The sequence below is a fragment of the Ostrinia furnacalis genome, unplaced genomic scaffold (assembly GCF_004193835.3).
Source record: "Ostrinia furnacalis isolate ACB-3 unplaced genomic scaffold, ASM419383v2 OfSCF1172, whole genome shotgun sequence".
In the NCBI taxonomy this organism is placed as follows: domain Eukaryota; kingdom Metazoa; phylum Arthropoda; class Insecta; order Lepidoptera; family Crambidae; genus Ostrinia; species Ostrinia furnacalis.
In genome coordinates, this window is record NW_021131411.1 from 1,033,437 (window position 1) to 1,145,122 (window position 111,686).

Below are 111,686 nucleotides of genomic sequence, written 5' to 3' on the forward strand. Positions count from 1 at the left end.
CCCTTACCTCCTGGTCGTTGTTAACCAGCGTGGTGGTGAAGGTATCGGCCACGAACCACTTCTGTCCCTTCATGACGATGTCGCGCGGCGGGTCGTGGTCGGCGCCCGCGTCGGCCGACCACACCGTGGCCACCGCGCCTGGCTCCAGCTTGACGGTGCGGTGGAACTTGAACACCGTCTCTTGGTCGCCAGCCTTGCGAAGGATCTGGTAGCCGCCTAGGCTTTGCTCCTGGGGAAGGATGGATAAGCGTTAGACGATGTTTTGAACTTTTAATAGAGCTTTACTTGTTAAACGTCAACATGGTCTTATGGCTCGAAGTCACTCTGTTCTATTTACAGATTTTTTCGATCCAGAGAATTTTACATTATTTGTGATCAAATAATGTATTTGTTACTGGTAGGAAAGTAAAAACTAAATTCGACAGAATTACTTAGAAAAAAGAAGTAAGTTTAAAACAGTAAATCGGGGGATGCCTCAGCCACTTCCAAGTCTCCCTTAGCGCTGGAGGTGACACTAAAGTCGTGCAGGCTGCGCTCCTCGCTCTCGTCACAGCGTGCGCTTGTTGGAAATAACATCCCTGTCTATAAAAATGTTCGCTCACCTTCTTCCCCTTGTTGCGGATCTTGACAAAGGTGCCATCGGGGCAGGCCTCAGCCACTTCCAAGTCTCCTTTAGCGCTGGAGGTGACACTGAAGTCGTGCAGGCTGCGCTCCTCACTCGCGTTCGCAAGATGGAAATAACATATATGTACCATGTCTTTCTAGAAAACTGTTGGCTCACCTTCTTGCCCTTGTTGCGGATCTTGACAAAGGTGCCATCGGGGCAGGCCTCAGCCACTTCCAAGTCTCCCTTAGCGCTGGAGGTGACACTGAAGTCGTGCAGGCTGCGTTCCTCGCTCTCATCCAACAGTGTGCGTTTGCGTGCGGCGCGGAGAGGCGTAGCACGACGGCCGGGCGTGCCGCGACCACCGCTGGCGCTCCCGCTGGCAGAGGCGCGGGACTCGCGACCGGGCGACTGGGATGTTAGGTTCAACCTGGATAGAAAGTTACAGTTCTAATCTTAAGACTTCATTGAAATGTTCGGTGAACTACGTCGGTACATGCCACGTGACGTGATAATGTATATCATGTCAAGTTTAGATTACTACAAAGAAGAAGACTACACCGTTGTGTGTGTAGTGTGTACTTCCAACATAAGACTGATTGTAATTTACGTGAACAGTGACAAAAGTTGACTGAGTTTTTGTACATCATAAACTGGTGGTAGGTTCAGTTAACTTATTATACGTCATTTCCTGAAACGTGTCACAATCTGACTAGATTTATTCGGGCTACAATGCGGTAGACTTACCGCACTGGAACCTAAATAAAAGTACGTACATTACTAACGTGTCAAGCATGCAACTATCTTTTCTTTTACTGTCAAAATAACTCAGGTAAGGTCGTGAGAAAGCAAAAAAATATCCAATATCTTCATCATAACAAGGGTCACATTACCTGTCCTCCTCTCCCTCGAGCAGTGTGCGGTAGGTGGCGATCTCGTGGTCGAGCGAAATCTTGATGTCCATGAGGGTTGCGTATTCACGCAGCTGGGCCGCCATTTCGTCACGAAGTCGCGCTAATTCCTGCTCCAGAGACGCCAAGTCTTCGGCGTGGCGGGCACGCTCAGACTCCAGTTGACGCTCTAACTCGCGGCAGCGGTTCTGTGGATGAATGGCACAGTTGTAGATGGTAGAATAAAACGCCATTATTTTGGGAACTGGAAACCATAGTCAATTGAATCGACATGCTTTGTATGAACTGTTAGAAAGTGTCAATCCCTATGGTATTTTGAACAATACTTTTACAAAATATGATTTTCACTTTTCAGCAATCTATTAGGCAGGATTCACATTGAGTCGGCGCGCAGCGTCCGTTCGGTCAAAAATGCGGTGGAATGCGCGTCTGCGCGCTTATCCTCTGGAATACGCTCGGAGCCGACCGGCTTCCGACGAATGCTCGCGCATCCGTCCGGATTGACACGTCTTAATTAGTTGTAAGCAATTTCGACTCTAAGAACAGTTAATAAAATACTATTATCTTTACGGCCGTGTAACGCCCTGACGCGCGCCGGTCAATGGGTATCGTCCCTAAAGCTAAGCGTCCACATGTCGGTATCGTACGCATCGGACGTATCGCACGCAACGGATCGTAGTATTATTTATATGGAAACTCATATAAGTGCGTCCACCTGTCCGCATCGTACGCATCGCACATCCGATACAATGTGTTGCGTGCGATACGTCCGATGCGTACGATACCGACATGTGGACGCTTAGCTTCAGATTCCTTCTATCCTCGTAGCGCCCACGGATTTTTTGGATCCTCTTTAACNTGTGGTAGACTTACTGCACTGTAACCCAGATAAAAGTACGTACTATATTATTAACGCGGCAATATTTTTTATTGTCAAAAATGACAGGTAAAGTGGTGAGAAAGCCGAAAAATATCCACAATTTTCATCATAACAAGGGTCACATTACCTGTCCTCCTCTCCCTCGAGCAGTGTGCGGTAAGTAGCGATCTCGTGATCGAGCGAGATCTTGATGTCCATGAGGGTTGCGTATTCGCGCAGTTGCGCCGCCATTTCGTCACGAAGACGCGCTAATTCCTGCTCCAGAGACGCCAGGTCTTCGGCATGGCGGGCACGCTCAGACTCCAGTTGACGCTCTAACTCGCGGCAGCGGTTCTGTGGATGGATGGCAGAGTTGTAGATGGTAGAATAAAACGCCATTATTCTGAGAACTTGACACAATAGTCAATTGAATCGACATGCTTTGTATGAACTGTCAGAAACTGTCAATCCCAATGGTATTTTGAACAATACTTTTACAAAATATGATTTTCACTTTTCAGCAATCTATTAGGCAGGATTCACATTGAGTCGGCGCGCAGCGTCCGTTCGGTCAAAAATGCGGTGGAATGCGCGTCTGCGCGCTTATCCTCTGGAATACGCTCGGAGCCGACCGGCTTCCGACGAATGCTCGCGCATCCGTCCGGATTGAAACGTCTTAATCAGTTGTAAGCAATTTCGACTTCGACAGTTAATAAAATACTATTATCTTTACGGCCGTGTAACGCCCTGACGCGCGCCGGTCAATGGGTATCGTCCCTAAAGCTAAGCATCCACATGTCGGTATCGTACGCATCGGACGTATCGCACGCAACGGATCGTAGTATTATTTATATGGAAACTCATATAAGTGCGTCCACCTGTCCGCATCGTACGCATCGCACATCCGATAACAATGTGTTGCGTGCGATACGTCCGATGCGTACGATACCGACATGTGGACGCTTAGCTTTAGATTCCTTCCATGGTATGTATAATCGTAACTTTTTATATGCGTATCATATCATCCACATTCCTATTAGTTGATATTGAAACCCTGCTATCAACAGTGTTGATTGCTAATTACAGCTGGAACTTGAACACCGTCCACCGTGCTATTGATACTATTGATATTACTGCCTCTGACTTTTGCATTAATATTTTCCTGTATTGCTATATTTCGGCAACACTTATATTATTAGTTAGTAAAATAAATCAATGAAAGGTATCCATAATTATGTATTATGTAATTCGAAAAACGTGTTACATACAGTGTTTGCTAAATACAGATGATATTATCGATCAACATGTTTTTGTATTTTTGCTTAGTTGTCTTTTAGGCACTGAATATTGTTATCTCAGCTGTTTATCGCTATTCACACTAACATTGTCATTTTAGTTATCAATAACAATGAGTCAAAGGTGTTGTTTACTGCAACTTCAGTAAATAAAGTCCGAAACTAAATGAAAAACTTTATAATTAAATAATGAATGCAGAGGTGCCCACTGAAAATATGGATATGTAAATTAAATAGCCATTGAAATGTCAGGACCTTTTCGGATTTTTTCATTATGTAGCCGTCAGCGCACAAGATAATAACTGTCATTTAACAATGCTGCAAGATCTCATTGAAATAAGAGCTTTCATGAGTTAAACAGAGCGCGGAGGATGCAATGACGCATCGGCAACAATGACTAATCATTTAATGACTGAAGTATAACTGTATTTTTTGGAGCTGCGGGGCTTCGCTTCGCCCACGTGTATTTCAGTCTTTCATAAAAGGATTATCGCGCGCTTGTCCTATTTTCAAAAACACTATTATTTAGAAATTAGTTTTTTTTTGTTGTCAAGATGACAAATAATTATTATTGATCCTCCAAATTTTTCGACATAAAAACTATCCTGGTCTATCCTATATCCTTTCCACTAGCGGCGTAAGGGGGGCGGTGGGGGCGGTCCGCCCCGGGTGTCAAGCATCAGGGGGTGACACAAGTCGCGCAGATTAGTACTCACTGGCACATCTGCGGTCTATGTCATGATACTGGGGTGCGATTGTCTTTCAATTTTCGAATCGGTAGGTAACCCCAAAATCCTGGGGGGTACCAGGGGGTGATCGCCCCGGGTCACCTTTGTTTGTTTGGACCTTTGTCAAGCATAATGAATGGACGACGTTTGGTTGAAAAAAGCAAATATGAAGAATGGAAGAGACAGTAATGAGGGGATGTGTATATCTGTATTGTTTCAAAGGTGCCCAATTCTCGACATCCTTTGGCTGAAACGAATGATGGAAGACTAAGGGGGAGTATACTCACACTGAGTGCAGCGTTCTTGTTCTCCAAGTCGTTGAGCGTGGCGTTGAGGCTGTCGATGCGCGTGCGCATAGTGCGGAGCTCCTCCACGGCGACGGTGGCCGCCGAGCTGTTGCGGTTGGCTGCGGCTTGCAGGTTCTTCATCTAAACAACATATTAAATATTATAAAAACCAAAATCTTAATATTAGTTCATGATATTTTTTTTTTAGTTTGAGCGTGCGTGTCCATCTACTAGGTACTTATGAATAAAGATGTGAAATGTTCAGATACCGGGGATAGATTCTCGCCCGTATTCACAAACGTTATTATGAGGTCTCACAGTGCGCGTGGACGCACAGAGTGACACATGAAACAATCGCAGAGCTCTATTCAACGCTGTGCGTTCGGTTTGCTGCTTCACTTAAGCAAACATCGTTTGTGAATATGGGTGTTAATCCTGTTTGGTCTAATTTAAATTCAACCATTAAATAGCCTCAATATGCTTGAAATTGACTTAAGCTTCGTTCTGTCGGCGCACCTAAAAACTGTGCCAAGGTTTTATTTAGGGACAAAAGAGTACAAACATTGATAATTAAAACTATTGCAAGGATTATTTACTTAGATCAACATTGATGAACTTAAAACTTAGCAATTAATATCCTTATAGCTTGCTTGAAAATTGTAAAAGAAACAAGTAATCTATGGCTGAACTAATTATGCTGTAAAAGTGCATGACCCATTTACGCATTACTGCAAATAACTTCACGATTCAGCAATAACAACACCTACTTGCATACAAAATTTCCACAAAACTAAACATTTTCACGTGACAATGCCACGCCCCACTAGCCCATTGCCATTGACATTTGGCATTGAAGACGCGTTAAGTTTAAGTGTGTATTGTTTACCTTGTTCTCATAGAGCGCCTCGATGTCATCGCGGTTGGCCTTGATGTTGGCCTCCTGCTGCTCACGCAGTTCTTGCAGACTCTGCTGCAGCTTGGCTTCATACTGCTGGGCCAGGCGACCGTCTGCAAAAGACAGAAAGTTATAAGTTATACTCAGGTTACTAACGCCCGTATTCACAAACGATGCTTGCTTAAGTGAAGCAGCAAATCGAATGCACAGCGTTGAATAGAGCTCTGTCGCCCGTATTCACAAACATTATTATGAGGTTTCAGTGTGCATGGACACACAGGGTGACACACGAACCAATCACAGAGCTCTATTCAACGCTGTGCGACCGATTTGTTGCTTCACTTAAGCAAGCATCGTTTCTAAATAGGGGCGTTAGATTGGTTCGTGTGTCACCCTGTGCGTCCACGCGAAATACCGGCGTTAGATTCTACTGCAGGAAATATACGCAGGCGAAGCCGCGGTCAGATGCTATTAACACTTAACATAAGGATTGCGGTCAATACCTGCCTTGTTATGCATTAAAAAAAATCACGTACAGAATGTAACAATGAAGAAAATAGTACATAATGTGCTTCTATTTACTGCTTTGGGATTAGGAGGACCAAAAATTGCTGCGCCAGTTGTGAATCGTATACCAGAGATATAAATCAGCCACCATTTTTATGGATAATAATTTTGGAGTTGTTCTAAGAATTCCGTATTTTACGCGCATTTCAAAATAACACTTTTCTTTTATGACGATAAATAAACAAACAACACCATCGGCAATCAGCAGCATAAGTACAACACAATACACCAGAGCACAGGTGTTTGGTAATTCGTGAAATTTTGTATTTAGGTGTAATTTATAGTGAAAATAGCACGGTTATATCCAGTACAAAACAATAACATGTTATTGCACAAGCATTACTATACCCAATAGTTGCATGATACAGTATGTATGTACCTGATAGTTTTTTTTTTATTATTACCTGACGAAGCATACCAATTAACATAATTAATGTAGACCGTCATTAAATTTTGAATGACTCATCATATGCGATGATCAATTATTGTTTAAAAGTATATTTTTACAGTGACTTCGTAATATTGAATTCGACAGAATTGTATGACGAATGCAGACTTAATCAGGATAATATATTAAATAAATCTTTAATGATATTATTCATAGATTCATAGTATCGTATTGTGAAATATAAATTAGTTTAAATGTAGGTTTTCAAAGTCAGTGGTTAATTCAAGTTTTAACAGTTAGATAGGAAGTTAATCATCCCTTATTAAATTTTACATAAACCTCTAATAGCAATATAAAATCAATGACTTTACATCCAATTAAAACTAAAAATAGATGATCACTTAGTGTAGCGGTGTTTTATAGCGCCTTTTGTGAAAAGAGAAGGTAAACAACTGCATTAATTCTACCTAGACAGTCTGCGTGTTCCGTTCTTCGCAACGATCCTTAACATTGAGACATTTCAAGGTGAATTCAAGGCATACATAATGCCGCATTTTAAAGTTTAGCGATAAAATGAAACGAAATTCGTGGTTGAATGTTATCATGTTCAGGATTTGGCGTGGATTACGCTACTAAATGGTATTGATATACATAACTATATTACGTATTTGTATTGGAATCGTATCAATAATTAATATTTATTGTTCATAATCGACAATAACGCCGCCTTATATCTTTAATATCTTTGCGATCGCGTTTGACATCATAACGTAACGAAACAAATGTTAATTCAGGAATTCCAATCAGTTATTTTATTAACCAAGTCAAGCATTTCGTATAGCATTTTATCCTAAACCATTTAACCCAGGTTTCATTAGGGCGTTGAACTGCCGGTTTGACTAAATTATGTATTAGGATAGGAATTCAAACCGACTGGTCCGATTAAATGCCGGTGGTCGCGCGTTTTTTATTTATAGCAGAAAGGCTGGGTAATCACAGTAAGGCAAAGAATGAAGCGTATCCACTTTTATTAGGTGGCTGTTTTCGCGCCATTATAATATGTGGTGTATTTTTGTTACTTTTTTGGATAGATATAGTTTTATTGGTGACGTTAATCCATCAAACCCCAAGTGGCTGTNAAAAACAGTAATAATGCTAAATAACAGGCGATACTAAAAAAATACACAAAATACTCAGAAAATGCCAACAAATAATAAAAAATGATACTTTTTGAAAAAATCTGCTTTTAAATTCGAGTTTTTTTTATTATTTGATAAAAGAGACTGGACACATTTGTATGAAAAGTGGTCCGTAAAGCAATAGCGACACTGTTGTGTTATTTATGTAGGGATACCTCAACTACCCACCCACCCGAAGGGGCATCAAAATGTGACCCGGCAGTTTTTAGAAAAAAAAAGCAGCAAAGCACCAAAATATAAGAAGCTAGTAAAACAACTTATATTTTTCATTTAATATATTTTATTTATTTATTTATTTACATACACACACATTTACTATTGTTACAGGCTAACCCAATATAATTCAAGTTAAGACATGCGCACGCGCGAATTTATAATTGCTACATTTTGGTAGATGAAAACAGGCGTGGGTTGGATGCACTTAAGCATTATTATTGCACATGCAAATCTGGCATGCGTACTCTAGGATGCTGCAGTCACATTATGACAATAATATGGTATCTGTCTTGGGTTAGGTTTGAAGAATGTAGGTATATTACGTCCAGCTGAATTTTTAGACTACTATTATTGATAAATAAAATATATCAAATGAAAAATAAAAGTTGTTTTACTAGCTTCTTATATTTTAGAGCTTTGCTGCTTTTTTTCTCAAAACTGCCGGGTCAGATTTTGATGCCCTTTCGGGTGGGTGGGTAGTTGAGGTATCCCTACATAAATAACACAAGTGTCGCTATTGGTTCACGGACCACTTTCGCCCAGTCTCCTTTCTCCATAAAATGCCCTTATGACAGGTAGTTTTTATTACTTTGTATTATTATCTATCGTATTACCTTCCCTATCACAACATTTCCAATGATCGAACCCAATTTCCACATAAGGCTGATCCCGGGATAGTCCCGGGATTACCCATTAAAAATCCCGTAATCCCGGGATCGAAAAACATGCTCGGGATTGTATTCTCCAGTTGTGTGCTATTCGCGGGGCTTGAAGGGTTTGAAAATTGTAGTTGAAAAGATTGCCTGTTTTCTTTCAAGAAGTCGCCCAGCTTCCCTTATTTCAGGAGGTTCTGTATACTTTTTCACGATCATCCTAACTTCAGGGGGTTCCTTGAGTCAAAGTTTTAAATATAATATAGTCAATCTACTCACCAATCTCGGAGATTTCCACTTGACGGCGGGTGCGGGTCTCCTGAAGCTCCTGCTGGAACACCTGGTCCTTGAACGACAGCTCCTCGCGGAGGCTCTGCACCGTGTTCTCCATGTCGATGCGGCAAAGCATCTCCTCTTCCAGAGTCTTGCGCGTGTCGGCGTACACCTTGCGCAGTTTCTCCAGTTCTTTGGCCAGTTCCTTTGGGAATAACAGAAATTAGTATTGAAGAGTACGTGGTTTGTGTGAGTATCTATTTAGTTGCAAATGTTTTTGTCAGTCCCTAAAAATGAGGCAGTTACTGTCAAAACCAGCAAAAGAGGCAATACTGTCTGTATTTTAAATAAGGGGGTGGATTGAATGGCGATTGGCGAGATAGTAACATGTAGAATGTAGTAGATTAAAGATAATTTCTTACTCTGGCTTCATCTTGAGCTTTCTTCTTATCAGCAAGTGCTGTGTTGTATTTGTTGCTTTCCTCTGTGAAGCGGGTCTCGTAGTGACGCGCCAGATTCTCTGCCTGTGTGCAGTCTTTGGTCTTTTTGTCTAGTCTGAAAAATTATGGATGGATATTAAGATTGTGGAAAGTTTCTAATGTCTAGTAAAGTAGTAATAACATTAATTATAACTTTAGTAGGTACCTCTGATTAGATTAGAATTCTTTAATTTTGGTTTTGTTTTCCTCCGGCTAAAACTCATACATAAAAAGAGGGTCAAGTTATTGTAAACTTTCAACCGTGACATCGGCGCGAGGCAAACCCGAATCGTCTCTATGAGCAACGCTAACTAGTGTTGCGCAACGACACACGGAATGTTTTTGTAAACACGCCGCTGCGCTCTATCCGGTTCCCGCGCGTGCTGTTGCTCGGTAGCATGTCCACGTTAAGCCACGCCAGCTGCTCCAAAATAATTCAAATTCACCCGATTCCCGTGATACGAACGACGTCGTATCGCATCGCGGGGGCCGCGAGCCCGCATGGGGCCTTGGCCGATTTACATTTACGGCGGGCAATGCGTGATCAACGAAAATTAAAGAGAAAGGGGAAGTCGGGTGACCCACTTCCAAATATTGCGCCCCATAGTCGGCAGTCAAAAATAACTTATGGCAAGACGGACAAAAATACTATTGATCCAGCTAGCTTCGGCGCGCGTTAACTTTGCTTACGCAAACATTCGGTTTGGGTGCGATGATGTCGAGTGTGACGACACTGTTGTCCAGCCGGTACCTACGATGCGATTAAGTAAGCTCCTAATATTAGTCCGAACTTCAAGGTTAAATACTCAGAATACCAATGATCATGACGTAAGTCTCTAAATTCGAAAATTGAGCCCACACAACTGGTAGGTACGTAATAAAATCCTCGAACATAAAGTAAATAACGAAGCTCCGTAAGTTGAAACTCTGCTGTTAGTTTCCTTAAACTACTCCTTCTTAAAATACAATAAGGATGAGATTAATAACATTAGGTGTTCTTAGATGGTGAACAACATGTGCAAAATGTTATCTTAGGTAAATATAGCATGCAATGTGGGGGATCAGTGATCACGAGAGGGGTTCCGTTTTATTGCATATTTATAGAGCACCGTGTGTCGGTCTATGCCACGTCCTAGGAGCTAAATAAGAATTTAGAAAAGAGGCTTCCAAAAACCTTTAACGATGTTTCAGATTCATTAGAAAAAAATAAGGTGGGTGTTCATGTTCAATACCCGCCCACGACAAAACCTTCAGCACAGCCCGAACCCGATTCGGCCGGCTCGGCATTCGAAAACTTACGTTTGACAGTTGTGTGAACCTTAATACAAAGGTATAAGGTTGCAAAAAGTACCATACGCTCATGTTCCAATGTTGATGCGGGCAAATCGGGTTCGAGAGTTTATTGACCTTGTAATATGCAATGACCACACCTGATTACTAAAAAACCTTAAGAAATAATAACATTTTGTTAAAGACATGATAACTATTCCACATTGAATGGTGAGAATATTTTTTGCTTGGTTTCTAATATGAATGGACAGTTGTATGTGCAAACTTGACACCACTAATTACAGACAAAAAGTGAGTCAAGGTTAACATTCAGCATTAATCTCAAATTATACAAAGCAAAATAACAATGATAAGACAATACCATACTTAAGGTTAATATCAAGATAGCAGACAAATGTTTGGAATCCTATAGATATTATTAAATGAGGAACTAATAAAGTAAGTATGATATAAAGGTATATCAAGGTAACTAACTGTGCCCGCGACTTCGTACATGTGAAAACCCGTTTTCGCAACAATTTTCATTATTGCTCTGCTCCTATTGATCCTAGCGTGATGTTGTAATAGCATATAGCCTTCCTCAATAAATGGGCTATCTAACACTGAAAGAATTTTTCAAATCGGACCAGTAGTTCCGGAGATTAGCACTTTCAAGTAAACAAACAAACAAACTCTTCAGCTTTATAATATTAGTATAGATTATTTTTCGTAGTTGTATAAACATGATTTTGCAATAGAAATATAAAGCCTAATGTGTTGGGATTCTTAAAATTATATAAGCAAGAATTTAGAGGAAAACAGAACTTAAAACTAAAATTACATAGATTTGCCCAGTTGTGAATTAAGGTACAAGTGATCATGCATTTATTAAATTAAATTACTATATCATCACATTGGTTTTTAAAATGAACAACAAACATTTAACCTTGTTGCTTGGCTTCAAAAAAGGTTGGTGATAAACAGAATTAATTAGAAAGTCGCTTCCTGAACTGAAAATAATTAAACTGATACAGTAAGTGTCATTCTCATTAGACAGAAACTTGAAATTCAGATAATGGGGCTCCGTTGTATCTTAACCTCGTAAGACCGAAGAGTAAATTTTGTCGACTTCTAAGTATCGCCGAATGTGCTTTTAGAAGAACGAATAATTTGTNAAAGGCACATCCGGCGATACTTCGAAATCACTTCCGAAAATGTCTCGGCGTTACTGACTACAAAGTTTTAGTTCCTTCTGTGGCACATCCGGGCTTACGAGGTTAAAATGATTATGACAACACACCTCACCTTGACATAAATAGATTTTTATTTAGGTTGGTCGGTATTTTATTGTATGTACCTATAAAATGTTTTTACGTTATTTCATATTTATAACAAAAATGTTCAGTTTATTTACAGAGCAGGCAGAGTGACAAATGATAAGAAGATCATTATCAGTGGGTTAAGATAATGGTTTACAGATAGAGAGAAATTAAAGAGATGTAAACAGAGATTCACATTGTTTACAAACACCTGTTAGTAGATGTACCTACACCTGTGGGTAAAATAAATTGTCATGTATTATTATGTGTCTTGAGAAGCTTGTAGTTCCTGTGATTGGTTCAGTTAAATCTAGCTATGATGTCACTGTGTCGTAAAAGCGAGGTCGCACGCTCGTCACCGCGCCCGCACCGAAACGCCGCCGATGACGTAAACTTCGCGGTAAGGTTAGCCGGAAGGAATTACCAATGCTACCAAGATATTTACATTAAATATCATGAAATGAAGTAAAGGAGTAAAAGTAAAAATAAACATACCGCTTCTTCAGATCGTCATTCTCCTCGTACAACCTCTTCAAATCAATTTCCAATTTGGCCTTCTCACGAGATGTGTCATCTAACAATTTTCTGGCATCCTGGAGCTCATGTTCGTACATTCCCTTGATATTGGAAACCTCGCGGGTAACCACCTCCTGTGTGGTTTGGATCTCCCGGCGTAGTCCAGAATTTTCACTTTCCAGTTGACGGACTTTGTCGATGTATGCCGCCAGACGGTCATTGAGATTTTGGAGGGCATCTTTTTCCTGAAGACGACTGTGTCTTGTTGGACTTAGGGGACTGTTGGGCCGGCCGGCAGAGCTAGAAGGGCGGCTACCAACAGGAGTGCTGGATTGCGGTGGGCTTTGCACTGAAGACACCACACTAATGTTTGTAGAAGATGTTACACTCTTTTTTGTTTTTGATGACATTGTAGCTAAGTTTTTCAGTCACGGCAAACAAAATAAGCACAAAAATAATCTTCACACACGCTACACCGAGTCAAGCGGAGTTCACGGAAGAAATCCACAGAAATGCACCAATCAAATCGTAAACCCAAGCTTCTTGAATGGTCACGTGACCATTGAGTCATACCAAATGTTGCCATTGCTAAAAATATATTGTACAGATTAAAAATTTTCTAATAACTACCCGGCGCAACAGATCATCGCTTCGCAATGTATACAAAATATATACACGAGCCGGTGAATTCACCTCCCTAGTTTTCGAAGAAATAAATTTAAAAAAACAAACGTCAACGTCATTCATTTCATGAACGGACGCATTGTTTGTATTACTGAGCAATGATAAAATAAAGTGTTTTTAATAGTAATTANAGGGTTGCCAGTTATCAGCCAACTCAATTCGCCTAATTTTTCCTACCGAGTAGCCTAAATCGCCTAATATTTTTTTTTCCTGAAGTAGCCTAATTCGCCTAACATTTTGAGGTAAGTATACAAAAATACATATCAAATCGACACATAATGACAAACACTGTTTATGTCTTTCTAACTTACCAGAACTACTTACTCTTTCTAACTTTCTAACTTAACAAAAAAGAGATAGATAATAATGTTTGGTCAGCCTACTCATTCTGGCAACATTTTTATGTGACGTCACTAACTACCTGACTTGTGCCGAGTATCAAGATTCAAGAAATCAACATGGCTGCAATATAGGCAATCAGCTGACAACTACACACACACGCACACGCACACGCACACACACACACACACACATTTCCTATATTGCCGCCATGTTGTTTTCTTAATTGTGTATTTATATTGCGTGTAAATGTGTGCTTATTGTATGTGTTAGCGGCAATGCCGGCAATTTGTATAACTTAGGAATTCTATACAATCCCTAGTCAATGGGTAAAATCAATGCCTGGGGCGCGTAGGCAATGTTTAAAATATTATTGTTCAATAAATACTTTAATTCCTAGGCATTGTATAGAATACCAGCTGGCCCACCAGTAATGTGTAAAGTAAACAGATTTTGATAATTATTATTTATGTACGGTTAGGGTGTAGCAAAGAGGGTGCAGGACTTAGCCGAATAACCGAGTTTTCGAACGTAATTTGTATGGAACTGACACTTAGAAAAAAATTGACGGATTTAGTATGGAGTTTGGACTTTTTAGAGTAGTAAAAGGGGGTAGGGGTCATTTTAAAAAACTAACTGAATTACGGAATACTAGGTTAGGATTTATTTTTCCAAGGTAATCCTGAATTAGCCTAAATAGCCCGATCTTATTTTCTAGGTAGCCTAATTGGCTACCGGTAGCCGTTTGCATTTTTTGGTCGCCATTTGACCCCCAGAGGTAGCCTAAATGGCGATAATTCGCCTAATCTGGCACCACTGATCGTAAACCCAAGCTTCTTGAATGATCACGTGACCATTGAGTCATACCAAATGTTGCCATTGCTAAAAATATATTGTACAGATTAAAAATTCTCTAATAAATATCAGATCATCGTAATGTATATAAAATATATACACGAGTCGGTCAATGCACCTCCCTAGTTTTCGAAGAAATAAATTAAAAAAAAAACAAACGTCAACGTCATTCATTTCATGAACGGACGCATTGTTTGTGGGTAAATCCGCGAAACAGTAAAAAACTTATGTTCCGATCGATAAAAAAATAACTGTTGTAGTTCTGGTAAATTAAACTTCTGAATAACGATTCATACAAGTTTCCACATAAGNAGTAATTATGGCGGATATAGGCAATTTATTTGATTGTTTTGAAGAAAGTGAACAGAACGAAGCTGCAGTTCAGTTCCCAAATGTCCCGAAGGACAAGGATAAGTCGTATGTGTAAACCTAACCTCTAATATGCATAATGGTGTATGATTTATTAAACTACAGTATTTTTCTTCCTTTTTCGTAGTAATAATGAAGATAGTCAGCTTGAAGTAGAACCTGTAAGTAGCAAGAGACCACACGAAGAGGTGCAGTATGCAGATACCACTCAAACTAAGAGAGCTAAGAATGATGAAGATGATGCTGAGTTGATCAGTGATATAAAGTAAGAGAGATACGTTATTTATTGTTTAAAGCATCATTTCAACGCCATAAAATGTATCTTTAAATATAATATCGACTATTCTATAAAAATGTTATTGTAATTTTGTAGTGTAGAACTCTTGAGCTCACGGATAGTAATTCATACTTTGGAAACCCACGAAGGCTGTACGCACGAGGTGGCTATACCACCCAACCATGATTATGCTGCACTCGTACCTATCACTGGTGAACCAGCCAAACAGTACAGCTTCATTTTGGATCCGTTTCAAAAGGAAGCAATCTTGTGCATTGATAACCTACAGTCTGTGTTGGTGTCTGCCCACACCTCTGCTGGAAAAACAGTGGTGGCAGAGTAAGTCTTTTGTTTTTAATTATTTCATTACTCAAGTTTTGTTCTATATTATTTACGAATATATATTTATAATTGAAACTTTTTTATACTAGGTATGCCATAGCGCTGTCTCTAAAGAATAAGCAGAGAGTCATATACACAACACCTATAAAAGCTCTGTCCAATCAGAAGTACAGAGAGTTCTCGGAAGAGTTCCATGATGTAGGTTTGATAACCGGAGACGTAACAATTAATCCATCAGCTTCATGTCTTATTATGACCACTGAGGTAAGAAAACTGAACATAATTTAAAATTAATATTTTTACACAATATCCTGCAATCTTAACACTATTGACATTTTAATTGTGTTGTGTGTGTAAAAGCTAATTCTTAATATAAGAAAATGTTTAAATTCAAATAATGTTCACAAAAATTTGAAATTTTACATATACACTTTTCTGGCATAATACAAGATTTGTTTTTGAAATTTCAATTATGTTGAATTTGTTTTCAGATTTTAAGAAACATGTTATACAGAGGTTCAGAAGTAATGAGAGAAGTCGGTTGGGTTATCTTTGATGAAATCCATTATATGAGAGATAAAGAGAGAGGTGTTGTCTGGGAAGGTAAACTCTTTTATACATATACAATTTTCTTGTAGTTTGTAGAAAACTTAAGTAAATTTTGTCTTATAATACCACTATTGTACACTGTGGTAGTAACTTGTTTGTGACAAGTAAATACTTGAATCTAGCTCATCTAAATCAAACTATTTCTTTAATTTCTTATTACAGAGACATTGATTCTTCTACCCGACAATGTGCACTACGTTTTCCTGTCTGCCACGATCCCCAATGCGCGTCAGTTCGCCGAGTGGGTCTGTCGGCTGCACTCGCAGCCTTGCCACGTGGTGTACACCGAATACAGACCCACGCCACTACAGCATTACATATTCCCAGCTGGTGGCGATGGTATACATCTGGTTGTTGATGAAAAGGTGAGTTTTATGATAGATCTTCATCAGTAATTTTTTTTATTATAAATGATTTGTAAAATCCAATCCACCTTGAATTGTATTTTGGAGTATTTATGCAGCCCAAAACAGTGTTAATCTAAAAATCTAATTATATCAGATTAAAAAAGATCTAATAAGAGTTTACTTTTCAAAAGTTAACTTAAGAAGCCAAAATGCTATCTCGAGTAACTTACATTTGACTAATTTCAGGTAAATTTCGAAACAAACGTAAATTCCTGAATTGAACTTCACTTGCTTGTTATTTGTACAAGACATCATCAGTTTTAGCCACTTCAAACTATCAATAACACACAAATAAAACAGTAAATATTTCCTCAGGGCATGTTCAAAGAGGACATCTTGACAACCTTTTCAAGGCGAGTGTGAATAGGCACTTACAGGGCAGATTATGTACCATCTCACTTAACATCAGGTGCGATTGCGGTCAAATACCTGCCTTGTCTTGCATAAAAAAAAACTTCAACACTGCAATGAATTGAACTTCACATGTTTGTTATTTATACAAGACTTCATCATTATGAATAACTTGAAAAAATCGAACTGTCTAAGGCGGGAATTGAACCCATGAACTTCCCCTTGCTGGACTTCATCAGTTTTGATTTGACCAATTTAAACCTCTATCAATAACATAGCACAAATAAACCAGTGAACATTTCCTCAGGGCATGTTCAAAGAGGACAACTTCAATACAGCCATGGCGGTGCTCGGCAACGCCGGCGACGCGGGCAAGGGAGACCAACGCGGGCGGCGCGGTGGGCCCCGCGGCAACAACCAGACGAATATATTCAATATCGTCAAGATGATCATGGAGAGGAACTTCGCGCCGGTTATCATCTTCAGTTTCAGTAAGAAGGACTGCGAGGCGTATGCCATGCAGATGGCGAAGCTTGATTTTAATACAAGTGAGTTTGAGAGTTGCTTNTCGTTGTCCCAGAGATGTATCCAAATAATCGTCAGTTATATTGTAAAATAGGATTAAGCTATGATTTCGTAGTCGACGACGTGTCGTTGCGACACTACTACTTTTTGTGTATTTCTATAAAATAGCATCCGTTGCTAAAGCCTGGTCCGTGAGCACGTAGAATTTTGTCCAATGACCCCAAGCTGGGTAGTATCCTCATCGCACACTCACTGAGGGCGCCCGTCGCACAGTCGCGACAGCAATATAATTACGCGCGAGCGATAAGGATGGGTAGCTTGGGGTCATTGGACAAAATTCTACGTGCTCACGGACCAGGCTTTAGCATAACGCATCATCAAAATATGAAAATAAATGTCCCGGCTACACGTCGCATGCTGCTGCTGCGTGAAGTCGGCTTCGAACTTGTATCTTAAAAGTGACAAAAAGAAAAGTAAGTATAGATCTGAAAAAAAAATTGATCTTTTAGTCTCATTACCAATTTGAAATACTTATTTATTATATCATTTCACAAACGTTTAAGCTTTGCTAGGTTTCAAAATTACTTGCTTATTCATAAAATTATGTTACAGTTGAAGAAAAGAAATTAGTGGACGAAGTATTCAACAATGCAATGGATGTTCTCTCAGAAGAAGATAGAAAGCTACCTCAGGTGGAAAACGTAATTCCTCTGCTGCGACGCGGCATTGGCATCCATCATGGTGGTCTTTTACCTATACTCAAGGAGACTATTGAGATCTTGTTCGGTCTTGGGCTTATAAAAGTATGGTATACTTTATTGAAGTAATTTTGTAATATTGTTAATATTTTTTTTAATGATGGTAATATTTTTAGGCACTATTCGCGACAGAAACCTTTGCTATGGGCTTGAACATGCCTGCTAGAACAGTGGTGTTCACCAGTTGCCAGAAATTTGACGGAAAGGACTTCCGATATGTAAGTTGACAATATAAAATGAAACTCTTAGAATAACAACACAAGTTATAAGTAGAAAACCTGTCCAACATACTATGTTCAACTAACATTTGACTGACGTACAAATTGAACCTTATTTTCATTTCGTAAACTTCAGCTGGCAACTATTCAGCCACCATCAAATAAATTGTTGAAAAAATTTTACACATTTTTGTCTTCTTTCAATCACTTTAGACAGAAAGAGTTAACTGACTATAAACTTTTATTCAGATAACGTCTGGCGAGTATATCCAGATGTCTGGTCGCGCGGGACGTCGAGGACTTGACGACAAGGGTATCGTCATCCTGATGATAGACCAGAAGGTCACTCCGAGTGTTGTTAAGAACATGGTACAAGGCAAGGCTGACCCTATCAATTCTGCTTTCCATCTCACTTACAATATGGTAAGATATCTATACAAACGAAAGCTTTTTACAAAATAATACGAGCTATTTTAATTTGCTAAATTATACTTGCTCTTTAGGTCCTGAATCTACTGAGAGTGGAGGAGATCAACCCAGAATACATGTTAGAAAGAAGTTTCTTTCAGTTCCAAAATCAGGCAGCCATACCGGATCTCATAGACAGTAAGTTATTGATAACATTTATAATCAAATTATGCAACAAATTAAAAAAAATACTCACTTTTCAGGGTTATTTTAGAGTTTTGCTACCTTATTATGTATGCCATTATAACCTGCTGTGTTATTTGTGATTATCAGTTTAACATGTCCTCAATATTGTAGCACTAGCACCTTATGTAGTAACAATAGAGGCGATTTTCATTAAATAGTATGTATGTATCTCTCTCTCCCAGAGGTGAAAGCAAAGCAAAAAGAATACGACGCGCTGACGGTTCAAGAGGAGCACTCCATAGCCTCGTATTGTAGCACGCGCTCGCAGCTGGATCTCTTGGGCGCGCAGTTCCGTTCCTTCATCACGCGCCCGGAGTACCTCAAGCCTTTCCTGCAGCCGGGCAGGCTGGTCAAGGTAAGCACGGAGCGTCTCTCTCTTTCTCTCTCGTAAGCGTAGAGCGAGACAGCAGGAGCACGGTGCGTTAATGGTTCAAGAGGAGCACTCCATCGCTTCGTACTGTAGCACGCGCTCGCAGCTGGATCTCTTGGGCGCGCAGTTCCGCGCCTTTATCACGCGTCCGGAGTACCTCAAGCCTTTCCTGCAGCCGGGCAGGCTGGTCAAGGTAATCACGGAGCATCTCTCTCTTTCTCGTAGGTGTACAGCGAGACAGCAGGAGTTTCGACGCATTAACTGTGCAGGAGCACTTCATCGCCTCATACACGCGCTTGCAGCTGATCTATAGCGCATCTCTTCATGGACAGAAGTAACGAAACGTTCAAGTAGCACGTCTTGAGTTTGCTTTAGCACTTTTAACGTTTGTAATTATTTTTATAGGTGAAAACCGAAAAATACGAATACGACTGGGGTATAATAGTGAACTTCCGACACAAGATGAACCGGGGCAAAAAAGATAAGGACAAGGATCAGAACCCACTGACCGCAGAGCCAGCTATCGTAGTGGACATACTGCTGCACGTGAAAAAAGCTGTAGGAGACGAGATCGATACCAACGTGCCCTGCCCTCCTGGTGAGGTAAAGACCCCTCCATCATTCTATAACATCATTTCAGCCAATACAGTATAATATTTGATGTAAGCCTCCCATGGACGTAATCCCACAGCAAAAGTCATAAAGAACGACCTTCAGCTTTTTAATTAGCTGCTGCCAGCTGTCTTCTTGAGGTTGTCGGTCCATTCACTAGCGGTTGTATTGTAGATTTATCAAGCGAATGTTTTATTGGTCAATATGAATATTTAAAAATCATACTTTAAATCTAAAATTCGTGTTTCGATTTCCTCTATAGAAATAATAGCTCTGATAACTTTAAAAATCTTTAGACTACGGCTGGGTTGCACCATCTTACTTTGATATTAACAAACGTCAAAAATCTGTCAAACTCCATACAATTATCGTTACAGAGTTACCGTTAAAGTTAGGTGGTGCATCTCAGCCTAATTCATTTTTATGAACGTACATACTTTCCATGACTATAGTTGCTTTATTATTATTCCAGTCAGGTGACGTAGAAGTTGTGCCGGTTCTTCACACCCTGATCTACCAGATCAGTTCGCTTCGCGTGTACTATCCTAAGGACTTGCGACCTCCCGACAGCCGCAAGTCGGTACTAAAGACCATAGGGGAAGTGAAGAAAAGGTTCCCTGAGGGACCCCCGCTGCTAAACCCGATCAAAGACATGAAGATAGAGGACAAAGTGTTCAAAGAGTGTGTTGACAGAATAGAAAAGCTGGAAGAAAGGTGAGTAGATTTATTCCTTAGTCCCAGAACACACGGTGATACACAACTGCAACGAAACTGCAACTAGTTACTTTTGAGTTGCATCTAAGTTTCTGCCATAGATTCCGTTGAGAGACCACACATGACGACGTTTCAAACTGGTCGCGTTCTGGGCCTTACTCATTCTCCATGACAACATTATGAACTTTGTATCTTCGTCGTTTCAGCCGAAAGCCTTTGTATCTTATCATGTTTTAAAACAAACCCTTCCAGCTAAATATAATTATGTTTGTCTTAGCAGTGGGTTTAATAAAATAGTTGAGCGTTCGGCAGAGATCGAATTCTCTCGAATTGGCAGTCTGACACCCAATCCATTGGGCTATTTTCGTCCATAAACTTGAGGATTTAAGGTAGACATTTCAATAGCAGATGATCATTGTTTCTAGACTTTACGCACACCCTCTCCACGTTGACAAAAATCGCGGAGCCCTAACGGCTTCCTACGAGAAGAAACAGGAACTATTAGAAGAATTGAACCAAGTGAAGTCCGAACTAAGGAAAGCCAAGAGCATACTGCAAATGGATGAGCTGAAGAAGAGAAAACGAGTGCTCAGGCGACTGGGGTACTGCACCACTGCTGACGTCATAGAGATGAAGGGTCGGATAGCTTGTGAATTGAGCAGGTAATTTTGCATTTTTATTTTTGGTACATAATTTTGCATTTGCAACTATAAACTCGTTCATTGATTAAAGAATCGAGTCGATTGAAGGATTCATACGAATAAAAATGTGTCAAATCAAGTTTTTTTACCTATCGATATCTTTCATCGTCCTCGCCATCCTGCCAATTTTTACCAATGCTATATTGAATAGCTATACCAAGTTGTCGGCTCGCATAGTTGAAAGCCAGCGATTGGTTGAAGTGTGACATTACTACCAATACACGCATGAAAGTAAAATCCTTCATTTGCTTCTGGTAAAAAGTCGTTCTCCTGCAGTGGACACCAAATCTGATGTTGTTGACAGGCCTTAATCTTTTCTTGACTATACTTTTATTTTAAGTGTCGTTAATACTGGCCAGTAAAAGTTTATACGAGCGGCTTAAGCCATTCATCACCAGTCTTTTATTGTTTTATTAACCTCTCAAACTTTTTTCTAACCAGTGCGGACGAGCTACTCCTAACCGAGCTGATATTCAACGGCGTGTTCAACGCGCTGTCGTCGGAACAAAGCGCGGCGTTGGTCAGCTGTTTTGTGTGCGACGAGAACTCCTCGCAGAACTCCACCACCGGCGAAGAGATGCGAGGCGTGCTTAGGCAACTGCAGGTAAACTTAGTTTGCTGTTGTGGAAACGGAGACCGATCACTAGAATAAGGAAATACCACTACCGCGATGCAGGTTTTTAGACGCGGAGAAGTGTGCCATAGTAAGTTTGTATCACCGCCATCTGTTGAGTGAAATCTGCCACCAGTTTGTAGTGGCGAGTCGATAGATGTCCCCACGCTATTAAACATTTGCGAGGAGGTTTTTTAACGTTATCAGAGCAGACGAGCTAACCCTTACCGCGCTCATATTCAAAGGCGTTGTCAACGGACTGATACAAAATACTACCACCGGCAATCAGCTGCAGGTAAACATTTTCTTTCAAGTCTAGCTGTTTGCTAAAGTCCGGTCACCGAGCAGATAGCAGGCCGCCCGTCGCACAGTGAGTGTGCGAGCGCGACCGAAATATAATTACGCGCGTGCGATAAGGATAGGTAGCTTGGGGTTATTGTACGAAATTCTATCTGCTCGGCGTCCGGACTTTATATGTTTCAGGGTAGTGGATAACATCCTTTTCACTACAGCAGGTAATGTGAGATTCTTTAGTGAATATGAAACAGCACCATGCGCTAAGTTTAGCCTTCGTGTGTTTGAATCAGGCCTCTATTTCGGGATGGCGGAGAATCGCTTTTCGTGCACACCTTCGGTAGTATCTACTACCGAAGGTATACCATACCATAGTCTCTGGCATAGGCAATTGATATACTTTTTATGAGCTATCAAAATGCAACTTTCCCGTAGAATGTGTATGCCATGCCACAGTGGACTATGACGTCTTCAGGTAGCTCTTGATTATACAATATCGATTATTTCTAGGAATACGCGCGCCGAATAGCGAAGGTGTCGATCGACGCGAAGATGGACCTCGACGAGGATAACTACGTCAGCAAGTTCAAGTGGACGCTCATGGACGTAGTACTCGCCTGGTCTAAGGGCGCCTCCTTCCTGCAGATCTGCAAGATGACCGACGTGTTTGAGGGTAGGCAAAGCTTTGATTTATTTTTTCCTGTCAGATAGATAATTCACTTTTTATTAAACACAAGGAACTGAAGAAATACAAAATATTATGCTCTTTTTTGTTTTTCGATTTGTGTTCAATTAAAATGATTTGAGGTAAGATGATGAGAAATCAGTGACACGGAATCTGGCCAAGACTTCGATATCTTTAGAGAGGATGCTTTTTGATTATTATAAGTAGCGGCCAATTTCGTAATAATCATATGTTGATGAAGCAATTCAAGCAATATAGTTCTCCAACTCTGATGTTTCTAACCAAACTGGCCACGTTAGTCTCATTTAAACGTTGAAACTCGTGCCTTAGAGGTTTTCGTCACTAGACCAAGGAGCTGCTTGTTATGGAACCAAACGTTGGAAATAATGAAACAATTTTACCATTCAATTGTGCTGTATCTTGAGGAAAATCAATGCCTTTCCAGGTTCAATAATCCGCTGCATGCGTCGCCTAGAAGAAGTCCTACGGCAGCTGTGCCAAGCCGCCAAGAACATCGGCAACACCGACCTAGAGAACAAGTTTAGCGACGCCATCAAGCTGCTGAAGAGAGACATCGTCTTCGCCGCCAGTCTGTACATGTAGTGAGACCTTTAATATATCATTTATATTACACTTGCGGCTTTTATTTAAATTTAGGCCACGTTTAAATGATGAGCGCTCAATGCGCGTTTTGCTTGTATTTTATTCTCGAAGTACCTACACACGCGAACGCGTGCACATAGCAAAACGCGCGTTCAGCGCTCATCATCTGAAAGTGGTCTTATGGACGTGAAATACTATACCTTATCTTTAAGTATGTAGTCGGCTTGGGTTCTGGAATCTGGACCATTTGAATCTAGTAAACCCAAACTACCCAAAGTAGGCCTTCCACAGGGTCCCAAACTAGGTCTTCCATAGGGTTGCCAAGTATTGTTTCTTCCAATTTCATGGCCGCCATTTGAACAGCGAGAAATGTTGCAATTTCACAATTTTCTACACTATTTACTTACATAGAATAAAATTATTTACATAAGACAATAGTAAAAGACATTTCCACAATGTTATAAGAGAACTTTATTGTTGTAATTACGGTATATCTATAGCATGAACTGGCAAGTAACAAAAAGAATATTTACTATAATTACGCTAGAGAACCATGTTCACAGAGTCGGCCGTGCCCAATGAATAACTATTCCCAACAAAGTATAACAAAAACAACATGAAATCAGTGACTTCGAAATTGCATTCCACATAATCTCAAATGTACTCGTATAAATTTTGAATATACTCCTAAAAAGCTTTAACAAGGGAATGATCGAAAATGGAATTCATTACACGAGATAACCGATTTATATACTTTCATTTCATAGAAAAATGTACATACACCGACAAGTAATATGGCAAAGATTTAGAGATCACTGTTCCTCCACTTATAAACTTATTGCATATCGAACCTAGCTGCCTCGGGGACGGGCGCGGTCGCGTGTGCGCACCGCGCTCGTCTCCTAAGGCACGTATATTTAATTACACAAAAGATCACAATCGAAAAAATTTAAAAACCGCTTACGCTATAGTCTCATTTGGTGCCTGAATTGATATGTCCAAGAACTAAACGCGAAATAAACGCTAATTCTGTCTAGCTATTACACTTTGAGTAACTAAACGAGGTATTTGTTTTGTGTCTATCAGTTTACGTAGAACTAAACCCGCGAGTGATAGTCAATACGCCTGCGCACCGCACGAGACGCGAGCTCCGCCTATTCTAGTTAGGTATACGCTATTATTATCATTTAATACTTAGACGTTACATAAACACTCGCCCGGCGTTACCGACTGCTATGGAAGACTCGACGCTTACTAGAAGGAGGCTTCCGACGACTGGGACCGCAATTAACTGGGACCGCGGTCCCAGTCGCCGGATGCGTAAAAATTAAATAATTTTCTTCCGGCGACTGGGACCACTCATAGATAACTTTAAAGAAAATATTATTCAATCCAAAATCGGTACAGTACTAAAATCCATGAAGTCACCGGAAGAAAATTATTTAATTTTTACGCATCCGGCGACTGGGACCGCGGTCCCAGTTAATTGCGGTCCCAGTTGACGGAATCCTCACTAGAAGCACTTTCAATACACCAGTCGCTCGCCACTCACCAGATAAAACAATCTCTACGCCCATATATCGACTCCTTACTGTATTATTTATACAAAATGTACAATTTCTCAAAAGCGCTCCCCAATAATACGTTACAGTTTGTGATTATGTCACGATATGGATTACGATTCGATGATCTGCTACTATGTTTTTTCGTTTCAGTAATCTCAAAATGTAACTCGCATTACTATCTGTATGACCTAAATAAAGTTAAATATTCTATCTAGCTATGAATAAATTACATAGAACACATTAACGTATTACATTTCTCCTGGGAGTCTATATAAAACTTTTAATGCTTCATTGAATATAACATTCATTTGTGCTATCTCTCCAAATCTTTCTCTCCAAGCTTTTTCTTTCATACAGTCAAAAAGACGTCAAGCTGTAAATTATTATCTAGCTCAGAAAATGAGGGTCAGTGGGTAAGCAACTTTTTGAGATTACTGCATTCTACTACCTCGAGTTTCGCCAGCTTGCTATTGTCCCGCGTAGCAAACATGTATCACGTAATATCGGTCCCGTCGAATAAAATGCGCTTGAGTCGGAAACAAAATTAACACGAGCTTGCAACTTTGGCACTCAACATCGGTCAACAGTAACTATTTTAACACTTTTGTACTATTTCAAAGGGTTGCCATAATTATAAAATGATATGATCATTACGGACAATAGCAAGCCTGTGTACAATATGACTATTCGATATGATATAATATAAAAATCCTATTAATGTTAGTATATGGATCTGAACTTTATTCCTATGTAACATTCACATTTAGGTTAGGTACAAACGAGTTATTACATACGCTTACTCTCATAATACGCGAAATTTCGAATTTACGTATGAAAGAATGATATTAGTGTCTCCAGGTAGCATAATCCAAGAATTATGATATGCAAAATATAATTATTGTGATAGGTCGATATGACGTAGTTTTTTTTACCACAAAGTCGAATCGAACGACTTAAAAAAATTAGCAACACACGTTCTTAAAATCGTAATAGGCCATTTAAAGTTAGTAAAATATTTACAATATAAATACGAAACTGTTTACAGTTCCTTCAATACGACATTACTCGAAGATTAGGCGAGAAGAAACACTAACGACTAGACATCAACCGAGCGCGGCGTCGCGGTCGCGCTTACAACAAACGTTATCTAGAAAATAAATTGCTTTATTCGATATTATACTATTAATATTACTTAAATATTTGACTAAACCGTCGGGTGCATTATTTTATTGACTTTGACTTGTCTTTTCATTATTGTATAAGTACGCAATTATTGTCCGCCAAAATTTATGCCAACTTACCCAATGCGGCGCAGTCGCGGGACCACCGCGGCGCCGCCTCGACGACTCACGATATAATAATTACACAGGCACACATAAATTCAGCAAAATAAACGCCTAGTAACATAACATTTCTTATTTACATCAACACTATGCAACTATCCAATAAGATTGCGATTAATTTGAATGAGATATAAGAAACAAATCGAGTTAGATTCAACATAGGTAAATTTTTCTAAAACAGTTTCAAACGATATCTTTACATCATCTTTCAATACCTAATTAACATTAGCTATAATTTATGAGATCTCCCAAGTTTGTGATAATCCTCAATTTAAATTTAACAAGATATTCGTTACCTACCTATTTACTGTATGCGTCTGCATTAGTTACAATATGAAACGTGATAACTTAACAGAGAGGGGAAAATATTTTAGTTATCGTATCCTAATTCGAATAGATAAATCCTGTCTCAAAACAAGATCAAAGTTCATTTGGTCGGACCAAAACTTCAGTCGGTAAAATTGATCAAAACTCTTTATAACCCTCGCGTAGACATATAAACACAGGCCGGGCGGAGCGCGCCGGCCACTTAACAGTTCACACATTCTGTCCAAATTACTTAAACGAACACTTCCGAAGGCGACCTTGCAAGCTTTCTGGGATTTTGAGTTTTAACGACCATGTTGAGGGTAGAAAGCTGTGCGTGGGTCGCGTGTGACCGCCGTCGGTCGGGGTGGCAAGGGAGTTACTGTTGCCGCAGTCACGTCCTGAGCAACACCTGCACCACCAGAGCCGCCACTGTCGCGAACATGGGCTCGATGCGGTATCCACGGCCACACGATAGGATCTCGATTTCCTGATGGGAAAAATATATTGTAGAAAGATTCAACAAAAAGGGATGAATCTTGATATGCGCTTGCACCACAACTCCATCAGCATCAGGCTAACTTAGCCCTGAGGGATAGTTTTACCACAGAATAATAATAAGTACTTCGTACAGAAGATTTTCTTCGCGAAGGTATTTAAAAAAAAAATGCTCAATGTCGTTAACAATATGGTGTAATTTAGCTTGTCTCAAGAGTCGAGCACCATTTTGTTGACAAACGTCAGTGATCGGTACTGCGCCGAAGACATAGGGCTGACTTCGGTAAAATGATGTGTGACATGAGGTGCCAAACTGCGGAAAATGGCGGAGGAAATACATGAATAATATTGAATTATATTTTGTGTTTCTAATATTATTCAGGCAATTAAAAATACTGCAGAGTATTAATTACACCATCGTTTTTACAAATTGTTTATTGTCTTTACAATGCAAATGGGTGAAGAATACGTGCGTGCGTCAATACTCGCTCGTGATTGTCCTGTCGATTAGGTACCTCAGGAGGGGTAGTCGCGCGTGTTTTGTTTTCGATGCAAACTCGCGGAGATGAACAGGCCTGGTTTTACTGTTAATCAAATCCATGCTAAGTTAGAAAAACATTTATGTGTTAGAGGTAGCAGCACTCCGTGGGCTGTACTATCTATTGTAGGTAGAACTTTTCTGGAAAAATCTCGTGATCTGTGCCCAAAGTGGTGATGACCATATTATAGTAGCGCCAGAGTTAGAGCTAAGGAACGTCTGTCTCAGAAGATGAATCATTCATCCATTCTGCTTGAAGAACCTTTGGGTATTAGGCCTGGACAGACGCAGGGCTAAAGAAGCAGAGTTTGAGATCGATAATGTAGTCATTATGGCCGTAGAAGTAGAGATCGAGATCGACATTGTCATAGGAATATAGCTCTTACTTCGGGGTGTTAAGAGACGCAAGTCTAGACGCTTGACACTGTTAGTACTACCCGGCGTGAAAACCTTCGGGATATAGGTCTAGCTTGATGTCTGGACTAACTCAGGGCAACAGAAACAGAGATCAAGGTCGTTATTGTCAAAGGAATATAGCTCTTACTTCGGGGTGATAAGAGACACAGTGGTGCGGGCGGCGGCGGTGCGCTTGCGGCAGGCAGCCTCACGGTCCCGCACGTCCAAGAGAGCTCAAGATCAACATTGTCAAAGGAATATAGCTCTTACCTCGGGGTGATAAGAGACACAGTGGTGCGGGCGGCGGCGGTGCGCGTGCGGCAGGCAGCCTCACGGTCCCGCACGTCCAAGAGAGCTCAAGATCAACATTGTCAAAGGAATACAGCTCTTACCTCGGGGTGATAAGAGACGCAGTGGTGCGGGCGGCGGCGGTGCGCGTGCGGCAGGCAGCCTCACGGTCCCGCACGTCCAAGAGAGCTCAAGATCAACATTGTCAAAGGAATATAGCTCTTACCTCGGGGTGATAAGAGACACAGTGGTGCGGGCGGCGGCGGTGCGCGTGCGGCGGGCGGCGACGGCAGGCGGCGCGCGGTGGCGCCTCACGGGCGCGCACGTCGAGCCGCTTGGCGCCGCACGGGCACAGCGTGTCTACCACCAGCAGGATCAGGTTGCTGTGAGGGATCTTCTGCACGCTGAACGGCCTGGGGAGGGGAAGGGTTTTCGTAGCAGACAATCGTATGAGCTGTAGATAGATTTATACCAACGTGTGTCTTGATGCTCACTTGTACTTAATTTGTGGTTCGTTTTTGTAGCATTTTATTTTAACGTGTGTCTTGTTCCTCACTTTAATGAGAAAATTAACGACTCTGTGCGTTCAAGACCCAAGTGAGTAACTATCTATTTATTGAATGAGTGTACTCTTTCAGTAGAAAGAGAGATTATGCGTTTCCTTTATAAGTAGCTGGTTTTCATTACATAATAGTTTCATAATATTTTAAACTATTATGTTGCATTTTTACTATAAAATTATCACTTCACGGGATTTATTGCAACAATATCTATTTTATTTATTTTTAATTTAGATATTGTTGCAATAAATCCCGTGAAGTGATAATTTTATAATAGTTTCAAACGATTAGGGTACGGAAATGACAATTATGGAGCCATTTTCAGAAAGATGGAGCGATGATTTCGTGCAAAGTTTTTGGCAAGTTGTAAAATAGTAGTCGACTGAGTTAACATACCTCTCACATCCCGAATTGTGGCAATTGGTTAGTTTTCCTTTCAACGGCTGGGCCGCATTGAGTCTAGTAGACTGCAGGGTGAAGAGTTCGGCGCTAGTGTCGCAGGGGCGCACAGCAGCGGACCGCGCGGCTTCTCGCGGGGCCTCCCGGGGGCCCATGCCCCCACTGGGGGGCCGCACTTCGTCGATGCCGTTTGAGCCCCCGCCGCTGGAGCCTGTGCCCCCCACGCCGTCGATGATGATCTCATACGTGCCCCTGTCGCGGTCCACATCTTCGTCGCTGTCGATTTCCTCGTTCTCGTAGTCTTCATAATCTGAAAGAAGAATCAGTGGTTGTTTAACCTTTTCTCTTCTTCATCTTTTGTCTCTTTTAGGTATTTTTATACAAATTACTTTAATAACAGCACCATGAAATTCAAAAATAGCGAAAAATGTTTACCTAAATCTTCATCTGCGTAAGGACGGGCGTGCGCTTTTACTGATTCCCAAAGCGGGAACCACACTGCTAACAAGTTAGTCAGATATCCGCCCACCCAGGCCAGCGGTCTTATAGGCTGCAAAGAGATAAAACCACGATATAAACAACGTTCTCAAAAGTAAAATAAATCATGAAAGTGCTTAGATAGAACAAAACATACCCCCAATTTATTGCTACTGCCGCTGAATGGATTCCGTGAATCTGGACACCTTCCTTGATGGTCATGGACTGTGACTTTCTTATAGATTCGGTCCTGCACCAATGAGTCCATGATTGTGCCGTCCACCTGCCCGAAGAACCGTCCCGTTTGCGTGACATCTTCTGATAGGATGATGAAGCCATTGTCATCCAAAATATAGCAGTCTAGTTCGTCTCCTGCACAAGTTTTCTTGCAGACACTGCCTGCTGTACACTGTAAACCGAACATAATACGTATGGAATATGATGACAACTAAAATTATTACTAACGTATTAAAAAGCACGCCCACCGCGTGACCGCACGCATGCGGCGCTGCTCATGCTATTTTTCGATATAAGATACAAGAGTTTTAGCGGAGGCCCTTAACGTTAGAACTTGTTTTGGGGTGAAACCCTGAGTTAATTGGAAATAATAAAGATTCGATTCGGTTACAAAGGCTAACTTACAGTTGATGTGATGTTCAGGAAATGTTTCGCAAGCGAGTCCAACTGGAAGTGTAGGCCGACCACGGCCGCTGGCGCGCGGTGTCCCCTCGACTCCACGAACACTGCGTGTGTTGCCAGCACTAGTGGAGGTCTACCACTCAAGTCTTCAGCTTCGGAGCCATCGCGGAAAGGCACGGAGAACACGAAGCTTTCGGGTTCTATGGCGTGGTGTTCCACTGCTCGGCGGTACCATTCTGAATCGAAGGCTCGGGCGTATTTCTCGCTGAAATGTCTGTAATAGCAAAATTTAAATTATTGCTGGCTCTTTCGTAATGGACGTACAATTTTTTGTATTGTCCTTCTATGGTAATAATAAGGAAGATGCACGTCACATAAACTTAAAAAAATGGCAAATAGTAATGGGAAACCTCATCAATGCCTAAATATCAGTGTTCAGACGGAACTTTTTCAGGTCGGATCGGTGCATCATTGAATCTTGTATCTTTGATAAGTTGAGGCTATTTTGGTTAGTTAATAGTGGTTAGTATGTGTATTAATAGTTAGTTTTACTTAGGCGTTGAATATTTTACTTCCGATAAGTTCACCTATCTATGGAGTAGATTGAATAACGTTGATCCTTAGGGCGGTGGATAGTTATTATGTAGTTGCATCGATCGATGTAGATTACTTACGGCTCAGCAGATTCGGATGTCCTCGAGCTGTTGCTGTTCTCGGTCCACTTGAGGAGTCCGCTGCGCGTGGCGATGAACGACAGGCTCACCACGAACTTGTGGAAGCGCCCTTGTCTGCAAAAGGACGGCCTGATTAGATCGTGCTCAGGATTTGGTGCGTATGGGATTATCGAAGGGTTAGGTGCAATAAAAATGTTGTACAAGTTTATTTTTGCAATAAATGGACAGTTTTTTTGTTTTAATAACCAAATAATTTGGAAACCACGATAGCCGAACGGTGAAGGGGTCGGACTAGACTAGCCGACTCGTCATTCGAGGAACGCGGATTTGAATCCCGCCGATCAAAAAATCTTTTTTACACTTAAACAATTCAACATATATATTTCTCAGTTCACTAGCTTTTGCCCGCGGCTTCGCCCGCATGAAATTCAGTTTATCAAACAACAACGATCTGTGATAAATTTATCACAGATCGTTGTTGTTTGGATAAATTCCAATGTAACATATTTTAGGGTACCTACATTGGTTACAAGTAAATGAAACACTGATATTGTTTTTTTATGTCTCATGTGTATAAAGATTAAGATTAAACTGAAAATCTTTATTTTAGTGATGATAAACTGTAACATCATTAGCACAGTTTCCAAAACAATACCAGTGCTTAATAAATAATAATTAATTGGAGCGAAACGGTTCGTTTTGGAAATATCAGTATCATTATTTCCAACAACGGCTCTAAATAAGCAAACAAAAATTCAGAGCAGTCTTATTTTAAACATAAATAAATAGCGGGAGTAAGAGACCAGTTGGCAAAAACTTTACAGTAAAGTTTTCCTGGACCTCAACGTTTTTTAAGTCTTCTTGCTCTCGTAAGTAGTTATTTTCAATCTCATTTTTTCATTTTTAATCCCAAATTACAGTTTAATGCGTAGATAATGTTCTCTAGTTACCTATCTGAACTTTCTGTTTAAGTTTTAGCCAACCCGTCATTTACACCCTATACAAAATCCTTGCGAGCTAAAAACAATCCTTGGTTTGCTAAAGAAAGGGTTAGCTTACACAATAATACTGTACCTTGATCCTTGTTAGCTTTGTTATTATTCATTAAAACTAACTAAGAAAGAAAATATTTTCTATTCATTTCGAAGTGGTTTATACTTGGGACCATCTTTATTGTTTGGAATACCCTTGAAGTTGGTTTGTAGAGGCTCAATTTCAACAGAAAATACCCGTAATGATTTCTTGTGAAATTAATAATGCCTAAAGTTATTTCAATAGAACGATAGCGCGTAACAAAATATGTGCTTTAGGGTGGTCCTTATTCCTATGAAAAAAATTTTTTTTCTTATATTTTGCGGGGCACCACGTAATTTAAATATATACCATATGAAAGTCTTTCATTATTTTTTTTTTTAATTTTTAAAAGACATTTAGGGGTCGCTACCAAGGTTTGAATTTTAAGTAAAAACACAAAATCTGTATTTGTTAGATTCATTTATTTTTTAGCCAAAGCCAAATAAAAATGTTACAAAAATATTGTTGTTGCTATGAACTAAGATATTATGTACAATATACATTATTTGAATCAATTATTTTTAAGATATAAGAGTTTACTTGTTAGTATCTCGACGCGTCGGTACCATGGTCGGTACAGAAGAGGGGTTGAAGGGAGAAGGGGNGAAAAGGATGGTACGGCCGTGCCGCTTTTTTGCTCGACTTGGTGGGGGCACTGCCGTGCCCCCAGATTTTAAAATTATATTAGAGTTATTTCTCATGCATTGAAAAAGAACTAAACCGTTGTTTTGTTTTGCGACTTTAATATTTGTTGAGCAAAATTATAAAGTAATTCCTTTTGTGCGGTAAGACATGCTATATTAACGAAATACACTTACTGTGAGTGGTGGTTCGCATGTCCAGTGTGAGCGTCCAATTCTTTTATTACCATTGCATCTCTGATAAGCGATTGAACTAAATTTTTGTCACCTGTAAAAGAGAAAAGACGTTGTAGTTTCGCCACACTTCTCTATACCTCAAAATAAAAGATCAATATAGATCTCTTGCTACAACGATTAAAAGATAATATACCTATTATGATAAAATTGTGACCAGATCAAAATGCCATAATGGTTTTTCTTTTAGTTATTAGCACACTATACACACTCACAATAATAAGAGTCGCGGTCCTGTTTCTTGTGCGCGTTGTTGTGCGAAAGCGCGCGCGGGCGTAGCGACATCCACTTCCATCCCGGGCGTCCAGCACGAGATAAGAAGTGGAGCAGCTGTTCCTCTGGTGTGTTAAACGTCTGCTCCGACGTCGAAGCATACTCGCAGTACACCCTGTATCAAAAGTTTATTCAAGAGTGTTGTTAAATTTTGATAGAGACAAAAGAATGTCGTGTCAGATGTGTCTTACCAATCTGGATGAACTTTCCAGCTGTCGCCTTTGAAATATTCCGTGACTGCACAAAACAGAAGCACATAAAATAGGCATAGCAATGAATCGTGAAATATTTTTTTCATACAATAGTAAAATGTGGCCGATTGTTATAATACAGCGACAGTATACAATTTTGTGCGCGGAAAAATATCACATTATTGAAAAATATTGAATGTGATTTAGCTTTTGCTCAGCGTGCTGTATTGACCATAGCATGAAGATACAAGACGACATCGTCAGGCTTGTACATAGGCGTTTTGGAATACTTACCATTGATCGGGCTGTGCTTAAGTTCCTGTTCTGCATGGAGTTCATACATGCCGTATCCATCTGGGAGGACTGCAGCGAGGGAGTATGGGGTGCCGTCTACTGGCGCGTAGAAGTATCTCTGCCGCCGAGTGGCGACTCGTCTCATGCCTTCGTATTGCACCTTGACGCCTATTTCGGTCTCACCCTCACGTTGCTCGATCATGTCGTGACGAAGCTAGTAAAGTTGTGAAGGTAAGTTAGTTCTTATGCAGAAAGAAGCAAGGTTCATTGTCAAAGTTATGTTAGTCATGTTTATGAATGTTTTTAATAAAGGCGTTTACTTACATCGAGTAGAAGTGAGGTGAGATTGACGCGTGAATTTTCGTCAGCATCCACCAGTAGTTCAACATCAGTTAAATCTACACTCGAATATAGTGGACGTAGGGTTTCTGTGTACTGTAAGTGAAAAATTTCATGTGTTTTATTGTCTCTTTACACCCTGAATGTTTTTTTTTACTAAGAACCATTATTATTGTGTTGTTACTTACTTCCTCATTCGTATGCTATAACAATAAAATATTAATATCAGTAATCGTATACGTAAAAAAATAATATAATCGAAACATAATAATAGGTACTATATAGTTACCAAATCAATGCTTACCAAAGGCCTCAAGTCCGGGTGATACAAAACATGCCCGTTATTGTCCACCATGAAAGAGTATCCATTCACTCCCAGCTGTAAGGAAATATTTCTTTAGCAATACACATTATTATGATTAATAAATATTAGCTACGAAAAGATTTTTACCCTGTAAGGTGGAACGAGCTTCTTTATCTGATCGACTGGAACGTCGGTTCCTACCACACCCAGTAGATTAGCCTCTCTATGCTGTAAAGATAATGGTGTGAGTTAAGTATGAAAATCTTTATAATAATATGATACACAGCTAATATTGCATAAAGTGCGTTAAAGAAGGCATTTTCAGGTATATTATTGTTTGTGATTTTTCATTTTGTCTTTTCTACAACCCCTGAAAATTCCGTCTCTACTTTTCGCACCCTGTATAACTGCTATAATAATATTTACCGTGTGGTTTCTCCTGTCGAATATCGGTACAGTCACAGAGGCCATCAGTTGGCCCATCCCATCATCATCTAGGCTACTACTCTGTAACGATAAATAACGAAATTACTATAAAAAAATAATAATTTCAAAACTAATGATACTTTATGCGAAACATGAGTGTATTGATCCAATCAATTTGTGGTTCTTACCCTTCCTCCAACGTAAACAGGGCTCCAATGTACAGGATGCACTGTCTGGTACATAACCAGAGGCCTCGCCAGGACTTCTATTAGATGTAGCACTTTTGATCTGATTTCTGCATGCTCGTTTATAGTAACGTGGAATCCTTCAGACAATATGGATTAAATATTATTTCGAAGAACATAATACCTAATAAGTGTAATATAGCCTGACCAGGAACATAAAAACCCTCGCCATGTTGCGGAAAACTAATGGTACTAATTTCTTTTAATGGCAACAGTAACTGAAAACTTCATTTACATGTCACCTTGCATGTCAATAATCAAGCTGTCTATTGCTGTCAAAGTGTAAACAAACTTTATTTTAAATGTGTGCAATTGATTTTGTGAATTAATTTGCTAAAATCTTTTTATAGTCGTGAAAGAAAAGTGGTTCACAATGTGTTTAAGTATTTGTCGAAGAGAAATATTAAGGGTTCGGACAATATTTTCATTGAATAATGTTTCCGACAAAGGTTGTCAAATTGTCTGACATGTTTATCATATAGTACAGTCCGCTATGAAAAAATAGCTGTGGTTTGTTTCAACTACCTATTTTAAAGTTTTTTGTCACTTTCTAAGTGTTGAATTTTACGGAATTGGGAAAGAAGTACCGAGTTTGAAGCGTTCATGAGCAGACATTGCAGTTGAATATTCAAGTTCTGAATTTGATTATTGATGAATAATAAAATAAATCCTACTAGCTCGATTGATGGTTTCATTTAATTTATTTAAACCAGGTTACCTATAATAATATTTTTTCGTTAATTTATTTAAATATCAAATTAGCCCGCAATCCTGAATCCTGATACATAAAGTTAGCCTGTTAATTTAACACCGGTACGACTGTACTCAGTGTTGCACTATCAAATGCAATTGAGGCGCCTCTATGCCAGGGTTTTTATGTTCCTGGTCAGGCTATAATTAATATTTTTCGTATGCACCACAAAGCAGGTACGATAAGTATTTAAGTGCAATCGCACGTGATGATAAGTGAGAAAAATCCTGTTCAAAACAACAAATGTTGCGTATAATTGAAAATCTATTAGGTTTCAGCAAAACAATAAAATTAATTGTGTCAACCATCTTTCAGCGTATTTAGGTTTAAGTTGAGTCATTTTACTCTTCCGAAAATACGCAGCCATAGCTACTCTATTTCAGAATAAGAACTACGAGTTATCTAGAAGACCTACGAACGAACTTAGTAAGATTCTAGGAAATCAGTAACTTACTTCGAACTTTATACTTTATCTAGGAAATCAGTAACTTAGTAAAAAAAGGAAAGTCCCGCCCTAAGACGATTTTCCTCAAAAACTATCCAGCTTCAATAACATTTTACAGTGTGTCCGAGTGATTCCAGCTTACCCTTGTTAGTGCACGCCATATCCTTCATATTGTGGCCAGCGGCGGCGTCGCTTCCCACACTATACGTGAAGATGCGCACAGGCATATGCGGCCAGTTCCAAGTGCGGAACACGCCCTTGACGCCGCCCGCCCCGCCTCCCGCGCCCACCACCGCGATCGCCTGGTTGCATTGGCAGCCTTGACCGGTGCGGTTATACTGAAATACGAAGACAGGTTTAATCATCAGATCCTTTTTAAGAAGTTAAGAAACTGTGTCTGTGGATAATGTGTTTTTTGACAACGTGTTTAATCCACTACTTCTCTAGGTTTACAGACAAGTACACGTTTCTGACTTTATCGTATTGAAATGTAGATATATACTATTCCTAGTCATACTAATATTGCTTATTTAAAGGTTAATAATACGAGTATCTAGGGCTGCCCAAGTTACGCTATAACTTCCCAACTCGCGAAAGTTTTCCTGTCTAACACGCTTCACATTTCAGGTTTTAAAACTAGTAAAGTTATGGTTTGCCCTTGATAAGTATTGTTACCCTTTTTTCCACGGGGTTAAACTAAACAATACTACCTACCTACGTCTACTTCTATGATTCATGAACATTGAACAATAGATGAGTACATAGTCTAGGCTGTAGTTAGATGATCAAACGAACTTACCAAGTGAAGTTCGATCTGAATTATCCTGTTTTCGCCGAAGAGATTTATTTTACCGTGTAGTAGTACCCCTGNTATTCCTAGTCATACTAATATTGCTTATTTAAAGGTTAATAATACGAGTATCTAGGGCTGCCCAAGTTACGCTATAACTTCCCAACTCGCGAAAGTTTTCCTGTCTAACACGCTTCACATTTCAGGTTTTAAAACTAGTAAAGTTATGGTTTGCCCTTGATAAGTATTGTTACCCTTTTAATTTATCCACGGGGTTAAACTAAACAATACTACCTACCTACGTCTACTTCTATGATTCATGAACATTGAACAATAGATGAGTACATAGTCTAGGCTGTAGTTGTTAATTTCCTTGCCTTGATCGAAAAAATTCATAAATATGAAAAGCATTCAATTTTCTTTAAAAGGGTTGACCAGCCACTGGCAATTAATTTTAGTAATATTATTATGCCTACGTTCATTTGCTCCCTCTTAAATAGATACATGGGGGAGGCCTATGTTCAGCAGTGGACGTCCTATGGCTGAAATGATGATGATGATGAAATGGATACATGTAAAATGACTCTACATTTGTGTGTTTTGTTTTGCTAAACGAAAACGGAAGTGTAGATAAATGTCAATGGCGCTTTACGCTCACAAAAGAGGAACTAAGCTATAAGTGTTGTCTGTAACTATACTTACCCGGTGGAGTATCTCAAAGCCGGTGGTGAGGGCGCCGGTGAGGTTGGCGGCGCCCCCTGACGGCTCGGCGCCCCACAGAGCCGTCTTCAGCTCCCTTATTGTCTCGGGCACCGCCTATTTAACAACGAACACACACTTTAACTATTAAAACTTGCTGTCTTCAAAACTGTTTTCATTTTAAGAGCTCCGCGGTTTAGAACTAAAATAGAAAATCGTGCGCTTGAAATTTTCGAGGTAGTTGTCAAGAGTATCTACGTAGGTTTTCAGCAGATGAGTAATGTAAGTAAATAATGGTTTTACAGCGGTTTTGGATTAGCTATAATAATTTGACTACAAAATTAGCTATAGTATGTCGAAAGTCGAATGCGACTATCCACAAAGTTAAGATTTCCCGGCGTTAAAGGAAAACATTCAAACATAAAAGCATCATCCGTAAGCCGTGGATTTGTAGAATGCCTCCGAAGAGTTCGTTTCGATAGTCACTTGGGCGGAAAATAGCCTTACACATCCATCTGTAGCCGTGCAGGTTTTAGCTTGTCCAAAGGATTGTTTATTCAATCGTACCTTCGTGGAAATTATAATTTCACTTATGCAAAAAATCTTTCCCAGTCATTACAATTTATACAATTAAAAACGAATTATGTATCTTGAAATAAACGAATTACTATACTGAGAGATCTATGTGAAATATGTAGGTACTCGTAAATGGTAAAATGATATTTCCCAAAATGTTTCATGAACATAGTTAATTAATTCAACTGTTGCGAGCGCTTTGTGAATCACCACCGCTTTCTAAATTCACTGCCAGCCGTGCATAACCGCCATAACCTAAATCTATGCAAAATGCCTGATTAGCGAGTCAATCGCTGCAGTGTTCCGCATATACCAAACCATAGTAGAGCTCTTTTATCTTTTACTATGACCGTACTAACCCTGAACTAATCACGAATGTGTTTATTCCTATCTGTCTGGCCTCACCTTGGCTTTTATTGGCCTATACGAAGTTACGTAAAGCGTGTTGCACAAAAGTCGTATCTAAGCTGGCTGAAGGCTGCAGCGAGAGCCTTGAAAGTTGCTTGAAGCCCATTGTCTAGAGGCAGCGGCCTGTTGACAACGACTTTGGCACATAAAGCGGTGATATTGCGGCTGTTTAGACCGCGGTTGTTTCGCTAATTTAACATGGTTTTATTAGTTGTAATGGGTTAAACTTTGAAAGATCTTGAAGGAAAATAGTCGGTTTAAAACATTTAGGTAGATTTTTAAAATGTTATCTCTACGAATTTTATATAAATTACCAAATTATTTAGTACGTAATTAAGTTTAAATTACAAATCACCTCACATTAAGTGGCAACAAGAATCGAGAGCAATCAACTAACCTTTAGTGGCTATGAGTGGAAACTGAAGTGTTTTTAGAATGTCTATTTATTCTTCCACAAATCCCTAACACAAACTTAAATAAACTCCCCAACACAGCACCAGCATTGTGTTTAATCGCATATATCAATATGACTTCCCCCGGGAAAATAAGTCATTAGATAATTAAACACGCCATTAAACGTTGCGTTAATGAGTACAAACATACAGACGTATTAATGCGAGTTCGCCCGTAACAACTCTTAAATATACAAGGCTTCGAGGGTGTGCGGAAGGTAATTGTAGGATCGTATATTAGCGACGTTGCGGGCTCGAGGAGCCTTTGAACTTTTCCTACTTGCTCGGCTTTACATAACACGTTTTGCTTTCAACAAAACGTTGAGTAAATTGTAACAGCGCTTACTTATAAATAACATTATGATTTATTTATCTTTCCATGTACATAAAAAGGTTATCTAAAATGCCTATATTTACCTTTTCGTTTAATAAGCTTAACTCGTATCACTTATACAACACACACACACACACGTATATTATGTAGTGTGTATTGACGTCATTGACGTCTCCAAGGGTTCTTGAACGCCCACGGATAAAGAGGTTTAAAATTAATCGAAGGATACTCTATTTTAGATAATGAGATTTTGTAAACTTTTGATAATCCGTCAACATCATTTGCGAGATCAATGTGATATCTGACGATTTAAAAATCAGCCCTTTGAAAACTTTTTATTGCGGCCGCACACAGCCGCCTCTTTAACTGCGCGACACTGGCCGCTAAGAAAAACTGCATTCTTTTGGACGACTAATTTCGCATTTCTTTTGTTTTTCTCTCGCTTGACACACGTTTTCCTCACATAATGTCTCAAAGTCGATGAAATGAACTTTGGTAGTTGTGGAGCGAGTTTCGATCGAGTGTCGAGCGCGGTGATCACAGTTGCAAGCGCGATAAGGGCGCGGGCCGGGGCGCAGCCTCTCCACCTGTCACAAGCTACGCGCCACTCTTCTTTGTGGCGGAGATTGTATCTCGAAACTTTCCAGAGACTTATGAACTGAATAAGTGAGCGAGATGATACTCCCGTTGAAATATAGTTCGTTTTAGAGACGCCTCGGGAAATGCGGCGTCTTATCAACTGCGAACTGCGAGTCAGCGCGACTAAGTGGGTGCACATATGTATGGAGGAACGATTTACGAACCTATTAGACAATCTCTTTCATCTGCTCGTTTATAAAACGGCATCACATTAATCATTAACAGATCGTAAGCGAATAGCACAAGAACTACCACCGCTTATCTGCACTTACCTACGTCCCAGATTTAACGACGGATCTCCTTTTTCTCATTTGATCATCTCATACTTTGACATATTATATTTCTCCTCAGTCCCTCGCGAGAAAATGTTGAATAAATAATATATCTGACAGGAAAACTAACTGAATAAGTTATGTGAGGCGGTATACGTCAAAGTTGTACGGCGTCACACGGTACGCAAGGAGAAACTTTTCACTTAGGGACGTGCCCCTCCATTAGCCGTGTGAACAATATACATTAACAATGAGGTGTTTCAATGCTCGTGAAACGTTTATTTTTATCGTTCAAATCGAGAAATGTTAACAGGGAAATGAAAATATATTACAGCGTGAGAGCATTGTGTCTGTATTTATTCCATTAAACGATTTCATTAGAGTTTAAAGCTTTGTAAAATGTATTGAGTTTGGAGCGATCGATCTTTTAATCATCTCTTTTATGTGGATAATCTTTTTCAAAGTGAGAGCGTATGATTTGATTCAGGTTAACTGCCTACGCTTAATATTATATTTTCATAAAGTTTGTAACTTAAGTTTTTCACGTTTATCGTTACTTCAGTTAAATTTTCAGAAAATGTACATAAAGCTGGTTTAATTTCCATATCTTCTATTATAGATGACTACCTGCCTTTTCATTTAATAACAGTATAGGGCAAAATGTTTTTATACCACCCAATTAAGTGTCCATTCTAGACGACATTGTTATTTCAAGCGACTATATTCGGTTGTTGCCATCGAAATTGCCCCTGCGCTGGTCCCTTAATGTAGCCGCATTAAAGGCCCGATTGAATCCATTAGGGTGCGTACACACCGCGGACAGATGCGTATCGCGTAATACTCGCTAGCACGCGATACCTGCATTTGCCTACTAATTTACAAGTATAGATTTGATCGTTACATTACAGATTGTCCTTGTACCTTATTTATAATCGCTTTATGTTTTTGTGCATCAATCGTCAACTCTTTCGTATTCACCGGTCATTTTCGTTTCGGCCGCTTTATGTATTTATGGCAGTTTCATTAATTTGATTGTGGCGAGCGAGCGGTCGTTTGTTGCTGCTTGAATTTATTATTAGACTGCCTTTGTAAACTCTATAAACGTTGTTGTTGTACCTACCTTTTGTTCGCTGTGAAATTCTGTTTCTGAAATTTAATTATTCAAAACAATTAGACACTCTCTTGTTCAAATATTTATAATGTGCCTTGGTATTTGGAATTTGGGGAAAAAATAACATATGAAATAATAAACGATGAAAATGTTTTTTTTTACATAAGTATTTTGTATATTTTTATAAGCTTTCACTTCATCTGTGTTATGTTACATAACTGTAAATTCAGTCAGTGCAAAATTAAACTGATTAATATTAAAAACAACCCCTATCGATGTTTACGTCACCCATTTTGAAAAGGCCGTCAATTAGTTACGCCCACCTGTTCCCAAGCTTGTTTTAATTAAACGTATGTCATGTAATTGCTTTTGATTGCATGTTTAGTGACGCAAACAATCACGCTGGGCGTCACGGGAGCGCGCCACGTCTGACATTATTACGTCACGTACTCGTATATTAAGGTTAACAATATTTTACTTGTCCTTCCCTCACATGCTAAGTGAGAATCGCAAGCTAATAAGTCGTAACGCACCCTAATTCGAAACTTTACTAATTTTGCGTTTCAAATACAGATTATATTCGTTTTGTGAGCTGTCAAAACACGATTCTTCCTCTAGAAATTATCTGTAGAGAATAGGAAGTAACGTAATTTGTTAACTATTTATTAATAGAAGAAGGCAAATGTGATAAAATAAAAATCTTTGGTTTTGATACGGTTAAATGTTCTATTCAAATAAAAAATAAAGCAATTACACAGATTTCAGTAGTAGTAAAAGATTAAACGACAACACGATCCATTTATTTCACTCAGCCTACACGTTTCAAAGTGATTAAGTAATTGCTTCGAAGATAATACCTATGTGAATACCATACATACATACATACTAATTTTATTAATCTATATATATAAAAATGAAACCCGTTTCGCGTTGTCACGGCATCACGTGTGAACGGCTGAACCGATTTCGATAATTCTTTTTTTTAAATGTTTGTGGAAGTCCAAGGATGGTTCTTACGGAAAAAAATATTAAGAAAATCTCTACGCTAAGGCGGTACGAAGTTCGCCGGGTCAGCTAGTTCATTATAATATTTGGTAAATATGCTATTAGCTTTTAAGCTCTTGTCTTGCCCTAGGTAGGTAAACGTACTTTCCGGAATCCCACAGTTCCTTCCCACTTATGGCGAATGACGGAGCACCGGGGTCTTTTTAGTGGGTATGCCTTTGTCTTTCTGACTTGGTGAGCCTACTCTGTCCCCGCAGGGTAGGTATGCAATTGAATGCATTTTTTCTCCGAAAAAAGGTAGGTAAGTACTTACAGTATAGGTAATAAGATATAAAACGATTTTTTTAGAAAGCAGTTACTTCACCAATAGACGGTGTATTGTAAAAGCAGATCAATCTTGACATTTACCATCGGAACGCAGAAAAAACAGCAATAAAATAACAATATAAAACCTAAACAAACATACCTGGGCCAGTATCTTCGTGTAGCACGAGTGAATCTCCGACACGGTATCGCTGTATCGATACACGTTGACGAAATCGTTTGGTCCGAGTGTGTCCAGCAACCCCGAAACCGTCGCCTTGGCCAGCCTCCAGTATGAAGAGCTCAAGTCATCGGAGTCATCAAGTAGGATGACCAGGTCTTTTGGAGACGTCGCGGCCTCCACGAACCAGTTCGAAGACCGAAAGTCGTAGAAGTCACGCGCGTGATGTGAGTACCCGTCTTCGGGTGGCCATGACATTGCTGTTTTGAAACAAATAAAATGCATAAGTAAAACACTAAAGTTGATTCGAGTAGGTACATAATAGATCTAAGACTGAAGAAGTTAATCGATCTTTTTAAGTCTACAAAACGTCTCAAAACTGGTTTTTTATTAGTTAATGATGGGTTACTAATGTATGAGTAAACGGAGATTTACCTGGATACCTCCTCATGAAACCCGTGGAAGAGGCGTAGTACTGCCACGATAGAGTAGGGTCTATCTCGTAGTTATTCACGAACAGAGGGTCCAAGTGCTCTGACCACGCAATCTGATTTTGCACTTCACCATCTGTCGAAGAAAATAATTATTAGACTATATTTTATGAACTACCTGGAGATAAATTGCGAAAGGTTGGTGGTGTACTTAATACCTACTTAAATGTAATATGAAATATCAATCTGTTACATAAAATTATTAAGAAAGCTTTCAAAGTTTCGAAATAGCAAGTTTTCAATTAGTTACACTATTGTATTATTTTGAGGTCGGAAATTTCCAGATAATCTATTTTCACATTTCCAATGAAAGTGGGTATATTATAAAGCTTCATAATCATATTATGTTAGGTTTAAAAGTCATGATTTCAACTTTGGCCAATTAACGAAACTTTGTTTAGGTGCCATCGAAAGAACCGTAATTTTGCAAACTTGCTTCATTGAGCAGCAGTGATTGGGCGTCGCGCGTGTCTCTCGAATTAATAGCCCACCAGCATTCGTGTTTGTCAAATAAACTAACCAAACCAATTTGGCCGTCCGTGTGTTTACGTGGAACGAAATTGATGTAATCGGGATCCACCACTTCCGCACATCGTCACTTTTTTGAACTTACAATATTAATGTAAAAAAAGTCAATCTAAGGCTGGGTTGCACCATCTTACTTAAACTTTAACGAACGTCAAAAATCTGTCAAACTCCATACAAAAAACACCGATTTTCGTTAAAGTTACAGTTAAATGAGACGGTGCAACTCAGCCTAAAAGTGTTTTAAGTATACTCGTATATTTGATAGGATTTTCATTGTTATATTACAAAGAGAAAACGAAAAAAATGAAATGAAAACGAAAAAAATATTTTTCCTGGAACGGGATGGGCTTCAATAGTTAGGTATCTAAATACAAATTCTGTAAACTTTGATGTGTGAGTTTCTGATTGATTCGAAGGTAAACAACACGTGTGAGGCAAAAACACCGCGTTTGTGATTTCTTTTCCATTTTGCCTATTTGTTTACTGTCGTTGTTGATGGATAAAGCGGCCAAGATAAAATCATTAGGTCGACTACACAGCGAGAATTGGGTAGCGAATGGGAAATCTTTAGGTAAATATTCGAATAACGTGTCTTTTTCATATCTTTGTAACTTCAAAGGGTATTTCGTGGTATTTTTTATCTATACTTATAATAAATCTGTAGAGAGGTCAATTCTGTACATGAAATATATTTTCAAAATAACTATCAGGGGGTGATTAGTGATCGATACTAATGCCAAAAATGCAATCAGTAAAATTTTTGTCTGTCTGTCTGTCTGTATGTTCCTTATACACCACTAAATTTTTATCACCGAAAAAAATTTAACAGGTTATGTAGAAACGTGTGGAATATTGAAAGCAAAAGAAAAAGAAATGGTTTTCATGAAGTTAATTTTTTTATTAAATTTTCGTTAGTCCGAATTTTACGCGTCACAGCTGGGTCACTCCGCTGCTCGCTAGAGTAGTCGTACGCGCTCGCACGTTGCATCGATCTGTCTGTCTCGCTCACGCCTCGACCACGCTTTCAGTGTTATTATTACATACTTAGCTAACTCAGACCATTTTTAATTTTAATAAGTGTTACATTATCGTACTTAAATAGTGCTAGCGATGCGTGTGTCAATAAATTACCAATTTTAGGAGGATATTTTGAGTCACTTTATTTTACTCTTTCTTTTGCAGAAATGGGATCAGTATCAATAACTCATTACCCAGAATTTTTTTTTTCGGTGATTAAAATTTAGTGGTGTAGAAACAAAAACTACTAGACGGATTTTAACGAAACTTGGTGCAATTATTCTTCATACTCCTAGGCAGGTTATAGTATACTTAGGAATTCCCACGGTAACGGGAATTAGGGGGAAAATCCTTTTGTATGAAAAATCTAAACCGCTTAAGTTAGACGCTTGAAATTTGGCATGTAGGTACCTAAGTAAACTTAAAGCTTTGTTAAAACAGGATATTGCAAAATTCCCACAGGAACGGGAATTAGTGGGAAAATCCTTTTGTATGAAAAAACTAAACCGCTTAAGTTAGACGCTTGAAATTTGGCATGCAGGTAACTTAGTAAACTTAAAGCTTAGTTACAACAGGATATTGCAAAATTCCCACGGGAACGGGAGTTAGTGGGAAAAAACATTTGTATGAAAAAATCTAATCCGCATAAGATAGATGAAGGGGGTAAAACGGGATCCACGCGTACGAAGTCGCGGGTGGCCGCTAGTTTATAAATAATATGAACTGTTTTATATTCAGCTCCTAATATCCGACATATTAGGAATCACAATCAGATGGTTTTGATCGACCAAAATGGCGTTTTGAAGCACAAACTCAGCCAAGCATGATTCATATAAACATGCTAACTATATAAATACATGTATTGCGATGCCCTTTGTGTATACCGGGTTCTAATAAGCAGACTTTGTGTCAAGTTATTCATAAATCACGCGCGTCATGGCCAGGGGCGGGGTCGTCTTCCTCGTGGCGCTGTGACAGCGATGTATTCGTGTCATTATTTACTGATAGGGCCTGACACACGAAGGCTGCAGTTATGGGAACACGTTCAGTACATTAACGCTAGGTGGACAAGTAGTTATATACTGCTAATTGTTCCTTTGTCTATTGGAAAACCTGTCATATCCGTAAAATAGAAAAAAAGTCAGTGGTACAAGGTTTTTCTTAACGACTAAGGCAGCACTTGAAAAATAATATGCTGTTTTGTGTCATGCTCCAACCGTGGATCTAGTGGTGCCTTTGTACATGCATTTAAACATGGATTTATTACTAAAGTGACCAATTCAGTGAATTGAAGCGACATCAACCGATAACCGGCCTTGTGTTGTCCAAAACAAAGAAAAAACTGCCTATAATATATATTTTTTTAATTTATACCAATGCCAAAATGTGACTACTAGTGTGCGTTACGAGGCCGCGTAGGAAATGCATGTCGAAATTTAATTTGGTCGCAACTTTCCGTGTCAACGAACTTAGTAATTAACGGTGCAGCTGAGTCAGCCTAGCACGCCGTGACTGGCCGGGATTCACGGTTGTGACTAATGCAGCGGTTCAACTCGCTGAAACGACGTCGCATTCAATATACTGTCTTTGAGATAGCTAATTTACGGTAGCTTTACGTTACGGTTCATTGACCAGGTATAGGCTGGTCTAATGAAATCTACCTACATTCTATATGAAGTATGTAATCACTGATATTATATTACATGCCGAAGAACTACACATCAATAAGTAGGTGACTACGAGAAAACTCAGATAAAGTACTCATGCTACCAAATAAGTGTTACGCATGTTAAGGCAGTAGCATTGTAGCATCGTAGTTAAAGCTCTACAGTATGCAAATACCACTGATTAAACATGTCATGTTTTAAAAACAATGTGAAATATTCCGATAGGTATTTAAATAATATCGTGACTAAACGGGTGAATGCACTACGAGTACTACGGCGTAGCTTCGTAGTGCGTAGTAGGTAAACGTAGTATACGTTTCGATCGAAAAGCGATGAATAAGCGTGGGAGTACGACGTTCTTTAAAGTTTGTATTGCGCCACGTTCGTTCATCCAATCATTGGATAAAGTTAAACCACTGTGTCTACGATGTACGTGTAGCAATACTTTACCAGTTTGGTGGCACGAGCATGGCACGGCTAGGTGGTCAAAGTGGTAACAATTTATGCCTGTTGACGCCGCGCCCACACAATCTATTGTTGGCATGTGAGACTGCTACTATAGCGTAGATTAGCACTAACACTAAACCCCGTTTGATTCTCTCCAGAACCAATCTATGGTGGCATGAGCATGGACCTATAGTGCGAGGACTTGGCGTTCGCGAGACAAAAATAGCAGCGCTATACGATGTCTTGTAAGTTAGAGCTAAAAAAAATAGTGAAATATAGTGAAACAGTCCAATTTCGCTAACGGCACAACTATTGCTACGCCGTAGCAGTCGTAGCAAGCAACGTAGATTTCATCCACTAGGGTAAAGTGATACGATATCGCGTTCTTGTAAAAGTATCACAATGCTATGGCATAGAGTAGTAGTTGCATTCATAGAGTTACAGTAATAAATAGTTGGATTCAAGTTTTTATCCATATTTGTCACTTAGCGTCAATAGTACGTAGTAGTTTCCAGATTCTTACCTCCAGTATCAATATAAGGCGGCATGAGCACAGCACTGTAGCTGGCTTTAACAGCTATATGGTCGAAGTGCCGGTTCGGCGACAATATGCCGTCGTCGGCGTGGATATTGAGCGTTTGTGTCTAGATTACGTCAACTTAACGTAGTCAATAGTAGTTTCTTACCTTCAGTGTCAATATAAGGTGGCATGAGCACAGCACTGTAGCTGGCATTAACAGCTATGTGGTCGAAGTGCCGGCTCGGCGACAGCAGCCGCCGCGCGCGCGCAGCCAGCGTGCCGTCGTCGGCGTGGATATTGAGCGTTTGCGTCTAGATTACGTCAACTTAACCAAGTCAAGCATGGGACGTCCACCCACAAGGTGGACCGACGACATCATAAAGGTAGCAGGAAGGCGCTGGACGCAGGCCGCTACCAACCGGGCAGCAAAGCATTGGGGGAGGCCTATGTTCAGCAGTGGACGTCCTATGGCTGAGATAATGATGATGATGAACCTAGTCAATAGTAGTTTCTTACCTTCCGTATCAATTTAAGGCGGCATCAGCACAGCACTGTAGCTGGCATTAACAGCTATGTGGTCGAAGTGCCGGCTCGGCGACAGTAGCAGCCGCCGCGCGCAACCAGCTTGACGTCGTCGGCGTGGATTTTGAGCGTTTGCGTCTAGATTACGTCAACTTAACTGGTTTCTTACCTTCAGTATCAATATAAGGCGGCATCAGCACAGCACTGTAGCTGGCATTAACAGCTATATGGTCGAAGTGCCGGCTCGGCGACAGTAGCAGCCGTCGCGCACGCGCAGCTAATGTGCCGTCGTCGGCGTGCACGTTAAGCCATCGCGCGTCGTAGTACGTGCCGGGGGCGCCGTCGCTGCCGCTGCCGGCTGACAGCGCGGCCGCCTCGGCGCTGTCCATTATCCGCTGCAACAAAATGTACTTGGTTATACCATGTTAATATGTCTTATGTCTTAAAGGCAACTACTACTAACTGATCTATTCACACTGCTGCTCAAACCACTAAACTGATTGCGTTAAAAAGGTCGTTGTTTTGATGTAGGCATCCAATAAGACGATTTTCGCTGAGCGGGCGCCTTTTCAGCATGGCTCAATAATGTTAACCTCTGTACATGTAAAAAATCACGGAAAATGGCGATAAAGCTAGTCTACTATAAATAAGACATAAAGCTATCCCTCGAAACACTCAACCTGGTTATATAGGAAAATATTGCAGTGGTTGGTACGAGAAGTGGGATTAGTCCCGCAATCTAGTAGTGTGGTACAAAAATATGATTTGGTTTGTTACATGACTTACACGCTTTAAAGTTTAAAGTAATGCTGAACTTGAACTTATGACTTCTGTTTCTATTGCATGACTTATCCAATTTTCTTTAAGGTACCTATCTAATTTGCCTGCCATTATTTTTCTACTTAGAAAAAGCCATTTACGTAAGTGAAAAATCTCATTTACTGTGACCTTAAAGCATTTTGATATAAACTAAACTTTGTGCGCAGACGAAACGAATAAGCCAAAAATAAAAATAGCTCCGCCAACTACACTTTGATTAAACGTAGAAACTGGTTTTTTAATGGATGTTATTCTTTAATCTGCACGCTAGCCCTGTTAGCTTACAAATTTAAATGTTACTTTAATGAAGAAATATTACAGAAAGCATCAAGTTTTACTTAAACTACAAACTGAAATACAAATATAACATCTCAAACATAATCTAAATGTAACTTTCCAAAGGAACGTTTTATTACTTTAATTAATTTGCTACTCAAAAATACATCATGTCATTTGGCAGAGAACGGAGTTTGATGAAGTTGAAAAACCCGATTTTGAATATGGAATTTTTAGTCCAACGCGCAGCCAATCTAGAGCTGATGATCTTGTAGAAAAGTCTGGCAAGAATCTCTTTGAAAACTTGCATGATTTCAACCAGTTTTAAATTTTGAAAAGAATAATTCATCTGTCCCTAGCCTTACAATAAAAATCCCATAAAATACCATGATCCCAATATCGTGTCAACGTTTCCTCCAGCCAAGGGTTGAGCCAAAGTTCGCTGAGCAGGGGCCGCTCACAAAGAGTGCTCGGATAAAAGCGGGGGTAGACAATCGCCGGCAATTAGCCCGTACAATTGGCTGATCGATGCCTTTGTCCCGCCACATTAGCGCCGATGAAAAATGACAAATAATATAATCAGACACCACAGCTTCTTAATGGCCGCGGGGACCGGCCGCCTCCGCTATTGTCAGGTGCGACTTTACAATGGGAATTCTGGGTTATTTGTCATGACACATGTAGATGTTCGCATAGCATTTACAGAAAAATGTTCTCACATTTAACGATATTCTTACAGGAAATCGCAGTGTTTAGAAATATGAAAATTGCAAAAAATATATCTTATAAACGCTTCCTAAATAGAAAACGTAGAATTGCTCGACAAATTAACGACTAACTTTAATAACATAGTTAGTGGATAAGTTTCAGATACTTGTGCTGTCAAATAATTGGTAGTAAGTATTTTATATTAACTTTATCCTTTAAAAAGTATTATTAAATACCTTTATTTGCATGACTGTACATTGTGTACAAACAAACATACATAGTTCGTGTGTCATGTAGCGTAAACAGATATCTAAATGCACTCTACACATCAAGCTAATAATCAGGTCTCCCCATTCGAAAGACAAGAGGAAGATATGAGGGAATTTACGAGGTCGCTGTGGAGACAACCCCCGATAATGGGTTGCGTGACCCACGGCCCTGGCTGATTGCGGCCATTGCGGCCCACCTTAGCCTTGCCTCGCGTTTTTACCTGACCTTTTGAGTAGCACGTAACTAAGTCATTGGTTTGGGTTCTGATAGTGGAGACAATCTACTTATTGCTGATCTTGTGCCAAGTCTTACTAGATTANTCGTATTACTCTTGTAGATGCGCACTACATATCTTTTGTTTCCATTTAGGTATAAATTGTTTTTCTAATGGTAAAAATACATGATTCATTTTCGCTGAAAATTAAGGCGCAAAGTAGGTAACAACGGCATCAAAAAAGTTTCTGTTTTACATTGCAGCGCTTTGTCCCCACTTTGAAGCATCTTTCAAAAGGTAACAAGGACGCCTTAACATTTACTTATTTAGTAAGCAGCAACTTAACAAAAGAGCTCGAAAACAGTTTATAAATGAGTGTTTTTAGTTGGAGAGACGAAATAGCCCCATCGTGGAACTACAGCGGAGTGGGTGAAGTAATTAAAAGTTGCAGCTACACGCGCGCCGGACGGGACTGCGAGCTTTGCTCCTCAAAGTGCTGGAAGGATGCGAAGCTTGCATAGACCCCGGCGCTCGAGTTTGCGTGGGAAATAGCATTCATCTGTTATTCTGGTGAAGATGGAAACTTATGGTGTTATTAGCGTAATCTTTTCATTCTTGATCTTATTTTGCACAAATAGTCTCAAGAAAATGAATTGCTTTAGGCTACTACGAGTACATCACGTGGCAGATTTTGTAATATTACGACTAATTTAATAGTATCCGTGCGAAGGATAATAACTATAATACTATAACTAATTTTGAGTGAAACGTGAACAGATTTATTAGATATTCAATATTTAGCCACTCGCTCTTCTAAATTTCCAATAACCTGTCCACTGTGTACTTTCCACAAGTCTAGACGCGATCTNACAAAATACATTTATCACCAACATAATAATTAATTAGTCATTGGTGCCTCCGAATGCATTAATTTGTTTATGATAAATTCAATCCCAATCCAAATCTGTCCGTCAACTGTCGAACATCAATAATATGTTTTTGTTTAAAAATAACTGTTCGGTTTATTATTTTTATAAGACTTTAATTAATAGTAATGTGTAAAAATTTTTTATCTAAAACTGAATTAAATTTGACAGNACTAATTTTGAGTGAAACGTGAACAGATTTATTAGATATTCAATATTTAGCCACTCGCTCTTCTAAATTTCCAATAACCTGTCCACTGTGTACTTTCCACAAGTCTAGACGCGATCTTTTAAAATTCTCATTAAAATAGGTGTACTTGAGTTTAATTTAGCCATTAATTATAAACAAACAATGGGCGCGGGCGCGGGGCTCAACATCGCGTTCACATTACGGCCACCTTAGCAAATATTTAAACAGCGCCATTAAGATCCCGATGAAAAGCCGCCGTTCTTATAACAATGCTTAGTGGCGGCCGTAAATGCGCGTTCCTTTATTTTGTTTCGGTACAGTTTCATTAAGTGCGAAATGTCGGCGTCGTTTTTTCTCGGCGACGCCCGCAGCGCAGCAATCCGCCGATTTTTCAACTTTATTGTCGGACTAAGTTCTGGCGCGCTACCGCCCTGTTTAGCAACTTATTACGTTACATAGCCTTACAGTATGCTAAGTAGCTGCGTATGGGATGGGATGGTAGGCTTTTAATATTTTAAATTCTGTAATGTGACTACATTCTCATTTCAGAGAACCAGTATCTCTAGAGAATGTGGCACTCGATACCTCGACATACTAAATTAAGTGTTAGGTCAAGGTACAAATCAAATGGTTTGAATGTCGCTACCAATACCTATCCCTTTGTTTGTATAGTTAAGCAAATGGCAAAGAATGATAGTCTTTTGTTAAAACATAAGTTGTGGCCAGACAACTCGTCATAGAGCAGACAGACATCCATAGATTATAAAAAATATCCGATGCCGAGATGTACGAGTACGAGTAGGTATACGAGTAGTGTTTTTGTATAGAGAAGGGCAATGCCCGCTTGAGTCAAATTCCCAGACATTTTTATTAGTTTTGAAATGCTTTGTTCGTAAGTGTGGCTACCTAGTCTTATGCTTGTCCTTTGTGTAACATAGCTTTTTATCGTTGTGCTATACATTTTTTTTTCAATTATTAGCTTTGGGATTGGAAAAATACGCTTAAGCGATTTCCTTATTGTGTACTTTTTTGTAATAATCTCTATGTGTTAAAGTACTTATTATTATTTTTAAAGTAGAATTATTGAAACGACGTTATTTCCAACCGCGACGAACGCGTCGGAGGAAATTCTAGCTTTTATGAAAATGTCTACTTATGTGTGCTTCCACGAATATTGCCTGACATGAAATGAAATCCCCGAGAAAATCTAGGTTTACTACGTTGCCTAGCATTGTCGTAAAGAGAAGAGTTTATATGATAATATGTTATATTAGTAAATTACCCAATTTTGTACTCATAATAAGTTACTTTGTAGGTACAATCTCGCACTAAGATTATGTACACCAATAAATACGATTACCAGTAAGTAGGTACTTACTTAGCATCTCTAAGTGACTGTGACTTGCAGCTCGTCGAAATACGAATTAGCTTTTTGAGTTGCTTACCTATTGAAATGTTTTATATGAAATTAAAAACAGAACCAATGTAAGTATGTAGTACAAATACAATATCATTCTATCCTAGACTGCATCTCACTTAACACCAGGTGCGATTGCGGTCAAATACCTGCCTTGTCTTGCATAAAAAAAATCAGTAGTTGTAACGTTTCGAAGTAAACAAACATTTTCTAAAAATTACATGTAATATATCATGGCGTAAATTGCGCCATTTGTCAACGAATCAGCTGTGAAATTAGGAAGAAGGTGGACTGTCCCATAGTACGTCGTGCGGACAAGTTGCGTAGATTAGTTTCCTGGACGGCTGCCGGACCAACCTCGGCATATTTGCCGGGTTTCCGCGATTCGGACCATTTTCTGTAGGACAGTCGACCCTTAAGCTGACATAGTGACCAATAAGTCATTCAATAGAATAATTGCATTTATTTCTCCAGTTAGGGCAGGATTTTTAACAATAAGATATTTTTATCACAATAATAATGAACGAAACATATTTATTTTGTACAAAACTTCAAACTGATTCTTTTCTTCAGATAATAAGTAATCTATTATTTTACCAACCATTTAAACCACGATACCTAATAGCCTAGTGAAGTAAAACTATTAATTTTGATAGCTTTAACGAACAATAAAATGAAATTCACAACCACACCTCGTCATACTAACAAGTTTATACGAGAACGCACTTAGGAAAATCACTGGAGTCACTTAAAATTGAATCTATCTCCTTCCACGGCAGACGGTCGCACTTAATGGTCCCGGTGCGGTTATAACAGTTTGCAAGTGTATTTAACCGTTATATTATTCAGCCAGTTCAATTAACATCATGTCTCGGGGAGGTAGCTACTAATTTCAGTGGCTCAGTGCAACGATGACACAGTGGAAATAGGTAGAGTAAGTCAACTTCAAACTAATAGAGCGAAGTATGATGCATAGTTGAGAGAACGGTTAAACTTTTTCATTTATTGTGTCTGTAAACAGCTTCCACATTTAAAAAAATTGCTGTAACCGATGTGGCAATTGCTTTAAATATGAATTTTGTTGAACTATTCAATTGCTATTCTCTTAAATAGTACCTACTAATGAATGTTACACACACGATGAACATTGGTTTAAAGTGACATTTAGGCTGGGTTGCACCATCTTACTTTAACTTTGACAAACGTCAAAAATCTGTCAAACTCCATACAAAAAAAAACACCGGTTATCGTTACAGTTACGGTCAAAATTAGGTGGCAACTCAGCCTTAGTATATAAATTTAAATTTTCACTAGTGTTAAAGTTAAAGAAAAGCTCGATCATCCATTGGTTAGTGAACTTTCTAAAGTTTTTTCCATTATGACAACGGCGAAATCTAGATATATCCACAAGTTTACTCAGTCTAGTCGCCCCGTCACCACTCGTGCTGTGGTAAAGCGTATGATTAGGTTACCAGATTGAGTTTAGCTGCACGTCTGTGATCGAACTGCTGCTGTTGATTTAACACGGTCTCCGTCTGGTTCCATCATTTTCCAAGGTCCATTACCTCGCAGATAAGCCAGAACGTATTTAGATTCAATGATAACGTTTCCGCTCTAGTAGTCACGAAAATTCTGTCTGGGTCCTCAGCTTTGCTGCTACAGACAGCTTTTGTTATTGTCAAACTTCATCAAGTATATTATTTCCAGATTTTTCTACGTTTACAATGATAGACCTAAGTCTAAGTGTAGTCTGACCTGTAGGGTTACCACACAGGTACAAAATTCATACATTAAATATTACGGAACAGAAGCTTTAAAGCCTAATCAGATGTATGAATAAAAAGAAATGGAAAAACAATCGTTTAAGAACGCGTATTGAGGTTACCATTGAAAGCATGCAGCAATAAACGCTTGGTGTTCGTACCTATTAGAAATATGACGTGTGATCGCAAACAGCGCAGTCAGCAAGCGATGCAGCTGCCGAAGCTGACGTGAGGATTACGATTGTTCGCCACAAAGCCACCAACTACAACAGTGTGAGCGCAGAATGGTCCCAATACGACACACAGAATGCAAAAAAGTAGAAGGACTAGGTATTGTGAACGAAAGTTTGTGCTTAATAAACGATTATTAGCTAGACATACGTAATCAACAGTGTTACATCCTGAAATGACAAGACAAGTTGATTACATAAAGACTTCCATTGAAAAAAAAAGATACGGGACTATAGCCACCTCTCATTCCCACCGTTCTATCTCTTGCATATCCAGGATCTACAACTTGACCGCTAAAATCCCAACCAGTGAAGGCGAAGTGTGTCCAATGAAAAGGTAAGCTGCCATTGGCCCTCATAACACTTAGAAATGTCTAACTAATTCGTAAACACAGCATGAATATACATACTTTTAATGAATCAATTTACTGATTCTGTACTACTGGACCTACTTATACTGTGGGGTTCTATTATGTCTGCAGTCAACAGCAAGCGACTTTCGTTTTGTTATGCATTGGTCTGCTGTGCCAGTTACGGTGTAAACCTGGTCGAGGAGATATGAACTAATTCCAGGGTTACGATTGTACGGTGCTGTCGTCTGACCGAAGTAATCAGACACTGCATACGGCTGACTTTAGTAGTTATTTGTTTTGTTTAGATATAACTTATGAGTAAGCTACAGCAGGTTAAAGGTATCTGCTTGACTTAACGTTCACTAGAAATGAAACTCTTTTAAGTACTTTTGTGAAGAAATACGTAAGTATACATAATTTACATTACTATTTGTATATTTTCTTATTATAATTCGACTGCTCGACAGAATAGATAAGTAAAATGTTTACGCAAAAAACAAAGCCAATATCAATATGTTTTGGCACTGAGTTGATTGTTCACACCCAAAAGCGGTTACGTATGTTTTGTTTGGTTTTGATATTTGCACTGTACTAGGAAATCAAATATAAACAAATGAACTTGACTACCAGTATTCGATAATTTACGCTAAGCTGATAGCAGTAACAGTTAACACGATTCTGAACTTACTAAATACGTGCATAGGTGTTCTGAATAAATACCAAGGCCTTTGTTTTGTGCCGGTTTGTGCTAGTGGCAGTAACTACTCGAGTTGTTAACTAGTTGTTAATGAAGTGAAGTAATATTTATCAGAACTTCATTGTTGAGTCAGTAAGTAACGTTAAACGTATTTTATAGCAAATGCTGAATTAAATTGAAGTTTCAGTATCTTCATTATCACTGGCCACGTATAAATAAAACATATGAAAAGATCAAAATAAAAAATCAGTTTAGAATATATTAACAGGCTAAAAAAACTGCAGGTGGAGAGACTCATTTTCGTGAAACTATATTTTAATAATAAAGTAATATGGTTAAAGTTCAGTTCTTTCATTGTAGGGCTTGAGTGGTAATATCAGTTAAAAATTAATAAATAGTTACTATTATAATACTAATAACAATAAAGCTAATCTAATCTGACGGACTGTAACCCCAACGTCAAGTGAAATTAATTCGATTATAAACCAAATGGGCGGGTAATCAACAAACACACAAGTAATTTTAGTAAATGAGGAATACATTTTACCTTTTAGAAAGCCTTTTTAGTAAAGCTACGAGTACATAAACGGACGCTACGAGATTATTACTTTAGTTAGCCAAGCTTTGGCCAGCGTTTATTTAACTAGATTTAATCTAAACTAACCTAACTTTGCTGGATCTAAGCAACTAAACCCAAAGAAATATGAAGGTATGTCCAATTCAGTACCTCTAGTACGAAAAACTTTCGAGTTCGTTTCGTTGCGTATTCAAAGTGTCATCGAAAAATTTTGTATGAAAAATTAAACAGCGCCCCCTAGGGCGGCTATAATATAGGGGGCGCTGTTTAATTTTTCATACAAAATTTTTCGATGACACTTTGAATACGCAACGAAACGAACTCGAAAGTTTTTCCTACTAGAGGTATAGAGGTACTGGTAGAACGAGCGTGCGAGGGAAAATACGTTCGCTTTCAGACATTCATGAATAAATAATTTTTAGATAAAAGTAAGTAATTTGCATTTTAATTTAGGTTCAATTTCAGAGCTAAAGTAGGCAAGTACCTGTAGTTATGAACCCAATAAACGATGTCTGAAACTATACATTTTCTTATAATGGCCTTTTGGGCACCATTTCTGACTGCGGCGCTGGGGGTGAAATATGTTTAATTTTGTAAATAGTATTTATTATAAGTAATTTTGAAATTTTAGTTTTTTAGGTAATTTTAAACGTAAAGTTTTTTGTAAATACCTATATTCTAATGGAAAATAGAAAATTATCCTCATCGTTTTTTCACACGACATACTAGTTAAATATGGTTAATTTCATTAATTGTAATAATAAGTAGATTGTTTTTATAATCATAAAGCTTTCATTTTAACGTAAATTTTAGTAGGTTTTTTCTTACTATAGGAGTTTTAGTTGTTGTAGGTACAATTATTCACGCGTGATGGCTACCTATATTTGCTGTTGTATTGTATATCCATCAGTTATGCTTTAGCTATCATTTACATATATTTGGAGCCGTAACAGCAGTTTGGTATCGAGTGACGGCCGGTCGTTCAACCCCGTCCTACGCTGTAGTGTGGGTGGATGTCCCTGGATGTATTCCTCTATGCGTACGGCTTCCTACAACACTCGGATTTTAGTTCCCAAATAACTCTCAAAACTGTCAAATACTTCGTATTTGCGCGTTTTACAAAAGTAGTTCTGTCGAATCAAATCTGGGTTTTAACAGAGTTAATTAACGTAAGATGTTTGATGTCCAAATTAAAATATTCAAAGTGAGTTCTTACACAAGCAGTTTTTGCTGAAACTAGCCGGGTCGATGGCGACTCAGTAATTACTGGATGCAGAGGGTCGCAGTGGCAAAGATTACTCCTACTCCGAGCACCGCAGATACCGGGAGGGCGGACCTCCTATTAAACTTCCACGATAACCAACTTTAGTGACACCGGTGACTAACCAGTTGTGTATTACGTATTGCATTATTATCTAATAATACAGGACATAGTTTTTCTATGCATTCTTTTTTTGTTTTATTTGAGAGTAAAATCTATTTCGGGTTTTACCTAGCCTAGTATATTTTAAATGTGACTAAAAAACCCCAAGTGCACTTTGTTACATATGTTAAAAAGGTAAAGATAAGCCTCCCGTTGTGCATTGTTGACCTGAGTTTAACTAACTGATGAAGAGGACCGGATAGAGCATGTAAATTCAGGCCGAAAGCCTTGAAACATCTTAGCCAAGGTTTCCAGTGAGAATTTCTAAAACGTACGAGTATAAAAGTGTCGTTTAGTACAGTGCGTGTTACCTAAGCATTCTATTACTGCAGGCGTCCTGGCGCGCCCCCGGCATATTGAGTAAGTGGCCTACGAGACTCGCCTCTCCCTTCGCCCGGCCCCGGCCCGCGTGCGAACGGGAGAGCGCAACGTCTCAAGACTGCGAATCAATAAAGTCCACTCGTAAGTCGGGCGGTGCAGCCGTGGATATGGGTCACGGTGCACTCAGCCTCCGAGATGGTATTTAATAACCCCTCTACACCACCGACAGATATTACTCGAACGGAATATGTTTTAAGTGTAACCGCTCTTGACGCGAAAGGACTTAAATACGCCTTTAAAATGTTACGACATAATAAAGAGTGAGAGACTTTTCCGTGCTTTTTAGAGTAGTACGGAAAATCTATAAGGTCGTAAATGTCGCTTCGGAGATGTTTGTCATAGCAATTTCCGCCACCAATTGCGGTCCAATGGCGTGAATTATGTCAGAGATTTCTTGTCACAAGCAGCTGCTGTTTCGCAATTTGCTGATGGCGGTATTAAGGTCGGCGAGTGCAGCGGCCTGGGCGGCCCCCTGGCGCCTCCCTAGCCCTGCGGCATGCCTGTGGAATTTGGCGGTGCGCCTTGCACTTAGGCTTGCAACGGAATTCAAACACACACAAGCTGTATAACAGCCAAGACGTAACATATTACGACGTTTCGAGATGGCTGTTCTTGTGACAATCTTGGGAACTATCTAGAGTAGATTAATGCTCTATTATTTTTTAGTTAATAAGTAGACATTTTCTTGTTAAATAAAGAAGAAGAAAATAAAGTTTTTCTAGATTGAGTACCTAAGCTGTAATGATTGAAACTTTACACATTAATCTGATTAAGAATAAGAAAAGAACGCAACAAATTAACGTACCTACGAGTATCGCAATAAAACAAGAAGATACGATGCTACAAATACTAGGATAGTTGATTAGAAAGCAACTGCGGTCGTGTAGGCCAAACTCAATCAGCTAAATGTAGGAATCTCTATTGTAAAAGCTTTCGCCCTTTACTGCCTTCGAAAAAGAAATAAACACGAAAGGCGTTCCGCTTGCTCTTGGCAAAAAAGTAGCACAAAATTATGCTCAGGAAGTATCTAGTACGAAGTTTTTTTAGGTAGCAAGCGGGTCTGCTTTTAGATTTGTAGGATTTCCGAAGAAATAGACTAAAAATTCTGCATTATTTCAGTTTGCTCCGCAAACGGTATTTGCTTGCATAAGCTGTGGGATTAGCAAAAATGATTTTTGAGTAAAGCGATGACTGGTTTTTACTCGGCGCTGAAAAAAATGAATTCTCTGCCTAACGTGTCGCTTTATGATTTTGTAGAAAAATATAGGACTCTAGATATTATTGCATAGCAGAGATCATCTGTAATTATCTCGGTAAGAGGGCAAACGACGCTCCATAACCTTCTATCAACTTAATAAGGCTTGACCAGTGAGTGTGGGAGAGTCTGCTACCATCTTTGAAAAAGTACCACTCTACTACAAACCTATCATACCAACACCGCCACTACTACTTGAATAAATTTCAAAATGTAAATATCACCGTTAGTTATTTAATGTATTTAAAAGGAATTATAGGAAGAATCTCGCGGGATTCCGCAGGGCGCATGCATGCAACGGCATTGTTCGCCGCCGCTCGCTCGCTGCATCGCGTGCCTCTCGGATACAATCTCTTCACAAAGTTTTGACGTTCCGATTAACGTAATATGAACTTTACCTAAGACTGTGTTCACACTACTCGTTTAGTTCCACCCAAAGTACAGAGCGGTCGCAAGCTGCATTATCCAACTTACTTCAAAAAACATTTTGTACTATTACGTATTGCTACAAATGTAAAACTATTTTTTATAGCAAATCACTGCAATAATGACTTTATTAGGTACTTCATTTTTTGGTGATATTGATAAAATGAATTGTTTACGTAAGCAAAATGACAACATTACCTGTATCCTAACGCCAATATAAACGCTTATGTTTTTTCAATCTTTGATTTACTATGTCGTTGCAACTGGAGTAAAGTCGCATCGTACATCCTGTGGTGTGTGCACAGCCTAACCCGGCTTTTAGCAAGTGCTTTAACATACTTAACGAAGCAGGAGGTGCTCGTTCAGTAAATCCGATAGTTACTCGCAACAATTCGCGCGTGTCGGTTACCGCACGCAAGGAGCGAACTATGCAGTTAGCGACACGACACGTGTCTATAGCATTCAATCTATTGTAGACGAAGTTAATGGTAATCCACGTACAAAGCGAAACAATCTTTAACGTGTAATAAAGTTTATCAACATGTTTCATTACGATGCATTAGGTGTTCAGGTTTCCATGTTAGTATTATCAAGGAACTAAATACGATTTTTAAATTGTTTTTCTTTAGTGTTTGTGACTTTACCGACTGGTTGTAGATTTCAATGATGAAAATAGCAGGTAATATTAGAAGGAAAATAGAAATACCTACTCTACATTCCAAGAAGGGGTTAAGTTTTTTCTTCTGGCGCAGTTGGGTAAAAATGATGTAAAATAATTATTAATTCGCTACAGTAATTGTAAGTTAGGTTTCATTAACAATATGCTGTAACCGGCGCCTATGCCCGGTTACGACGCGTGGAATGGAACAATCCTATTTTGCATTCTAAAGTAGGTCCGCAACTCATTTGGAGTTCCTGTTTGGTTTACCCGTATTGTGTCGAACTATATATTTACAAACAGACACTATATTCTAATTTTACAACTAACTAAAGTAACGATATTTATTAATATTATTTGATTCGATTACTTACTAAACTTGTAACCGGAATAACGAGCACCAACGTAGGTACAAGGGATTTAAGCGACACGACGTACCGACGTACCTACTTAAAACATAGGAGTACCTAATGTTCAATTTTACACTGATCACCAAGCCTGATACTACGCAGCGCTTGTACTATGACTAAGTACAACGAACAAACACACTTAATTATTTATGACTCTATTAGCTGGCGTACCTACGCAAACAAAACGGACTAGGCCGTTCAAACCTATTTAACAAACGATAGCCTTAATTTCTACAATTAAATGTCCATTAAAATGCCGTAGGACAATCAAATTTACAATACGTGTGGCACACGAGCCATTAGCGCATTTGGAAGTACGAAGTAGGCCGCCGACTTCGCCACTTCATTACTCTGCCTAAAATACGACTCACATTTTTACAACAACTTTATTTGCAGAGCACAATGTGAAAGAGGACATTCTGCCCTAACGTGCAACGGTTATGATTATGACTTAGGGATGTTATGGATATGTAGTTTCGGTTATGGATACGGTTACGGATATAGGAATAATATTATACCGGTTTCGGTTACAGTTACGGATATTTTTTTATTTCGGATATCCGAAAGTTTCCGTTACGGTTACGGATATCTGTGCCTTAGAATGCAATTTGCAATAGTTGTCCAACACGGTTCATTCATGGACGCACACTTTACATCGAATAAAAAGTAATAAAAATTGATACCAGATGGCATTATAAAGGTAAATCAGGCTGTTATACCTTTACAATTATAATGTTATACAAAAACAATTTAAGCTGCCTACATTCGAAACTATCCGAAACTTTTGAATCGGTTACGGTTTCGGATATTTTTTTATTTCGGATAGCCGAAAGTTTCGGTTACGGTTACGGATATCCATAACATCCCTGATTATGAGCTCTGCAGACATTTTTCGTGGTACACACCAGATTTAGAAAGCATTGACTTGCAGATAAGTGGAGTGTGCTTACTTACGAAAATTAACTACTTCGATAAAGGGTATCGTGTGTGATATTCAAACTATGTTTTCAGGGTTGGCAAAATACATTTTCTGAAGTGAAGTTTTTCTTGATTTAAGTAACTCCTATTTCTATTTATTCCTTACTCCAAGTCTTCCTATCCTCATTGTGAATATCGTTAGTCTCTAAGTACATACCTACACACTATCTTTGTAATCTTATAGGCTTATTGATGAATAAAATAATAAGTTTTTTAATCAATATCCATCCCTTAGAATCTAAGGCTTAGATCATGCAAGAAGAAGTAACAAACATTCATCCACCACCACAAGGTTTCGCGTTTATAATTAGTATACATTTGTAAAGGTCCCGTCTATAAACAGTTTTTTAATTTGTCACCCCTGATTGTCGATTCTGTGTGGTTAAATGAAGCATGGCGCGGGAAGGGGCAGAGGTTAGGGGGTGGCCGGGCATCATCCGCGGCCACTGTTTACATTATACCTATTATATTATTATGATTTATTGCTCAATCGATGCGCCGCCCGCCGCCAGGCATAGCGACTCGGTAATTTTAGCTGAATTTTGCTCAAGTTCGTGTAGATACATAGGAATTTCAACCACGCTTCAACATTAAAGGAATTGGGTGCTTTGATAATACTAAGATAGGAGAATGTACGAGTAGTCAAAACGTAAGGGAATATTTAAATTATTTCAGGTTGACTAAAACTTAACCTACAGTTCAGCTAAATATCTTAGTAAAATATAACTTTGCATTCATTTTAAGCGTGAATTATTGTCGTTAAAGTTTTCTAGTCAAGAAAATATTACAAATACGAAAGTACGTACCTTTTACCGCCCAAATGAATTTTGCTAGAGACTATTTTTTGCGTACATAAACTTGAAGGAGACAAAAGTTTGCATGAGAAATCAATCATTTGATGGCTTCGCTCACTATTTTATCTTTCCTATCCTACATAAATAACATGAACTAGGACGCGCCTGGTACTTACTAGATCAAGTCTCAAATACTATGCGCTTCATTTTACAATGCATCAAATTGGGAGTGCAGTGTCAGAATGCAAATACTGGGGAAGATGAACGAGTGCATTCAGCAAGATTCTAGGCACGATGCGCTACGTCACGCGCGCCTCGAATATGCCTTTGATTCGCCGTTGCACCGCTGACATATTACCCTACCCAGTGTATATTACTCGGCACCCGAACCCGTATCGGCTTAGACCAGAGTTTGCGGCGCACGCCACCGTTTTTGCGTTAAATATTCAGATGAAGTCGTATAAATCTCTAATCAGCTTACCTACAGGTTAAATTTTAAACTTTAATGGAGGTTCAATTACGGTGCTATGCGGAGCGTGCACTCAAGCAGATTAGTGAGCCGTTCGCCCAAGTATATCTGCTCGCATTTGCCGCAGTTACTCTACTTTTTTCTACCACCTTCCGATGCAAAGCTAGATGTGTAACAAATTCTTCCAGAGAAACTTTTTCGGCCGACCCAATTCGGAAGAACGTTGCAAGGCCGAATTGAAGCGCGTTGATGGAATTCCGCGCTGGATACAAATCACAAAACATTCCAATCCCTTCGGTTAATTGAATCCTGTAGGCCTTCATTAGGAGGGTGGGGTACAAATCGACAAAAACGAACTTTTACGGAAAGTCAGAGTTCTGACAAAAACCTCAAATGACATTGTGGAGGTGGCGCGGATCGAATAATTACACGCCGTAGCCATGCTCCAACTTGGCTTTCACACCCGCCGGCGGCCTCGCGCTCCTTCATAAAACTTTGTTCAACTTCTCGCTGCTTGAATTATTACATGTTTTACCAAAACGTAAGTACACGCTCAACAAACTTTGCTCAAGTAAAAAGATGTTTATGGGTGAGCCCATTTAGATATCTAAGTGCTTACACAGTACATCATTGTCACTCGATGTTAAAGTAAATCTGAGCTTACCATAAGTACTGTCCTATACGAATACGAATACGATCAACGGTTGTACCTACTATACGACATAAAAATCGTTTTGAGTTATCTTTATCTCTAGGAACTTTCGGATATGGGCATTTCTACGGGGACGACCGATCGACCTACTGGGGCGAAAAAAGTACCTTTAAAATTGAAGTACGGACTTGAAAAAAATCACACGTATTTATAGGACTCTTGGCTTGATGGAGAGCATATTTAGAAGACCGCCAGGTTTTACATCTCGCCTTGAAAAAATCCGAAAGTTCAAAAACGGGCGAAATTTGGCCTAAAATGGAGTGTCCGGTTTCCAGAATTTACTCGTTTTTGCTTCATATCTTTTGAAAAAATGACTTCCCCATTATGAAACCCACATTCACAGAACAAGGGATAGTTAATAAAGCTATATAAATGAGTTTCTTTATTGCAAGTCCTTGGGTTTTAATACAGTAACACATTTAAATTTTGTCCGACGTGTGTGCCTCAATTCCGTGATTTTTACTTTTGTGCTCCTATATCACTAACAACGCACAATACGAACACCCACGCCTGATTCCCATAAACTAGGAGTTNACTTTCGGATATGCCTTCACTTCACGCGAACGATTAAAGTCTCACAAAGAGCGAACCTACATAGCAATGGAAATCATGAAGTTTGCATCGAAAGTTGGCCGAGTAAGCAGTCCGACTAGTTTGAGATTCAAAAGAATTCCAATATCAGCGGGTGTGGTGGCAAAGCGCGAAAGGCCGAGGGGCGGGCGCCCCGAGCGACGAACTTCGTATCGCCATTGCTGAATATGTTAATGCAGAGACGTCGCTCTGTCGTGGCAATATCTCGCCACTTCGCAACTTGCTCGTAATGCTCGCTTCCCGTTGCGTTTTATTTCAAATCGGGCGGGGGAGGGTGGTAACCCTGATTTCGTTTGTCTTGTTCGTTATAGAATTCCCGCGGTGTTCGGATTGTTTGCCATTGCCAGAATAGTTGCGGCTTGGACTATGTGAGCTAATAGATACTCGTAAAGGATGGTATGTTATGGTAGATAATAATAGAATATGTTAATCGGAAAATGCGAAAACGATTATAAATCTTAAATGGCTTTTCTGTATAATTGACTTGAGTCCCTATGTTACACAGTGATATATGAAAACGAAAGCTCTTATTTCTATATAAACGCGACGTTTATTACGTGCACGACTGGCTGGGTGGGTATGCAAAAACAATACAGTTGGGCTTTACACGGTCTCAATTCGATCACATTCGTATTCAGGGGCGCTGGCGCGGAAATCAATTATATCATCTTTTGTGTGTTCTGTGTTGAATCCTGTTGGATAAAGAAAGGAGAGGATCGTTAGGGAACCTTCTTCAGCTGCTCCCCGCACCTCCGAGCTAGCTCGCTGAACTGTTGCTCGTCTACAAACTGTAACATTGTTAAAACGTTCCTTTTCACGAACGTTCTCTCTTTGTGAAGTGATTTGTATCATTCTCTTAGACAAACATTGTTTACGATCTCGACTCGACTTTTTCAATGAAACCGAGCTAAGAGCGTTCAGATGAGGGATTGTTTCTGCCTTTTTTCAGAGGAACAATACCGTCGTTTGAAAACAATGTGACTTAATTAAACATGACAGAATATAAAGGACGACCTAATCTAATTCTGACCATTAGGCGGGATATTTAATGAGTGCTCTAAATAAAAACTGGGCTCTAGACAATTGTTCACTCTTTATAGATTCGATTTAGTAATCGCTTCGGTAAATCTTTCGAGTCAGGTACAGAACAAAAGATAAATACCTATCTACTTTATCTACTTACACGACTTTATCACATCGAAATATACGGACATTGGAAATAGATAACCGTTTCATAAGGTTTCGCTTTTCGCTAAGTGTAGGTACTCGTATCCGTATTCGGGAAAGCGGTTTGGCTTCCTCAAGGTTTTCTCTGTTTTCAGTTTGACCTTCACATTATTATGCGCATTTCGTTACTGCGGAAAAGACACATCTACCTATGTACTCGTACTATGTTTGTGCAGCAGAGTAAAGTAAATTATTAAAACGCTCATACCAACTAAATCAAACTTAATATTTAATAAACCTTTTTTTTATTAACTAACACCAATATATATTAATTTCACAAATTAAATTATTTTTGAAAACGAGGTAAAGTTATGAAATAAGGATAATGAACTTCCACGAAAATAGGATTAGAGGATGTACAGCAATTATTTATGAGCAAAGACGGGAAAATGAGGAAAAAATTCGAAAATTTAACATTATTTTTAATCATAATTTAACCCTTATTCAAATGCGAGCTGGTATGCATTNCGCGAAACAAGAGTTCATTAAATTACTTATTTTTAAGCAGCTTGAAGAAGGGTAGAATAGTTATACCTACTTTACTCGTCCTAGACCTCCATACCCTGCAGAGTTTGGGTTGTGATGACGAAAGTCAGTTGTCATCACTGAATTCAAGTGATATTGAAGACAAATACGGACTTGTTGTAATGTAAAAAAGGTACGTACGGTAACGAAACTGCTCGACACATAGCTTCCACACCACAGTCATACGAGTATAAAGAAAGTAGAGTCAAATAAAGCCGATTATACTATAGTCAGCTTCAACACTTTTACTAAAAAAACAAGTGTTGTAGAAGGGCACAAATTGACGTGATCATAAGAATCTCATTCTCAACTTTATCTAATTCCCATTCCTAACAAATATAGGTATGCAATTTTAAAGAAAATGCAGCTAAAATATGCTACCTATATTCAAGTATATCTTATTTTACAAACGTCGATCGTGTTCGTTACGTAATAAAGTATCAACCGCTAACCCGATCAATAGATTATTTGGCATGGGTACAGCTTGTGTGCTGGCCCATAGTTTTGTTCACGATTGAAACTACTTCGCCTGGAGTTTTTAATAACATAACTTTCTTATTAGATACACGCTAGAAGCTCTTATTGCTTGCTCAGGTTTGATCTTGTAAGGCTTTATGTGCTTTTACATGTACAGCTATAGAACCTTTACGTAAGTTTAATTTCACTCAATTACCTACCCTCCTCTAATTAAAATTACACTTAACGAGAAAATGCCGCCTTTTTACGGGCTTCTTCTCATTAGCTAGCAAAAACTAAATTGGATTCTTTGTTTCGTGGTCAAGTGAATAGACAAAATTAGGAACCTACTTACATAAGCTCGTATGATTTTTTTTTCAGGAAATCTTTTATATTGTTCGTATTTGTACCTATAAAAGTTGGTGTTTTAAAATTATGGATGATCTTTTTATTTGTTAGGAAAATATAACAAAACTCCAAGCGAAAGAAAACTATTCAGTCACAAAAAAAAAAACATGGGAAGGATAAGGCTCGCTGGCAAGTATTCAGGAAGGCCTTTTCCCAGCTGTGAATTCAGGTGGACTACAAATAATGTTGCGTCTGATGTGACAGCATAAATATTGTACATTTAAAGAGCAAAGCTAAAGTAATAACGGTATAACTATGGTAATTAGTACTTACCATGACAGCGTTGGTCTTGAAATCCATGTGGTTTTTGACCTCGGCGGCCAGCTCGCGCACCAGGAGAAGGCCGTCCTTCCGCACCACATCCACATTGTACTCGTGGTATTTCTGCACAAACAACATGATTTTAATCATCATCAACATGAATCAAAATTGACACAAATTGCATATTTGAAGAGGTATAGCCCTAAGGTTTGTCATAAGACAGAATGACTTGACGAGACAATGAGCTCTTGAAAACCACTTTAAAATACTGGCACACTTTGATTTCCAATGGGGAAGAACAGAGAGCCTCGAGGCTTTTGCCTGTACCTACTTGTTAGGATACACTCATACAATATTAGACGTAGGTATATATACTTGTACAATTTGAAAATAAAAATACTCTGAAAATAAACTTGCACATTAAATGCAATTTCCATAAAACTGAGTAATAAATGTGCAAGCATTCGCACTCGTACAATCATTTCCCTGATATTACAGATTATAACGAATGTATACCAGCTAGTAATATCTGCGTAGAGCAGGCACGTAATTTAGTGCTTCCACGGAACAGATAAACATTGGCAGGCATGTAGCGTGGCATAATTTGCGAAATGACGACAATGGCGACGCGCGCGCTACATTACGCGTTGAGTTATTGGACTCGGCGGTGGCTGGGGGAATGTTGCTCAACTAGACAATCGTTTAAAAGTTAACTAATAGCATAAAGTATGTAAGTATGTTTCAGTATGAAAACTAAAATAAATGTTTGAAAAAGTTTTCTTTTCTAATAAATAACCAAGATTAACAAAACAAAATAGGTAGACACATTATTTAATTTTATAGGGGTCCCCCTAGATAAACTATCAAAAACTGCCAAATTGCTAATGTAATTATAAAGGGTGTTCCGTTCTAGCACTGCGAGTACTGCTCAGTGCTCTCACTGGTGGGTGTGGAATACTGAAGAGTAGTACGCTTTAGAGTAGGCGCACACCGTTGATTTTTCGTCGGCCGATAGTTTAGTCGGGCAGTTGATCAGTATGGGCATTTATGGGAGTGCGCACACTACGCCGATTCGATTTGGCCGATTCTTCATACAATTTAAAATCGGACAAAACTATCGGCCAACTAAAAATCAACGGTCTTAAGATCATCTGTCACGAATGGTGTTCTAATTTTACTTCCTTCCAAGTGTTACTTAACGACTTCAACCACCACCACGGTAATAATATCATACAGTATTGTAACTTCATATAAACCGACGAAACGCGAGTTTTCCTTCGAATTTCAAATCACGGGACGTGGCCGAGATTCAAAAGTTAGGGATGTCGCGAATGTGACGAACGGACGTCGATGGCCTAGTGTTGAAAATGACTAAGGTGATTGAATTTGACTGACCGTCTTAAACGATCAAATTTGTCAAAAACTAGTCATTAACTGTCAGTAATGGTCATTTTCAGTCAGTTCGATTTGAAATGAAAATTATATTGTATAAAACCAGCTTTGGCCAACGACTTCGCCAGCCCGAAATTAAAGTAACAGGTCATTAAGTACTCATTATGATTAGTAAATTATTTTAGTATATTTTTTAAAATTAAATCTACTAATCACAAAACAACACGCATTTTTATCCTATTCCATTCACAAAGTATTTTGTTTGTCTAAATAAAAAAAAAATTACAATCACAAAACTAGATAGAAATTCTTAGTAGACAGATGTAATTTGAATGGGTACTATAGGTGAGCTGAGCAGCCCTATCGCATGTTGTCATACCGTGACGTACCGCGCGGCTGCTGACATTTATTTCAAAAATATGGCCGAGTTGGAATACTGTATAGATAGTATTACCGTGCCACCACTGTCTCAACATACCGCGGCGAGAACTGTCAAATTTAAAAATGGAACGTACACACCCGGAATTTGGCGGATGCTGGCTGCCAAATGATTGTTATTCGCGGAGGCGCCGGCCCGCGCCGCTGTTATTGAATTTTGGATTGTGCCCGATGTCGCCTACAAAGGCAACAATGCCTGCGCGCTATCAAATCTAATGACATGTCGTCCTGTGTCGTTGTGATAAATATTTTTTTATAGCAGTTCCGTCCTTTGATTTTTTGAACGACCCGTCATGCCGACACGGCTTCTCAGTTCCCCTTTGTGATGTTTGTCGGGTTATCAATGTAGCTTTTTGACGCTTAAGTGTCGTCTTTAATCGGCTAGTTTTTGAAGAGTTGGGAGTATAAAGCGAAGTTGTAGTGATAGAACTAACTTAACAAACTTTCAAAAGTGTAAAAGGAGAAAAGCTAAAATGTTGGATAGGTGAAACTGATCGTAACGACATATTAAATTATGTTAACTGGGACCAATTTTAATTATACCGAAATCCACAGATTGTTGTGGTCATTGCCACTAAATATGATAAAATACCCATCATGTCACGACCGCGTCGTAGGCTGTATAAAGTAAAACCTATAAACATTTCTAGAAGCGACTTCCCACCTGTAATTATATTTAGCGGCTGCCTTATACTTACTCGTAAATGAATTTGCATTTTATTTCATTACTTAACGTCACGGAAATGACGTATTAATAAACGAGCTGTCATTAAAAGGTAAAAGCAATAACGGCGACGTAAAATTCGTTACAGGTTGTGACGTCACCGCGGCAATCACAATGGCTATACCTAATCAAAACAGGGTAGCAACAGAATATGTAAATAAAAGAAAGGGCCAATATCGAAGATTATGGAAGGGCGATATAACATTTTTCCGGAAAAGCAGCTGCCGCTCACTCAATAAAGTTCGTTTTAAGGGTAGGTGCCCTCGACCGCGGGTGGAAAATGGCGACGTTAGTAGGGCTGCCTCGCAAAGCGCTATTTTTTATTGGACAAGACGCAAACGAGCAAACGAATCACCTGATGGTAAGTGATTACCGCCGCTCGTAGACACCTGCAGCCCTGGGGGAGTTACAGGTGCTATTTATCTGTCAATATCAAAGAAGCTTAGGTATAAATTATGCTCATACATACAGTGAAGTTTTAATAGAAGTCTAATAAGGAAAGTGACTCTAGACTCTAGGGCCTAGATAATCACCACTTAGGTATTGTTATAATTAGGTTTTTTGAAGATTTAAGACGAGGCAACCCTGGCACCAAGTCATAGAGACGTCCAGGTCGGTCCCGCCAGCCCTGCCCGACACGTTACATTGTCTTGAACGACACTCCTAGACCCGGTATAATCGATAAACCCCTTCTATAGCGCTGCAAGTTTTCTTTGATAAAGGTTATACGCTTGTTGGCCTTTTTTGTTGGTTTATTATTATTTTTAATTACTGTCGGCTCTATTATGGCTTTACTTTGGCTCCGCGCAGTACACATAAATCATGCTGAATTATTTCTTCCTATTGCTAATAACAGGTGCAAATCGCCGGTTAGATAAATAATTGTTGTCAAAGATGTTCAAGTTCAAAGAACATTAAACTTTTCCAATAAATCCTATATTGGAGAGCTGCATTTACGTTAAATATTAAAAAGAGTATACCGAGGCTACGAGACTACGAGAGTGCTACGAGGTGCTACGTACCTAATTGTCAATTTTGTAGGCACCGCGCTAGATGCACTGTCTACTTCCGCATCTATAGTTCCAAAATACTGAACTGTCCTATCCATGACATTGACAGTGGGGCGCCACCGTCAATACCGGATCGCTGCTTCCGATTTTTGCCATGTTGGAAACCATATATTTGAACGATGGTAGTGCCCCCCTGTCATTGAGTTTGGTGGGACAGTTTAGCGTGGGTCATCTATACATTTGTATCAAATTGCCACCTGATATCTCGGCAGCACGTAGATATTATAAATCGCGTTTGAGTTTTTCTGATTTTTTGAGAAATTATTTAAAAAATATGCTAGCGAGATTATCAGCTATCTCGGCTAATATGATTTATGTGTCTACGAACCATGTGATTTTGAATGTAACCTTTTTAGCATATTTTTATTGCCGTATACAGTTTGCTGATCGAAATCAGATGAAATCGTGTCTGGTCTTGTGCAAGATAAATATTGGATTTAATGTCACGTGCCCATATACGAGTAAATCCTAAGAATTAAGGTTAAGCGTCTATTTAACGAAACTTTAATTGAACAGTGCGTGCGTTTCGGTGAGTGCGTGTTGCGGCGGGTGTTTGATTTGGGCTCCGCTATCTCTGGCGAGATCCATCGCCCTGCATTATAAATTAAGGGCGACACTCGATGCTAACACGGCCCTCGAAGCCCCGACCCGTATTAATTTTCTTGTCACTTTATTTACGTGACTTATGATTTTAGATTGAATATAATGATAATTGATTTGAGGGGTATATGGAATATTAAATCTGTGCTTGATAAAGGAAGACCTGTTTTGTATTTTTATAAACTCAAACTTCTTTCGTAAAAGTATGCAACATGTAAACCAATCTTCGTACTTGTGCGAATTTAGGCAACTTATGAAGTGCCTAACCTATACGATAAAATATAGTTATCGCACGATATTAGATTTGATTTGGTGTTTAATCACATCGGGCGGCGGGTGGCGAGTGGTGCAGCCGCCCGCGGGGACACATTGGCTAACAAGGAACCTAAATCCAATTAAGGCAGTTAATTTAATCCGCCTTGTACGTCACCACCCTCGCGGACCTCCGATTTGTGTACGTTTTCAACTACCCGCACACTAGATGTACCTGCCTCAATAATTCATCATCTAATCTTCGTATTACGAAGCTGTACACCGAACGTCAATCGTCGCGGACGGTGAATCATTTATCATCCGGAGAATGGTGTGGCGAATTAGTTGGAACAGACAGGGACCATACATTTCCTAGAGCTTTTTAGTGAACTAAATTTGCACATTAGTGGGGTAATGATAGAGTTCTAAATATGATGGCAGGGCAAATAATAAGGATAAAAACGCTTTGTCACGACGCAAAGCGTGCGGTCCGGTTTCTTGCCGGCACTGGACAGGATTTTCCACTCCGGCCGGTCGCATTTGTGCGTGGCGCGCACAAGGGAACTCCATTTGGCGGCAAAAAATATGTACAGAAAGGGGTAGTGCTGCCGCGCTCTCCTGCACACGGTTTATGTCGGGCACACACACGATTCGATAAGAAATGTAGTTGTAGAGGGAAGTTTTTTACGGGTTTAACAAGGCTAATGCTAAGCGAGCTGGATTTTTTTTTATGTCATTCTAAGGCTATTATGTAAGGCTCACAAGGCTGTACACACCGAATATTAACGCTGGGGTATATCATGTTTGATGGAGTTTATATGACTACCCATTCATTAACAGTGTCAGTAATATTTCAATCAACATTGATCATTCACTCACGATGTAAACTTTCAGCTCAATCGAACGCTAAAATATAACTTAATTACTGCTTAAACTCAATAACCGCCTAGTTTATTATTCACCCAAGCTTATGTAAACTCCACAAACATTTACGGCACGTTCATTATATTCTCATGGGCAGGGAAAAGGTTAAAAAGGGCTAAAAATCAATGATCAACGGGGACGTAGTACTAGCCCACCAGCCGCGCGCCCGGCGGACCCCACCAAGCATCAATTCAAGTGGAAAATCCTGCTACAGCTCACCTTTGATCTAGACCCGCCAGGCAGCGGCTTAACACGCTTAATAAAATCGCTCTATGGGCCATATTTTATATCCTATTATTTTTGCAATACATTGGCTACTGAAGTACTCGTAAAGTTATTTTCAGTTGGGAAAAGCTAAGCATAAAGTTTTTCTATGCCTACTTATAGGGATTAACTCGGTTTTCACTTGGCAACAATTGTTTGCTAGTGATGCTAAAAGTGCTGGCGATGTAACACAATGGCGTCTGGCGTTGCCAAATGACAGTACATGATTGAACCAAGTTGATTGTCAGATGAAACTTTCATGGTTACAGCATAGTAGGTAGGTAAGTACTAATTGTAGTTTATGTGCTATTCTGATATTTAAGCGACAACATTAAACTGTCATGTTAGAGAGTAGAGTTGCGCTTGAATTTAACAAGTTATGTGTAAGTATAATAAAAAGTTCAGGTTTTTCAAACATGGCTTAAGGTTATTAAATCGAATATTGACATTGTAGAGTTCTCGCCTGAAACGTTAAGAAGTTAACTCGAACCAAGCGGGGACAAAAGTGTCATCTCCAACAATTAAAATTTCAGCCCAACACCCGCCAAAATGCCCAACTTTTATTACATAGCGGCTATTAATTAAAAATGTATTACTAATGAAATTAAAGTTGGCGAACGAGTGGAATGGCGGCAACCGGCAAGGAATTTCATACTCGTAAGAATGTCGAGATTCAAGGCAGAAGAAGATTCAGCGAGGAGAAACTAGACTGTTACTACTATGAAAAAACATTTTGTCTTTTGCTAAATTGGCAGAACGGTGGATAAAGTATACTTGTTCCAATTACAAAGACATCACACCAGACTACATTTGCATTGCAAAATCGCACCTATTTCAATTGAATAAGTTCCTAGTGTTTAGCTTGCCATGTCGTCTGTACCTTGCTACATTAGTTCGCGAGTCGCAGCTAGCTCTGGACGAGTTTAACCTAATTTGATTGTTCTGTGAGGGATGGCCTCCGTGGCCAATCCCAGCCTCAGTAAATAGGCCAGCGATAGAACAATAGACAACCCTGAATGTTGTAGCAAGTTGTAGGTACTAGCTTGGTAAAGTTGGAGGAATGTCATCTCAAGTTTTACATCAAAATGTTTATTATGAGTAAATAGGGTTTTTTATAATTATATTTTGGAATATAAAATGTCAAAACGAAAGTTTTGCCTTCTGTGCTTATTGATTAATCGACTTCATGAGTATACTTCTTTGTTGCTTATATTTTGTAAAAAAAATTGTCCGTGTATCCCTTTTCTTTAGCTAATTAAACCAAGACTAGACTAATTAGTTTAGGAATCAGGCCTGGAGTCTGTACCTATAAAGCAGATTAGACAAATAGCTGGGAAGTCAGGCTTCAATTACTTAAACTTGGATCAACTCGCATTTCCGAATAAACGAACTGAATTGAGTCGGAATACTTATTCCACAAGTTCATAGTATGAAGATACTTTGATTCAATCTCCAATACATCCGAGACAAGGGCCTAATGAACAAAGTAGGAACTTTGCGCTTACATAAGAAAGTAAAATAATATAAATGATTTATATGAATAATAGCACTCCGGGAGGGTTCGATCAGAGGCGCTGTGCTAATATTGAATAAGTTCAGATGGGAAAGTTTCGCTAGCGAAACATTATATTGCTTGGTGGAGCGATCTCCTCAGAATTTTGATTGTTTTATTGCTGTGGTGGACATAATAATGAAATAATCTTATATTTCACTTAGGAGTGAAGGCTAAAGTGGTTTATCTAATTCAATTTTAAGGTATTTGATCTTGAATACGGTCAATTAATAATGTAGTTTGTAATTTGTTTATTGTCTGCAATACCTTAAACAGATTTAAGATACATCCAATCTAAGGCATCTCTGTATTTAGGTATATCGAATCGTATCGCATTAAACTTGTCTATACTTCGCGTTCAGTATCGTTTTGTATTGGTACTCAATTAAAAAATTAGAACAATTTAGTCAACTATTCAATGAGGTTTATAGGTTTAACAATAGTCCCGTCCTTGAATAAGTAGATGTTTATTGGAAATCGATTGAATTGTCAATTGGAGATGAACTAAAAGTTATTCAATTCGAATCATCAATAGAACCGCAGGCTCGGGCATCAAGCTTACAGCGAGTACCTCGAGTGTATCCCGCCGGCCTCCGCGGCCCGCCACGTATCTGGGTCGGGGCGGGCGGCGCGAACACTCGCACGCTGCATTTTTGTGCGAGCGCGTCCGACCGGGCCAGTTACTTGCTCCACGCTCTCACACCACCAAGGGGAAAAGAAACTTCCCCACTCTGCAAAAAAAAAAACCGCAACACTCACGTTTTGTATTTGGTTCATTTTCGTGAAGTGCCTCCCGAACTCCCACAGATCCACGCCGAACTTTAACGCCCAGTTTTTGACTCTGAAACAAACGGAAGATTACAGTTCTATAAGGGTCTCTGCGGCGAATAGCTTTCGATTTCTAAACGTCAACTTTAAATATTATTAAGCCGGCAATATTACCGCCCGATCTTCCATAAAAAGTACAATTACATAAAAGTCAAGAGAAGATGAGAGGGGAAACGATACGACAATGCTCGAGAAAAGAATCTTTTTTAAACATTTATCACAATTCTGGCACGGGGAAGTAAATGTGATTGGGGGAAGCAGGTTAAGCATTTTTTCCGGTTCGCTAGCCACCCCTTATTTCATATAAAGTCGCCGTTCGGGATACACGTAGGTACGTGTTTGTCGTACTTATGTGACTAGTATAACTGTACCGATATCGTTGTTATGGGATGAGTCCAATTTAATTAACGGCACGGTAGGTGCGGGTTTCGGTCGTCGGCCGCGATTGAAAATGTTTTCCCATTAATTCTCAGTTTCTTGCAAGCTTCGAATAAAAATTTTACAAATGAGTTTTCCTATCGTTTTGAGGCCATTGTTTTCAGCGAGAGTTAATTGGAGACTTGGTTGTTTTATTGAAGTTGTGATGGTCATAATTAGCCGCTTTATTAATAAGGATTGTTATTTAATTGTTGTGATTAATTAGCGGGCTTCGCATCCCAAAGTCATTCATCATCATTCTAGAGTTGTGATTGGAAATTACGTTAAAAGCTCCTCACTCACTGCGATACAATGGTACAGTCAGATTCAAGAGTGATCACTAAAGGAGAGGCAAGATCTTGCCCAAGCAAACCTTGACTCGATGACTTGTAAATTCGTATAAACATGAATTTCATTTCAACTGAAACTCGTGTAGGTGCCGAATTAGGCAACGAAATATAATATGAAAGGTCCCTTCGAAAAAACTCTGCCCTAATGAAAAATTGTACAAAGGAAAGTGCATTTGTGTATAAGTAATCTATCAAACACTGTTGTTACTATTACATAGTTTACGTGTAAGTAGTACGACGATTCATGTTGTTGTGACCTAAGTAGATAATTATGTGAAGTGGAAAAAGTTATCGAAGCGTGCACAGGAACGTAACGACACCAAGTTCACGATATAAAAAGCGTTGCCCTCGTTTGTAGTGGCGTGAAAAAGTGCGAATCGCGCGAAGCTCGCACGTTTGGGCTAAAAGCCTTAAAGTGCGCGCTGTTTGCGCGGGAAACACGCACGGTCGGCAAACACTCTGTTTTGTATATTTTGCCGGAATCTTGATTTACGATGCCAAATAAGAGCTTCCTTCATAATCGAACATCGCCCCTTTGTTGTACACGAATATTTTATTTGTCGTTTCTCAGGCTACTTTATTTTTTGTGTTTTTACAAGCAAGAGAAATCGAAGTTGCTCCTAGTTTTTACATTCAATGATAGTACCTACTAATCCATTTCACTCTAAATAAAAGTACCTAACAGAATTAAATAGAATTATTTTATGTATGTAATGGCCATATTAACTTAAACACAATAGAACAGTAGAATTAGTTAAATATTACATAGGTTGAATTTATAAATTATTTCATAACGAACAAACGGATGCGGATGATACCGAGAATTAATAAGATAAATAGAATAAGTCAAACAACACCGCATCAGCCGCGGCGCAGTCAGAAAGCAAACTCAAAACGTCCGAATTTTTGGTCGAATATTCACCAGTACAATTCCGTATTTCCTTATTCCGTTTCGTTTAATTCAACTTGTTCCACAATGTCCTCATTAGCAATCAGGGAATGTTCCGCGGGCATTGTTCGCGCAAGTTCGGCCGTCACCGGCAGAAGTTCCGAATTTAAAATTATTTAAAATGTTCCTACAGACGTCAGGTGGCGGCAAGCGCGCCGAAACACGGAGTCGCGGCCGACTGGCCTCGAAGAAAATGGCTTTCTAAGACTGTTATGACTAGATCGCATCTAAATTCTCGACATTATTGCGACATTGGAGCTATAATAATGTCGTTTTTTACCGAAGCAGATAAGGCCCTGGGGAAATCAACTATTACTTTATTTTCTTTTACGTTACCTTATTACAGCTTCCAAACATTTGATATTTAATGGGAAAGTAATTTATTTACCGTCGTAACCAGTCCGTAAGACAGCTTACGAAGAAGTATTTCTGATAAATGTTTGGCTAATATTACAGGAAATATAAGCGAAGTTTCGGTCGTTACTTTGACAACAACTTCATTAGCTTAAGGAGCTTGTGATTACGCCAAAAAACAAAGAGAAGGGCTAGACAGTCCAAGGACCCGCTTAAAGTATCTTGTTACGGTAATCGGTTTAGCCGGCACGGCGCGTCGCCGCGTGGCCCGCCGGTAAACCAATTTCCACGAATTTGGCTCTATCTAAATTTGTGAAATTGCCTGAAATACTCGGCGGTTTTACTACACAACTGCTGCATGCTGAGTAACTAGTTACGGGAAGCCTTAATTCGTTTTTTTTTGTGATGGGAATTTTATGTTTTCCAATTTCTACGTAAGACCTTATGTCTTATGTCGAGACATTGTAAATGGATAAAAAAGCAACATTTTTTGTCAGCCAACTAACCGATCAACATTTTTTTTCAATGATAAGTATACATGTAAGTATTGATTTTAATGGTTAGAATGAAAAACATTTAGGAGCTAAATAAAATGCTGACTGCTTTTAATATTTGTCATCATAATTTATCACATGCTCCTCGAAAATGTCTTGATATAAGATATTAGGAGAAATGGAATGAAGAAAAGCGGATTTCAAATCACCTTTCCACATAAACGCCAGCTTTGGCAAATAAAACGGCGGATCCGCGGAGAGGGATCGAATTAATTTCACTAAGTATCAAATAAATCGGATGACGGAGTTATTGAATAAGTGGAAGTTGGCGTCGAAATGCGTGTTGTTAAAGTAAGTTCATTAAAGATGGGAGCCGATGATATCTCGGTGCAGCAAGTCGATAACGGTTGTTTTATTAATCAGCGTCGGGGCTCGCAGACGGGCCGTCAGACGCGCGGCTTACGTAAGCCGCCGTAGTACGCGCCGCCCGCCCTCCGCGCTAGATCAATACCGGAGCCGGCGCCTTTGACATGTGCCCGCGTGCCGCTCCGCAAATATTTACGTTGTGGAAACAGATCATAACTAGTTTCATTTGACTGTTTGCACGCTCCCCGCGACTCTCTCGAAAGGAATACACGTAATTGACAACCATCCAATTTATGTCTCAATTAATTTCGCGTGATTGCCTTTTCGCCCGATTGACTCGGCCGATATACTTTTATTGTTTTTTTAATTGGGGTCGAGCGGCCAGAAATTTGGACTTCATATAAAATTCACGGTGAACGAGATTTTAATTATTAGTATGATATTAGCATTCGAGTTGTAGGTACCTACACACAAAATGTTTCATATTATTGATTTCCTAATAACATGTTTTGTATGTAAATGGAAACATAAAAATGGTATTAATGGTCAGAGTTCATTCACTTTGCATGATTGAGGTTATAGTTAAAAGCATTGATGTAGATTTATTATTTTTACTTGATTCACATTCACTACCTTGTACTAATTGATACATCGAAGCACATATTAAATATTCTACGAATATTTATGTCTATTTGACATGATTTGTCATGTTTCTACGAATACTATTGAGATTAAAACGTTAAAAAATTCAATAAAGTAAGAAAATAAATTGGACAAACAATTAAATCACATTAACCTTTTCACTCCAATTAGTCAACACTTTAATATACTTTCGTAGTATAAAAACGTCAGGCTCGTAGCACTTTCCTAGCAAACTCGCTACGAAATTGCTACGAGAAAATTAGTTGTGACGATTTTAGATTAAACTTTATAATCTTTTAGATACAATATACCAGATTAAGAAGAGTTTAATTTAAAATAACTTATTAAAGTGAGAGAGGTATAGTTTTTTATTTGGTAGGTACACAAAACAGAGATACCTTATCATACCATGGAATAAAGCAGGTTATACAATAAAACTTGTTGCAGCTCCAATAACAAACTTTTGTATTTAGGTATGATTTTCTTGTGTTTTTTTTCATTAATTTTTATACCATTATCAACAAGAACGCACTTATCTTTATTTTTAAAGTGACATTGCTTGTTGTGATTAGGAAACTCTGACTCTTGAAAAGTTATGCTGCCGCTTTCGTGCTGTTAAGTAGCTTTAATGAGCTTTATAACTGCTACTGGTGCTACGAGAAGCTACGAGTCTACGACTAGGATGGTGAACTAATAACACGTGTGCCTGTGGTGGTACGAACTTACACAAAAAAAATCGCGTGGTTACATTGCAACAAAGTTTGGGGTCTGTAACTTTATATAAAAAGGTATTTGACGATACCGATATTGAGAAAAAAATACCATCATAGTACTTCACTGAGATAAATCGTCACGAACGTCTATTCCTATAATCAAAGGTATATGTAACTCCGGATAACCATATTACTATTCCAGAACCATCCACACTATCTCTACCTACCCTTGTTTCGTTGTTATTTACACCCACGCGGAGCGGTCGCCCACCGAAGTCCGGGAGATATTAGGGACCTTCAGTTTATCCTTAATATAATCACAAACTTCGTCCATACCCCACGATATGTTTGACCTTTGGTCTACTCAGTTACGTCACTGATTTTAGAAGTACGTGATTACGTCACAGTTCTGACGAAGGGTTGAGGAAGTGTATAAAAAGCCTAGGGTTCTACTCTTCTTCTTCTTTTCGTGTCGACAACAAACCTACACAGTGTAGGGTTCTATTTATAAGGGTGTACGTAAAAACTATAAGCATAAATAAATAACAGCAGAGGTAAGGGAGAAGTTGGCTATTTGAAGGAGTTAACGTTAATTTTCTTACTTTGATAAACGTCAAAAATCTGTCAAACTCCATACAAAAAACGCCGGTTAACGTTATGTGGTTACGGTCAAAATTAGGTGGTGCAACTCAGCCCTAAAGTTTCGTTTATAACTTATAGTCCTTGAAATAAAGAACCCTAAAATACCAAGTCAGTTTGGTAATTATAAGTAGGTAGTTAACCATGAGTTAACCTGTCAAAATTTCTCCATAGTAAGACTGCACTTACACGCCTAACTATTTAAGATGGGTGTCCATTAGACCAGAGATACGTCGTATCAAGTGGTTACAGCCTAATTTGGTTGGATTATTTAAGGTAAATTAATCTGTTATATGCTTATTGCGGTTGGGCACCTTTTAGTGGTATCATAAACCTAATAATTTGGCCGTATCTCTCTCGCCCCTAAACTTTATTTAATTAATATTTAAATAAACTAAATTATATAAAAAAACGTAACTTGTTGAACAGTGTCAGAGCAATATGTTCATTTATCGACTTCTTTTTTATTTTTATACCAAAAATAAATTTACAATTCAATGGTAGAGATCTATGTACTTATTAATATTCATCTCGGTAACTTTGTAACGCATGGTTACAGGCCAGCAAAGTTATAAACTTCGCCAGTGTTGCACCTAGTTGCGGCACCATAAATACGGCATCTTGCCTCGACCGCAGAATAAATAATAGCTCACCGGTAACTGAAGCCCGCACTCCTGGCTTTAGTAAACGTTTGAGTTTGCTGTGTTTTTGAAAGAGAAAACCTTTTAAATATTCCTTTCTAGTGCTATATTTCTTGCAATTTGTTTTCTTTTCTTTGTTTCAAATGTAGATGAGAAGAAGCGGCTTCATAGTTTTTTGCAACGAAACTGAATATTAAATACGGATATCGAGTTTATTATATTGATTATTAAAAAAAAAAAAGTTCAATAACGAAGAAAAGAAAAAATATGTACAATTACCAATCATGTAGTCATTGAAGTGCTACAACACTTCGCAACACAAAAAAAATCTGAAATGTTCAGTATCGTTTCACTTTTTTTAGTTGAGTGAGGTTGACTAATTATTATCGGTAATAAACATGTCTGAACCGGCGGTAACTACGGGCCGTAGCGTAAGGCATTTCCCGCCTACGCGCGTGGTCGGCCGCGCTGTTTACATCCGCCCGCCCTGCGCGTATCCACGCAAAACAGAACGCCTACAATATTACGATTAATTGACTTTAATACACTTCGATTGTGTAGGTGGCGAGCTAATTGACAGTATCGTTTTTTCAATTTGCCGAGATCAGTGAAATACCAACATATGTTTTAAAGGTCATGCGTGGGTGCTACGTATTAATTAAGCTCTGGATAGCTTTTATATCTGATGATTTAGGTATTTAAGATTGTGTGTAGATAAAAGGTTAAACAACGACGTATAAACGTAGGCGTTAACAAAAGTTTACTTAATAAAATTGTAAGTTGGAATAAATTACAATTAAGTAAAAACACGTCAGGTAAATTCTGAGACTAAATACATTTTTAGACACTAATTTCTGTGAAGTTTTCAGAATAATGTTGCGATTTTTATTTTTATTGAGATAATTTCTTGGTAATTCTTTTACAATTCATTATATGTATAGTAAGTATATCAATTATTTGAAAATGTGTCTTAATTTAACTTTGCATAATAGTAATATTCTCGCAGCTTTTACAAAGGAAATTTTAGTGCAATAATGCTTACTTTTGAAGTTAAAAAATGTACCTAATTGCTTTAATTTTGTTTTGTGCGGTCTAAGTAAAAAAATGACTCTATCTTTGCTATTTTGCCTATAAGTACAAGCTGCTTGGAATTTAAACTAACTAGTATTTTGCTGATAATTTATTGTAGAGATATAAGTAGATGTAACTAAGAGATGTCTAGTCTCCATGCTTGGAGCTTCCATAACGACCGCAGCAAACCGCGAAAGTTGGAGAGCTCTTTAATAGACTGAAAATATTTGCGATGCAAATACTAAGAGCAAAGAACTTTTCTGTTTCTGTTTTTGCATCTATCCTTTGGTGAAATTTAATTTAGTTCTCCGTTTGTTTGTAGACGGAGCCAGCGCTTTGTTGCATTAAAATAATAAGGTACCTACCTTTGTTTAAAATTTCTTGCTCAAAATGAATACTTATCTAAGTGTAAAGAGAATTCAAAATGTAATAATAGCTTTGTAAGTAACAGCAACGTTCGATAGTTATTATAAAAATCACGGAAGTCTGAATACTTGGCAATCATTTTAGAGGTAGAGTGTTTGTGAATAATTTACCTTCTAGTTTACGAAATAGTAGCTGTTATTTATGCAAAGAGGTTTGTATATAGCTATTATTTGACTATCACGAGTATTAAAGGTTTTGGTATTTGAGTAATTAAACATTTAAGCTGGCACACTTTGCCCATGAAAGTACACCATTATGTTTTAGGTATACTTATGTACTTATAACACACTAAATTTAACTTAAATATAACTCGGGTTTATGGAGGAAACAGTTTTCATATTCTAAGGCAGAGTTGCACCATCTTACTTTAACTTAGATAAACGTCAAAAATCTGTCAGATTCCATATAAAAAGCACCGGTTATGGTTATTGTTATGGGTAAAATAAGGTGGTGCAACTCAGCTTTAGACTTTACTAAAGTAAGATTGAGTTCACACGATCGAGCGGCTCGTCTCTTCTACATGATGTAAACGTAAAAGCTAACTATAAAATATACGATCTACGACGGTGCTGCGGTGCATCGAACTCTTCCATATCAATAGATATTACGACCTAGCTCGCGGTGGAGCGCATAGCGTAGGCACATTACATAATATATTCCTCTAACCAAACCGTATTTGCCGGTGTCAAGTTTTTGCTAGAAGCTGATTGTCTCCGAAAGTTGACTGAATTGAACAGCCATTTATCACGATTGATCCATCAGCTCGCGGCTGTCAGCCGGGAAGTTTTTCGTTTAGTGTCGTGTGCCCGCTCAGCGCGCCGTTATCGGGCACATCTCATGGGCGGAAGCGTAGGGCGGTTTCGGGATGAGGGCGCGCGCAAATGCTGATTACCTATCAGTCACTGTGATTAACAGTTCGAATGGGGTATAGATTTTATCGGTTTAGCTTAATTTATGCTTAAAAAATATCATTAGGTAATGGTGAAATGTTATCTTGTTACCTAATCGGCACGTAAATGATCCTAAGTAAACATCTGTGGTTAAAAGATTTCTAAAAATTAAAAAATTCTTATTGTAACGATATACTTTCCTATGGTGTTGTCTTGATTAAAAATATGTATATTCAAATATGATATCTGCACGCAAACAGACGTTTTACAACATGACTGTAATAGAGTATGTATAAACATTGAAGTAATATACGTAGTACATTATAACTCAATGTGTATAAAGTTGTTCAGAATGTTTTCTTAAATCGCTTTCTCGCAATATACAATGAAACTACATCAGACAGACTACAGATTTTTGTAGCAAAGTAGCACTTATAACAACTAAGTGAGGTGTCATAGTTGTCTATATGCCGTCGACTGTACCTTATTGCGTTGGCGGATCATTGAACTTTGGGTAATTCTACGAAATCAGAAGCTATGTACTATTGAGTATGTAACTGGAAATATTCTTACATCACATACAAATATTGTTGAACTGATTTATTTAACAAGAAAGGCTGTAATGTTTGCGGTCATTTAAATACAATTCACTGGATTTTATTCCACGGAATTATATCAATTATATTCGCGGCGGTGTTTCAGCTTAACGCATCGCATAGCTTTATCGGGTGCCACTGAAATTGCTACCTATTTTTGTGGAAACATTGAAGCTTGTATATTTCATTTGCAAAATTAAGCAATAAAGGACGAGATTAACAGAATTTTCAGTTTGCATAATATTATTTATTACAGGATACTAGGTAGTGGTAACATGCGTTGAATTAACTAGGTATGTACTCGTAAGTAGGTATAGTTGAGTAAGTATGTATAATTTCTATCCGTGCGATTGGTAACTACATTAGCTAATTATGTAGTAGCTGCATTAATTCTGAGATAAAATTTGCCTGTAAGCGATGAATACAAACATGCTATAAAATTAAAAATATAATTATTAAAGTTAAAGCGACCTATGACCTAAAAGATAAGATATTTAAGACGTTGTTTGTAGAACATAGTTTCTATCTAAATGGTAACAGCCAGATGAAGGTATAAACTTTCATCGTAGACTTTAGTAAATAAATACCTAATTTAATCTTAACTATGGCGAAAAGACTGTTGATGATTAAAAAATGGGATATGCATGACATATGTATCTTCCGAACTACATCCATATTGCAATCATTTTCATTAACGACTGGACAGACATCAGTCGCCAAAGTACCTAATTGGTTCATTTATTTGAGCCAAGACTACGTACCTACAGTTACGTATGTGTGTATGGCAAATCAGTTGCAAAGTTGTTTAAATTTTGTCATTTAAAGTTGTAGGAGGAAGTCGATCGGGGCATTACGTTATCCTTGTCCCAATTTTCTTTCCAAGTTCGGAGAATACAAACGTAAAGAAGTCTTATTTACAATATCAAATACGCTGTTTATAACAGCTTTATGTAGTACTATCCAGTGATCAATGAACAGAAGTAGTCGCATATTGCTGAACGTATTTTTCAGCTGAATATAGCAAGATTTTAGTAGGTAGGTTTTGTAACTTGTATATTAGAGCCTTCCCGAATATTATACCGTTGATGTATGTTGTTACCTAATTTGCCAGAGCAATCCGCTTAAAGTATATTCAAATTATGAAACCTGAGCAGATTCTCAGAATCCTTACAGTGAACATGTTTACGTAAATGAGCTAAGGATTTTTAAAAACACAAATGCTACGGGCATGTTACTTCAGACGATAAGTAAATAATATCGGAAGCACTGTTATACCTAATTAAAAAATAAATAAAATATTAAGCAGCTATTGTAATTTTTTTGCAATAGGTTACGTACTACGTGTAGGTACTACGAGAAAAATGTAGTATGCTGCGACCGGTGACTCTCTTTTCATTAAAACATAGTTTTCAGAAAGACGCCTGTTACAGTAATTTATGTTTTCAATACCAAAATTGTGATAAATATTGCTCAGAAGGTAGTATTATCAACCCTTACATTGTAAAATTTTACTACGCGCAGAGCGCTGAAACCGTTTAAACTTCTTGAATGCTTTCGCATTGTTTTTCTTTAACTTTACGTATTTTTGATAATGTCGACTTTCGTGATAAATTGGCTACCTAGCTACTTTGTATGCTTGCTGAAAGGATGCCAGAAATGTAAATGTAGAGTGAAGAAAATACATCAAGGAACTTCATGCTTTCCAGTGATGTTTTCCTTCGAGCTTTTCGTTGCATCTCTCACGTCCGCTAATTTTATCTCCGAAAATTGAATGTCAGATGTCTTACTCGTTGTGGGGGATATCCTCGAGCTGGTTGGCGAGCGCGGCGGCCGCCAGCAACGCCAGCAGCGCCAGCGGGCGCCGCGGCGACATTCTCCTCCTCAGCGCCATCGCACTCCCCACATGACAAGCGCACACGACCACTGCACCGGCTCGCTCTACATCGAACAACACCACTCGTAAGTCACAACAATGTCACGGAAGGGCGGACGCCACTCGACTCATCGGTGCTCGTGCAGTGTCAGCTCGGACGCGGCCGGTGTCGGTGCGGGCCGCAGGGCGAGGACGGAGCGTGTGAGCCGCGCACCCCCCGCCTCCCCGCGTCCCGCGCCGCGCCCGCACTGACGCTGCGCGCGAATCATACGCCCAATAACGCAGCGGCCTACTACTTATTACCGAGATTTATTCAGCATACGGCTGCGAAGCGATGGTCAGTGACCGATGCGGACAGCGGAGGCTGTGGGATCATGGGGGCATGGAGCACGGAGGCTGGGGCGGCGCGAGCTGGTGGTCGCACGGGGTCACGGCCGGTGGTCGCTCCACGCGGCCGCCACGCACATGCGTGGGCACGACGCCAGGAAATCCTTTATTGATTCCCGCGCTCCCGCTTTCTAAGGAATGTCACAGCGTTACTACCGCCAAAATTCCGCCGCTTTATAATTTAGACTAAGCGGATCACCGTGCGCCGGGTGGATTGCTTTCATTATACCTAACTCACTTGGTAAGCTCCTGTCAATTTAAATGAGGCGCGGAGCTTTACTTTTAAAATCTGAATTATGTTACGTCGGGTAAATAGATTTAGGTAGGTAGGTAATTTGGAAAACAATAGAATCTGGTTGGCAAACTTCTCATAATTACTTATAAGAAACCGGAAATAAAATTCGTCTATGCTTAACGCTTTCAGCTCAGGTTTATGTTTTTCAGTTGCGGGTAAGTAGAGAGACTTTAACAAATCATTATTTTTAATTATTTCGCATACTTTGCTTTGTCCCTGTTTACTGAGCCGATTCTGTTTTTTATGAAAAAAAAAAATTAAGAGCTTTGCTGCTTATAATAAGTTGCAGTTATTAAAAGCTCCGCGAGCGGTCGCGCGAGTCTTTGAAATATACGCGCGGGTAGCTCAAAGTGAAACGGAGCAAACCGCCTTGCACTTCAAATTAAATAAAACAAAAACGTTTACATTACACGGTGTTTCATTTATTTTCTCAATATAGTTGACATTTTATTTTGATTCACATGGCATTTTTAATAAATGCTGCAGAGAAAATAGTAGGCAATAATTTCTCAAGAGTGTTGAAACTTCCACAACGTACATCGTAAAAATAACAATAGACTAATATGAAAACAAACATTGTACAAGATTTGGTAATAAAACAGCGTTAAAGACAGATTAGATGGGAAATGGGAAAATCTATAATGAGAGAATAAAAGTTTATTGAGTTTAAAATGTGTTTGAGCTTCAAATATTTTTGAGCAATATTTGTCCAAAACAGATTAAAATAAATAAATTGTATAAAATGAAGGAAAGCATTGTCGGTATAATCTTAGTTTAACATTTTAAAACGATACATACTAATAAAACACTTCGTTTGGGTTACCATCTATAGTTTTTCGACAATATGTCAGTTAAATTTGTATAAAAATAAACGATACAAAAGTATTCACCCGCCGCGGCGCGGGCACAGCGCCTACGTTACTGTTACAGATAGTTATTTCTATATTTACAGAATATCGTTAACTTACATAGGTACGCATAAATTAATACAATCTAATAAGTACTTTGCACAAAACGTCACAACTCTATTTATTAATTTGTTTTTCTACTGAGGTCAGTATATCTGTCAGTTCATATTGATCCTAAATGCCGCATTGCTCCGGTGATACTTAACCACAGAATACTGTGTTTTGATCGTTAAATGCAGTCTTAAATGTTTACCTAAAGATCACAAAAATACAGATAAGGTATATTTAGAACACTAAATAATCTCATAAATAGGTACCTAGACTAATATTAGACCTAATTAATTTGTACAATAAATCTGAGATTTTCCACAGATCTTTCTGGTGACAGAACAATAAAATTATACATAATAAAAATAAATAATATGATAAATTAATAAAATTATATGACCACAGTCTTAGGGGAAGTTAATTGTAACAAAGAGTAGCACGTGACGACAATGGAAATGTCTTTATATAGGAACACGCGAAACAAAATACATTATGACGTCCTTAAAATGATATTTGGTCTTTACAATTAGAATGCACAACATTTTCCACTCTTTTCACGCCCGTGAATGCAGAGGAGTGTTTCCCACCAGTAAATACAATCTAATACATCACATTCAGAAAAGCTGCCGATTACAAAAGTGAACAATATTGTACAGCTTCAAAATAATATTACGCGTCTAAGACAAATGGATGAGCTTTATTGTTTGTTACTGGTTAGAAACAACCCCGAAGAAGTACTAGTGCGACCCTCATTGGAATGATTTCAGTACCACTCTGTATACAATAAAGCATATGCTGTGAATCGGATACTAGCACTTCGCACCGAATAAATGTAGCCTCCACTATATTCGTTGTTTAATAAAAACTTAGCTTAAAATAACCATCGTAATACTGTCTTAAGGCGTTGAACATGAGCTGTGTTGCGAACAAAAACATGACACGATTCACGCCCTCAACTATTGACATTCTACAATAAGTAAAGATGTCACTTCATCCGAGCATACGATGATATGCTATTCCTCAACTAACTATACAATAGTATTTAACGTGTTAACACGACGCAAGATTCACCTGACACAACAGTCTGAGCTTCAATGTCTAGAGGAGTCACTCTCGTGGCCAGAGTCCCTGCCGTTCTCCCTTGGGGAGGCGCGGTGGTCTCTGTCGTCTCGATACCGGTCCCTGCGGTCGCGATCTCGCGATCTCTCTCTGTCCCGCATGCTTTCGCGGTCTCGCTCCCTCTCGCGGTCGCGGTAGCGGTCCCGCTCGCGATCGCGGTCCTCACGGTCGTCGTCGCGGTCGCGTCGGCGGTCGTAGTAGTGGTATGTTCTTCGTGATTTTCTGTCGCCAGGAGTTACCACTTCCACTTTGATGTTCGCTGTTGCCGTCACCTAAAATGAAGATAAATATTAGTCATAGTCATAGTCATTTATTCCATAAACAATAACATTATCGTATTGGAAATATTACAAAAAACATGAATTAGTAGGTAAGTGAGTCTATTATTTTGTGTATTTGTTCGCAGTTTGGTTAAGACATTGCAGGCTTGAAAGCTGGAAAGAAATTATGATTGATTTTGAAAATTACCTTCGTAGTGATAGCACCAGAATGCGGTTTGGACGTTGGCGTGGACCGTCCCGAGGCAGAATCGCTGCCATTGTACGTGGTCGTCTCCACCACCACCTCTGGTTGGACCATGATGGACTGCATCGATGACTGCACTGAGGAAGCAGAGCTGTGCCAGCTTGGAGGCTCTTCAGTGATGGTGGTGAGGGAAGGTGCGCTAGGCCGCGCCGCGGAAGACTTGGCGCGGGATTTGTCGCTGCTGGTATTGTTCGAGCTGGACTTCCGAGGTTGCACTGGCGAGCACTTCGGTGAGGGGGTGGACAGACGCTCTGGATGCTCTAGAGGTCGAACCTAAAATAATATAGCCTTATTAGGTACAGTTTTTCTTCTGAATGGGTATTTTAGCGGTAGATTCAGTTTCATTACGTTCCAGAATTTATATGTCGCAGAAAAGTTATTGAATCAACTGTTAAAGCCCTTTTTGCAAAAGATAAATGACTCTACTTTTGTTGAGGGTGTTGTTTTTTATTTACAGAAATGATTGATGATTGAAATTACCTCAGCCGCAGGCCCTAGCAGCGATAGCACTATGGGGAAGAAGAGGAGGCCGTCCACCAGCCCTAGCAGCACCAGCGCTAACAGCAGCCGCAGGAACAGCCGCGCCACGAAGCCAAACTCGCTGGTGGCTAACATGCCGGCCGCTAGTGCAGCAGCCAGCGCGCCGTGGGCCACTGGGGCTAAGACTGCTTCTAGTGCCAGCGCCACGCGCCGCCGTCGACAGCCAATGGAGGTTACGAATGCCTGCAGAAAAATGCTGGTTGAGAATGGGTTGGACGTGAAACGCAGACAGGTGAGCTTTCTGATTGGATTAGAAACTAGCCATAATTTATTACGTTCTACAAGAATAGAATACTAGAAGCATCCAGTATCTATTTGGAAACATACTATTATGTTTTCTGAGATGTTAACATCGGTTGGTAAAGAAATGACATCTGATCAGTCATCAAACTCTATACAAACTACTCATTTACCGTTACTCGAATATGTGCGTAAAAAAACATAAGAACTTACCAAACACAAATGTACGGTGAAATGCACGCCTCGCCCGATGGCCAAAACTAGTAAGACCGCTGGTACTGCAGAAAGCTTGACATCCAACAACGCCATCGTCCCCAGTAGTTGTAGCACTAAGGTCGCTAACGCCAGAGTCACTAGTAACGCTGCCCACGCATTTAGAAGCAAAACCATTACAGCCTGAAAAAAACGATTTACCATTAAAACCATGAACATCTTTTAAGTAATCAAATATAATTGAGTACTATTTAATGACTTTCACTTACCACAAATACAGCAGCTAACGCACAAGCCAGGGCTAGGAGCAGCGAAGTTCTTAAGTACAAATACTGCTCCCAAAACAGGAACGGAATACCAGACGGGAAATTAGACAATCCTTTCGCTTCAAATCTCAAACACAGCTCGCGGACTGACATTATCAGCTGCTTTATGCTCTCCGTATCGCTGAGACCAGATAAATAGAACGGGAGCTGTGCATATATCAAAGGCGACGATTTCGGTATCTTCAAATCTGTGTCAGAAGGTGAATGTATCCACGTCTTAGGCTGAGGTTTCAAGTTACCTTGTGACGCTCCATATGCCAGAGCATCGTTACTCGCCCACGCTGATAGATAATTGTAAAACGCCTTCGGATTTATAATACCGTCTTTATCGACTAGCCTGTGACCGTTCTTGGTGTCTAGAGTGACTAGTGTCTTGTCGATAGGATTATCCACGTGTCCCGTCTGCACCATGAGTTTGTAACCCAGTATACCCTCATCACTTGCGTTTTTGCACCAGCATTCCTTGGTAATGCAACCACTTTCAACTTCCTTGTCGTAGGCAGCTTGTAGGTCCAGAAGCCAGTCTCGAAATAGGCTAAGCCAAAATTTCGTCAAACCACCATTGTCGTTCTTTATTATGTTCGGTATTCTAACGAATTGGTCGTGGTATTCGTATAACAGCTTCTGATTCGTGGGATATTCAAAATCTCCTTGTGTAACGGCGTACATGCTGTAAAATCCAAAATACTTTTCTTGCCTTGAGAGGAATTCGTGCTCGTCTGTATTTTCTGGCACTATATCGGTAAGATCCAGACCATCCTTCACTTTAGTTGCTCCCCATACACTAGCTAAAATTAATACGATCAGCGCTAACATAGATGTAACCTGAAAATACAAAACAATGTGTTATTATAATGAAATCAAGTAAGTCTTGAGGACTCCAAGTTAGAAATTAATAACACTTTAATAAGTAATAGGATGGGAATATACCTTTACTGCTGGCCTCATGATGAAAGGTGCGTAGTGATTTTTCGCCCATTTGGTCAAAGATAAACTCAGACAGCAGGTTTTCTCAGTGTTGCCGCCTTCATCTGGATCTAACGGTTGTCTCGTGGTATCCTTCCAATTGGTCTGTAAATTTTAAGCTTATTTTTAGTCAAGTTTGAATAGGATGCAAGTATATTTATTTTATTTTAAACAACTCTTATTTGATTACCCCGAAATGGATTATAATCATACCTTGGTTTTTTCAGGCCGTGATCTCGATCGTTCATTGATCTTCTTCTGTTTGACAGGCAGCGGGCTTTCGGGGAGAAGACAGCAAAGTAGATCAGCTCTAGCGGCAGATCTCCGTCGAAGGTCCAAGGAGATGATGGCGGGGAACACTAGTAGCATTGATCCTACATTGAAGAGTAGAAGAATTGCAGCCTGAAAACAAAAACACACCATTTTTAATTTTCTTTTTGTACATTTTGACAATCATTATCATTATTGATTGATTAGGTAAATATTTCGTTGATTAGTTAAATAGTTACTGACCTGTAGGCAGAATACCCTCAACGCTGGAATAGGCAAGAGGGCTGCGGCCAGGAACACCATGACATTGCAGAGGGAAGCCAGCAGGACGCTAAGTCCACTCTTCTTCAGCACCAGCCCAGTACGCTCTTCCCTGGGCACGTCTCCAGATTGTTCCACGTACGCGTGTGTGAGGAGGAACATGTCTTGCACTCCTAGACCGAGGGCCAAGAACGGCACGATTTGGGTACTGGACGCGTTGAATGGAATACCTGGAAGAAAACATTTCATGTATACCATGGAAATCAGAGAAGAGTAAGAAAAAAATCATAAAAATAACTGTAAAAGACTAAGTGAATAATAAAAACAAAAACAAATTATGAAACAAAAAATAAATAATCACCTAATAAAGCACAAAAACCTAGGCCGGCAGCTACCGTGATAGAGAGGAGTAGGACACCGGCTATACCAACACCGGTTTGCGAGCGAACGGGGTCTTTCCATTGCATCAGAGTCACGGCGACATAAATCAACTGAAATATCAACAAAAAATAAGCTAAAGAAAAATAAAACAAAAGAAAATCAACAGAACGTAAAAACAAAAGACAAACCAAAGTTAAACAAAAATTGCTCACCATAAACATGTAGCCCAAAATAATGTTCTTGAGGGACAGTTCTGAGAATTTGCCAAGGATGTCGTTGAGTGTCGAAGTTGAAAAGGGATAGAAGCTGTATGAAGATGACACCGCTTCTGATGTGGTCATTTTGCGGACCTCCTGTGGACAAAAGGGATTTATTTAATGACATAATTATTGGTTTGAGAAAATAAATACATGAAATGTATTTTGCCGATGAATCAATGATTGGAGACTTAAAATTCATAAAGCTTTACTACAAAAACATTTTTTTATTTGAAACATTGAACTAAACATTAAACTTACAATTGCAAACTTCCTCTGCCACGCGTCTAGCACAGCCGCCGCCTTCTCCTGATTCCAGCCCACATGGTGCACTTTATAGTGGTCGGACCAGTACTCGTACATCTCTCGCTCGCCCATCAGCTGCACCACCGTCTGCAGGGCCTTGGCGCTGCGCAAGGCCGACGTGGAGTTGCGCGTCGCGCCGCCGACGATCAGCTGCTCGGGCCAGTGCATGTACGCGGCCGCGAAACCGTAGCACCCGTGGGACAACTCGGCTGCTACATCTGGAATCTGATTTGGGAAAGAGGAATAAGTATCTGGCTTCACCTTCCTAAAAATAATTTAATTACATGCTTCGAAATTTCATCGCAGGTAGGTTGATTTTACGATCCAATCGAATATTTTATCAGTCGTAAATTCACATCAGTAAAAGAATCAGGTGCATGTCGCAAGACATTTTAATCGGGTTCCAAGAACCCAGTTTGACATAACGTCACCTGCTCTTGACTATATTATTTAGGGGACAAAGCAAACGAAATACAAAATTTACGATGTTTCCTCGAAACTTTTCTTGTAACGAGTAGTGAGCATTATTGATATAATAGTGTCATTGTGACGGGCGATAGCAGCGGCAAACGAGGCCCATTGAAGCGTGTACAATGCGCCCGCATAATGCGGCGCGGTCCGCTGCGCGGGCGCAAGGGACAATGCGCGCCAGATCTGCGCCGCGGCCCTTCGCCGAACGTGGGTGGCGGCACCGACCCAACTCGTGCTAACAAAAACGATCTCCGACCGAGTGCGCTTCCAATGCGCTGTTTTGTCCAAGGTAATTTGAAAACAAAATACACCGTTCTTTTGCGGTACTAATTCGTGACTGCTCGTTCTGTTTCAGTAATAACTAATTCCGAGAAACATGAGTTCCGACTAATGAGTAAATATTTCCTTGCGAAACAGTGTCGCACGGAGACGATGTAATCACACGTGGTCGGATAGTTAGTTGTGTAACTTTCTCGGGCCCGCCGCGCCGCGCAGGTAGCCGCGCCATCTGCCCGGCGGCGACCGCTTTCATCCTGCCTTATTACCGTTTCCAAAAATATTTTATTATTATGGAAAGTATTTAAAGTTTATGCGTTCGCTTGATAAAGTTATTTTATTTGTCGTGATCCAACACGCTTTATTTATGTGCCAGTAAAACTGTCGTAAATTGAAGTCTTCATAAAAGGACGGGAGTTGTCGTAATGGTCCCTAATGTGGGTCTCACGCAACCGTAACAAATGATTTCAAACATGGCTCACTCTCGCTTGGACACAAAAGACGGTATTTTGCCCTAATGATCTAAAAACTTTACAAACGGTTCCGTCGAGAATTATAGCGATAAGCGATTACATAGTAGGTATGGTTACCGGAGTGCGATATTATTCTTACTACATACATAAAGATAATAAAAATTAGATAACTTACATGGCCTGATTTTTTGTTGGGTGCCGTCTCTGGACATTGAGGGTCGGTGGGGTCCAGGCACGGCTTTTTCATGTAAGCGTATGTGATGCCCGCTCTCTTCATGTAAGCCTCCATCGTTCTCCATGGGAACTGGATCTTCAATGATTTTACTTCTTCTAACACATCTTGTGGGTTTAACTGCGTCCATTGTAGCTTATTCTTTAGAATACTGCAAAATAAAATATATTTTTTACAATCCTGTACCCTTTAAAAAGACCAGAGGTCCTATCAATCTATCCAGGATTTCAATTGTTACATGAAGTAGTACTTACGGTACGTAAATAGGATTATCAGGTCCAAGTAGCTTGGATCCTTCCCAAAAGCAGTCAAGCGGGGTGGTGATGGCACAAGGTACGATGTTGTCGAAGATGTTCTCGATGTGTTCCGCTTCGAAGTCTGGTATGCTGGGGCTGTAGCAGAGATCTTTCAGCCGCCACTCCAGGTCGTACATATGCACTGTCACTCGGGTCGCTGCGTGGACTACCTGCGTAGAAACGACGAAAAAACCGTTGAATTGCGATTCATATCTTTTTTGGATGGTATCACGTTGTACAGGGCACATTCATGATTTTGTGATCTTACTATGTTTAGAAACTAAGGGGTCAGATTCGGTCGGTTACACTAAAATCAATGAAATCTAAGCGCATACTCTGAAATTGGACTGCGCTATCTAGATTTTGCGATGCCGCGAGGGCTCTACCTTCCAATAGCATGATTGCATCAAATTGTAACTTTCATAGTGAATGCCAAGAAATCAAATTTCTATGTAGATTCTACAATAGATACAATATTACTACTACTAGAATAGATCGTAGAATATAATGTTTAGGTTTTCGTCAAAATCAAACGGATGAGGTTCAACTATGCTAGTTTTAGCTGGGCTTGTATTCTAATTCGAGTCTAAAACTTGATACAAACTTGAAGAAAATATCCTAGTCTACTGTTCTAGTGACCTATCTATTATAAGATATTAGCTTTCCGCCCGCGGCTTCGCCCGCGTGGAATTTTGTCTGTCACAGAAAAACTTTATCGCGCGCGCGTCCCTCTTTCAAAAACCGGGATAAAAACTATCCTATGTCCTTTCCCGGGACTCAAAATATCTCTATGCCAAATTTCATCAAAATCGGTTCAGTGATTTAGGCGTGAAAGAGAGACAGACAGACAGACAGAGTTACTTTCGCATTTATAATATTTGTATAGATTCAATAACTTGTAAGTGTAGGTACCTTTAGGTGATCCAGCAAAGCTCCCGGGTGCAGCAGCGATGCGTCCGGGTCCTTAGCGGTCTGTATGATGAGCTGGTGTGTTGAGAAGTCCGCTTCGCCCAGTGCCTTCGCGGTGTACTTTAGTTCTGCTTCTAATCTCCCACCCTCTGCAACAAAGACGTTTACTTTTATAAAAAGAACGCAGCGCTGATATAAAAAAACATAACACTATCATTTCCAATAAACATTTATGTAAATTTTTAACCGAAATTAAGCAGTTTCCGTTTTTGTCTGTAATTAACTGTTAATCGATACGCATAGCCATTATTTGGTTTTCTTTCAGGCAAGTCACCTGTTCGCATTCATTAATACTGTGATTTTATACCTTAATCGCAATTTAATTGTGTTGACATTAATTATTTTTGGCTTTTGAATACAAAATAAATATACTGATTATTTTGTAATTACCCTGATTCGTTTTTAATAAGAATAAATAATACATATAGTAAGTAATTGTTTCGTAAATTATGTCATTAAAGTTCCTGACCAAGAAAAAGTTCAGTACCATACATAGGAATACCATAAATTGGCCACATAACTCAAAAACCGTATGGATAAGGAGCAGTAAGTGCTGATATTTAAAAAACAGGGCAATTTAAAATAACCGTTTAAGAAAGACGTAATAACGCATAGAAATTAATTGGAGGAATAGGTAATGCACAAATCAACGATGATATTTTTACTAAGAAGTATCTACTGTATCCAAATGGTTTAAATACAAAAATACCTATGAAATAAAATAACTGTTTTGGTAAAAACATGTTATAAAGGTAGAAGCAAGGACAAGTTTTTAATGTGATATTGAATTGATGGATGTTCCGAAGCTTTTAGCGTTTTAAATACTGCCTCGTACTGGCACCGGCGTTCTGTCTTCATTAATTACGCTGGGCTCCGCTGATAATGCACCTGCTTTCTCTGTGTGGGTTCCGTACGTCGTTGCCTGAAGTAGAACATGACAATAACGTTCATCATGTCACCTTGAGGCAGTCAATTAAATACATTAAACAATATTGACGCTCTTACTTAATTAGGTTCATGTATATAGATAATAAAGACAGGCGTTTATAATGCCATTCGCACGGTTTCGATTAAAAGAAAAATACATTTGTTTAGCGGGCGATTTAGTTCATGTTTCCAAGAAACTTATTTAATTTTATCGTTTTGAAAGCTGACTTATGTAGCGAGCTTTCCGTTGAAAGCAATCAAGCGCAGCATAATTCAATCTAAGAATACGACTCCACGTCAGGAATGTGGTGGTATAAAAACTGCGTTTAATTTTAGCTGTCGCACCCCATCAGCACCTATGGTTTATTGGAGAGTGTCGACACGTTAGCCGGAGCGGAGTGGCAGTTAACACATCTACCAGTGATTTATCGCGAAGTTGTGACAACCCATCCCGTCTCCCTCCCACCCTCCCTGTCAAACTACGGCACCATGTGTTCGGGTTTAATTAAAAATGAATACAATGTGAATGTTCTTTGATTTTCAACAGTTACGAAAGTCACCGTTTATGTCATCCAAATTCTATATACGCTTTTTCTCAACGCAGTAGTAAAGGGTATTTATTTATTTAATATTGATTGATTCATTCTGGATGTTGATTATCATATAAATGAGGGCAGAGCAGCATAACAGCAAAACATAAAAATGCATAGCACCATGTGCTGTCGCTCTACATTAATTTAAAACAAGAATAATAAACGTAGAATCTCAAATTATCGAAGTTTTTGGTCATTTAACACAGAACCTTAAAATATTAATTCAATGTGTACTCATCACGAAGTCAATTCAATAGTGATGAGGAATTTAAAAAGGTCCCTTCAGCCATTTGCGTCGGCTGCGAGGAGTCGTGTTCGTTATCAGTACGACGCGGGAATTCGTTCCAATTAACACCCTTCCAGCTAATTTACTTGGGCCGGTTTGTCCAATTTTTTTGCACTAAATTTGGTTTGGTTTGTGAAGTGTCAGAAAAAATGTGGCCTGTCAGCGACCCTACCAAGGCCCCATCGATGTTCATTTATTTTTATTAGGAAACAACTTTATAAGTAGGTAGGTATTCGTTAGAATCTCAGATTGACTTACAAAATGCACTTCCTTTGCGGATGAACAGGAATAAAACCACTAAAGTTCGAAAGTTTCAATTGGTGTGTATACGAGTGTAAATTTCAAACCACTCAAAGCAATTTCTTTATTAGACACGGAAAATCATAATTATAGATTTGAAAACACAGATCAGACAATAAATAATAATTGCCATAACCTCACACATTCCGACGTTTTACTGTAGATTACATGATGAAGCGTAAAGGTGATAGCAACGGTAAAATAGAAAACGTATTGATGAATCGTGCCATGAAAATGACTATTCATATCTCTATAGGATTATGTTAGTCACCGCCGTAAACTGAAATAGTTTTCTTGGAAAGCGCTACACTTCCTTTACAACAACAAGTCAGCGTAAGGCGATGTAGAGTCAAATGAGGTTTCAAGCCATTAAAGTTTTGTGTTTTATGAAAATATGAGCAAGTCACATTTACTTGGAGCAATTTTAAAACTGCCTATGTAGCTATATGAATAGTTAACCGCGACAATTTGTGCCTAAAGTGCCGAATGCATTGTTCGCCGAGGGCACAGGTTGAGCGGCATGCCAATAAGGTTCAGCCCATACCACCTGTTAGACCACAAGCCAATTTTTTGTCCCGAGATTGTAATAATACTAATGTCATCATCGCCTTTTCGCAGAACACTTTGTATGTAAATGAGCTTAATAAGCGTTACAAATTACAAAAAAGATTCCGACAAAAAGTATAGAGCCTTGTCAAGAGTTTTTGTATCTTAATAAATTTATATTGTGATTTTAACATTTAAATATCACTTCATTATTTGTTGAAGTCACTTAATGAGCTTATGCAGCCTAACAAGCATTTGACTTGCTTGTTAAGCGATCAGCATGAAAGGTAGAGTCACATAATGTTCTAAGTTTCAATTCGGAATAGGATCCAGAACCATACTATTATTTATTTTGGTCCTAAATGTCGTATCTGGTGAAGGGTTTGGTAATATGAGCCATCCGTTAATGAGATAAATTTAAGGGCTGATCTCCTCCAACCTAAACATAGAACACGCCTCGTGCCGGATATTAGGGATTATCATAAAGCAAGTGGAATGGAATCGGAGTCGGTGGGCCGCACAGGGCGCCTCTATTTTAACACCTACTAGCGCCGTGGGCGCGATTTACGACGCGAACGCTACTCCACCACTCGTTGGTATCGTGGAGATGGATTTAAGTATCGGATTGTTGACGCTATGAATCGTTTCGAGGGATTAGTTGTTTGGAGAAAAAACTTAGAAACGGTTTAAGTTTACGACACGTTTCACATAACGAATGTATGCGCACGCTCCTAAATACGCCCGTAAAACGCGAGCGCTGAGGGTCTGCTGGAAAGCGCGGAAACATCGCAAGGTCGCGCGGGGTTATCGCGGCGTCTGCGCGCCGAGCTTTCACGCTCATCGCGGTTATCGGTCTCTTATGTCACTGACGTGCGGCGCCTTTCATGTCCCTGCTACTAAAATATAAGTTATGTTTACAGTTGACGCACTGCACTCGTTAGTGACAATGGTATCTAAATCTGTCAACTTTGAAGCGGTCAATGCGAATCTCGGGCATTTTATTGCATTCTCTGTGCGTGCAGGACGATAATGACAACATTTCTACTCGATGTGGTAGCGGGCGATCAACGCGGACGATTGCAATGAATGACGTCCGCGGATAGGTGCGCGGGGAGCGAGGCAGTACGTGCGCGGGCGCATGTGGTTGTGGCCACCCGCGCGCGCGCCGCGCCGGTGTGGTCCGCGCCGCGCCCCGCGCACCCCCGCTTGGCCCTCTATGCAAATTAGCCAGAGCGTAGACAACAGATGGATGGCGAAATAAACAAACCGCGTCCTTTGCGACTGACGCGGTCGAATCTTGTGCGAACACCCCACTATTCAAGTAAAAAGTACCTACAAGTCTCACATAACACGAGAGATAAAGCCAATGATCTATAGCAGACATTGCGGACATAAATCTTAATAATGTTTTGCGTCACATGTCCTTCCTGGGTAACGTTCAAGAAACAGAAAATAAACAACCCGTATTAACATTAGGGTCACGGTTAGCAAATCCATTGCTCTGGTGACCGGTTTTCGGGCACAAAAACTAGTCGCATTTAGAAAGAAGCTCGCACGCCACAGAACTTGAAGCTGCGTGCGGTACGCACTGGTCGATGATACATCGCAGGTAGGCTCGATGTTTGATTACAAATTACATGAAACTCCATGTAATTAACCTACCTTTGGGAGGTCTTTTATTCAGGAATTTGACATGCATAGATTTGTATCTAAGCAAATGCGTGTAGACGTTTAATCAGCCCGTGTGTAGAAGTTTAATTGTAAACTCCTTTCTACTGATTCGTCGATATCTTTTGTACGTCGAAAGTGCATGCATATCTTGGACTTTATGTTTTACACTGTGATTTTTTTCTGTTGCATTTTTCTTGAATATTTTCTACTTTGTTTTGAACTTGGCTACGGCATGGAGCTTTGGAATCGACGTTCGAATAATAAAAGGCAAGTGTGGAACGGAACGGAGCGGAGCGCAGCACGACGTCTCCTCACAAAAGCGGGCGCACAATCAGATCCCTCGTTTTTTGTTAGTCAATAGAAATGTTATACATTTTTTTAGTTTTATTGGTCGTAATTTCACGTGGGGATATTTACGGGCGGCCGCGGGCCACCTAATTAAGTTGTTAGGCGACTCCAGGATCTTCGGCATTGTTTAACAGCCGGCTTTGTTCCGCGATAAGGTTTTGTGAGGCCGTTCGCTTCGAATATTTGTGTTATTTGGACAGTAGCTATAGAGTGAGCTCTTAATAAAACTGGACAGTGATGTGTTCATTTATAAATGAATGAGGAATCATGTTGTTCTCCTTTTTATAGAATGAAAGGTCTGGGTTGTTTTGGTGTTTTGATTTCCTCGTACTTCTGAGTGGGTGGGTTGGGTAGGTAATTTTTGTTACATATACACGATAAGAAATCGATTGAAAAAACTTGCACTCCGAGAGCGGCAGCCGAAGCGACAGGTGCTTTAATAAAATCGCCCACTTCCTCCATGAAAGAAAGAGGTAACGCGAAATCTTTATAAAGATAAGTACAGCTGTACTACTGACTGTGTTTCAACGTTATTTTTTGTGTAAATCCGTGTACGCACTATGAACATGTATAGTATAGATATTTTTGAGTTACTTATTGTATATTGCGGACCCGATTTATTCACACACTTGACTTACCTACTTACAATCATTAATAAATAGTGTCATCTGGTTTCGAATCATATGAGTGGATCAAAGTCATGATTGAGATTTCAAAATGCCTACTTAATGATTCAATATCATAAAGTCACGCATTCCAGAGGCCGATTTAAATAAATACAGAAAACATCATGCCGTGAGCTTATTGAGTAACCGCGTGTATTCCCATGAGCTTGCGTTAGCCTCGTAGAAACTTTTTCGAACTTTGACCTTCTTACGCATAAGGATTTGACGTTTTACTTAACATTTGAAAGTAAAAGTATGCTACTCCAATGGAGTAAAGTACCCTTTAAAGAAATTTTGTAATATTTGACGCTAAAATATTACTACGCAAAAATCATTTTAGCGTACTACGTGTACTAGCGCTAAAATCAATAGAGGGATGTTGCACAGTCAACAACGGATATCCCTAATACCCCCGAGCTTCCGTTCACATCAAAATATAAGTCCACCATAAAAACAATTATTAAATACACAATTTTAAGGATAATTCTCTTCGTCCGCCAATCCCAAATAATCATAAAACTAATCTGAGGACCACCCAACTTTGATGGAGGTCTGTTCTTTTATTTCACCCTTTTGTGTCTCGGCCTTTAAGGTCATTTCCTCGTATTCAATGCCAAGGGAATCGGGGATAGTAAAACGAGTATTAGTGGACAAACAAGTTGTAAAATTAAATATTTGAGAAACACGTTATTACACTCATTTATTTTATGGAGTGTACGAACGTTAGTGGTCAATACATTTGCACTTAAATGCGTATAAGTTAGAGATGTTCTTTCATGTCGGCTTGTCAGGTAAATCGACAAAATATGTGAAAAATGTAAGAAAAGTTTACAAAGTCACCTGTTAAATCCATATAACTTCTATAAATAGTTAAAAATGTATACGCTAAACCGCTAAACTATTTTTACGACTGTCAACTCTGCGTAGGTTGGCGGTTGTGGCACATAGAAGTATTTTGAATCTAATTTGTTGACTTCAAATACATTCTTGTGCTACCATAAAAACACGCAAATTAAACAGAATACTGATAACTATCAATAAAATCAATAAATTCGGTCAATAAGAATAGAATTCGTATTAAAATCGAATATAACATGGAATTTATGAGAATGGAGAGTGGCTGTTTGGGATGACTGTAAAGAGTTAATAGTTATATTATACTTATGTATTTGATAAATATCTTTATTTTAATTAGTTTTAGATTAGTAAAAGTTTTTTTTAACTATGGACTTATCTTTTAATGACTAAGAAAATTATGCGATGACTAAAAATTTAAAAAAATTGTCGCTACATTTCCACCTAAGTAAAAAGGTAGAGAAAGCTTAGATAAAGTCAGAAAAACTACAAAACCCAACAAAATTAACGGGAAGTGGAAAGCTGATATTCTTTCGTGATACAAAAAAGTTACAAAGTGCATCAAGATATAGACGTCGTGGCACAATACGTCCCGTAGAATACAAATGCGCCGGCGCGGGCGCAGCGACTTCCGCGCGGCGACGTGTCCCGACTGCGGCGCGGACTACAAGCGCGCCGCGGCTGTCGCGCCCTTAAACGATAAACTTCATTTTAATACGATGAATTTTAATTCGACAATCGAAGATCTTGCCGCTGCGTCCGGTACGATACTAGCCTTTAATTTCGTTTAATTGTTTTCAAATCTTGCATTCAGTCGCAATGCATGTGTCGACCAGAATAACAAAATAAATGCACTTCCTTTATTGCACATTCAACGCATAATATTTATGTAGTGAGTAGGTACTTACCTAAGTAATAAATGAAAGATGAAAGGGAGTAACACATAATTATTTTAATTTTATTTTAATTTACACCGAATCCGAATACGTATTTGAAGTTTGAACATCCTAGTTACCCTACATGAAGAACGGTCATTAATGACTAAATCACAGTCATGTGAAGCTTAAAAGTCATCAATTCAATAAGAATATCAGGCTTCCTATAGTCTTAACTCTAAATACTCGTAGCTTTAATGCTTTTTTTATATCTGACCGTGACCATTTTGAAAACAATCGCTTTTGCAAAGTCCTTAACTTTAAATGTTGAAGCATCAACACAACTTACCTTGTACCCAGAGTTGGTCGACTCTCGAATGTATCTGCGCGGACTTGAGCCCGACGCAGAAGGTCGAGAGCACGAGGATGGCGACGAACAAGACCTTCCCAGCGTCCCCTTGCAGGAAGCAGCCAAGGATGAACAGCTGTTCCTGCAGCCAGGCCCGGATCCACAGCGACGTTCGCCCGCCTTCGATGTTGCCCTGTGGACATTTGCTACATTAGGAATGGACAGTGGCGGCGTAGCATGGGTTGGCAACTTGGCACCCTACATATAGCGGGTGGCTAAGGCACCCCAGAATGGTTTGGTGCCCCCCAGGATTTTTGGGCGTCAGTGGGTACAAATCACACCGTTGTCACCCCTGATGCTTGGCACCCGGGGCAGACCGGGAACAGAAAAGAAGAACTATGCCTGGAGACAATGTAAAATTCAGTGTCGAGTTCAATATCAGTTTATGCAACATGGAAGAAGAACCTGCACCTAGAGTCAATGTAAAATTCGGAGTTCGATATTAGTATATCATTATTTTATTCCTAATTTAGAGGCGTAGCGAAGTGATTAAGAAATTCAATCGGTCTCAATTGTTACATATTCCAGTTAAAGGATTCAGTTTGCCAGAATAAAGCAAGCATAAGTAGAAGGTGGAAGTCATTTCGCATTAATAAGTTTATCAGCAAACACGTTATGTTTAGCAGCCAAAAATTTAACTGATAAAGATGATTCTAATGATTTGGAAGTTCTCTTTATGAGACCAACATCCTTTGTTGATGATGATGATAACATAAAGCAAAATGAAATGTGGGTTGAAATTGTGAATGTCTTTGAATTGACAAAATTGTTAATATTGCTAAGAAGTACTTTATTTATTAGTGGAGTCGAGAAAGTTAAACATGACAAGCTACAGTGATTCAGCAACATGAATTTAGTGTTTTTGGACTGCGTTTTTAGGATGTTCTAGTCAATTTTGCAGTAAAAGTTAACCCGGAAGTGAATTTCTGATCAATGGTAGCTTGATTACGTTCTAATAACCTTTGTCTTCGTGATGTAAGTTAACGTCATCCGAATTCCACAGCTACTGTTAAAATGGACGTGTCATCTTAACTCTCCTTGTACATGAATTGCAGAGGTAGTTTTATTTTACAACCAGTAGCTGCTCAACATGCTGCGTCACGCAGACCTTTCGCTCTTTTAACCCTCGATCCCGAACTGCGACGAGCATTTTGACGGGAGATCATAATAATATCAAAGTTTTTGAAACGTCGAAATAATTTCTCAGTTGATTGTGATTAATGACGTACGGCGGTGAGAGACAGGCGCGGCTGCGCTGGCGCCGGCGCGGCCGGGATGAGCCGCCCGGGCACAGTTCGAATCTCGTCAAGCGCCCACTAATTGCATAATAATAACTCAATCGACGTCTCGTGTTGAACGCAACGATTACGCGATCCAGCCTTAAGATACTCGTACCCTTATTTCCGCCGCATTTCTCCCGATGTGAGCGAAGTGCGGGCGGTCTCTGTATTTTTACGACCGTGTTAAATTGTTTTTCTCAATGATGTTCCCGTCTGACGAGTCAATTAATTTCAACAAATTGCGCACCATCAATATTGACTAGATCTGGTTTTTATAAGGAATAACTTTCACGGTTTGGACGAACCCTGGGAACGGCTCAGCTTTAACCGCTACTGCGTTACTCGCAGCTCGCGAGAACGAAATGCGAAGCTTTATAACTGCAATTAAAACATCGTTAGCGACCTGAGCGAATTCCAAGGCGTTTATTTTCAATCGGTGTACTGAACCGCGCTATTGTGCGAGGAGCAGGTTCGCTGAACCATCGGTCGTTTCCCGCCGAATCGGTGATGTTTAGCTCCTGAGCGTAAATAAATAGTCGTAGTAAGAATAATGGCAGATACAGCGAGAGCAGTGGAACGGTTCGGCATCGGCGGGCGAGCGGCGAGGTGAATGTCGGGCGCTTTGGGTGGGCGTGACGTCACGGCCGGAATGCGACCGCGCCGCCCGCGCCCCCCAGCGCCCGCGCAGCCCACGTGTACCGTACGCAACGCATCACGCTGCACCACCACCGTACAGAGGATTCTCCGTTTAGATACCAAATGGTGCACTTATGCAACACTAAGGCAACTAAGCCGAGTGTGCGGAAAACTCCCTAGTGCAGGCTACTGTTGTTGACGCAAGAACTGGATTAGTTGTTATAATCCGCGCTGCGCCGGCGCCGGCGAGTGCGCTTCCTGCAGATAAGAGATTAGGGCACTATGAGCACGTTCTCATTGCTACTACAGCCTGTTGAGAAACACCCCACTATTCGAACCAAACGCCTGCATACTTGGTTACCTTACAAAGTATTATTCAAAAGAGTATCCTTTTGGAGTAAAATATTAAGCAATCGGATGTCACCGAATAGTCAATTAACAGAAGTTGGACGATTAATCAAAACTTACAACATTTTCAGACTGATTTCGTTTCTTATCAGAGGTCATTGAAATTGTTAGCTTAATATAGATATATATTTAGACTGATGAATGTCAATTAACGCGGAAGTTATAATTGTGTTACTAAGTATCTCTATTTGAAACCCTTACATCCTGAATAAACAAACGGATCGTGATCCTTTATGCATATTACCCTTCAAGTAGCCTCACTGGGACGTGTCATATACGACGTGATAAGCATTCTTCATTCGCTGTTGCATAATACCTATGTCATTTAATCAAGTCATGTCCACACTAAGCTGCACTTCAACAAAGAAGTTCAAGTTATTCATATGATTATCTGCGACTTCATGGCATCGTGCTGTTGATAAGGACTTTTGTGAAACTTTTTTCAGAACAAATCAATGCTGTCCTTCTACTAATCCAAAATTGCTATGTTTAAACGCAAAGATCGGATCATCCTACATCCCTAAGTTCTACTATAGGCAGTATAGGAACTTTAGGAACTGTAGATCCCTTCATTCATTCCAAAAACAATTCTGTGTGCTCAAATTGAGTGGAGTAATTTAGTCGAAGGATGAATTGAATTGCTTATCGATCAATCATTGACTCATAAATGTTCAATTGTTCCACCTTAGGATCAAGTGCATGCGTAGGAGAGCATGCGAAGTGTGATCTCTGACATCCGCCGACTCCCGCCACCACGGGCTAAGCCGGTGTCACAATATCTGCATATAATAGGACGTGGGTGTTACCTCCATTATAACATCAGAATGCACGACGCATCCCATAGAACCACTAAGCTCTCGGCAGAAATAAATTTCCATAAATATTAGTTTTGCTCACTCNTGATCTGAGGCTGGGCCCCTGGCTATAATGGGCCCCTAGGCACTGGCCTAAAGTGCCTTATGGATAATACGGCACTGGCAAAACCCTCCACTATAGTGGAGGAGGCTCATAGTCCAGCAGTGGACTGTAAAGGGCTGTTGATGATGATGATGATGATGAATCTTTTTAAAAGCTATTAAAATCACAATAATAAATCACAGTAAAAAAGTTTGTTNGCTCACTCGAACGATGAAACTAAGTCAATGCACGTGATATTTAAATAACATCCACAAATAGCTACGTTTCTCATATCTGTAATTGGTTCAGCAACACTGAGTTTTAAGTGTTTTTGTTATTGAGGTTGTAATTATTCCGATAAAACAGAGGAACATGCTAAACAGGGTCAGCATGTCAATAAATACCTCGAATCGCTTATTTCACGGTACTTAAGTGGGAACAGGTGACTCCATTTAGTACACGTTTTATCGATATCACAAACTGTATGCAAATAAGAGCAGCCATTCTGAGGAGCATCACGTTTTGTTCGCCGCCAGTTGAATGTCACTGACACTTTGTTCTTTATGTAACTTTACGAGCTCGCCACATGTCTTCTAAATAACTAAATTAACAGATTTCCAATAAGCCGGCTATGCTGTGTGTGTTAGTATAGTGTTATTAGTAGAATCTGAGATTTTATTGCATTTGTACTTAACTTTAACAATTATGTTTTATTAAAAAAATATGTTGTAACCAGTAAGTAGGTACACCAAACTTATGACATTATTGAAATTGGGTCTTATTTGTGAAAATAAATAAAGTGCTTTTGAGTTGCCAAAACTCTACATTGCAGCATTGGTTTGTGTAATAGTATGTAGTTGTAGCTATGAATATTTTTTGATGACATGATGCCTTTTACTACCTTACTTAGTTGGTTTCATGGTTAATAATAATAATAATAATACGTTTATTATCAGACCATTATGATCCATACATTGTGTTAGTAACAATATTATACTTAAAATCTAGGTTAGTAGTAACATAAATCAGTCAAAAAACCGGTTTCTGGATCCATGCATGTGAATATNATGAATCTTTTTAAAAGCTATTAAAATCACAATAATAAATCACAGTAAAAAAGTTTGTTTAAAAAAGTAATCTTTGGAACTACTGAATTTGTACTTTTACCGGTAAAAAGCTACTACATTATTTCTCAATGACATTCGATTTTCTTTTAGAGGCTGAATTTCACCGGGGCAAAGCTAGCTAGTAGATCATAGGATCAATAAGTATTCTAAAATAAAAGGTTAATCATATTTAACACTTCCTTTTGAGCCATCTGCTGTGGCGACCGGGACAAGTAATATTTTTATCAGTCTATTGTTCTTTGACCTTTAAACTTTGAACTACTCGTATGTTTGACAATAGAAATGAACGAAAAGGAAGACACCTGTCTGACTGTCATTTTAAATAATACATATTTTACCAGTACCTATGTTTTGAAAATTACGATTAAAACGCAGACATTGAAGAGGGAATGGTGCGTACAGCGAGAAAGTTAATCAACTTGTTGATGTAACTAATTAAATATTGTTTGAATTTTCAACCGGATACCTACGTCAGAGATACCCAAAATAATCACATGGAACAAATATCACACCTGTTGCATTTCAATATTAAATATTTGCGTCAATGTTTGGATTTAACCCTCAACCCTAATGTTACCCTTTTGGCTTTTAAATGAAATTTAACATTTCGTATACTCTACTTTTCATTTCTAATTTAGATTGGTGAAGCAAACAAACGGTATGTCACATTGAATATTTGAGAAAGTTACAAAGATCGGTGGTCCGTGGAACCGGTTTAGCCGACCATATGATGGAAACTATCATGATGCACTAGGTTACTAGCGTTCTGGCGGCGATAAATCTCTTGGCAGCCGCTCTGACCGACACATAGAGAATGTACAGACAACGGCACATCAAGCTAAACACTGGTATCTTATGCAGTTGTAATAAGAGTGTGTTTGCAACTGCAACAATCATGTTGTCTGATGGTCTCTCGACTGTAGCAGACCAGCTGTTGTAGGCCACTGGGACGGCAGCAAGGGCACTGATGGGGAAAATACTGAATGTGTAATGATGTGTGTGAGCCACGTGTTACGCTCACTGAGCTGGTCCCGGCGGCTAAACGTTACACTCGTAATTTGAAACCAGAAGTGCTGCCATCGGCTCTGCGGTTAACCAATGGCACACTCAATCAAGCACCGATATTCTACCCCTGATCACTTCTTGCCTCAAATCAGAATTTGCGGTTGGAAGAATTCTCCCAGCAATAAGTCAATCTACCGTTTTCCGCTGTCTAATTCTAATTCAGTGGTCAATCTGAAAATAACCAAGATTCAAAATAAAAGCTGCACCTTTGAAAATCGTGGGTGTACAATCATTTATAGGTTTCCATCGCAGCTGCCGACCGCCGGCATACCTACTCAATGTTTGGACGAAGACAAACTATAGATGGGAAAAACGGGTGCGAAAGAGATGTAAAGTAAAACCGGGAGAAAGGGAAAGAATCTGTTCTCTGGTGAGATAGAACGAGATGCACGATCGGAAACCACAAGATGTCTCAATTCCACGAGGCGAGCCCTGTGCGGTCCTGCCAGACATAAAACTTTGTAGAATAGTATTCTTTTATTTGTTGTTGGAGCTAAGAAGTTATGTAATTTAAATATTTGAATAAATTCTACTTCAGATGGTTTAATTTAAAACAAATATTTTGCCATTTTGGTATTTTTGTAACTAACTGATTAGCAGCCATACAAGATTTTACAACTACAGATCTAATTTCTCTATCTGAAATTCCGCAAACTGATCTCCATTTTTTGTTTACCAATGTAAACAATAAATAAATCACACATAAACAATGGATGGTAATTTATAAAAAAAATATGGCCCTATAATCTAAATTGCACATAACATTACGGCCCACACGAGTTTCTCTCGGTGTAATAGAGCGGCGCGCGCAGGCTGATGTCTCTATCGCGCCGCGCCGACGCGTGCGCCGCGCCCGGCCCGCTGCGACTTAATTGCTTCATCTTGCATACAACCGACAGTTCCAACATTACACGTAAATAACGTACCATGTCTACATTAACATTATCAACCTTGCAGCTCTTTTTATTGTGCTTTTTATAAGAGCCTAGTTATTTTCCGTTATTTATAGCAACTATTTATGTTTTTGTAGTCGGTAATCCACAAATTCATTACCACAGCTCCCTTTTGGGGTTGAAACTGCGACAGTGACCCTAATATCTTGACTGAAAAGATGACTTAAAAGTTGTTACTTATTGAATGTTAGTGAGAGATTTTATGAAGATTTTGCAAATGGGTCTGGCGAGGACCACCGCCGGGCTTGCGTGCGGGATTCTAGGAAAGCGCTACCTTCCCCGAACGAACCCGTCCTTACAGGCAGGTAGCTATAGTAGACTCTCGGCTCGACAATTTCAAAGCTTTCTATAATTACATCCATTTACTGGTATTATGTAAGCTTACATTCCACTAAACTTACTGAAGGTCAAGGATTTTTGGGCCAAGTAGAAGATTATTCTGGAAAGTTCATCTGAGATGTTTGGATTTCAGCTAACTTGTTGACTTTCACATGTTTGATAGTTCGTTAAGATGACATACTATAGTTGTATCAGTAGTAATTAGAATGTATTTTGATAAAATATTAGCGAATGACATGACTTGTTTTCAGACAGTACTGACTGAGATATTACAAGTCATAAAAATGCCAGCTGTTCAAATAACGCAGCACTATCTTTACAAACAGCATTAATTCTTGCTGAAGACATTAATGCTAAATCTGTACTTATAGCCATGATCATAGACATGATGATGATAGTAAACATGATCATACCATGAAGTTTACTAACTCATCAGAAGTTAAAGGGTTCAACTGTTGGACTGTTACCAGCCATGAAGATTCTATAAAATTATGCACTAACATCGGTTTGTTATCAATGTCTTGTTATTTTGTGTGCTATGTTATGATGGCCTTTAATTATGAAATACGCGCGGCCTTGATAGTACGCACAATTACCGCTAGTCAGCGCCACTGTTCCATGCTGCCGCGTTCCTCGGCCGATGCGACTGACATTCGCAGAAAAACAATCACACGTGCAATATGACAATCGGAACTTGACACTGTAAGTATTGCTGATTGAGGGAGCACTGCACCTTTTCGAGTTCAGAAAGCGCTAGCGCGGCGTCTACCCAGCTGGTGCGGATGTACAGGTCGGTGCTGTGGCGCGCCTCGGCGGCGGAGGGGCTCTCACGCGCGGCACCCGCTATCCGAGGATTCGAAGGAGCCTCGGAATCGGGAGCCACCATGATCTCGGGGCCAGGCTTGTCACCAGTATCCTCATGAAGACGGCCGGGGTCCGTCTGGCGGCGCACGCTGTCATATCACTCGCCGCCACATAACCACACACTTGTACACTCGGATCCTTCACTTCTATCTATCACTGAACCGTTCGAAACACGGAACGATACCGAGTTTCGCTAAAAAATCAATGCACCGTGTTCGCGTGTCGACACTGGCGCGACTTGAGCAACACTGATTCGAGTACTGAATGCGTAGACTGGATGTTTGTTGAGCCGCCATCATTGTTCGACCGCTTATGTTGCCGTTCTGGGACACGACAACGACCGAGAACCGGCGAGCGGAGCCGAACCGGCTTGCCTGGGGACCACACACGTGATAAGCCTGTCTCGCTCACTCCGAGAGGGGCGAAGCCCGGCAAAATAAAAGCATTGAATGAAGCAGCGCAGCGGTACCACCGGCCACATATGATCTACTACACGTTATCAAAAGCATGCACAATTAACTCGATGCAACACCAGGTATTGACAGTCCAAAATAAAAAAAACATGACGCTTAAAATTCCACCAACTGAAAGTAGGAAAACAACACTGAGAATGTTGTTTGGAATTCTTAGCATCACCTGATGACATTGGACACCAAAAAGTTGGTCGTATGTCAGAGACAGTTCAAAGCAGTGTATGCGCGCAC

At 39.4% G+C, this 111,686-nt stretch overlaps 4 protein-coding genes across 11 annotated transcripts in view; 1 reads left to right on the forward strand and 3 right to left on the reverse strand.

The window, feature by feature from the left end:
* LOC114351754 (lamin-C) overlaps positions 1-13,014 on the reverse strand; it is an 18,998-nt gene extending 5,984 nt beyond the window's left edge. For 2 of the 6 annotated variants that reach the window (XM_028303059.1, XM_028303064.1), the window contains exons 1-8: positions 12,438-13,012; positions 9,298-9,430; positions 8,882-9,080; positions 5,571-5,692; positions 4,685-4,825; positions 2,523-2,728; positions 782-1,034; positions 8-229 (exon numbers count right to left, since the gene is read on the reverse strand). In XM_028303059.1, the coding sequence (XP_028158860.1) occupies positions 8-229; positions 782-1,034; positions 2,523-2,728; positions 4,685-4,825; positions 5,571-5,692; positions 8,882-9,080; positions 9,298-9,430; positions 12,438-12,868 (1,707 nt within the window). In that variant the 5' untranslated portion in view covers positions 12,869-13,012. Of the gene's footprint in view, positions 1-7; positions 230-781; positions 1,035-1,497; positions 1,704-2,522; positions 2,729-4,684; positions 4,826-5,570; positions 5,693-8,881; positions 9,081-9,297; positions 9,431-12,437 lie in introns of all 6 variants that reach the window. The other 4 variants (XM_028303062.1, XM_028303065.1, XM_028303063.1 and 1 more) reach the window with 4 other exon arrangements.
* Positions 13,015-13,167: 153 nt separating this feature from the next.
* Positions 13,168-23,468, forward strand: Mtr4 (exosome RNA helicase Mtr4). 2 transcript variants are annotated; one of them, XM_028303058.1, is made up of 19 exons: positions 13,168-13,264; positions 14,649-14,753; positions 14,833-14,970; positions 15,079-15,321; positions 15,414-15,588; positions 15,816-15,927; positions 16,096-16,298; positions 16,999-17,239; positions 17,829-18,019; positions 18,091-18,192; positions 18,442-18,615; positions 18,696-18,798; positions 19,029-19,201; positions 19,622-19,819; positions 20,301-20,542; positions 20,968-21,204; positions 21,685-21,847; positions 22,661-22,823; positions 23,281-23,438. In XM_028303058.1, the coding sequence occupies exons 2-19, from the start codon at positions 14,656-14,658 to the stop codon at positions 23,436-23,438; spliced, it is 3,114 nt and encodes a 1,037-aa protein (XP_028158859.1). In that variant the 5' UTR covers positions 13,168-13,264; positions 14,649-14,655. The 2 variants fall into 2 exon arrangements, with proteins under 2 accessions (XP_028158859.1, XP_028158858.1); XM_028303057.1 differs by lacking the exon at positions 13,168-13,264 and adding an exon at positions 19,344-19,409 and having other exon boundaries at positions 19,029-19,135; positions 23,281-23,468.
* A 1,687-nt stretch (positions 23,469-25,155) lies between these two features.
* On the reverse strand, positions 25,156-86,363 carry stol (voltage-dependent calcium channel subunit stolid). 2 transcript variants are annotated; one of them, XM_028302997.1, is made up of 25 exons: positions 86,094-86,363; positions 75,690-75,771; positions 67,727-67,837; positions 48,470-48,695; positions 43,544-43,675; positions 43,091-43,368; positions 37,831-37,944; positions 36,481-36,676; positions 35,086-35,222; positions 34,898-34,978; positions 34,619-34,699; positions 34,472-34,546; positions 34,356-34,370; positions 34,153-34,263; positions 33,829-34,042; positions 33,535-33,580; positions 33,286-33,458; positions 33,014-33,104; positions 31,122-31,235; positions 30,451-30,721; positions 29,966-30,217; positions 29,767-29,881; positions 29,329-29,641; positions 28,599-28,785; positions 25,156-27,142 (listed from the first exon to the last, which is right to left on the reverse strand). In XM_028302997.1, the coding sequence occupies exons 1-25, from the start codon at positions 86,195-86,197 to the stop codon at positions 27,047-27,049; spliced, it is 3,615 nt and encodes a 1,204-aa protein (XP_028158798.1). In that variant the 5' UTR covers positions 86,198-86,363; the 3' UTR covers positions 25,156-27,046. The 2 variants fall into 2 exon arrangements, with proteins under 2 accessions (XP_028158798.1, XP_028158799.1); XM_028302998.1 differs by lacking the exon at positions 34,356-34,370.
* A 932-nt stretch (positions 86,364-87,295) lies between these two features.
* On the reverse strand, positions 87,296-111,261 carry ptc (protein patched). Its single transcript, XM_028302944.1, has 16 exons — positions 110,852-111,261; positions 103,354-103,546; positions 95,882-96,027; positions 94,928-95,139; positions 94,617-94,824; positions 93,177-93,446; positions 92,871-93,011; positions 92,639-92,768; positions 92,260-92,507; positions 91,960-92,148; positions 91,711-91,851; positions 90,724-91,605; positions 90,455-90,637; positions 89,942-90,184; positions 89,405-89,734; positions 87,296-89,208 (listed from the first exon to the last, which is right to left on the reverse strand). The coding sequence occupies exons 1-16, from the start codon at positions 111,002-111,004 to the stop codon at positions 88,909-88,911; spliced, it is 3,969 nt and encodes a 1,322-aa protein (XP_028158745.1). The 5' UTR covers positions 111,005-111,261; the 3' UTR covers positions 87,296-88,908.
* Positions 111,262-111,686: the final 425 nt, after the last annotated feature.

What these genes read in the sequence shown, in the direction of transcription:
- Mtr4 (XM_028303058.1), top strand. Translation starts at nt 14,656, where the DNA reads ATGGCGGATATAGGCAATTTATTTGATTGTTTTGAAGAAAGTGAACAG. An exon ending in CCGAAGGACAAGGATAAGTC is followed by an intron (nt 14,754 to 14,832) that starts GTATGTGTAAAC and finishes CCTTTTTCGTAG; the next exon opens with TAATAATGAAGATAGTCAGC. An exon ending in TCCATCTCACTTACAATATG is followed by an intron (nt 18,616 to 18,695) that starts GTAAGATATCTA and finishes CTTGCTCTTTAG; the next exon opens with GTCCTGAATCTACTGAGAGT.
- stol (XM_028302997.1), bottom strand. Translation starts at nt 86,197, where the DNA reads ATGGCGCTGAGGAGGAGAATGTCGCCGCGGCGCCCGCTGGCGCTGCTG. An exon ending in AGCTCGTTCCACCTTACAGG is followed by an intron (nt 34,547 to 34,618) that starts GTAAAAATCTTT and finishes ATTTCCTTACAG; the next exon opens with CTGGGAGTGAATGGATACTC. An exon ending in TCACCTCACTTCTACTCGAT is followed by an intron (nt 34,043 to 34,152) that starts GTAAGTAAACGC and finishes CAACTTTACTAG; the next exon opens with CTTCGTCACGACATGATCGA.
- ptc (XM_028302944.1), bottom strand. Translation starts at nt 111,004, where the DNA reads ATGGTGGCTCCCGATTCCGAGGCTCCTTCGAATCCTCGGATAGCGGGT. An exon ending in CCAACAAAAAATCAGGCCAT is followed by an intron (nt 93,447 to 94,616) that starts GTAAGTTATCTA and finishes TTCCCAAATCAG; the next exon opens with ATTCCAGATGTAGCAGCCGA. An exon ending in TCACCGTACATTTGTGTTTG is followed by an intron (nt 90,185 to 90,454) that starts GTAAGTTCTTAT and finishes ATTTTTCTGCAG; the next exon opens with GCATTCGTAACCTCCATTGG.